This window comes from Equus asinus, chromosome 8 (assembly GCF_041296235.1).
Source record: "Equus asinus isolate D_3611 breed Donkey chromosome 8, EquAss-T2T_v2, whole genome shotgun sequence".
NCBI classification, from domain to species: Eukaryota; Metazoa; Chordata; class Mammalia; order Perissodactyla; family Equidae; genus Equus; species Equus asinus.
The window spans coordinates 85,186,189-85,328,463 of record NC_091797.1 but is presented as its reverse complement, the minus strand read 5'-3'; the positions used below and the strand labels follow the sequence as shown (position 1 = coordinate 85,328,463).

Genomic DNA, 142,275 nt, shown 5'->3' with positions numbered 1-142,275 from the left:
TTTCCCCCCTACGTGGGACATGACTTTCCAGGAATGAGCCTTCCTGGCACCGAAGGAACTATCGATACCTATATATAACAAATGGTTGATCTGTGATGCTTTCTGCTGAAAGACCTTGATCAAAAGGGGAAAATGTGGACAGCGATAACAAGAATGGGGTCGCATATGTCAGGGCTTCTGAAATGGAGCTGGGAGGCCATTAAGGAAGTGGGGCTTATGCACGTACACGACATCTCTACCCAGATGGAATGTCACTTTTTAACAGTGCCTCACTATTAGCTTGACCTTCCTTTAAGAAAAATGCCTACTCCTATAGATAAGAACTTTTCGCCTTTGAGCTGGTCTTAACAATCAATTACATGTAGCCAAAGAGAAACAATTGTTGCTAGCACCAGTCATGAGTCTTGCAAGATAACCTGTGTATCTCTTTTTATCTCCTCCAGAGCCCATTTTGGGTTTTTTGCCCCAATCTATGTTTCCCGACTTATAATTCTAATTGCCCAAATAAATATCTGCTGTTTAAATTGCTGTGATTTTTTTCCTCGATCAACCCCTACTCCTAGGATTGTGAGATGTAGCAGATGAAATTCAGGGAGCCTAGTTAAATTTGAATTTCAGATAAACAAATGGGACATATACTAAAAAATAATTCACTGTTGAAAATTTAAATATAACTGGGCTTTTGCATTTTATCTGACAACCGTGCCTGCCATGTGCCAAGCAGTGAGCTTTGTGCAGCAGTGAACAAAAGCACACCCAGGTCCTGCATGAGAATCACAGCCCCCCCACTCAGAACAGTGATGAGCGCCTTAAGGGAACAAAAATGGAGTACCGAAATGGAGATTATTGGTAGGGGCTTTAAATGCACCAGAATTCCTTCCTCAGACCCCACAGGGGTACCTTTTAGAGTGTCTCCTATTAGTCCCACTTTTTCCCCCTATTTTGTCCCACTTGCTCCCTCCTGCAGACGTGTTTCCCCTCCCAGGGCACCTCCGGGGCTCTGCACTGGGGTTTCTAACCCTGCTCTCCCCTCTGAACTCTCGTCTTTGGAGGAACTTGACAAGTCAGAGCTTGAATAGCCCTCAGAGCAGAGGCATGGTGCAAATGGGGACACAGGCGCAAAGAGGTGATGGGGGCTTCCTCTAGGCAGTTGACCTGCAAAGCCCATGTTCTAGCCACATTCTACACTGCCTCCAGGAACTCACGTTTATTTTGTCTGCAAGGCAGTCTAGTCCAGGAGAAACTATCACAACAGTGGATTAAACCTCAAAAGGCCTAATCTTAAGCCTTCTCTCAGTCACCCAGATCCTTGCTCACCCCAGGAGGTGACTAAGCTACCTGGCTAGGCCCCATTGGGCTCTTCAGAGTCTCTTGGCTAGGCTACCCCTGTACCGAGGAGCCTGGCCCCATTTTTGAGATCCAGCTGCTTGTGGATTAGGCTACCTCTTAGGGAAAACATGGTTCAGAGACCCTGGAGGCAAGATGAGCGCAGGGTCTGAGTTAGACTGCCTGGATTCCAGGCCCTGCTCCACCGTTTACTCGCTGTGTGGCCTTGGCCAAGTGATATACCTCAACTGTGAAGGAGTTAATAACAGTTCTTACTTTAAAGGGTGGATGTGAGAATTAAAGAAGGTAATGCAACCATTTGAGCCAGCAATTTCACTCCATTTCACCCAAGAGAAAGAAAAACCTCTGTTCACACAGAAACTTGTACATGAGTGTTCATAGCAGCATTATTCATAATAGCCACAAGTGGAAGCAACCCAAATGTCCACCAACTAATGAATGGGTAAACAAAATGTGGGCTATCTATTCCACCAGAAAAAAAAAAAAGTACTGATCCACGCTACAACGTGGATGAACCTTAAAAACATGATGCTAAGTGAAAGAAGCAAGACACGAAAGGCCACAAATTGTATTATTGCATTTATTTAAAATGTCCAGAAGAGGCAACTCTGTAGAGACAGAAAGTAGGTTAGTGGTCATCTAGGGCTGGGAGAGTGGAGAGATTGGGGGATCATAGCTAAGGGATGAGTTTCCTTTTGGGGTGATGAAAATATCTAAAATCGATTGTGGCGTTGGTTGCACACCTCTGTGGATATACTAAAATCCATTGAATGGTACATGTTAAATGGGTGAATTGTATGGCATGCAAATTACATGTAAATAAAGCTGTCACCAAAAAGGAAGAGGAGAAAAAGAAGGTGGCAACATATATTAGAATAGAATAGTCATTAGAACAGTGCCTGGTACGAACCTAGTACTTAACCGATTGTTACCTGGAATGAAAAGTTCCCCTGAGTTCTTGGTTTCTGCAGCTTGTACCCCGACCCTGCACGGTGAAGGGTTGCCAGAGCCACGCTCTCAGGAACACCTGGAGCTCTTGATAAGTAAAATCACGGGTTGCAGCATCCTAAAACTCCTCTCTGTTCCAGGACCCTGTGCCCTTTGAGGTGACAGTGTGTTTTGTAGGCTGTACCCGATCACTTGAACAAGGTGGAATCAGTGGTACCTTTGAACAAGGGATTTCCTAACAAAGTCCTGGGCCACTCACTTCACCAAGTCCTTTCTCTTTCCTTATCTCATGAGATTCTTCCACCATATAAAAGCCCCATAACTTACTGTCTCCATTTATAATTGAGGAAGGAAACTGAAGCCCAGAGGGATAAGGGCCAGAGTTTTCAAATGGCAGGCATTGCTCCTGCAAGCAGAAGTTGGTGCCTACAGAATGGGGTCTCATCTGAGAGTGTCTGGCTCAAGGGCAGTCTCCTGGGGGTAAGGGGTAACTGGGGTAGGGGAGTCACGTTTCTGGCAGCTGAGGGGATATCAGGAGCAGGACTCAGGGCTGGGATGCAAGTGGGAACAGGAGACAACAGGGTTGGGGTCTCAGCTGCCAAGCCAGACTGGAGGGCCTGACGCCAAGGCAGGATTATATCCAAAGATGCTGACCTAAAGGAGTCCCCAAATAGCCCCAGGCTTGCTCTGGGGCTGGCTGTCCACAAGGCAGGGAGGCTGAGCCCTGAGAAAGCTGAGAAGGGCGTAAGTCTCCAGGTGGCCCCAGGCCCAGGCCATTTCTCTACAGACAATCACAAGTTTGGGCTTGAGCCTCCAATTTCTCTCCTCTTGCTGTGGAAGGTCATCCCCATCTGAGAGCCCAGGGACACTAAGTAGCTGCATTCCCTCCTCCTTCAGGGTGGGCTGGTTTTATGCAAAAATTGCTTCAAATCTTGGGAGCAACAGGAACTCATTCATTGCTTGTGCTCGTGCAAAATGGTACAGCCACTTTGGAAGACAGTGGGGCAGCTTCTTACAAAACTAAATATACTCTTACCATGGGATCCAGCAATTGAACTCCTTGGTATTTATCCAAAGGAGTTGAGAACGTCCGCACAAAAACCTGCACATGGATGTTTATGGCAGCTGTATTCATAATTCCCCAAACCTGGAAGTAACAAAGGTATCCTTCAGTAGGTAAATGGATAAAGAAACTGCGGTGCATCCAGACAATGGAATATTATTCAGTACTAAAAAATGAGCAATCAAGTCATGACAAGACATGGAGGAAACAAATGCATGTTACTAAGTGGAAGAAGTAAATGAGAAAGACTACATACTGTATGATTCCAACTATATGACATTCTGGAAAAGGCAAAACTAGGGAGACAGTGAAAAGATTGGTGGTTGCCTGGGGCTAAGGGGGGGAGGGATGAATAGGGGGAGCACAGAGGGTTTTTAGGGCAGTGAAATTACTCTGTATTACGTTGTAATGGTGGATACATGTTATGCGTTTGTCCAAACCCATAGAATGTACAACACTAAGAGTGAACCTTGGTGTAAACTACAGACTTTAGGCAGTAATGATGTGTCAATGTATGTTCATCACTTGTAACAAATGTACCACTCTGCTGTGGGATGCTGATGGTGGAGGTGGTTGTGCCTATGTAGGGGTGGGGGTTTATGGGAAATCTCTGTATCTTCTTAATTTTGCTAGGAACTGAAAACTGCTCTAAAAAAGTCTATTAAAAAAATTATTTCAAACCCTCCAGCACCCTCTCAGGATGGAGGACGTGCCCTCCATGGAGTGACAAGAACCTTCCAGAGCCTTCCAGCTACGTTGCTCCTTTTCTCTCTAGTCACCTCTCCCCTAAAATGCAAATAAGATCATCTACCTCTGAGTTGTTGTAAGGATTAAATGAGATGGTTTTTAAATAGATACCAAATATTTTTTTCTGTTTGTGGAAGAAAGATACACTTTTTATGGAAAATGTAGACTATTCGGAAGAGAATTTAAAAAAAAAAATAGGATTGCCCATAATTCCATCCAAAACCGGGATAAGGCATGTAAACTCAGGCCCTGATGGAGCAGGTTCTCAATAACCATTGGTTCCCACCCATCTGATTCTCACGACCACCCCAAGAAATTGGGAAAAGACAGTGTCTCCATTTTGCAGATGAGAAGCTAAAGTTCTGAAGGATTAAGTGATTTGCCCACACAATGAGGAGCCAAAATCTGGTTTTGTGGCTTCTAAGCTACCAGTTTTCCTCTGAGCCAGGCTAACGATCAGACACAGCTTGGTGCAAATCACAGCTTCACCGTTAATCACTGAGACTTTGGGTAATTGAATTCACCTTGCTGAGCCTCGGTTTTCTCATCTGTGAAATGGAGAGAAGAATTGTACACACCTCACAAGATTGTGAGAAATAAAAAGATACATTATAAACAAGGAAAATGAAAAGGCCGTGATTTCAAAGCTAGCATTGTGTACCCTTGTGCCCGTGGCTGAAGTGCTCAGTCAGTGTTAGCTGTGGGTGTCCGGAGACAGAGCCCTGGATTCAAAGCCTAGGGCTGCCTCTTAGAGCTGTGTGGCCTTGGGAAAGTCATTTCTCCTCTCTCAGCCTCACTTTCCTCATCTGTAAAATCGAAATAATTAGAAGCCCCTCCATGTAAGGGTGTTAGGAGCCCTTAACAGAGGAGGTCCTCAATGCACAGTAGCTATTAATCATTTAAGAAGAAAGAATTATAACATGTAATGCTGGCAAACAGAAAAGGCCTTGGCGAAGTTCTCAGGCTGAGGAGTTGGGAAAAACCCTTCCTCCTGGGGGAGGGAAAAGCCAAGAGAGTCAGAGTTCAAAAGTGGAAAATGGAGCAGCTGTTGTGAGCCCCCAGAGGCTGTTTCACCTTGACCCACGAAATTGAAAAGGGGTGTGTCTTCCTGTACAGATAAGGATCAGAAGAACAAAGCATGCTATTAATTAAGTCTTGCCTATTTTAAGCTTATGGAATATTTTTCCCCCTTAAAGATAAGCTCACAATAAAAGTTCAAAAGGTAAACACAGAGAGGGGGTGGGGGCCAGCCCTGCCTTCTGCTCAGCCCGCCCTGCCAGCCTGTGGACTCAGAGGTGGGTGGTCTGGTCCCAAAGCCAAGTTTTCTAGCCCAGGACATCTAGTGGTTAGACAGCAGGGGGACCAGAGCCACCCAGAGAGGCAGGGAACCAGCCCATGGTGGGCAACTTGGGCAACTTGAACCAAGAGAAACCTGGCTAGATCTCCAACTTCATGGGAGGGAGCGTGGATGTGGCTTTTCTTCACTTCCCCAGAGGATATGAGTCACAGGCAAGAAGCCAGCCAGACCTAGGGTTGGCTAGGATGAGAACGAAAAAACCAGGCGCCTTGCACCAGTGGCCTTGGGCAAGTCACTTCCCTTCTGCACCTCGGTTTCCTCGCTTGTAAATGAGGTGATGAGAACCTTCAGCCTCGTAGTGTTGGGATGAGGATGATATAAAGCAAATTTTGGGAGAGTGCCTTACCCGGCTGTCATAAGCACTCCATGCGTGTTACCTGTTCTTGCTATTTCCTAGATTCTTCTTTGTCTTAAGGACGTAATTTTCGGAGTCAGGAACACCAGGGACAGTGTTCATTATCAACTATAGGTGTAAGCTCTGTGAACCTCAGTTTCCTCCTCTGTCAAATAGGGTAGTTGTATAGATGGAGTGAGATGATGAATGAAAAGAACTTCATACAGACCCAACAATACTGCATAAATACAGCGGCTGCTTTACCCTTTCCATTCTCTTCCTTAGAGCTGGGCAAGTTAGGGAGGCAACAAGAAGAAATACGATAGCCAGTGCTTTCACATTGGATTGTAAATAACCAGCTTACTTGTGCGCTGTCTCTTTAGAACAGAACTTGCTACCACGATGGAAATGTACTATATCTGCACCATCCAGCACAGGAGCCACAAAAGCCACATGTGGCTGTTGAACACGTGAAATGCGGCTGGTATGTCTGGGGAACTAAATTTATCTAATTTTAATTAATTTAAATTTAAATACCCATATGTGGCTAGTGGCTACCATATTGGACAGCACAGCTTAAGACGGTCAGCTCCGTGAGACCAGCTGTCTCATCTGTCTTTTTGTCCTTATATCACTATAACACCCAGCTGAGGATCTGGCATATAGGATGTGCTTGGTATATATTTGTTGAATGAAAGAATTAACAGAGACAGGAACTAAAAAGAGAGCATTCCAAGAAGTATTTCCCTCCTCTTTCTCATGAAGTTTCCAAGACTTACCTGTAAAATGAAGATAATAGTAGTTTCTATTTCAGAAAGTTACCATGAGAATTAACTAGTTCATATTTGTAAAGGGCTTAATAGAATGCCAGCAACACAGCCAGTAAATGTTGTACACAAGTTCATTAAAAATAAAACTCACCTGGGGCCAGCCAGGTGGCGTAGTGGTTAAGTTCACATGATCTGCTTCAGCAGCCTGGGGTTCATGGGTTCGGATCCTGGGCATGGGCCTACAACTACTCATCAAGCCACGCTGTGGTGGCATCCCACATACAAAATAGAGGAGGATTGGGACAGGTGTTAGCTCAGGTCCAATCTTCCTCACAAAAAATAAATAAATAAATAAATAGAACTCATCTATTCCTAGTTATTCAAATTTGTTAATTCAGAATTAGTTTAATACCTCAATAAACTAATTAGTAGCTTTGGATACTTAAAAGCACTCTAAATTTGCTTGTACATAAAGGCTTAATTTGAGTTTTCTTTGTTAGTATTAAGGCTATCCTCCCACCCACCCTTTAACAGCTGCCTGGCAAAGACACATTAAAGCAGCTGTTTGTTACTGATGATGAAAGATTATAAAACTGCAACCAAAAAAAACCCCATCTAGCCTGTGTGAACTCTGCCTTTTTGGAGAGTATATCAGTTATATTTAAGTTTGGTTCCAAGTTCCAGAAAAACTCAAAGTAGTAATGGCTTGAATGACGCAGAAGTTTTTCCTCTCTCTCTTATAAAGGATTCTGGAGTGAGGCACTCCAGGGCTGTTAAGGTGGCTTCCGGAAGGTGTCAGGGACCCAGCTCCTATTTGTTGTTCCATCATCCTCAGCACTGCCTGCTTCTCCATGGTCCATGATGGCTGCTCAAGCTCCAAGCTTCACAGCCCCATTCCAGCTAGCAAGAAGGAGGAAGAAAGGCAAAGGAAGCCAGGTCTCTCCTTTTAAGGACACTTCCTGGAAATTACACACACCTGCTTCTATCCCATTAGCCAGAACGTGGGCACAAGGCCACAGCTAGCTGCAAGGCAGGCTGGGAAGTGTAGTCTTGCTTCTAAAAAGACATAGAAATCGAGAATTTTATTACTGAGGAAGATGGGGAGAGCACATGTTGACAGACTCCCAGCAGTCTCTCCCCAGAACTCCAGTTTCACCCTAGGATTTGGTTCTCTTTCAAGCATTTGTAGCTGCTAATACTAGTGACGACACACGTGTGTGGGACTATTCAACCCACGTTGGCTTTTCATGTCTGTTACCTGATCTGATCACTGAAGCTCTGCCTTCCCAGCAGAAACATTGTTGTCTCCCCTTGAACGGATGAGGAAACTGAAGCTTCACCAACTGGCTCAAGGTCCCAGAGATCGTTAAAGATTGATCGAGGGCTAGAATCTAGGTCTGTCCAACTCGCAATCCTTTGTTTTCCCATTCCATGGCACTGCCTGCGACTTTGAGGCCCCTGCTGCACAAGGAAGTAATCCAAAAAGACCCGACACTGGAGGGGAGAAAGACCCGAGGTCAGGAAGCCACCAGGGGTGGGGCCTGGCGCCCTTCTTGCACCTGAAGGCAATGGTCACAGATGGCTGCCACCTTCTGCACCCCCAGGCTCGCATCCGTCCGACAAGTATTTACTGAGTGTGCAGTACACACCAGCAGTGCAAGCTCAGGAGACAGCAGAGGAGAAGTCAGACAAGATCCCTGCACTTGTGTCCCTCACAAGCCACTCAGGGAAGACAGACGGTAGAGAGCTGAACAAATATACTTATTTATAAGTTTACGGATTTTGTTCATTTATTCAATAAATAATTGCTGAATACCTACTAGACACTGGAGATATTGCAGTGAACAAGGTAGAAATGGTCTCCACCAACATGGAGCTTACGTTCTGTGAGGGGCACGGGGTGTCAAACGATAAGCAGATAAAAATATATTGTAATATAATATGTCAGGCCATAGATTTCATACATGCTCTGAAGAATATAAATAAAATGCGCAGTGGCTTCCTTCCTTCGTTCTTTCAATAGGGAAGTCAAGGAGACATTTAAGGCAGCCCCAAGAAATGAGAAGTATCCAACTATTCAAAGAGTGCAGGGAAAAGCATTCTAGGCAGAAGGAATAGCATGTGTGAAGGCTTTGAGGTAGGCCCTCTACTAAGCATTATGCATGGATTATTTCCTCACAACCACCCCACTAGGGAGATGCAATTATTATTGTTAATAATAGATAACAAGGCTCAAAGAGGAAGAGGGACTCCCTTAACACGTGCATCCCTTAACTTCCTGAAGTGGCAGTGCTGGGATTAGAACTCAGGTTCATGTGACCGCCAAAGCCCATGCCTCGTTTGTGATATTCAGCCCCTTTGTCCTCTTCTGGAAGACAGGCATCTGCAAGAGAATGGGAGCAGGTGGCCGGCACCTCCAGAGGGGTGAGGAGATGCTCTGACCCTGCAACCTGAGCCACAGGCAGAGCCAACAGCATCAGGGCCACCTCGTAGGATCGTGCTGTACGGACAGTCACTGTCTGGTCGTAGAGCCAGATCCCAGCCCTAAGCTGTGATTATCTTGTCACTGTCAATGAGAGGTTCTGCCACAGCCATTAGAGAATGCCAAGGCTGACTGTCCCTTCCCTTTCCTCGAGAGAGGATCTTAGAGGCATGAGGACACCTGGGAGAGGGGCGTAGGAAAATGGGGGATAACAACGCAATAATAGTAGTAGCAAAAACTTTCTTAATGCTCACTGTGTGCCGGGCACTATTCCAAGGGCTTTGAGTACACTGACTTGCTTCATTTTCACAAGCACCCTGTAACATCACCCCCATTTTACAGATGAGGAAACTGAGGCCCAGAGAGTCTTAGAGCTTAGGCAAGATGACACAGCTAATAACTGGCAGGACTGGGATTTGAACCGGCTGGCTGGCTCCTGAGCTCACACTTTTTTTGAAACCTTTTTATTGTAAAATAAGACACACAGGAAAACATATAGAACAAATGGACAACCTAGTGAATTCTTTTAAGGCGAACACCCTTGTAACCACCACAGGGGTGGAGAAGCAGAACTTTGCCCGACGCCCCAGAAGTCCCTCTCTGTGTCCCCTCCCAACGTAGCCCCTCCCTCCCGCTCTCTAAAAACAACCGCTATTTGGACTTTTTATAGGAATAATTCCCTTGTGTTTCTTTATGGTTTTTTCGCCCGAGTGTACATCCCAAGACACCGTCATTTGGTCAGGCCCATTTTTTTCTTAACTTGATACCTTTTAAGTCTCTTAATCTACAACTTCTCCCTCCGTCCCTTTCTTTTCCTTGCGATTTATCTGTTGGAGAACCCCTGTGGAGTTTCCCAGCCTGGCTTTTGCTGAGGGCACACTCACGGTATAACCCAACAGTTCTTCCGTCCTCTGAATTTCCTGCCAATCCCCCACCGGATCTATAGGCATGATGGGACTCAGGTTCCATCCTTTTGGCAAGACCCCGAGGGGTGCGTTCTTCTGTCAGGGGCTCAGAATGTCTATTGATCAGAGACCTGCTCTTAACCACATTGCTATATGGACACTTCCTGGCGGCCCTCAGCTGCCCTGTGATTTGCCCCGCCCTGTGATTTGCTCCACCCTGTGGACCTATCTGTCCCCAAAGGCAAGCTTTTCAGTGGCTCCAAGGTTGCTGCTGCTGTGGGCCTGGCTCACACAAGAAGGCAGCCCCTCGGAGGTCCCGCCTGAGCCTCTCCACACTCCAAGGTCAGCGGTGGGAGCACGCCTCGCCTCCCTGATGGGTCTCATCTCTCTCTGCTCCTCCCTCCAGCCCAGCACACTAGGCAGATGGTGTGCCTGCTTCATTTCCCATAGGAGCCTCGCTCTCCCTTACCTCCGGGCCTTTGCTCATGCTGTTCCCTCAAACAGTCTTTCCCCCACCTCCTGTGACTAAGCACTGCTGCTCCTTCAGGTCCTAGCAAATCTGTCCCTTCCTCCCCACCCCGACCCCGCGAGGTTGGATCCGGTGCCTTTTACTACCCTCACTGCACATCGGCTAACCTTATAAGTAATCTAGGGACCAGCACTTATGCCACTACGTTATACTTGTCTGTTTTCTATTTTAAAGATTGGCACCTGAGCTAACATCTGTTACCCATCTTTTTTTCCTCTTCTTCTTCTCCCCAAAGCCTCCCAGTACATAGGTGTATATTTTAGTTGTAGGTCCTTCTAGTTGTGGCATGTAGGACACTGCCTCAGCATGGCTTGATAAGCAGTGCTGGGTCCTTGCCCAGGATCTGAACCGGTGAAACCCTGGGCCGCTGAAGCAGAGTGCGCAAACTTAATCACTCTGCCACTTGGCCGGCCCCACTTGTCTGTTTTCTTAACTGCTTCCCCTACTAGAGACAGGGACCTTGGCACATAGTGAGTGTTCAGTAAATATCAGTGAATGCACGCATGAATGAGTGACACAAGGAGGCAGGTCTAGGCTCAGTGTGAGACCTTTCAGATAATGAGAGCTCTTCTAAGACAATACACACCGAGCTCAGGTCACAGTAAGAATTCCTGCCTGGGATAGGGTTCATCTAGGAAAATGTATCTCTGTTCTTGGAAGGTAGCAGAACTCTTTTTTTCAAATGACTTTACTTGGAACCCAAAATATAAGGGGAGGAGTTCTAGTCTCAGCGTGGGAGGAGGCAGAGGCCAGCCCCTGGGCCTCCCCTTGTCCTGAGCATGAGGCTTCTTCTGATCAGAGGCCTGGCTATGTTCTCAAGCTGCTTTATCACAGCCACTGTGTCTATGATCTTAGGAGGCCGTGATACTGGGGACAGAAGCATCCTGGCTGACACCCTATCTCCACCCTCTCCCTCTGGTGCCCCCAGGGGCTCATCCTGTCAGCTGACAGAGATGCCCACAGAAGCCCTCTTTCTACAGGTTGCTCCTCTGGCCCGCCAAGGCCATTGTATTCCTGAAACAGCGTAGATCTGGGGTCTCTGGGCAGAGCTAAGTGGGCATAGGAGCTGGCAGGGCTGCAGGCCTGGCTCTCGGGGCACAGAGCCAAGGGCTTAGTCTCAGAATTGGATTATTGGAGTGAATTTGGAGCTCCCAGCTCCCCTGGCCACAGGGACATGGGGATTACCCAGGCCTCTGGCTGGAGCCCACAGCCCTTCCCACCTTGCCTGCCTGGTCTGAGAACAAGGATCCTCCCTCGGCTGCAGCTTATGGGCAGGGGATTCTCCACCCGCCTCCCAGTTCCAGCCTTGAGCCCACAGCCTCCCCCAGCTGCCTGGAAGCACACCTGCCTCCCATGCGTCTGGGATTTACAGCAGTGTTATTCAAATTATGGTCCTTGGGCTGGCAGGCATCAGCATCCCCTGGGAACTTGTTAGAGATGCGAACTCATGGACCCCACCCCAAACACTGAATCAGAATCCGTGAGGTGGGGCGCAGATCTGTGACTTATCAAATCTTCCAGATGATGCTTATGCAGGGTAAAGTTTAAGAACCACTGACTTGGAGTACACAGGTCCATCCCACACACTCATCTGATTATGCCCCAAGGCTGTCAAAGATTCTGGACTCAAACTTCTTCTTTGGACTCCTTCCACCCTTCACTTACTGAAATTAATTACAGTGGTTATAATGCATCCTAATATCGCCACGTGGCACAATTCTACTGCAGTGAACAGCGGCAGCTGGAGGGGTGCAGTGTGATGCCCTGAGAGCACTTACTGTGGGTTTCGTGATCCTTTATTATCCCCACGTTACATATGAAGAAACTGAGGTTCAGAGAGGGGACATGACTAGCCCAAAGTCACACAGCAAGTAAACCCAGGGTCTAACTACTCTACTGTCCCGCTTCCCACTCAGCAGAGAGGATAGCAGCTGTTTCTACATCTATCTTCTTACATACACTGGGTTTCCTCCAGGGCAAAAAACCTTGTCATCACTTCCTCAGGAAGGCCCCCTGACCTCCCCAGAGTAGGCCAGGCCTCCTTAGTGCAGGGCCCCTGCATTTTTCCTGAATAGTGGTACCACAGTTTGTAATCATATATCAATGTGATTATTTCCTGTCTGCTTCCTACACCAGTGTGAAAGCTCCGGGAAGACAGGAAGTGGGGCAGACCATGCTAGATGCTTATCCAATATCCAGTCTCCTTTTCTTCTAGAACTTGCTTTTGTTTGGGGCAGCTGCATACCCAGCCAAATCACTGCATCCCACAGGTTCTGGCTTCTGGGATAAGAGTGGAAGTGACTGGGTACCTAACCATACTCAATAAATGCATGTTGAATGCAGGAGTGTTCGGTCCTGGGCGTGCAGTTGGTACTCAGGAAATGTGTCCTCTAACCAGGCCCAAGGAGCAAAGACCACCTCCCCGCCCCCCACCAAGGATCAAAGAAAAGACGGCTGCCTTTCTCTTGGAAATATTTTTATTGGTTCTGAGATAGGGCTGAGGCGAGCTGGGACGGGCACAGAGCTAAGGAGGACGGCGAGAGGCTCTGACCCAGGGCAGACATGCTGTGTGGGGTCTTCTGGCGAGCTCCCTGGCCCACCCAGCCAGCAGCGGCTGGGTACATGGCACTTGGCGCCTGGCGTGACCTCTGCCGGCTTGGCACTGTGGCCTCCTCGTCGGCGGGCGCCCCCTTTCCAGTTGCAGGAGTTGTGAGTCTTTCACAGTGCGGAGGGGTGGGGGTCCGGGGTGGGCACCTCCCCCGGTGCAGGCAGGCCCCATCCGCCAGTACGTCCTGGGCTCTCGGCGGCTACGGCGGGCTGAGGCGTGCCCCGGCTCCTCTTCTCCCCACCTGTGGGAGCTTGGCAGTCCTGGAGGGGCCCTCGAGGCCTCAGCGGGACATCATCCGAACAAACTCTGGGAGGGCACGGGAGAGGTGGGGAGAAAGCAGCAGTCAGGGCTCAGTTCAGGGTGCCACCTCCCAATCTCCCTGTGTTCCCCTCCCCATTGCCACTGCCCTGACTCCCTGCTGGTCCCCCACATCCATTCGGCCCCCTCCAATCCATCTCCTACACAGCAGCCAGCAAGCTTTCTAATCTGCATATCTGACCCCTCTTAAACCTCCCACGCTCCCCACTGGACAGCATCCAATATCCTGACATGACCTCAAGGCCCTCCCTGTTCTGGCCCCAGCTGACATCCTCAGCCTCATCTCTCACCTTCACCTGCAATCTCTATGCTCTAGCTAAACAGGTCTCCTTTTTTTTTTTTTTTTTTTAAAGATTTTATTTTTTCCCTCTTTCTCCCCAAAGCCCCCCGGTACATAGTTGTATATTCTTTGTTGTGGGTCCTTCTAGTTGTGGCATGTGGGACGCTGCCTCAGCGTGGTCTGATGAGCAGTGCCATGTCTGTGCCCAGGATTCGAACCAACGAAACACTGGGCCGCCTGCAGCGGAGCGCGCGAACTTAACCACTCGGCCACGGGGCCAGCCCCTAAACAGATCTCCTTTTCAGAGCCTCAGGCAAAACTGGCCCTCTCTCTCTCTCTCTCTCTCCCTCTCTCTCTCACCTCTCAGTTTTCCTGTAGCTTGTCCCCTCTGCCTTCTTTTTTTTCAAACTAGATTTTATTTTTGAGAGCAGTTTTCGGTTCACAGCAAAATTGAGCAGAAAGTAGAGAGATTTCCCGTATACAGTCACGCACCGCCTAATGACATTTCAGTCAACAACAGACTGCACATGCGACAGTGGTCCCATAAGATTAGTACCACTCGGCCTAGTACCATATAACTATAATTAGTAGCATTAGCTATGTGTACTAGGCTATACCTAGGTTTGTGTAAGTACACTCTATGATGTTCGTACAATGACAGAATCACCTAGTGATACATTTCTCAGAACATATCCCCATTATTAAGCAACACACGACTATACCCCTTGCCCCCCAAACAGCCTTCCCCACCATCAACCTTCCCCACCAGAGTGGTACATTTGTTACAACTGATGAACCTACATTGACACGTCATCACCCAGAGTGCATCATTCACATTAGGGGTCACTCTTGGTCTGGCACAGTCTATGGGTTTGGACAAATGTATAATGATATATATTCACCATGATAGTATCATAAGAAGTAGTTTCACTGCCCTAAAAATCCTCTTGCTCCCCCAATTCATCCCTTCCTCCCACCACAACCCCAGGCAACCAGTGATCTTTTAACTCTTGCCATAGTGTTCCCTTTTCCAGAACGTCACAGAGTTGGAATCATACAGTACGCAGCCTTTTCAGATTGGCTTCTTTCACTTCGTAATATGCATTAGAGGTTCCTCCATGTCTTTTCGTGGCTTGATCGCTCATTTCTTTTTAGCACTGAGTAATATTCCACTGTCTGCATGTACCACAGTTTATCTATCCATTCTCCTACTGAAGGATATCTTGGATGCTTCCAAGTTTAGGCAATTATAAATAAAGCTGCTATAAACATCTGTGTGCAGGTTTCTGTGCAGGCATAACTTTTCAGCTCCTTTGGGTAAATATCCCTTCCTTCTTTTTCACCTGGTAGCTCCTACTCATCTCTTAGGGCCCTACTTATTTATAGCCTCCTCCAGGAAGCCTTTCCTAATCCCCCCTCCAGCTTGGTACAGGGGCCCCCCCTCTGGACCCCACAGCCTACTGTTCTTTTCTCAAAACAGAATGGACTGTACTGTTGGCTTCTGTTTTCCTTGCTGGTCTTGGGCCCCTCAAGGTGGGGATCAGGTCTCAGCACACAGTAAGGGTATAATCCATGCTGGCAGAATGAATGGGGGATGCTGGGGTTTCTAGGAATGGTTGTCATCTGTAGGGGGCACAATCTGGACACAGTATGACCTGAGATTTTCAGATCTGGTGGTACCAGAACCTTCTCTCCATCTATCCACACTCTTTTCTCCCTTGAAGGTCAACTTCTCCCCGGAAAAGGCCTCCAAACCTTTGTGTTCTGGACACACTCACACTCTGGCACATGTCTATTTGTCTTTCTGCTCAGAATGCAAATTCCTGAAGTCCAAAGTCTATATTTTACTGTATTTTTCCCCTATGTCCCATAGTGCCTTGAATGCGTTGTGCACAGTATTATGTAGTGGTTGAGATTCCAGGCCAGGGTTTATGACCCAGCTCTGCCTCCTAATAGTTAGGCAATCTCGAGCAAGTTATATTACTTCTCTGAGCCTCAGTTTCCTCATCTATAACATGAGGTAATCACAGCACAATCCATAGAGTCACTGTGAGAATTAAATGAGATAATATATGTAAAGGTACTCAGTACAGTGACTGGTACATAATAAGTGTACAATAAATGATAAGTATTATGATTAATACTGATTGCTTTTTAAAAACTTTTACTGAGCATTAGCTATGTGCCAGCTACTGAGTTATGTAGGAAACGCAGAGATAAAGAAAATGGGGTTCCTGTCCTCAAAAAGTTCAGAGTCAAGTGGAGAGACAACCGTAACTAGCAATTAGGGGACAGTGTGAAGAACGAGGGTGAACCTGAGATGCTGTGAAAGCCCAGAGAAGAAATTCAATCCAGAGAAGCAGGGGAAAGTGCTGGAGGAAATGGTCCCACTGCTGGGTCTTGAAGGACGAATACAATTTAGGCCAACTGAAGATAGAAGAAAAGGCATCCTGACAAAAAGAACAGCATATTCCAGTGAGCGCCTAGCTGGTTCACGGACCGTTAAGTATTTTGGTATGGCTTTAAAGTGGAGTGTACGCGAGGAATGGTAGGAGCTGCAGCTAGGGAAGTGAGCTGTGGTCCGATCTTAGGGGACTGGAGTGTCAGGTTGAGGAGTGTGGTGTCCAGAAAATACCTACCATGGTTGGATGCATGAGTAGGTGGACAGATTGATGGATGGGGGCAGATGGACACCGGGATGGATGGATGGATGAGTAGATGGATATAGATGGGGAAGTGATTGTACAGACAGACGGACAGGTCAATGGAAGTGTGGGTAGAAGGAGGGGCAGATGGATAGAGATATGTCAATGTATGAACAAAAGTACAGAAGTATGGATGGAGAGATGTACATGGGTAGATGGACGCATGAGGGAATGCATAAAAGAATGAATAGATGCATGGATGGATAAGTACATGGATAAATGGTTGTACAAGTGATTGTTTAGAGAGAGATGAATGGACAAATAAGCACCTGGAGGGATGAATAGATGGAGAGATAGAGGGGCCAGCCCGGTGGCGCAGCGGTTAAGTTCACACGTTCTGCTTTGGCGGCCCGGGGTTTGCCAGTTCAGATGCCAGGTGCAGACATGGCACCGCTTGGCAAGCCATGCTGTGGTAGGCGTCCCACATATAAAATAGAGGAAGATGGGCACGTACGTTGGCTCAGGGCCAGTCTTCCTCAGCAAAAAGAGGAGGATTGGCAGCACATGTTAGCTCAGGGCTACCCTTCCTCAAAAAAAAAAAAAGATGGAGAGATAGATATTGAAAGATGGACAGGTAGATGGATGGATAAATGGATGGATGGGTGTAGGGATGGGAGGTGAATTAGAGGGATGCAGGAATGGAGCAGTAGGAGGATGGAAGGGTAGCGGGATGGGAAGTTGAAGTGAATTGATGGTTGCATGATGGATACCCAGTTGCAGGGCTCCATGGATGGCCACTACTGCTTTGGTTTCTCTCCCACTTTCAAGCCCCTCCTACCTTCAAAGTCCACTCGTCCATCTCCATTGAGGTCCACATCTCGGATAATTTCCTCTATGTCTCGGTGTCCCACCTGATGACCCAGGAGTTTCCTCATGGCTTCTCGCAACTCACTGGTGCTTATCTCCCCATCACCATTGGTGTCAAACTAGAGAGGGCAGGAAGGAGGGCGAGGTGGCTACAACATGGAGACTGTCGCAAGCAGATCCCAAGGCTCAGCCCCTTCTCCAGAGTCACTGTCCTCCCTTCCTCAGAGACCCTTCTCTGGCCAAGCTCCTTCCCTGGTCTGGGATCCAGATTCAGGTTTCTTTTCAAGTAGCCATCTTGGGGTTGGGATTACAACCTCTCCACTACCAGCCTGTCCACTGCCCATCACTCACCTCTCGGAAAGCATCTCGCAGTTCCTTTACTCCAATCATATCTGCTGTCTCCGCCAGGAGTTTAGGTCCCATTAGCTCCACAAAGTCATCAAAATCCACATGGCCACCCACTGGGGACAGAAGAAAGGGCTAAGTCATCCATCTAACCATTCCCCATCTCCACTTAGGCACCTAAGGGCACCACCAACTCCTCCCTGACCTGCCCAGTGCCAGATCCAAGGCTTAACCAAAGGCCAAATAATGAAAGAGGTGACCGTGGACGGGTGGCTTGTCAAAGAATGGCTCAGGAGTGTTCAGGGGTTGACTAAAGGAACAAGTCAGGAAGAGGATAGAGGTAGATATGGATAAGAGAAAGAAACACCAGGTCACAGAGACAGGAAAAGAATTTCAGAGGCAGAGAGATGGAGACACACACACAGAAAGGCAGAGAGAGAAGCAGCAGTTACGGGCGCCCGGCCCACATGCCCCCAGCCTTACCCTTGTCGTGCAGATGGAAACTCAGCTTCCAACTGGCTCTCTCAGTAGGTAGGAGCGCTAGAGGACCGACCCCCCTACACCTGCTAACACAGCTTCTAGCCAGGGACTGACAGGAGTCTGGGGGAGAAAGACCCAGCCGGTGAGGTGACGGCTGGGGGATAGTTCTGAGGCGGGCATGTGACATGCACTCCCTGAGCTCCCCAGCAGAAATAGACTCCGGTCACTCCCAGTGGAAGCTGATTGACAGAACACCCTCTGTTGGCTCCTCGTCTTCGCTGTCTCCCTTCCCTACGCCTGACCAACACTTTCCTTCACCTGCCAAGGAAACTACTTGCTCTCAAATCCTTGTCTCAGGGTCTGCTTCTGGGAGAACCCAAATTAAGACAGAGAAAAACATAATAATAAGAGCATCCATCCCTCTGTTCAACTCTTGCTATGTGCCAGGTAGCGGGCTGTGACAGATATTCCCTAATTGACTTCCTGTGCTCCACTCCCCCTAGTACACCCCACATTTTACAGGTGAGGAAAGTGAGGCTCAGAGAGGGTAAGTGCTGTGCCCCAGGTCACAGAGCTGGAAGGAGCTGGGCCCAGAACTTGAACCCAGGCCTGTCTGACTGCACAGGACTGCAAGGCAGAGGATGGGAAGGGAAGGAGGTGGCCGTGGAGGGACTCACAGTTCATGTTGATCTGCTGGGAGAGCTCAATCAGCTCCATTTCGGTGGGCATGTAGCCCATGGTGCGCATGCAGTTGCCCAGGTCCCGGCAGTTGATGTAGCCGTCCTTGTCCTTGTCAAACTCTCTGAAGGCCTCTCGGAGTTCTGGGGAAGAGGACAAAGGTGGACGTGGCTCGGAGTGGGACCTGCAAAGGCAGCCCGAGGGCCCACCAGCTTGGAGAGCCAGACCCTGGAGCTGCCCAGGACTGCGCACTCCTCTGACACCTGGCTCCACAGAGGATGCTCCACGGCTGTCCCCAGGAGGCCGAGGTGTGCCTCTCTTCCCACCAACCTCCCTTCCCTCACCTTGCTGGATGGCTGAGAAACCCTTACCCCTGAGGGGCCGATCTTACCTTCAATCTCCTCTGGCCGCAGTGATCTGTCCTGAAACAAAAGAATGGCTCCTATTAGCAGCTGCGATGGGCCCCGAAGTCACAAAATGCCCAACCTGTGGGCCATCCAAGCGGCAGCAGGCACTGGGTGGGAGGTGACAGGGCTGCAGCAGAGGTGTGCCTGGACCACGTCCTTGAGGGGAAGGCGCAGCCTCATATCTCCCATAGGCATGGGAGATGCCCAGGGACCCAAGAGCCCCATCCAGCCTGGGCACAGAACTTCCGCTCCCCTAGCCCCTTATTCCAGACACGAGAACGTGTTGGGGAAGAAAGCTGGTCCAGAGGCAAAAACCTGCAAATAAAACAGGGTCAGCAGGAGGTCACAACAGAGTGGAGGCCTGTAAGGCAATGGGAGGAGAGGGGCTGAGGGGAGAGAAGGCCGGGACTAGACAGGCAGCTGAGAGGAAGGGAGAGGAGGAGGAGCCCAGGCTGTGGAGGCAGGATGAGGGCTGCGTCCTGCTTCCTGGGCACTGCCCCACCTTCTCCAGTTTGACCCCCATCCTACACCTTGCCCTGTCACTGGACAGCATAGGACCCTGGGGGCCGCCAGTGCCTCTGGCTGCTGTCAGCGTCCAAAGCACATGTCTCCAGCCTCCAGCAGTGCCCAGGTCTCCTTGGGGAGTCAAGGAGACCCTGGGCTCTAGGCATCAGAACAGATGGCAGAGAAGTCTCCAAAGGGCAGGCTGGAGGAGGCAGGGGGCAGGCTCTGGCTGGTGAGGTGCCAGTCGGCCCAGGCGTGCCCAGGAGAAATGGCTGCCCAGCTGGACCTGCTTAGTAGGCTCCCAAAACTGGTCCACAGGGCTCATCCTCCCACATGTCACAGCTGTCTGCCTTCGGGCAGGGAGAACATGGGGGAGGGTGTGCCCACCCTGAGGAAGCACACACCAGGTGTGGGCATACCTATTATGAACACAGACACGCAGGCGTGCCACAGTGAGCATGAGGCATCTCAGCTGTGCACACAGGCTGTTCTAGCCCACAGGGCCAGGGCAGAAGAGACAGCTGCTGGCCCCCCACTCTAAACTGGCCCCAGGGCAAGGGACTTCAACTCTGGAAAAATCTGAGAATCTTCTAGAAAGGGGCTGCTGAGCAACATCTTGTGAGACAAACATGTGCACAGGACCCGGCGCTCAGACGTGGCTCTCTGAGGCAGGATAGTGCTGAGAGCATATATGAGCTTGGAATGAGCCGGCTGCAAGCTGCTGGGTCCTGCAGGTGGCATTTCTAGCCGAGGGTAGGATTCACAGAAGGTGTGTATGTCTCTGTGAGATGGTTGTACGGACTTCCACTTAAAAACAGTGCACCATGCAAGGGCTGTCACTCCCATTCCTAGTCAGACTTCGGTCTTGGTGACCAAAAAGATGTTCTTTGCAATGCCCTGTACCCCAGTAAGCAAAGCGACTAAGTGAGTATATGCATGTACACACATGCAGAGTACCCTCGCTAGGACGTGTTTTGTGGACATAACAAGTCCTTTCCCACCCTTCAGGCCTCAGGCAGCCTCCCGCTTCTCTAGGACCCAGCTCTGCAGGACTGCAGAGGAATGGGGTCCTGCTGCCCCCCACTGCAGCCCCCTCCATTCTTCTCATATAGCGGGAGGCAGGGAGCAGGAAAGCCAAGGACCCCTTTGCAGTGAACCTGTGACCAGAGTTGGTCTGGCTGAGTCCTGGTGGCTGGCCCTTGAGGCACATACTCCCCAGTGCAGAGCGGCAGGGGTAAGTGTGGTAGAGCCAGGATGCCCACCGATGTGGCAGGGAAACCATGAGCGCCTGCACCGGGGATCAGGTGGGAATGGAGCACACACGGAACGATGTGGTCAGGGAGAAGAACTTGGCCTCTAGAGTCAACAGATTCGAGTGCAAAGCTTACAGCTGCTACTTCCTAGCTGTGGGAGCTTGGGCAGGTTACTCTGTGAGCCACAGTCTCCTCATCTGTAAAATGGGTTAATACCAGTACCCACCTTACAGGGCCTTTGTGAGCATTCCGTGAGACAAGATAGCAGAGTGTTTACCACGTGGCATTCAATAAATGGAACCTGCAAATGTTTGTATGTGTCACATCGTCATTAATACCCTCCGCTCTGTGACTGTTCAGATACCTGTGGGAGGCTGTCCAACACAGTAGCCGCATGCGGCTATTGAAATCTGAATTGGAATTAAGTTAATAGTTTACTTCCTCAGTTGCACTAGCCACATTTCAAGTGCTCAATAGCCACATGTGGCTAGTGGCTACAGTATTGGTCAGCGTAGACTGTAGAATGTTTCCATCATCATAGAAAGTTCTACTGGACAGTGCTGTGTATTCAGTACTGTTGTTCAGAACACAGGAGGGCCCTTGAGTTAGACGCCCCGAATTTGAATCCTACCTCTATCACCCACCAGCTGTTACCCTAAGCGTGTCACCTCTCCAACTCAGTTTCCTCATCTGTAAAATGGGAATGATAATAGTACCCACCTCTTGGAGTTGTTCGGAGGCTTAAATGACGCAATGCACCAGAGCACTTAGCACAGTGCCTGGCACATAGTAAGTGCTCAAAAAAACCCAAAACAATGTTAGCTGCTATTATTATTTCTTGCTGGTGGATGTGGACTCACCGTGCTTTGCAGCCGAGAGTGGGAAACTTTGGGGGTCAGATTCACAAGTTGAGGGTTTGAGGTGTGTCTGTTGGGGACAAGGGCTGCGTGTACGGAGCCTCTCTTCCCAGCACCTCCTCACGCCCTGTGAAGCCAAGTCGAGTGTGGCTCCACTGGGGTCAACTTACGTACAGGCTGCCTGTTCTCAGCGAAGCCCTTGCGGAGGAAAATGCAGGCAGGGCCCAGCAGGTTGTGCATGACAGCGCAGTTTTGCGCCAGCATCAGGAGCGGTCCGGGGAGCTCGCCGCTGGCCGCCAGCCCCTCCTCGCTCGTCTGCACCACCGTGTAGCTCGTCTTCTCCTCCTGGCGCATCTTCAGCCAGCACCAAGCAAATACAAAAGAGGCAGGGCATCACCTCTCTGCCCAACAGGGTCCTCCTGGCCCCAGCCTGGCTCCTGGTCCTAGAAGGGGCTCTCCTCAAGAGAAGCCCCTTGAGAGTCAAGCAGCAGGGTTCGGAGAGCTCCCAGGATGCACAGATGCAGGCATCAGATTGGTCCAACAGATGGAGGCTCTGATCCTTGACTGAAAGATGCTCCAGGGAGAGCTGGGTGATACCCACTGTGTAGCACATGTGCGTGCCTACACACACACACGAGACATACATGTGCCCAGAATCACACACTTGTGTGCATGCAGAAGCTCAGAGAGAGAAGCAGGCAAAGGGAGGCTGTTCATTCAGAGACTAACAGAATAATGTCCTTTCCCAACTTCTCAGCGCAATGCCTGGGGCCAAGCTCCCAAACTGACTTCTGACCCTGCCCCCAGGAAGGCAGTGGGGGCAATCAGAGCTGGCAGCACAGAGAGCAGGCTCAGCTAGTCTGCTAGATTGGAGGTTGCAAACACAGGTGCCGTAGCTAACATAAACGAAGCAGGCAGGTGTAAGACGTGGGGCCCAGGGCAAAATGGATGCTGTGTGTCCCCTCTAAAGGGGCAACACGACTTAACTCCAGCCCAGTGTCGTCAGACCTTTTGATTTAAAGCACCAAGTGGTCCAAACAATGCACATCTGTGGGTTGGATTCCACCCAGTTTGTGGCCTCAAGACTAGACCCTCTCTGCCACCAGCAATTCTCCTTCGCCTCCTTCCCGCCTTCCCTGGCTCCCTGCCTGGCCCAGCCTGCTGACCTCTAAGGCTGAGGCAGGGGCCCTCTCTGCTTACCGAATATAGCTATGCTCCCAGGCCCTGGCCAACCCATCCTCCTCCCCGACGGTTCCCATGCAGCTATAAAAAGTCAGCACTGCCCACAGACCGTCCCCTTAGGACAAGAGCAGCATCCAGACACAACATTCTATTCCACCCCAGCCTCGTCAGGATGCCCAGCCCCTCCCCCTGACTCTCCCAGAATCCAGGTCAGGCACTTTGCCTTCAGCCCAGGACTCAGATGCCTCCCCTCAGTGTGGCGATTGGAGCCAAACCTTCCCAAGGAGGGAGACGGCAGCTGAGAGTCTGAGGGCTGTCTTTGTCCAAGAACCCCAGAGCTGCATACCCTACCCTTCCATCCTGCTGCTCCTCTTCCTGTCAGTCTCCTCCAGCTCCAAGAAGCTCACGCCCAGGAGATGCTAAGACCCAGGGGGCAGCCTGACCTCCAAGGCTGAGAACCAAACAACCTGCCCCGTCTCACCTTGTCCTCTCACGCTTCTTCCCCCAAAACCCCCACTGTGGAGCCACACACTAGCCTCCCTTCCACTTCCTAAGTCTCTTCCAGGTCTAGAGAGGGATGAGCAATATTCTGGTTCCTCAAAGGGGAAGCAGCAACTCAGACCTGAGGTGAAGGACCAAGTCCAGTGGGTGCAATAAGGTCATCTCGGGATCTCAGAACTTGAGGGTGTCAGATAGACCAAGGGCTCTGTCTGGTTTGATGACCAAAAGACATTCAGAGCCTCAGCCACACTCGCACAGGCTTCTGGGACCTGGCTAGAGCAGGGGCAGAAGCAGAGAGACCTTCCAACTGGGAAAGTGGCTCAGAGGAAGCACGGCAGTAGACGGTGGCTTACACCCAGGAAGCACTCTCAGAAGCTGTTTATAGAGAATCGGCCTTTTAGTTTCTGGCTGACTCCTGCACATTTGGCTCACAGTGAGCACAACCCAGGAGGGAGGAGGCCGCAGGCTGCACAGAACTCTGAGAGGCACATCAGTATCCTGGCTTTGGAATCCAAGAGTCTTGGGGACAAATACAGGCTCTGCCACTTGCTTGCTATATGACCTTGGGCAGGTCACTTCACTTCTCTGTGCTCTAGTTTCCTTCTCTGTACAGGGGGCTATTCATGTCTACTCACAGGATTCTGTGAGAAATAAATGAGCTATTGCATAGTGCCTACAGCATGGTAAGAGCTGAATAAATGAGTTGCCATGGTGATGACAATGACGATGACAACGAGGATGACGATGATGGTGATGATGATGCAACTTAAGAGACGCTGGGTGCCAGAAGGCATTTACTTTTGCTGGCAGAGGAAGTAGGAGAATATTTGCTAATCAGGAAAGAAATTAGAACGATGGAGAATTTGCTCCCACGAAGAATGAACCAGTGGTGGCTGGGGAATTTCCACTGCCTCTCTTGATCATAATACTGCCTGGCACCAAGTTGCCCCGGGAGGCTGCTGTTCCTCCTCGGCCAGTGATGGCACCTGACAGCCTGGTCCTGCCCTGCTCAGAGCCTGCTGTGGCCGCCTCTCACCATTACCAGTTTCCCAACTACCACTTAGGAAGCCAAATGGGCAGCAGCCCACAGGCTGACAATGTCTCCTGGCACCGAGGGGACATCTCCTGAGTGTGGCATGGCAACAGGAGGGGCCAGCATGCCTCATGACCTAACAGCTTTCTAACAACACAAGCTGGCCAACAGTAGGCAGGTCAAAGCTCCCCCTCACTGAAGATATTCAAGGAGACATTGAATGAGTGAGCAGTTGGTGAGGTGGGAGAGGGGACTGCTGCTGTGAGTGGGAATTTGAACTAGCTGGCCTAGAAGGTCAGATTCAGGAATCTATGAATAATGTTAATGACAGCAGGAAAAGGAGAAGGGCAGCCTCTCACAGAGGCAAAAATAAAATACCAGCTCTGGATTCATACAGACCAGGGTTTAAATCTCGGCTCTGCTTCCAGCCAGCTGTGTGACCTTAGGAAAGCTCTTATCTCTGAGTCCAGCTCCTTTCTCTATAAAAGAGCCAAGAGAACTACTTGGTGGAAAGGAACAAATGAGATAACAGATGTTGGATACATTGTAGGTATTCAGGAAAAAGCAATTATTATAGCTATAAAAACCAAAATGGACTGCAGTAAGTTTTATGGTCTTTTACCTTATCCCATGGACTCAAAATCTCTCCTATTTTCCTTTTTTCCTCCATCCCCCTTCTCAGAAAACCCAGAGTGGAAAAACGATGGTTATGATGACAATAATACTAGCTAACATTTATTGAGAACTATATTCCAGGCACTGTGCATAGCGCTTTACTTAGTGCTCTCAATCACCTTAGGAGGTGGATATTAGTATTTCCACTTGATGGACAAGGGAACTGAGGCACAGAGAGGTCAAGTAACTTATCCAAGGTCATATGGCTGGAAAGAGGAGACCCAAGAGGTCAGACTGTTAAGCAGTCTACTGTGTAGAAGATGCATAAGGTGGGACAAAAAGACAGTCTCGTTCTTAAGTTCACCTTTCAAGCTCTGGACAGAACCCAGGGGAAGGGCTTTCGCCCTGTGGCCCTCTAGACTAATTCAGATTAGTTTCTGCTTCTCTGCAACAGCGTGGAGGCCACTGCCGATGCAAAAGCCTCCCCTAAGGAGATGACAGATGATGGGGTGGGGCGCACAGAAGAAACAGTCAACCCTCGGAAAGATCCCAGGAACAGCGAAGATTAAAAGGAATTTGATGTGAGCAGCTTAGCTAAATGAGGAAGACGACAAGCAGAAAATCCTGAAATGTCCTAAATTGGGAGGCTGTCAAACTGATCGAGGAGGTAGGATGGGGTTAGGGACACAGGGGCCATTAGCTAACCTGAGACCTTGGGTAAGTCACTTAACCTAAGTGGCAATCAAATTCCTCGTCTGGAAAACGCAAGCATTGGAAGAAAACATCCCTATTATTCCTTCTTTCTTTAAAATCGATGAGTTTCTTCTATGGCCTGAGTACAGAGGGGTAGAAATACGGGCAGAGCCCACTTGAAGCAAAACCCTAAAGAGGCAAGCCCAGACTTGCATGAAAAATGCCTTGGAGGTGATTATTTGCTTTCCAAAAGGAATTTCTGCAAAAGAATCTTATCCTGGTGTATAAGCCATAAATCCCCTGTAGGAAGCGACATGCAGACACCTTTGCTCAACATCCTATTTCTCAGTGGAAACAATGCTGGGCCCTGAACCAGTCCAGTCCTAGCTGAGATTCTCTGACCTGACTCAAGAATTATCGAGGGTAGAAGGGCGTACGCTGCTTGGTTCCTTTCAGTAGCAATGGGATCTACTTCAAAACGCACAACTCCGAAGGCTTAGAGACCAGCAGAGAGGGTCAGAGACCCTCAAAGGAGATGAAGGAACCCCCAGCCCCACTGCTGGGAGGGAGCCAGCAGCGGCAGGGTCAAAACCCAGCTCAATCCCCTTATGATCCTGCCAGGTCCAAGGGGGTCTGTCTACTCATATCCTGAACAGCCATGCTTTTCATTTTACAGCCCAGGAGCTACGTGGTTTCTTTCCTAAATATTGTGCAAATTCCAAAACACAGTTCCCCATGCAGCTCCAAGTCCCAACTTCAGCTCAGAGTCTGGGACATAGAAAACCGTGATAGGAGGGAATCCAGAGGTAAGAACAGGGAAGCAGCTTTAGACAGAACCCCTGGGAAAGGTAGCAGGCTTCAGATGCCCCTCCCATCCATGCCTAGCCTCTGGGACAGATGGCAAGATGCCCCAACCCCTACCCCAGGTCTTGGGAACTCCAGAAACATACCTTCCTTGAGAGATTTCTCAGTGGAGACTTGACACAGTTGCCCATCCTAAGCTGAGGCAGCCCCTCTCAGGATCCCCGGGTCCATGAAGGAGGCTCCTGGGGGCTAAGAGACCTTAGTCCCGGTCACCGCCAACCCCAGCCTCCCTCTGCCTGTTCCGCTCTTCCTCCAGGACCGATCTGAGCCCTCTCTCTTGTGCGCGTGCTCTCTTACTCGTCTGCCTGCTCCTGCTCTCTGATTTTTTTTTTTTTAAGTGGATTGTGTGTGTGTTTGTGTGTGTGGGTTTAACTTTCTGGGCACTTTCTTAAGGAGATGAAGGCAGGAGGGGAGAGTGCAGGGCACAGAGAAAAATCACCCAGAGAGCTGATGGCAGAGGGCAGCCGAGCTGGAGAAGGCTGCTGGATCATCTATATCAGATTAGAGCTGAGTCCTCTCTCTGGCTCATCCCCCTTCCCTCAGCCCCCCCTCTCCCACTGCCAAATCTGCAGGGAGATTGTCCGGGGGTGGGTGGGCCAGAATGGCAGCTGCAGCTGGGAATTAGGCCAGCAGACCCAGAAGGGGAAGCAGGCTAGTTTGGGCCCCCAAGCCAGGGTGCCTCCAAGCTCCCAGCCTGGTATGTGCATTCTCACACACACACACACACACACACACACACACACAAGCACACGCACATCCTAATTGCCCCCTGGCAATCGCAGCTGGATTGAGAGCAGGCGGCTCTAGTTGAGGGCCTGGGAGATCTTGTGACATCTCCATCACGCTCCATTTTTCACACTTGCCTCGTCATTGAAATGGGATGAGCCTCCAGGGCGGAAGCACACTGAGCCAACAGCAGTGAACAGCTCCTTCTGCTCCCTTGGCTGTGTGAGGTCTCTCCGACCCAAGCGAAGCCAAGAGACCGCCCTGAGGGGGACAGGATGGAGGCAGTGCTGGCACAGAGGGCCTGAGCGAGGGTATGAACCTTCTCTCCTAATCCTCTGCCTAATCCTGAGCGAGGATCTTTCACCGGCTTCCTTGGGGTGCAGAGCAGAGAGGCCACTCTTTGCAAAGCGGTCTTCAAGGTCCCACAACTGGAACTTTTTAGGTGACTGGCTCTTCCTCATCCTCCTAGGTTCCAGCTTCGATGTGAATTCATCTCAAGCCTCAGTTGTCACATTCAAGACCTACAGCCGGAGCCAGATGACCCAAGAGAGGAAATGTCCCTGCTTCCCTGCACACAGCTTCTCCCAGCAGGGGGCAGCAGAGATAGCCTGGGAAGCTGAACTCCCAGGCCCTGATGCAAGAACCCTTGTATGCGTCGCTGAAAGAACTTTGAGTCCAGAGAGGCTCCTCTCCTAGGGACTTTTTGCCCAGTTTTGGTGGCTGGTCAGAACTCTCGTTAGGGAAGATGGGTGGGGACACTGCCCAGAAGGAGCCACAGCCTCACTCCCAGGGAGCTGAGGAAGGAGGTCCCTGGATAGCTCTTGACGACTGTGCTGCTGCTGACGACAACGGAATAGTTTAATCAGGAAACTTATTCAGCAGCCTTGTTTGGACCAAACCTCCGGAGCGGGATATGGAGAAGGAGGGGCAGCCCCTGGGGACAGAGGGAGGAGCCTGGAGGGGGGGTTGTTGACGCCTAAAGGGCAGGAAAGGGGTGAAGTTGCCGGGGGAGCTGGAATGGGAAGAGTGAGCAGCCAACATAAATGCCTTCTTCAAAGACGTGTTCCTTGGAAACAGAGCATGAAGGCAGCATCTCCATAGTCGGGGTCAGGGTCACGCAGAAGAATGATGGACTCAGATGAATGGGAAGGATCTGGAGGCCTGGGGTTGAGTCCTGGCTCTGCTGGCTTCTGACGTCTCACATTCCAGAGCTTCAGTTTCCTCGGAAAACGAGGCTTCGCCTATCTTGCTCATAAAGCGTATGTGCGAAAGTGCATGGCACCTAAGAGGTACTCCGTAAGTAATTATTAAAATGGAAAGAAGAAATATCATTGTCCAATTTGTCCATATGTGCCAGGCACTGTGCTTGGCTCTGGAAATGTTGCAACGAGCAAGATAAACACGGCCCCTGCTTTCAGGGAGCTTCCATTCCAGCAGGTGGCAGGAGATATTAAAGAGCTAGGAACGCAATTACATTTCAGGTAAATGCTCTGAGGGAGAAACATAAAAACTCTGAGAATATGACACAGAGGGATCTGATCTAGTCTGGGGGGATCAGGAAAGACTTGTAGACCAAATCTAGAAAACCGACCATCTGTAGACTCTTTTGAAAAGCTAGGGCTCACCAGGGACCCCAGAGCAGGGAAGGGTTAGGCTCCAGGTACAAATCCAATTCATATTAACTGAATGGGTGGATGCACAAAAGGGCAGCACAGTGTAAAGCAGAGGTTCTCAATGCTGGCTGCAGATCAGAATCACTGGGGAGCTTCCCCACAGATTCTGATTTAACAGATGTAGGTGAGCTCTGGCCATCGGTGTTGGTTAGTACTCCAGGTAATGCTAACCGGAAGCCAGTGTTGAGAACCACTCATGTAGAGGTGAAGATCTTGGAATACAGAGTCAGACAGACTTGGGTTCAAATCTTTCCCTGCTGCCTAGCAACTGTGTGAATTTGAGACACGTCAATCCTTCTGGGCCTCAGTTTATTTATAAAATGGGTACTCTAATAACACTTCCCTCTAGGGCTCTTGTGAGAAGTTCATGAAATAGCACATGCAAAGGGCTTGGTGCAGTGCCAGGCACCTAGAAGGTGCCCCCCGCCCCTGCCCAGCTCTGGGCTTAAAGGGCTGCGCGTGGCCTCCATGCACTCAGCGCGATACCTATTGTCAGACCTGGTGACTTCTGCCCCCTGCAGGCCAGCTCCGAGCACAGCACCCACTTGTTGACATTGGGATAAGCCTCTGTCCTTGGAAACAAGACATAGGAGACAGCAAAACAAGGCTCCTACGGAAAAGTCACACACTTTGAAGAAATCCCATCCCTCTTTAGCGGGGAGGGTGCTGATGCTAACTTGAGGCTTAAGGGCAGCAAGGGATTCAGGGATTCAAACACAGAGCTTGCTTAAGCTATTTGGGGTTGGGCAGGTGTGGTGGTGGTGGTGGTCCTGAGCGACGAGTAACTGGTGATCTAGAGGGGGCAGGGGGCTTGACTCTTAGCAGAAAATTTTTAAAAGGGCTGAATGGTGGGGGCTTCTCTAAGGAGAAAAGCACACCACACAGCCCCACCTCCCCATCCCTATTCACTGTGGCAGCAGCCCGTGGGCCTCCGGAAGCAGCACTTTGAGTTCTGGAATGGAATAATAGGATCAGAGGGATAAGAAGGGTAAACCCGTTGCTGATTATTCCTGATTAGGAGAGAGGCTGGCCTTCGGCCCTGATCAGCCATTGCCAGCATATGAACTTGGATGGCAGCCCAGTGCTAAGATACTCGGGAACGCTGGATCGTAACCTGAGAGGTGCTTTGTGGATGCTTCTGACAAATAGGAAACACACTTCTGTGACTTCCCACCCAGCAGCATGGTGCGGCACAGGCAGGTTGTTTGGAGAGACGCGGACCAAGTCACAGTCCTGTCATTTATTTACTGGGTGACCTTTGGACAAGCCGCTTCCCCTCTCTTGAGCCTGTTTCGTCATCTCAAAAATGGGGGAAGATAATGCCAACCTTCACAGGTTGCTATGAAGATAAGACGATGAGAAGAGACTTCATCAGTTGTTTAGTGGGCTCTAGACTGAGGTCTCAAGTACCCTTTTGGCTTCCCCAAAACAGCTAGAGGCAAATGGAGACGTCCTGGAGGACTCTCACCAACTGACAACTGACGCCAAGCCCCTCCTACCACCTATGACTAATGTTAACCACAAACAGACCTGCTCTTTCCCCTTCCCCAGGCCCCAGAGGAAAGGCAATAGGGGCTCCCAGCCCTCTCAGGGAGCAGTAGGCAGAGACTCGGCCGGGCAGGAGTGAGTAATATACACAGCTCTCATGCAGTTGAATCCATTAGGACCCAAACCATCACGGTCTCTCTCTCCCATCTCAACTATAGGAACTAAGAAACCTCTGAAGTCCAGAGGCTGGAGATACCAGTCATTCATTCACTCATTAAATAGAGATCTTCCTCGACTTATGATGGTGGAAAATATCATACACTGAAAATGCTTTGGGGCCCTGCCCCGTGGCCAAGTGGTTAAGTTCGTGGCCAAGTGGTTAAGTTCGTGCACTCTGCTTTGGCGGCCCAGGGTTTTACCAGTTCGGATCCTGGGTGCAGACGTGGCACTGCTCATCAGGCCATGCTGAGGCAGCATCCCACATAGCACAACCAGAAGGACCTACAACTAGAATATACAACTATGTACTGGGGGGCTTTGGGAAGGAGAAGAAGGGAGAAAAAAAAAGATGGGCAACAGATGTTGGCTCAGGTGCCAATCTTTAAAAAAAAAGAAAGAAAATGCTTTTAATACAGTTAACCTACCAAACATCACAGTTTAGCCTAGCCCACCTTAAATGTGCTCAGAACGCTTACATTGGCTACAGTTGGGCAAAATTATCTAACACAAAACCTATTTTATAATAAAGTGTTGAATGTCTCATGTAATTTATTGAATACTGTATGAAAGTGAAAAACAGCATGGTTCTCTGGTACAGAATGGTTGTCAGTGTACTGGTTGTTTACGCTGGTGATGGTGGGGCTGAATGGGAGGTGCACTTGCTGCCACTGCCCAGCATCAAAAGAGAGTATTGTACTGCATATCACTAGCCTGGGAAAAGATCAAAATTCAAAGTATGGTTTCTACTGAATGTGTGTTGTTTTTGCACCATTATAAAATCGTAAGTCAAAAACCATCGATGTCTGTACTGCCATCCCGTTATGTGCAAAGCAGTATTGGAATGGGGCTAGCCTACCGAAATCAGAAGAGATGTCTCTATAGCTAGAAAAAGGGAAAGGACGCGTCAGAGCTGTGGGTTTTATTCGCATTTGCCTCTTCTCCAAGGGGTACTTCTTCCTGAACTTAGGGTAAGGAGCAGAAAGACTTTTCTTAAAATAGTTTTCCAAGACCCAATGCCAAGAGTTGCCTTAAGTCATGCCTATTTTGAGTTAACTTCTGAGCAGCTGGGTGGCATGTCCTTAGCTAGCCACAAAGAGGCTATTAGGGAAGGTCCTTTGTCATTCAGCTCCTTCCTTTAATGCCTTCCTCACCTGGCTCAGAGTCAGCTTTCAAATTACCTCCGGCAGGCCCTCATTCAGACGATTACTCTATTAATAATAACAACATTAATGAAGGCTGCCCTTTTTCCACCACCCACAACGAGTCAGGCCATTTGACATCCTTAACCTTATGTTACCCTCATAACAGCTCTGGAAGGTAGTTTTTGTCAATCTCATTTCTGGATGAAGAAACCCAGATAGAGAGAGAAAATAACAGCCCCAAGGTCACAGCAAGAGGAAGTGACAGAGCTGGGACTGGAACCTGCAGCTCTAGCATCTCCCACGCCACCATTCCATGCCTTAGCCTCAAAACCACACCATCTCCCTGCAGGCAGTGATGATGCTCAGTGAGATCACCGGAAGAATCCTAATTCCTGTTCCCCTAATGTAGGAATCTATCTTGACACCTTCAGTGTCAATTTGCACCCTGGCTCCTCCTGACTCCATTACAAATGGAACGAAGAAGATCTGACGCAGCCCTTGGTAATCAACAATAATAACAATAATAATAATAACTAACATTGATAGAGCCCTTGCTCTGGGCCACACACTGGGACAAGCTCAGTGCCCGTCTCCATATCTCATTTAATCTCCCAAAAACCCATCAAGGCACTGTGATTATCCCTGTTTTGCAAATAAAGAAACAGAGGCTTATTGAGGTTAAGTGATTCACTTCAGGTAAAAAAAAAAAAAAAGGAACTTGGAAGACACGAAAAATATACTTCCTCAGGGCTATACTTTGCCCTAAGCAGATCTTACCTGGAAGTTTCTGCCTTCAGAACCCTATTTCCCTTCTCTCGGTCCGACCCTGTCTCTATGGACAGAAATCTCAATGCAGAGAGAAGGGAAGGAAAGATTCATTCCCTTCTGTTGCAGGAGACTGGAGACATTGGCACAGAAGACCCAGGCCGGGTTTTGTTGTTGTTGTTACTGTTGTTCAGGCAGATGCCTTACAGCTGTCAGCAGGAAGCCCAAACTGAATGCGCTGAGCTTTAAAAAAAAAAAAAAAAATTCTGTAGCTCCAGGGGCAAGAGCTTCCAGAAGGAGGTAGTAAATATTTGATGGGACCTTCCAGCTCTTCCTGGCTCAGGTGACCCTGGTGACATTTCAGAACACTGAGCTGGAGAATATTCCTCATTTAATGACTGAGAAACGGAAGGATGAAGACAAGCAGGTAGCTGGAATGCTCTGAGCTCACAAAGGGCCCATGCAGAAAAATTCTACGAGACTGGAAAGAAAGGGCTCTTTTTCCAGGAACGAAGTCAGATCACCAGCAAACTGAATAACCAGAAAGTGTGTGATTCTGGGCAAATGACCTACCATTCCAAACTGCTAGAGTACAAACTCCAAAATAGCCAGAACCCCGGCTATCTTCTTCACTGTTGTCTCCCTAGTGCCCAGCAAATGCCTGGGCAAAGTAGGTTCTCAAAAAATATTTGATAAATGGTGAATAAATGTCACTGATTCAACAACACAGTATTCCTTTTGCAACCCAGACCCACTGCACAGACCACTCCTCCCCTCACACCCTACACTTCCTCACTAATATATAAGCCACTGCAGGGAACTACTCCCTCAACATATCATGGCACTAACTCTAACAGCCCTGGTCCAAATCTCTACTCTGCAGAACTGTTTCCAGCTAACTCAGCTAACGAGGGCTCCCTGCAGGAACAAAGCCACACACCGCTGCCCTATCACACCACCACAGCAGCCCCGTGCAACCCGAATCCATGTGCAGCTGCCTTCATGTCAGACCTCCGCCAGCATCAGCCGCTGCGGAGTACTATTTTGAAAAGAAATGTGCAGATCTGAAGCAAAATACACACAGCCTCCTTGGAATTCTGATCCAGCATGGCAAGCCAGGAGCTTGAAACAGCTTCTTTACGCTACATCCCAGCACAGAAACGCTCAGGCCACCCTCTTCCCCTACACACCACGCAAACACTCTGATCAGACCTATGCATTACACCCCTCCTCGGCTGCCCGAGAACTGTCTCAACGCTGTGCCATTGAGCTTGACTTCATTACAGACTCAGAACTAGAGGAAATCTTGGCTTTGCTCAGGAGTTCACAGGTCGCTTTCTGCTGAATCTCTCTCCACAGCAGCCCACCCCCAAACTGTAGACCTAGATTAAAGGGCAGATTCCCAGCTGCCAGGGATCCTTGAGAGAAGGGTCTAGAAGAAGCAAAAGGAGCCACTGGTGACCCTTTAGTGACCTTTCTGACCCTAGAATGCACACCAATTCAGGCTAGGCTGTTATTCCATGTCCTACAACTTAACAACTGCCCAACTGCTATCCTAATGCATCCCTGGAGTGACAACCTCCTTAACACACCCCAAAGTTCCAGTTCGAGCCCTAGATCTGTACAGCCCCTCCATGCCTACCCAGACACTTCTCTTTTCTCATATTTTTGAGTCTCCCTCTAGCTCTCCTAACTTTTCCCAGCTTTTGGGGGCCACCACAGGCAATGGCTAGGGCCCTTCATCCCCAAGCAAGGCTGTGTGCCCCAAAGTCCCCCCGACCCTTGACCCCCAGACTCCAAACTCCTTGCTGTCTTGGGTCGCTCACTGGCGGTCTTGGTCAGGGGCCAGAGGAGTGGGTTTGGCGCCACCTGCTCGGAGCGCCCCTCCTTGACCCCCACAAATCTGCGGGCGGTTTGTGGCGGTCGCTCCCCTCCCGAGCTGGCAGGTGGAGGGAGGCTGTGTGGTGGCAACCGGCCCAGAAGAGGCCCGGGGCGTGGACAGCGCACAGGGTGCTGAATCAGGCACGGGGGAGGAGAAGCGCCGGCAAGGGCGCCGGGCTGCGGGAGGACTAGGGGAGCGTGACCCGGGGGGCCGCGGGCAGCAGGAGGAGGGCTGTGGGCGCGCGGCCGCGGCAGGGTCCCGAGCGCCTTTCCCGGGAGCGCGGGAGGGAGGCGCGGCCCTTACCTGGCCGAAGGCGGAGCTGAGCATAGGGCGCAGCTGGTGGAGGAACGGGTCTGCCTCAGACGCGGCGGCTGGAGCGGAGTCCCCGCGACCCGGGGCTCGCAGCGAGCCCCGGAGGCCGAGCGCCGGGGACAGCCCCCGTTCCTCCCCATCCCGCCCGCGGGCCGGCGGCAGCGGCGACGGCGGCGAAGGTCGGGACGCCGCGGCCGGCAGCGCCTCCCGGGGCCTGCAGTGCGCCTGGGGGAGCCCGCGCCGGCTCCCTCGCGCGCCCTCCTCTCGCGGCGCGGGCCGGCACAGGGGCCTCCGCGAACTGGGGTCCCCGGACGGCGGCGGCGTGCCCGGGCAGGTGCCGGGCAGCCGGCGGCTGGGCAGCACTGGCTCCCGGGCAGGGCCGTGGCGGGGAACCCGGCTGCCCCCGCTCGCTGCCGCCGCCTTCAGCAGCGACGTCTTGGACTCGCTTTTGGCGATGTGCGAGCTCATCGCGGCGGGGCCCGCGCTCGCATGGCCCGGCGGGGGCGGCGCGGTGCGGCGCGGCGCGGGGCCCCCGGCGGGCAGAGAGCGGGGCGCCCGGCGGGAGCCAAGCCCGAGGACGCGCTGGAGGCGGGCGCCGTCCCCCGGCCGCTTAAATGCGGCCCCGTCGCCGCCGCCCATGTGACAGCGCAGCCTCTACGCCCGGAGCCCGGAGCTCCCCGGCGGCTGGCAGTGCGGATCTGGGGGGGCCGCCGGCTGTCCCCGGAGAGCCCACCCCCGGCTCCCCGGCGGCCCAGGTACCGCCGCGCCCCGCCCCTTGCCCCGCCCCGCGCTCGAGGAGCCCCGCTTCCGGGCGGCCCCTGGCGGCGGAGGGGGCGCTGCGGCGCAATGCCGGGAGCGCAAGGGAAGGGGCTCGGCGAAGGGCCCAAAGATGCCCAGACCCTGACAGCACCGGCAGTGCCCCTTAACACGCCTGGAGGCTCCCACAGTGCCCTGGAACCGCCGGAACCACCAGAAATGCAGGCGGGGTGCACTCCCCAGGGGGTACAACTTTGGAAATGAGGACGAGAGAGGTGCAGTAAACTAAAAGATGAAGGCTCTATGACACCACTACGTACAGACGCCGAACCAGAATGGCATGGAAGGACATCGCGGGAAGGAAAGGCTTCACTCTGCGGAGCTCTTCATCGGCTCCCAGAACCATGGAATGGGACCTGGATGACCCTGGTAAACCAGCCACAGAATTTTCAGTTCTCACAACAGAAGCCACGTGGCATCTGTATAACCTGGACTTTGCAGGGCCTGGTGATGATCAAGTCTCAGGTAGGACCCATTTGCTGCCCCTCTAGCTCTTGTCCCCCCTCTCACCTTTATGCCCTTCTAGATGTTAGAGAAATTCCTGTTCTTGGTAGGCAGCTAGGGAGTCGCATAGGCCTGGTTTGAATCTCAAATCCCAGCTCTGCCACTTACCATCTGGGTAACTTGGGCAAGTGTCATCAACCTTTCTGAATCTTGTTTTCTTTTTCTGTAAAATGCAGATAATAATCCCAAGTAACTTCTTGGTCCCATCCAACGACACCATGCACGTAAAAGGCCTCACTGTGTGCTTGGAACAGGGCACTTAAACTAGTTCTCTTCCCTCTGCACCTTATAAGGCCCCATCTACCACTCTTGCTTAGTAATGGGATGGTTAAGACTTGTAGCAGGGTTGGGTGTAAACTTCCCAGGCTCTCCTTGTTCTGGTCTCTGGCCCTGATGCCATCCATGCATGAGAACAGGGAAAGTCTGGTCACCACTTAGCCTCAACAGAAGGATAGATGGACAGATTGCCAATATGCTACACCTCACTCATGCCAAGGGTCCGCCCTTCTCTACACTGCTTTTTTTACATACCCATATGCAAGGTATTAAGAAAAACAGGCTAGGCAGGGAAAGCAACTGCCCAGAGGCCAAAGGGAACGAGTGAAGTATGGCAAATTGTGCCCTGGCTCCTATCTACTATAAGGGACTGAATTGCCATATCAAAGCCACTCAGGTGCCTCAAGCACAAATCCCAGGGTAGGTGGGGGTGCAGCAGCCCTGGAGCCTCATGCCATGTCCACTGGGACATGAAGGGGTCCACCCTCTCAGAGTTTGGGGTCATTCAATCCTACCTTTCCAGCCCTCAGAATAATCAGTGTTCAGCAAGATTAACCACAATGTACATTCTGCATAAATCACAGAAGATACAGTACCTTGTCAGAATCCCTTAGGAGCCGATGAGAGACAATGGGCTGAAGGGTATTCTAAATCCCTGGGCCACTCTTGCTTATCTTTCTGAAATTCCCTAAATATTCTTGGGCAAGACCTCCATCAGTTTCTGAAAAAGTGAAGAACCTGGTTACATCACCTATGATATTAGAGTAAAGAAAAGAAATCAAGATTATGTTCATGGAGCCAATGGATGAAAGACTTGTGCTCAGATCCTGGATAATCCTGGATATACGCCAGATGCCATTTCATTTGTAAAATTTGTGAATTTGGTCATTCACTTAACAGACCTTTCTAGAACCAAGTACTGTGTTAGGCACCTGGGAAACAAAGATTCATCCATTTATCCAACAAATACTTGAGTGCCTGTTATTTATCAGGCACTGTTCTAGGAACCAGGGACATTGTGGAGAACAAAACAAAGTCTCTTTCCTCAGCCGCAAATAAACAACTATATAAATGCATGGAAAATCAACGGTGACAAATTTGTGGTATTTAGTGCCAGGAGGAGAAATAAAGCAGGTGAGAGAGAGGAGGGTGCCCTTTGAGACGGTGATTAGGGAAGGCCTCTCTGAGGAGGGGACTTTTGAGCAGAGACCCCCAATGATGTAAGGGAGAAAGCCATGGAAATATGTGGGGGAAGAGCTTTCCTGGCAGAGGGGCGACAGTTCAGAAGTCCTGAGGAGGGAACAGCTTGGCATATTCAAACAGAAGCAAAGACACAAGTAGGACTGGAGTGTGCAGGGGGAGAGTGATCCAGATGAAACTGGAGAGGAAGGCAGGGGCCAGAGTCAAGGGTGCTGGGTTTTTTCTAAATGTGAAGAGAAACCACTAGCAGGTTTGTGGTAGAGGAGTGGCACATGGCTGTTTACATCGTTAAAGGATCATTGGCTGCTTGGCAGCAAGTTCACTGTTGGATGGCAGTGTGGCAACATGGAGCCAGTCAGGTGCTGTCGCATGGAACAGGTGAGAGAGGATAGTGGCTTGGACTAGTGTTAGTGGGGCAGGTGGTAAAAAGTAGTCAGATTCGGGAGATGGTTAAAGAATTACGGTAAGATTCAGTCCCTGCTCTCAAAGAATTTAAAAAAAAAAAAAGGAAGATAAAACCCACTATAATATAATGGGAAACATGCAATAACGGAATGACAAGGAAGGTTATATGGGAGCACCAAAGCAGAACCTTTAGGGGAGTGGAGAAGGTGCCAGAGAAGGTGACATTTGGGCTGCATGTTGAAGAAGTAAGATTCCACCAGATGCATAAGAAAGATAAAAGGAAGGTCACTCCAGGCAGCAGAGACAGCTTAGCTGAAGGCTTGGGAGTGTGAACCAGCACAGCGTGTTTGGAGGGGTGGGGTGGGCAGGGACAAGGGCTGGAAGGCCAGTCTGAACTAGACTGAAGGATCTTGAATGTGATATTCAGGAGTCTGTCCTTTATTCTATAGATGATATAGAGAGTCCTTGAAGGTTTTATGAGTGTATACAGGACATTAGCAGAACTGTGTTTTTGGAGATAAGGCTGATGCATTGTGGAGTAGATTAGAAGGACACTAAAGGCAAGACTAATTGGGAAATTAGGTTCATTCATTTAACAAAAATGCTTGAGTGCCTATCATGTGCTAGGCATTGGGAATAGAGCAGGAAGTAAGTGAACATCATGCATTTCTTTATGGATTTCAAGTTTGGTGGGGAGGAAATAAGGACTAAAGGCAGAGGCTGGGTCAGATTCAGGAAATAGTTCAGAAACACCATCGTTATGACATGCAAAGTTCTGGATGTGCAAAATGAGAATAGCTTGCCTCACTGATTGTGAGATATAATGGGAATATGGTTACTGCAAAGTATCCTGCCACATAGAAATAATTTTTAAATAATCCTTTTGGATTATTTATACCTTCATAGCTTTCAAAGCATTTTCACATAAAGCTTCTCACTCGCCTTTAAGTGTTGTACAAATCGTGATTATTAAATAATTACATGTTGTATAACCCGTGGTGAAAGTTATGCAAAAGAAGAATGCTGGCAAGACACCCTAGCACACAAGGGCAGTTAAGGAGAGAAGATGGGTCTGGGACCATGATGTCAGTCCAGAGAGAACAGTGTATTTCGCTGTCTTGATCTCTCATTTCTAAGAGAATCCATTCAGAAGGAGCAAGGCAAGGTTAAGGGCAAAGTTCTTAAAATGTACCCAGATCTCTCATTTAACATACCTCAGTTTGATAAGGTCATGTCCCTGTAGCAAACTCCTCTAAAAACTGCTCTTTCCTGCCCGGGACTGTATGTCATGTTTAGAGTCTTGAAAAAGGTTGTAGAGCGTGTGCACAGCGGTGCTTGAATTCATTCTCCACGTCTTTTCTCGTCTGGCTCATTCCTTTCTGGGGTTGTCAGAATCAAATTCCGCACTTAATCTCTCCCTTGTTTTCAGATAACAAAATCTCTCTGTGAGGCTTCAGAAAGCTGGGATTACAAAATGTTCTTATGGCTTTAAGTCCCCTGTGGTGATTGGGGAACTCATGAAAGGACTGGATGAGAAGTTTTTTGTAGGGGGGAGAGGGCAGTCAGTGGACTGAATAGGGGATTCCTTTCCAGAAATCTGCCTTTGGACCCAAATGTTCATCACTTAAGAGGATTCCAAGATTTTTAAAATAAAATGAAAAGGGATGTGGGTTACAAGAATATATTCACGCACATGAACTGTCCACTTAAGACTGTACGTTTCACTCTGTATAAATTATAACTCAATAAAAAGAAAAATCAAACAGGACAGAGCAAAAATGATTAATGCTGACAAGAAGAAACAACTACTAGGCTGTCTTAGGGACATAATTACGATTTTAAAATAGTGGCGACTGAACTCAGTTGGTAAGAGGCTCTGACAGTGAGGTGGTCATGAGCTGATTCCTGTGTAGGCCATTAACGATCCATGGTTTTGTGGGTACAGTTTGTACCCCTCATCCTAGCTAGCAACTTATGTCTCTATTTGTGTCCTGGTTTCAAGGGCAAAGGAGAGAAAAAGCATAGATGAGGGAAATTCTATCCCCTACAGATGACTGATTGGTCAGAAGTTACCATCTTCTTTTAAGAACAGCATATCTGATCTCCAAATATTAGAACATCCCATCATCATCCTTCTCATTCAGAATGTTCTTCCCTTTCTCTCCCCAATCCAGAGCAGTTCTCAGCCTCTCTGAGATCTGGACTGGATGCAGGAAGTGATGACCACCCCCTCCCCGCCATGCATTACTCCTTTAATACTGATGCCCCACACCCTGCCCTCCAGCAGTGGAAATACAGTATACAACACACCGGAAGTCACCATGACATCCATGCAGTTTCCATTAGCTGAAATGCAACCCATGTTCAGATGACCTAATGACACTCTAACCACGGTGGCCTCCTTCAGTATCAGTCTTCCCCACTAGACTGTGTGTTCCATGAAAGCAGAGACAGGGTCTGTTTTATTCACTACTGGATATCCAGCACCTAGCACAGTGACTGACACGTAATAGCATAGTAGGTGCTCACCTAATGTTTAGTGAATGAATAACAACTTAAAAGAAAGCTAATGTTATTTATGGAAATTAGTCCCCTATGCTTGGACTCAGTGCGGGGAAATGGAATTGAAAGACGATTCTATCTGGTTTGTTTTGCTTGTCTCCTTCAGACAGATCATTTCTGCTGTATGTATATACAACCTGGATCCTGAGTGACCAGCCAGCATAAAGGGACATGTGACCTTTAAGAACCGGGCATGTTTTTGCCACAGGCAGGAGGGTTCTATGTTTTAATTGCCTGGAGGTTCCATCCAAAATCAGAGTCAGCCAACAGTGCAGTCTGTGAGCAGGGCGGTTACATCTGTGGCACTTGGAGTTGTGCCTGGTCCTACACCAAGCAGACCTCCTGGTACTGCACAGTTGGAAACAAAGTGGGTTTGGCAAAGGAAGCACACGGTGCTGCATGGAAAGGTAGAGCTACTCATGAAACTACCTAAAATAAGACCCTCTCAACGGACTAAAGTATTAGCACAGGGATGAGAGGCACTTGGGAGCTCAAAGATACAACTATATTTCAGTATTTTAACAATTGAAAGGCAATCCCAGAGCATGTCAGCTGATTTCCGGTCCTAAGCATTAGTGGAACTATACCCACCATGGGATGTCCAAGAAGCCTCTGCTTCCTAGGAAGCTGCCACTTCCGGGTTTTTAGATGAGATGTATAGGCAGTGTCTTTGCCCAGACATCTAGACATTGTGGTTCTGGCTGACAGGGCCCTGCCTGGAGGCTCCTCACCTTACACAGGTCTCAGATAATTTTCCTTTAGCAAGGATGACATCACTGACCTGAAGGTGGATTTCAGGCAACTGCCCTCCCTGTGTGGGGAACAATCCTTCCTGCAGGTATGCAACTCACTGTAAGAGAGAGAAATTCAGAGGCCTCAGCAAGCAGATCTCTCCTCTCCCAGCTCTGACACAGCCAGCCCTGTCCCTCGGCTATATGTAACCCAGCAACAAGGATGTTTATGGGGACCAGGCTGGATGAGGAAGTCGAAGGTCTGGAGCTAAAATCTCCAAAGACACTCAACCTTCAATGGAGGAGGGCTTTTAGAAAAGATCCGGCAAATTCTCTGCCCTTTCAACTTCACTTTCTGTTCTCTTTTTATCTGCTTTCAGCATTTCCAATTAATCTTGGAATGAGAGCCCAAGGCAAAAAGCCAGTGGTGCCTGAGGAATGCTAAAGAGCAAGCTGATCCAGGGAAACAAATGCCAGCAAGGGACCCCACAGCAAAGAGACAGACACTGTGAGCAACTCTCCTGTTACCATGAGGCTTGCGAGGCGTGTGCGCGGGTCTCCGCACTGGCACCATCTGCCAATTCCTCAGGAGGACAGAACAAACCAGCGAGGCATGAAGATTAGATTATGTAACGCTCGAGGATTGCTGTTTGCAAAGAGGAAACAAATGGAACGAATTGATTTGCTTGTCAGAGTCATGTCACTAAAGGAGACCCGTTCCCTCCTCTTCCAAGAGGACCTCGTTAAAGAGGGGAATGATTTCACAGACTCAGAAAATGTGAGACCACAATCGACTCCATTCATAAGAGCAAGTCCAATTTCCAGAGATGCACTGATAAATCCTAGTCTGGTCCCCTTGCCTGAAAAATGACTGTTCAGCTCCTACCTAAAAGGTACCAACATGGCAAGAAACATTAACTGCCAGTTGTCAGCCACAGGATTCAGAACCTGGGTCTTTGCCTGAACTGAACTCTCTTGCTTCTCGGGAAGCAGCATCTAATTTTGAGACCTGTGGGGTCATGTTTACTATTCAGAGCTCTAAACAAGTGTTTTGATAGAGTGAGGATGTATTCTTAAAAATACACGCCTCAGGAAGGAGAGCTCATTGCATTTCTGAGATTCTTTTGCCATTGCTGAGCTTCTCTCAAAATGCCCAGCACAATACTTTTTATAATATGTTCAGTTGGTCTGAAGAATGAACAAACGATAACCGCGAACCTACTGCCATAGAGCCATTCCTAAAGGTTTCACTAAGATACTAAGATTTATATGTCTTTATTCAACATGGAAATGAAGCCTACTGTACCAGATATTTTCCATTTGCCCCTCCTGATCCGCTTTTCCATCCATCCTGCTCTTTGCCCTGGGGTGCTGACCCATATGGACTACATCATCGACTCACTCCTTTGCCCTCTAGTTTCCATCTTGGTACAGCCAATGGGAAGCAGCAGCCGAAGATTGGAGGGCAGAGGGAGAGTGAGGCTGAAGTACTTATTCCCCCAGTTCCCTCCCTGCCCCACAACGCCTGAGGTTGGTTTTGTCTTTTGATAAAAGGTCACTGCTCCTTCTCAAGGCAGAACTCTCTTTCTGGGTTCTGTAACTTCTCCCTCCCTTCACTTTCAGATCTAGGAATGGTAAAGATCCCAGCTATTACTAGCCCCCTGGGTACCACACTATCCCTCTGGTTTCCCTACACCCTACCCAAACCTTCGTAAATAGTCCCTTTATTAAACGCTCCTCTAATTATCTAATTTGAGTGTGCCATCTGTTTTTTATACAGACCCTGACGGATACACCTACCACGTGTCAGTCTGTTCCAGGCCATGCACCACAGTTTAAAAAAAAAGGGTAGCAAAAGTAATATTACAATACACTACTACTTTATAGTTATTCTCAATGTTCACCTTTTCACAAGGCTATAATAACAACTTAAAGATAAAACCTAATTCCTCTTTACAACATAATTGTGCAGTAGAGTTTGTATGAGCTAAATATAATTCAGAGAACAAGCTTTTTCATGCCATCAAAATTCATGCTAACAGCTACAAAGAAAGAACTGCAGAACTGATGCCCCTGACTTGAGATTTAGCAGAAAACAAATTCCAGTATTTAAATCAATCACACAAATATTCAAAAGCCTACCATGTGGCCAGTGAGGAACAACACAGACATGGACTCTGACTTTGTGAAACTTGGTCTTATTTTATGCAATATATGTGCTCCTAACAAGCTGAATACAAGCTGTATTTCCATAAATCAAATAATATGTGGTATGATCATGGGGAGCTTGCTATTTGAATAATAATTTTGTAAAATAATCACCCTGCGATCTCTTGAAACAATCCAGATTTTTCATCTATCCAGAGTACTTCAAATGAAATTTATCTTTAGTCTGTGGGGAGGATTGGTCTCCTTCGGTGCTCCTGGAACAGCAGAAATTGTGGAATGGAATTGAGAGGAAAGGCAAGGGAACTGCCATCTATAGATCACAAATAGAATGCTGAGCAGTTTGCATCTGTTAGCACATTTAATCCTGGAGGTAGATACATATTCCATCCTTCCCTTATTTTCGACTTCTGAAAAGTTAAAAAGAAAAAAAAATTAGTATGGCAGGTGTGGAATTCAAAATCCGCATTTTTGAATGAGAAAGCAAGACCAAAATACTATTCAGTGCAGGACTATAAAGATCACATTATTCCCCAGCTTCAGGGCCTTCCCACTGCTCTTAGGACAGAGTCCAGAATTCTTTGCACAGCCACCATTCCCGCCTCAGCTCTCTCGACCATCCAGGCTTCTTCCCTTTTGAAGGCCTTTGCACTCCGTTCCCAGATCTGCCTGCAGGTCTTCCCCTCCCCTTCTCTCCAGACTAACTCAGGTTCATCCCTGCGGTTCCTGCTCCGTTTACACTTCCCAGGGAATGTCAGCTGGGCCGTGTCCCTGAATCCCTCCCACCAAACAACAACGAAGGGCTGAACACGCCTGCTGCCTGTCTGAACAAATGGGGAAGGGTTACCCAGGACGGCTGCCCCGCCTGATGGTTTCCACCATTTCTCTGCTTGAGTGTCCTTTGGTCCCAGGGGCCCAGGAAAGCCTCTTAAAAATGGAAAGGCCAGGGGCTAGCCCCGTGGCTGAGTGGTTGGGTTCACACGCTCTGCTTCTGCGGCCGAGGGTTTCACCGGTTCAGATCCTGGGTTGCGGGCATGGCACCTCTCATCGGGCCATGCTGGGGTAGCATCCCTCATGCCACAACTAGAAGGACCCACAACTAAAAATACAAAAGTATGTATGGCGGGAGCAGGGTGGGGGGGGGGGCGGTTTGGGAGAAAAAGGAAAAATAAAAAAATCTTTAAAAAAAGATGGAAAGGCCAAAAGAACCTCATTTGAAGTTCCAGAAGGTCTTCGCTTTCTCTCTCCTCCTCAAGCCTAAACCCAGGCGCTCCAGGACCTGGAGCTCACGACAGTCCCAAGCGTCCCAACAGGAGCATAGGAAACCTCGAGCCTCACACTTTGCAAAGCGTGCGGCCGTAGCCACAGAACTAGTGGAGGCTGCGCATGCGCGAAGGATTGCTCGTCACGCGATCTCTCCCCCCTAGCCCGGATGTTGCGGCTGTGGTTGAACGTGGCCCACCTGAGGCCAGGAGGCGGCCAAGGGTTGGGAGAGGCGTTCTAGGGATCCAGGGAAGTTAGTGGAGGTTCGGGATGCATTGAGCGTCCCCTGGGGTAGGCATTGGACTGAATTAACTCCCTGAGTACTCTCAACGTCCTTGTGTAGTAGCGATTGGTGTGTCTATTTTACAGATGGAGAAAGTGAGGCTTCTGTGGGTTTGGGGGCTGGTCCAAAGGCCCAGGTAGTGACAGTCCTGGCAGAGAAACCCAGGTTTCTCTGGCTCCCAAATGCCCAGGCTCTCTTAGGCCCTTGCTCATCCTTCAGAAGTAAAGTTTGTTTTCCCAAAGAGTGGTCACTACTGGGAGAGAGTTCCCTCTCTCCTTCCCCAGTAATCTGAGCCGCTTGTGTCCCTGGGTTCATATCCTGGCTGTGTGACTTTGGGCAAGTCATGTCACTGCTGAGCCTCCGTTTCACTTTTTTTTTATTTGAGGAAGATTAGTCCTAAGCTAACATCTGCCCCCAATCCTCCTCTTTTTGCTGAGGAAGACTGGCCCTGAGCTAACATCCGTGCCCATCTTCTTCTACTTTATGTGTGGGACGCCAACCACAGCATGGCATGCCAAGCGGTGCCATGTCTGCACCCGGGATCCAAACCAGCAAACCCCCAGGCTGCCAAAGTGCAATAGCCACTGCTGCCATGGGGCTGGCCGAGCCTCCGTTTCATCATCCATAAAATGACAATATTGCCTGCCTTCCATTGCTGAAGAAAATTGTCTTCTAACAAAGATGTAGTGAAGCCCACCAGATGCTGGGTAGGCCTGTGGTGTGCCAGAACAGAAGAGCTCATGGCATTAGATGAGATGGTGTGTAAACATGCTGATAAATTTCAAAGCCCATTAATAATACATGTAGTATGTTAGGTGATGGCAGTGCCATGGAGAAAAATGAAGCAGAGGAAGGGAATAAAGAGCATTGCATGGGTGCAACTTTAAGTGGAAGAGTCAGGGAAGGCCTCAGTGAGAAGTTGGCATTTGAGCAAAGACCTGAGCAGATGAGAGAGAGAGACCTGCCAGGGATTGTTCTAGAAACTTGGACAAGTTTGGACCCATTTTCCATTAAGAACAGATGAGATCTAAAAATGGGCCTGGCATCCCCACTGGAGCCCGCAGTTCTCCTCCGGGCTTCCCTTGTTGGAAGGTGGGCAGCTCTGCTGTGGGTTTCTCACAGCTGGCTCCTGGGGAAGTGGAAACAGCTGTTACAGGTACGAGGCTTCACAGCCAGCAACCTCCTCCCTTGCGTCTCCAGAGAAGTGGATGTTTCCATCAGTTAACTGGAGAAGGGTCTGCCATGCCCTTGGAAAATTCTTTTTGCTCCATTGAGAACAAAAAGAAGCAGGAAGACAGAACTAGGATAGGTGCTGACATTTTGCTGGAATGTCCCATCTCAGGCAGGTTCCCAAACACATGTAGAGGCTCGTTCGCACGAATGCATCTGCTCGGAGCCCCTAAACATAGATACAAGAGTGTTGGCACATCTCTGCTCGCAGGCTTAAACACTCTGCACAGAGAAGTCTAATCGGGGAGGAAAATATCAAGCCAGGCCTGGGCCAGCTCTCCTTCTAGCAAATGTACTGAAAAAAATTTCTCAGGAGCCAGAATGAAGGGAGAGAGCCCCAGGACTGTCCAAACTGGGAGGCCTCTGAGTCCAACAGACTGAGGCCCAGAGAGGTGAGGTTAGCTGTCCAAGGTCACACAGCAAGTCTGAAAATCCCAGTGAATTCATGCAGTCAACAAATATTTTTTGAGTGCTATCTATGTGCCAGGCACTGCTTTAGCCACTAGAGATACAGCAATGATCAAAACAGACAAAAATTGCTGTCCTCCCAGAGCTGACGTTCTCGTAGAGAGAGACAGACAATAAGATGATAAGTGAGTAATACATGTAGTATGTTAGATAATGGCAAGTGCCACGGGGAAAAGCTAAGCAGATAAAGGGAAGAAGGAACGTATTGAATGGGTGTACCTTTAAGTAGAATGGTTAGTGAAGGCCTCACTGAGAAGGTGGCGTTTAAGCAAAGACCTAAAGTACGTGAGGGAGGAAGACGTGCCAGTATCCGGGGGAAGAGTGTCCCAGGAGGAGGAAACAGAGCAGAGGCCCCAAGGCAGGAATGTACCTCGTGTCGTTCCCAGGAGAAGCAAAGAGGCCACTGGAGTGAAGAGTGCAGGTGGGAGGGAGCCAGAAGGAGCAGGAGCCAGATGGAGTCTGAACTTTGTAGGCCACTGTAAGGACTTTGGCTTTACTCCAGATGAGATGGAAAACCATTGGAGAGTTTGGGGCAGAGAAATGACACGATCTGACCCGATAAAAAAAGTCTGAAGCTACTGCTAGTCATTCATTCGTTCACTCATTCACTCATTCAAGCCTCTTAGGTGCCAGGCACTCTGCTGATGACAAGCTAGACACCCCCAGAGTGATCCACGGGGCACTTAAGCATGTATTTTGTGCTAATTGGAGAGTCCAGAGGAAGGAGGAAGAAGGCTCAGCGTGGCCTTCCTCCACCACTTGCCTTCCCCTCCTCGCCCTGCAGCCCAGGGAGAAGGGCCCTAGGTAGCTGCTGGTCTCCGTGCTCGTGCTTGGGAGGCTGCTAGAACCTGCAGGTTATAAATAGCATCTCCTACGGCTGGAAATCGAGCTGCTCCGTCTGAATGAGTCAGAAGCGCAGAGCCACAGCCCCCCAGACTGCAGCAGCACTCCCCACCCCCCCCCCACTCTACCCCGGGCTCCCATGCTGACCTCTTAATCAAGGCCAAGCCTCTGCTTCTCACCATGACCCTCTCTGGCCCTGCCACTTCCCCCTTATCCCAGGCTCTACCTCCTGGCGCGCCAGAAATCCCACTCATTCATTAGTTCTGAGAGACAGGATTGCATACTATTTAAAAGCCCAAGATGAGCACTTGGGCATCCCTGGATTTCAGGCCCAGCTCTGCTACTACCTGGCTATGTGACCTTGGGCAAGTCACCTTCACTTTCACTGCTGGGAGCCCCATTTCCTCATTCATAATAATAATAGTATTACAATAATACTATTGTGATATTATGATGATTATAACAACAATAGTACCTACTTCGTGCGTATAGTAGCTGTTCAATTAATGGAGTGACAGTCCCTGTGCCCAATTAGATTATAACCCGAAGAAGTTATAGTAAATAAGAAAATGACAGCTTTCATCTATTCTCCTGAACATCCATCATGTATTGGATGTATGGTTCCTGACATATAATGCAGTATCTCTGCTCTTCATAACCAAGCAAATTTCACCATCTCCATCTTAGACAGGAAGAAACTGAGGCTTGCAGGGAGCTGGACTTTTCCAAGCCATACAGTACCTGGTAGGCGGAATCAGATATGAGCAGAAAGGCATAAACCCTTCCCTCAGGCCCGGGGGGCATGTGCAGCCACTTGCTCCAGCCCATCCACACCTGACGTGCCGCTGCCTTGGAGGGGAGTGGGGACAAGGGAAAGAAGGGTGGCAGGTGGCTGAGGATGCAGAATGTCTCTGCTTCCTGTGGCTTCCACCTCCTGAGATGAGAAGCCTTCTGCCACCTCCCCAAAGCCTAGACTGGACCAGCTCTCCTTTGGGTGTTGTTGAGTAAAACTCCCTCTACCTAATGGCTTCCCAAAAGATCTGTCCATTTATTGTTTTTTGTATGTTACACACATTGTTTAAGGATGAAGGTGATGGTGACAATTTGGCTTCATTGGCCACCTCCCCCCACTACCTAGATCCTTCGGGGTTGTGTCTGATCATCCCCTGAAACCCCTAGGTTCCAGAGAGATCCCCTTAACTCCCCTCCTCCACCGTGCTGCCAGCCTTATAAAATAGTAGAAAGGGTATACATTTGGGGGTCAGGCAGATCTGGGCTCCCTCTTGGCTCTGTCTTCCTAGCTGTGTAACCTTGGGCAAGTCACTTCACCTCTCCGAGCCTCACTCGCTTATCCATCCGTTTAGCAAATGCATATTTAGCAATGTCTACCATGTGCCAGGCTCTGCTGTAGACCTTGATGCTGTTGCAGTGGATGAGAGAGACAGAACCTCTGCCTGCGTGGGGCTCTCATTTTGGTGGAGGGAGAAGAGAGACACAATAAGCAAGCAAATAATGACAGAAGTGAAATGTTAATGAAGAAAATGAAAAAGGTAATGCGATCATAACTGGAGTGGGGGTCGGGGTGAGCTGTCTTTTAAATGAGGTGGTCAGGGAGAAGGCGATGTTTATTCTGAGACCTGAATGATGAGAAGATACCAGTTGTGAGACCCGGAGGTGGAGGGAAGAGCAGGTACACAGGACTTGAGAAGGGAGTCAGTTTGGTGTGTGGAGCTGGTGTGGTGGGAGTGGAGTGAGCCAAGGGGAGAGATTCAAGAGGTAGGCAGGGGCTAGATCACAGAGCACCCAATGACAAGAATCCCCAGCCTCACACGCTTGGGCGCATTTGGTGAGATGATGCATGAATCTAGCACAGGACCTGACATGCAGTGGGCGCTCAATACGCAGTAACTATTATGATTATGAGCCTTCCTCTCCTCCTGCTCCCCGGGACCCTCATGTCCCTCCTCTGCCTCTTCACTGCCTCTGCCCCACTGTCTCTGCCTGGTCCAGGGAGAAGGACAAGGACATCACCAAGTATCGCAGCAGCAAGGAGGAAGCATTCCCCATCCTCTCCCCTCCTTTCTCCTCCAAACCCTCCCACCGCAGCCCAGTGATTTTCCTGCCTCTCACAAGGCGATTTTATTAAACATCTCGAAAAAATATTCTCTCACTCCCTCTCTCTTTATTTATAAAAATCAACTTAACACCCTGCTCCTTTGTTCTATTTGGAAACTGGAACAGCCTGGTTTATATTTAGCCGAAATCCTGCTCCTTTCCCCACAGATTCCAGCACAGCCCAATGAGCTAGAGGGGCTAAGAAGGAAGAGGGGGAGAGGGGACACGGGGAGAAAGGGGGCTGTGAAGGATGGAAGGTGCTGTCCCCCAGAGCCCAGGTCTCGCTAAGTCAGAAGGACCCAGAAGGGTAGGAGCTGAAGAGTCCTTCTCAAGACTTAGGGTGTACCAAGTCCAAGCTTTGTCCATCATTCTGTCACTCTTTAGTCCCATCCAGATGTCCCCAGAAGAAGAGAGACAGGGGACAGAGAATATGGAGAAGAAAGACCCCAACCCTAACCTGGAACTAGGCTTGAAGAGGAAGTATAAGGCAGTCATTAAGCCTGTGAGTCTGGGTTCAAATCCAGACTCTCCTCTGTCCCTCAATGGCTGGCTGCCCCCAGGGAAGTTAACATGCTCGTTACAGTGCCTGGCACATAGTGTATGCTTGATCAACAGTGGCTGTTGGCATTAATCACTGTAGGCTAAAGGAAACTGTTTAACTCCTCAAACTTCAAGCTCCACTCAAAAGCTGCTTCCTCCATGAAGCCTTCTCAGATTAAAACTCATGTATTCAGCTAACAGCACTGGGCTCGACACTGGGGATATGGAGACAAATGAGCAGGCCCTCACAGAGCCCCCACTGTGATCAGAGATAAACATACGTAACTGCCACACACAGTACCAATTTCCAAAAGAGACTTAAGCTCCATTTGGGCAAGGCCAGTTCTTTGTTCTCTGCTGTATTGGCAGAGCTAAAAGCAGCACTTGGCACATGGAGAGACAGCATAGAATAGTGATTAAGAATATATAGGGGTAAAGAAATTGTGGTATGTCCATACAATGATGGACTATTATTTAGCCATAAAAAGGAATAAAATACTGATACATGCTACAATGTCGATCAACCTCAAAAATGTTAGCTAAGTGAAAGAAGCCAGACGTGAAAAGCCACATATTGTATGACTCCATTTACATGAAGTGTCCAGAATATGTAAATCCATAGAGACAGAAGACAAATTGGCGGTTGCCAGGGTCTGTGGGGTGGAGGAATGGGGAATAACTGCTTGATGGATACAGAGTTTCCTTTTTGGGTGATACGTATATTTTAGAACTGGATAGATGTAGTGGTGGTGCCCTGCCACTGAATTGTTCACTTTGAAATGGTTAATTGTATGTTATGTGAATCTCACCTCAATTTTTAAAAAAAGAATATATCTGAGTTTCGCTTCATGGTCATGTTAATGGATGTAAAAAAACACTTGATAAAACTAACACCTGGTAATGATTTAAAAACAAAAACAGGGGGCTGGTGGGTGGCACAGCAGTTAAGTTTGCATGTTCCCCCTTCAGTGGCCCGGGGTTCGCCGGTTCGGATCCCGGGTGTGGACATGGCACTACTTGGCAAGCCATGCTGTGGCAGGCATCCCACATATAAAGTAGAGGAAGATGGCCGCGGATGTTAGCTCAGGGCCAGTCTTCCTCAGGAAAAAGAAGAGGATTGGCAACAGATGTTGGCTCAGGGCTGATCTTCCTCAAAAATAAAATAAAAATAAATAAATAAAAACAAAAACAAACAAACTTGAGCAGAGTAGGAATAGAAGGGAATTTCCTCAACCTATTAAAGGGCAGCTTTGGAGGCTGGCCCCGTGACCCAGTGGCTAAGATCATGCACTCCACCTTGGTGGCCCAGAGTTTTGCCGGTTCGGATCCTGGGTGCAGATCTAGCACCGCTCATCAAGCCATGCTGAGGTGGTGTCCCACATAGCAGAGCCAGAAGGACCTACAACTAGAATATACAACTATGTACTAGTGGGTTTGGAGGAAAGAAGAAGAAGAAAAGAAGATTGGCAACAGACGTTAGCCTGTGCCAATCTTTAAAAAAAATAATAAAATAAAGGGCAGCTTCAAAATACCTACAGCTAACCTTTTTTTTTTTTTTTGAGGAAGCTTAGCCCTGAGCTAACATCTGCCAATCCTCCTCTTTTTGCTGAGGAAGCCTGGCCCTCAGCTAAGATCCGTGCCCATCTTCCTCTACTTTATATGGGGGACGCCTACCACAGCATGGCTTACCAAGCGGTGCCATGTCTGCACCGAGGATCCGAACCAGCGAACCCCGAGCCGCTGAAGCAGAACATGCAAACTTAACTACTGCGCCACCAGGCTGGCCCCAAGCTAACGTATTTAACATTGAAAGTCTAAACACTTTCCTGCCTGCTATTTGGAACAAGGCAAGAATATCTGCTCTCATCACTTCGCTGCAACATTATACTGGAGGTCCTAGCCAGGACAATAACACACACACAAAAAAAGGAGAAAAGATGAAGTTAAATTGTCTTTATTCGTATGTGATGTGATTATTTATGTAGAAAGTCCTAAGGAGTTTACAAAACAAACAAAACTATTAGAACAAATTATTTTATGTAGTAAGATCAAAGGATACAAGATCAGTGTATAAAAATGTACTGACAGGGGGCTGGCAGAGTACAGATCTCTGTACTCTGAAAACTACAAGACCTTACTGAGAGGAATTAAAGACCTAAATAAATGGAGAGATAGACCACACTCCTGCATAAAATGTCACTTCTCCTCATACTGATCTACAGATTCAATTCAATCCTGATCAAAATTCTAGCAGGTGTTTTTGGTTGTGGTTGAAATTATCAAGTAGATTCTAAAATGTATTTAGAAATGCAAACAAACTAGACCAGCCAAAACAATTTTGAAAAACAGGAACAAAGTTGCAGCACTTAGTGCTGCCTGAGTTCAAGAATTACTATAAATTTGCAGTAGTCAAGACGGTGTGGTATTAACATGAGGATAGACATATAGATCAATGAAACAGAATAAAGGCCAAAAATAGATCCACACACATACAGTCAACTGATTTTTGACGAGGGTGCTAAGATGAGTCAATGAAGACAGGAAGCTGGCGCTGGAATATATCTGCACAGAAAAAAAAAGTGAACTGTGATCCCTGCCTCACACCATACACAAAAACTAACTCGAAACAGATCAGAGGCCTAAATGTAAAAACTAAAACTATAAAACTTCTAAAAGAAAACATCAGAGAAGACCTTTGTCACCTAGGGGTAGGCAAAGATTTTTCAGGACACACAAAAGCACAAACAATAAAAATAATTAATTGATGAATAGGACTTCATCAAAATTTTAAGCTTCTGTTCTTCAAAAGAACAGAAGAACTATTAAAAAATAAAACCGTTAACCATAGACTGAGAGAAAATATCCATTGTGTTTGTGTGTGTCCGTGTGTCTGACAAAGAACTCGTATTCAGAATATATAAAGAACTCATACAACTAAATGAGACAACCCAGTAAATAATAGGCAAAATAATTGAACAAATACTATCTGAAAGAACACATAAAAATGGTCAATATACATATGAAAAGATGCTCAGTATCTTTAGTTGACAGGGAAGTACAAATTGAAACCACAATAAGATACTACTACACACAGATTAGAATGGCTATAATTAACAAGACTAATGATTCAAAATGTTGGTAAGGATATGGAGCAACTAGAACTCACATACACTGCTGGTAGGAGTATAAAATGGTATGATTACATTGGAAAAGTTTGGCAGTTTCTTATGAAATTAAATATACACTTACCATATGATCTAGCAATTCCACTCCTAGCTATTTACCTGAGATAAATGAAAACAAATGTCTATACAAAGACTTCCACATGAAGTTCATAGCGGCTTTACTCATAATAGCCCCAAACTGGAAACAACCCAAATGTCACGGAATAGGAGAATTGGATTAAAAATGTATGCTCTATCTACGCAGTGGAATACTACTCAGCAATAAAAAAAGGAATTCCCAATACATGTAACGATATAGATGAACCTCGTAAACTTTTCTTTTTAATGTATGCTTTTTGGTGAGGAAGATTGGCCCTGAGCTAACATCTGTTGCCAATGTTCCTCTTTTTTTTCTCCCCAAAGCCCCACAACATAGTTGTATATCCTAGTTGTATGCCCTTCTAGTTCTTCTATGTGGGACACAGCCTCAGCATGGCTTGGCAAATGGTGCTAGGGCTACGCCCAGGATCCTAACCAGCGAACCCCAGGCCAGTGAACTGCAGCACGTGAACTTAACCACTACGCCACAGGGTCGGCCCCTCATAAACTTTTTTGTTCAACAAAAGAAGCCAGTGACGACAGAAAACATGCCATATGGTTTCATTTACATGAAGTTCCAGAACAGACAAAACAACCTATAGTGATAGAAAGCAGATCAGCGATTGCCTGAAGCAGGGCCCCAGAGGATTGACTGCAGAGGGCACGAGGGAAAATTTCAGAGGATGAAAATGTTCTGTATCTCCATTGAAGTGTTTTTTAGTGTATGTAAATTATAGCCCAATAAAATGGATTAAAAAAATACTTCATCTGGATTCAATTCCTGGCTTTGCCACTTACTTACTAGTGGTGTAATCTTGGGCATGTTACTTCACTTTTCCATGCTTCTATTTCCTCAACAGAAAAGTGACAATAATAATAATAATATTTCCTTCATAGGATTTTTTGTTTCGATAGCCTCATAGGGTTTTTGAAAGGATCAAGTGACCAAATATATTGGGAACTGTGGTAGCCACCCTCCAAGACGACCTCCGGTGGTTCCTGCCTCCTCGGATTGCTGCCCCTGCATTGCTCCGTCCGTGTTGACTCGGCTGACCTGTGTCACCTACAGGATGTTGTCGAAATTGTGGTCTGTGGTTTTTGAGACTAAGTCAGAAAACACATTGGGGATTCTGCTCTTGGATCACTCTTCCTGGGGGAAGCCAGCCACCACGTGATGGCTCTCACGCAGCCCTCTGGAGAGGTCTGGATGGCGAGGAACGGAAGCCTCCTGCCAACAGCCAGCACCAGCTCGCCAGCCCTGGGAGGGAGCTGGCGGGTCCTTCAGTCCCCGTCAGGCCTTTAGACGACGGGCTGACAGCTTGACCGCAACCTCAGGAGAGATTCTGAGCCGGAACCACGCAGCTGAGCTGCTCCCAATTCTTTTCTTTTCTCTTTTTTTTTTGGGGGGGGGGGGAGGATTAGCCCTGAGCTAGCACCTGCTGACAATCCTCCTCTTTTTGCTGAGGAAGACTGGTCCTGAGCTAACATCCATGCCATCTTCCTCTACTTTATATGTGGGACGCCTGCCACAGCATGGCTTGTCAAGCGGTGCCACGTCTGCACCCGGGATCCAAACTGGCGAACCCCAGGCTGCCGAAGTGGAACGTGCGAACTTAACTGCTGCGACACCTGGTTGGCCCCTGAGCTGCTCCCAATTCTTGATCCACAGAGACTGTGTGAGCTAATAAATGTTTACTGTTTCAAGTCACTAAGTTTTGGGGTAATTTGTAATGCAGCAGTAAATAACTAATAGGAGCACTAATGATAGCTGACATTTATTGAGCTTTACCATGTCACCTACTATTACTGCTGTTGTTACCATTAACAGGCGATAAGCTATTTGTCCTCCATTTGTCCGCCTAGAACCACCCTTTTCCACCTGCTCTGTGCCCAAGGAGACTGACCTGTTCAGACTCAACAGTCTCCCTTATCTTTTCCCTTCTAATCATGTTTGGCCCATGGGGCGCCCCCTGGAGGAGATGGAAGGGAGAAGGAAGAGTGAGGCGAGGATATTTTTCCCTCTGCTCCCTCCCTGCCAGGTGCCTAGTCTGCCTGTGTCCCTCAACAGAAAGTCACAGTTTCTCTTAAGGTGGCTCTCTCCACACAGCTCCTTGGGTAGTGGGAACTGTTCCTTCCCCCAGCTCTCCAGGCCCAGGGAGGTCACAGTTCTGCCACGGTAACCAGCCCAGGACTGCGCTATCCCTGTGTTTCCCTACACCCTGCTCACACCTAAATAGTCCCCTTATTCAACCTTCCTCGAATTACCCAATCTGAGCATGCCATCTGTTTCCTTCTGGGACCGATCGGCCACCCTGGTTAAGATCCCCTCCTTTAGAGAAGGAAGTAGAAATGCAAAGAGGAGCAGGGAGATAACTCAGAAACGAAAGGAAAAGCAACAGAGGCCACCCAGAGGTGTGTTCTGCAGGTAACAGGCCCTAATAGAATGTCTGAATCAATGAATGAACGAATGAATGAAGGACTTACTGGGCACCAGGTAGGACCCATTTGCCCTACTTTGTTGAAGGTCATAGGTGTTAAGACAGGATGTCAGCATCTGAACTACTTCAGCTAGGCAACTGATGACCAGCCCCGCAGCCCAGCCCAGAATGGGCTTCAGGAAGTCTTGCCTTGGGAGGATTAACACACAGCCCGGGACAGCAAGGAAGCAGCCCCCCACCTCAGTGAGAGACTCAGGAGTTATTTTTGAAAAGCAAGCAAGGCCTGCCTGCGGGCGGCCCTGGCAGAGCGCAGAGCTGGAAGGGAGAGCCAGGAGCAGAGAGAACAGACAGCTACAGCAGAACCCACGCCCCGTCCCTGTGACGTCAGCCCCACGCACTGTGACATGACATGGTGGTGGAGGAAGGGGGGCGTCCTGTGTCCCCTTGGGAATTTTTTTAATTGTGGTAAGATATACATCCCATGCAACTTATCCTTAGGAATTTTTGAGCCACACCCGCCCCGGGCTGAGTGACATCGGAGACCGGATGCCAACAGGAACAGGCAGTGGGATCACAGGCCAAAAATATTTGCGTCCAAATGGTGTGTGAGATTTTGCTGAAGTCTGGAAAACTCCTGAAATTGGAAGGAGGGTCATTGCTCTGAGGCAAAGTCAGGGGCCCAGGATTAGAAAACAGTTGCATCCCCAGCCCCTACAAAATAGTGGGAAGGCAGAAGCGGCTGTGGGGCAGGGTGGAGGGGAGCAGAGAGCAGGTGCGGGGCTTGAGTCTGAGCTGAGAGCTGCAGGGGGCAGAAAGGGAGGGGTAGGGAGGTGTCTAACGAACCTTGCAGCTGAAGGGAGAGGTCTTTGCAACTGGGAGCAGGGGTCAGAGGCAGCCAGAGGGAGCCATCAAGGCCCCAAAATAACTCCTGGTTCTGCCAGGAGACTCTGGAACTAATCAAGGCAGGGATAATCCAAGACTCCATCAGAGGGAGCTTGCTGAGAGCCCTGTGTCTCCAAGCGGGGACTGAAGCAGAGGAAAATTAACAGAAGATGTGGTTTGCAGCATGGGGCTGTTTTCCTGGAAGATGGTGCCAACATGAAAGTGAGGTCTTCCTACGGCCTCAGTTGAGGGGTACCAGTAGCTTCCATCTCCTGAGTGCCTACTGTGTGCCCAGTGCTGTAGCACATGGCCAAGAATGTGAGCCCTGAAGTCAGCCTGCCTGGATTTGAGTCCCTGCTCCATTCCTTGCTGGCTGTGATCTTAGGCAAGCCACTTTTTCTCCCCGTCTGAGCCTCAGTTTCCCTATCTGGAAAATTGGGGATAAAATTCATACCTGCCCCATAGGGTAGTTGAGAATAAGTGATCGATGCATGGGCGTTTTTAATAGGAATCTTCCCAGCAACCTGGGAGGGTAGGTCTCCATCTCCTCGTCTTACAGGAGAGTAAACTGAGGCTCGGAGAGCCCAAGGCCACATGGTTAATAAGTGGAAGTGTCAGGAACCCCACTCGGGTCAGTCCAGGTTAGAAACACGTCCATTCACTAGGCCTGGTGCCCTGGCCCTCCTCGGCTGGGCAGCGTGGAGGGCTCAGCCCCTCACCTACCCCCTCTCCCCATGCCCCACTCAGGGAGGCGGACGGAGTGGGGATGTTGTAATCAGCCTCCAGGAGAGACATGTGGGGTCCAGTGGGGTGAATGTTGCCCTTGACTGGCTGTGAGACCTTGGCCGCGTCCTTTCCCTTCTCTGGGCCTCAGTTTCCCCTGTTGCAGAACAAAGGGGTGATTCTAGACCCAGAGAGTCTAGATTCTCGCTCACGGCTCTCCCATGGGTGCAGGAGGCAGTGAGGAGGGGGTTAAGAGAGGCTGTCTTTCCTTCACTGTTCCCCTCCCTTTCTCTGGGGGATGGTTCCAGCAGAGGGAACAGCAAACTCAAAGGCAGGAACTGAGAGCGAACATGCATGTTTGGGGAGGTGCAAGCAGAATAATCTAGCAGCCTCGTTTATGCATCCATTTGATTATTCAAATAATGTTTAGCACTGTGGGCCAGGCACTGTTCTAGTTACTGGGGATACAGCAGTGAACAACATAGAGGAAACTACTGTCTTCATGGGGCTCACATTCTAATTGGGGGAAATGGAAAAACCAAGTAAACAAACCAATAGCCAGGATAATTTCAGAACAGAATGAGTGCTACGTGAATAATAGCAAATACTTATAAAGCATCTACTATGGCCAAGCATTGTTAACAGATGTTAAATAATTTCATCCTTACTACAACCCTATGAGGTTGTGACACATCCTTTTCTACAGCTGAGGAAACCAGCACAGAGAGATTAAGTAACTTGCCCAATGCTACACAGCTAGGAAGCAGCAGAACTGAGATTCAAACCCACGCCATCTGGCTCCATTGTGCTGGCTGGTGGGGAAAGCATTAAATAGGGTAATTCATTCAGGCAAGAGCATTCTAAAGAGGTGACATCTGAGCCGAGACACATGATAAGACGCCAGCCATGGGAAGTCCAGGAGGCAGAAGGTTCCAGATGGAGGCAACATTGAGTGCAAAGGCCCTGAGGCCGGTAGGAGCTTGACATGTTGGAAGAAAAGCAAGGCGGCTAGTTTTAGCGGAGCAGAGCGACAGGAGAAGAGGTCAGAGGGGTTCGGGACAGACACGTGGAGGGAGGGTGGGAGCGCAGGGACGCTCCCGCATCCTCCCAGAGGGATGCGGAGGAAGCACGGTTGAAAGAGGTTGTGACAGGCGTGGCACCCCCTCCTCTCCTCGCTGCAGGCCCATTAGCTCTAGGCAAAGCTGAACTTCCCCCCAGGGCCTCTTGCTGGGACAGGGCCCCAGCTGGGCCACCTGCCCGCTGTTTATCCTGGCCGGCACCGCCCCCAGGCGGCCACCTCCGTGACGGATGGGACCGGAAGGGCTCCTCTCATTCCTTCCTCCTGGGCGTAAATCCGCTCGCGCCCTGGCCCTGCGCTCCCCAAGGAGCCACAAATGAGGGCTTCCCGCCCTCCAGCAGAGGCTACCTCCTGCCCTCAGGGACACCCCCCACCCCGCCCCCCACCCCCCGCAGCCCGCCTGCCCCAGGCCTGAGTCCTGTCTCCGCCGAGTGAGGGAGCTGGATGTTCCTCAGCCTCGTCTAGTCCTATAGGCCTGAGTTAGAATCCAGATTCCACCCCTGTGTGGTCTTGGGAGAGTGGCTTCACCTCACTGTGTCGGTTTTCCCATCTGAAAAATGGGAATCATAATAACACTTACCTCATAGGGTCATTGCGAGAATTAAATATGACGCGCCTGGGAGGGAGCTTTCTGGGGGCTGGAAATGTTCCACATCTTTGCCTGGGAGGCGGTAGATATAAAATTCAATGAACCGCACACCCTAGATTTGTACGTTCTACTGTATGTACATTACAGCTCCATTTTTACAAAGTGCAAAGTGCCTGGCCCACAGTTAGCACCACGTAAATGTTACCTAGTATTAATGTTAGGTATTTCGTAACTATTTGTTGAATGAATGAAAACCTTAGTGCCTTTTCATATTTCATTGATCATTTATTTGATTCCCAATGCTCTCAGTGCCTGGGTGCCTAAGGGAACTCAAACGCAGCATGTCCTGGACGGAGTCTTTCTTCCCTTCGCCTAAGTGTTGTTCCTCCCCCAGGCTTCCCCATCTGTCCAATGACTCAATCCAGAAATGTGGATGTCACCCTGCCTGCCTTCGCCTCACCCCTCCCCCTCAGCACCTCACAGCCAACCCATCACCAAGACCTGCTGTATCGGACTGTCTCCAAAGATGGTCCCCAGCAATCGCTCCCCTCCCTGTAAAGGCATGCTGACCCCCAGTCGAGAGGTAGAGCTCGGGGCCACTGGGTGGGGTAGTAGTTAAGTTCACATGCTGGGCTTCAGCTGCCTGGGGTTCGCAGGTTTGGATCCCACTGCGGACCTACGCACCACTTATCAAGCCATGCTGTGGCAGGCATCCCACACTTAAAATAGAGGAAGATGGGCACAGATGTTTAGCACAGGGACAATCTTTCTCAGCAAAAAGAGGAGGATTGGCAGCAGATGTTAGCTCAGGGCTATTCTTCCTCACCAAAAGAAAAAAGAAAAAAAGAGATAGAGCTTAACCATATGCAAAAGAATGAAGTTGGAGCCCTACCTTACTCCATATACAAAAATTAACTCCAAATGGATCAATACCTAAATATAAGAGCTAAAACTATAAAACAATTAAGAAGAAAACATAGGGGTAAATCTTCATGATCTCAGATTTGGCAATGGATTCTTAGATTTGACACCAAAAACACAAGCCACAAAAGAAAAAATAGGTAAATGGGACTGCATGAAAAGTAAAAACTTTTGTGTGTCAGAGGACATTATCAAGAAAGTGAAAAGACAACTATAGAATGGGAGACAACTATAGAATGATTTGCAAATCATACATCTGATAAGGGTTTGGTATCCAAAATATGTAAATAACTCTGACGACTAAACAACAAAAAGATAACAACCCAACCCAAAAATGGGCAAAGTACATTTCTCCAAAGAAGATATACAAATGGCCAAAAAGCACGTGAAGAGATGTTCAACATCCCTGGTCATTAAGTAAATGCAAATCAAAACCATAATGAGATACCACCTCACACCCACTAGGCTAGCTTTACTTTGAACAAAACAAAACAAAAAGCAGAGAATAACAATTGTTGGCAAGGATGCAGGGAAATAGGAACCCTCATCCATTGCTGGGGGGAGTGTAAAATGGTACAGCCACTGTGGAAAACAGGTTGGTGGTTCCTCAAAAAGTGAAACATAGAGTACCACTTGACCCAACAATTCCATTCCTAGGTGTCTACTCAAAAGAATTGAAAACAAGGACTCAGATACTTACCCACCAATGTTCACAGCAGCACTATTCACAAAGATGGAACAAATGTCCATCAACAGATGAGTGAATAAACAAATTATGGACTATCCATACCACAGAATATTATTCAGCAATAAAAAGGAACGAAGTACTGATACATGATATGACTTGGCTGAACCTCAGAAACATTATGCTCAGTGAAAGAAGCCAGACACAAAGGGTCACATATTGTAGGATTCCTTTTACAGGAAATATCTGGAATAGTCAAATCCATAGGGATAGAAAGCAAGTTGCTGGGGAGAGGGCAAATAGGGAGGAACGGCTTAGTGGGGACAAGGTGTTCTTACGAGGCAATTAAAAAGTTGAAATTAAGGAGAGGTGTTGGTTGCACAGCATTGTGAATGCACTAAATGCCACTGAATTGAACATATAATAATATGTCAGGGGCCGGCGCAGTGGCACAGCGGTTAAGTTCGCACATTCCCCTTCGGCGGCCTGGGGTTCGCCGGTTCAGATCCCAGGTGTGGATATGGCACCACTTGGCAAGCCATGCTGTGGTAGGCGTCCCACATGTAAAGTAGAGGAAGATGGGCTCGGATGTTAGCTCAGAGCCAGTCTTCCTCAGCAAAAAAAAAAAAAAAAAAAAAGAGGAGGATTGGCAGATGTTGGCTCAGGGCTAATCTTCCTCAAAAAAAAAAAGGACAAATAATAATAATAATGAGAGGTAGTGCTTATTTCCCCTCTCCTTGAATCAGGCTGGTCTTGGGACTGGCTTTGACTATTAGGATGCAGCAGAAGTGATGTGCTGGGACTTCTGAGCCCAGGCCTTAAAAACATGGCAGCTTCTGCTTCTTGGAAGCCAGCTGCTTTGCTTTGAGAAGCCCAAGGCCCGTGGTAGGGCCACACGGAGGTGACCTGAGGCCCCCCAGCCAACAGCCCCAGTTGAGCTCCCAACCAGCACGGACTGCCAGCCGTGTAGGTGAGGCCAATTTAGAACCTTCCAGCCACCCCAGAGCCCCAGCTGACACCGCATGAAGCAGAACTACTCTGTCACCCCACAGAATCATAAAAAATAAGGTGTCATTTTAAGCCACAAGGTTTTGGGGTGATTTATTACACAGCAATACACAACCAATTCTACCTCTAAAACCTTCATCAAGTCGCCCATTCCTCTCCCCTGGCCTCCAACACCCTAATCCAAGTCCCTCTGCTCCCTGCGGACAGCTGCCTCCTCCCCGGCCTCCCCACAGGCGGTCCAGCCTCCTGAGATCCATCCTCCCCTGAAGCCAGAGGGAAACTTCTGACCCCTGATCTCATTGTCTCGGCCCTCCAGATAGTATCCAGGCCCCTAAGCGTGGGCAGCGAGGCCCTGAATGACCGGTCCCCGCCATCTCTACAGCCCCAGTGCCGCTCACCCACTCCTCTACCCTACGACTCACAGTTCCCGGAACTCAGCACTTGCTCTCAGCACAAGCTGTCCCTCTGCCGAAAACACTCTTTCCTACCGCCTCTCTCTTCTCCTGGCCAACTCTTTTTCTCCTTTGGGACTCAGCTCAGACATCGCCACCTCCAGGAAGCCTTCCCTCACCTCCCAGGCTGAGTTAGGTACCTCTTCTTGCCCCCATTCTTACCCTCGTCACAGCAGCTGCCCCTGAATTGCTCTTGCCATCTTAGCAACCTAGCTCCTCACCATACCGTGAGCAATTTCAGGGTCTTCTTTGTGTTCTCAGAGCCTAGCACATAGTAGGGACTCAGGGAACCCCAAGGGAACAGAGGTGGGAATTCAGTAGTGTGGGCTGGGACCACCAGCAGTCTGACATGGGACTGGTGTGTGGGGGCTGGGGTGATAAATGTTAATACTGGGCGAGTGGAGCCCTCCCCCATGTGCCCAACACCCCCGGACTGCACCAACTGAACAACTTGTCCATCTCCCCAGTAAAGAGACAGTTCATGCAGTGGTTACTTGTATGAGTTACGCAGGCAGGCAGCCCAGGTTTCAAATCCTGGCTCTGCTACCTCTAGGCTGTGTGACCCTGGAGGAGTGACTTCACCTCTCTGAGCCTCCCTCCCCTCATCTGTAAAATAGGGCATGATAATGGCTCTTCACAGGTTTTTATGAGGACTAAATGAGATAATGTAGGTAAAAATGCTTAGCACCATAGTTAGCCTATGGCAGGCTCCTTGAAATGTCAGCCGGTTTCTTCTGGCCACACTGTGAGCTACACTGACCTAGGCCTCGCACTGTGCCTGGCACGTGGCAGGTGTTTGGCCAATGCCTTAGGAACAAATGAGTGAGGAATCTGATGGGAAAACAACAGCAATCATAACAGCAAACAAGTATTACTCATTCGATCTTCACAACTACTAAAGGAGGTAGATACTGTTACTGTGCCCAATTTACAGGTAACAAAATTGAGGTCCGAGAGCGGGCTGGTCACAAGTAGTAGAGGCTGGATTTGAACCCAGACAGTCTGAGTCCTTTAACCCTTCAACCTCCACCCCTCGCTGCCTTTCAAAGCCCCAAGGCCTGCCTCTCCTGTCAGCTTGGCTTTTAACCAGCTTTGTGATATCAAGCATGTGAACCTCCCTTCGGGCCTCAGTTTCCCCACCTGCCAAGAGAGGATTGTGGGAGCCAGTGTTGAAGGGCACTTCCTGTTGGTCTAAGAATCCAGGCCTGGCCAGTATCTGCTCAGTGCTGGCGACCAACTGACCAGCCAGCCCCAGCTGGGGCAACACTTTCCCTGGGCTGGACTGTCGCAGGTGGGTCACCACATATTGACAACTACACTCTCCCCATCTCCCCTGCACTGGGGGGAGTCTGGCCTCTGCTTATTCCCAGCCCCCCCAGGGCCCCTGAGGGAAGCTGAGGCGGCCACCCCCAGATGTCTATTCCTGTCCCTGGCCTAGCGCCGTGCTGGGGAAGCAACAGCTATTTTGAGGCCCTTCTCCCTCCGAGCAGGAGCGGTGGGAAGGCGCTGGGAACATCCCGAACTGGGAGGCTGCCCGTCGCAGCCTCGCCCTGGATCTGGGCCACACCAGCCCCGCGGCTCTGCCCCTTTTTTCGGCTCTGGTAACGCGATCAAGTTCTGATCACAGCCACCACCCTGGGACGACCCAGGAGAACCGAGCCCAGAGGACTTCTGCTGGAGGCTGGAGCCCATCGTGGCTGGGCCTTGCCCTTTGAGGAGAGGCCTGGAGAAGCCACAGCTGGACCCATGAGCCGGGAGAAGGAACTGAGCTTGAAATTGGTGAAGATAACTTTCAGGACAATGATATAAAAATACCTAACATTTCTTGAGCACTCATGATGAGACAGGCCCTGTTCTAAGCACTTGACATGGAAGTAAGTCATTTAATCCTCACAGAGAGGAAACTGAGGTTCAGAGAGGGGAAGTGAGTGGCCCAAGGTCACACAGCTGGTGAGTGGCTGAGTCAGGACTTGAACCCAGGTGAGCTGGCTCTGGAGACTATGCTTTTAATCACTTTTCTCCCCTTTGAACTTTCCAAGCCCAGGAGGCTAATATAAATCAGGAGAATGAGCGCTGGCTTGAGAGTCTCCCCTCCTTTGCCATTCCGTCACGTGGCCCAACCAGATTACCTTGGTGAGCTCAGCTTCCTCACCTGCAAAATGGGGATGATGATAGTAGACATTTCCAGGACTGAGGTAAGGATTAGTAATAATATACTTCGGGGACTGGGGCTCAGTAACTCCTCTAAATTGTGAAACTAACATATACACATGGTAAAATAATATGGTACAAAAGAGGACACAGCAAACAATGGGTTCCCCCTCCTACTTCACACCTTTAATTCCTGTCCCCAGAAGTAACCACCATCAACAGCTTTTGTGTTACCTTTTGGAAATTTTCCACAGCACAGAAAGACAGAGAAGCTGTGTAGGATGGTGATTAGGGACATGGACTGCCTGGTTCGAATCCTGGCTCTTCTGCTTACTAGCTATGTGAAGCTTGGCCAAGCTACTTGGTCTCCGTGAGCCTCAGTTTCCTCATCTGTAAAATGGGGTTAATAAAATTAAGCACCTACTTTATAGGGTAGTTGTGAGGATTAAATGAGTCAATCTACGTCAAGTGTTTAGAACATTCTCTGGCACATGCTTGTTCAAAAAATAGACAGTGGATCCCTTCTGACAGACACTGAGGTAGCCTTTTGCAATCACAAACAATGCTGCAAGACACATCCTTCTTCACCTGTCATTTGGCACAAGAGCAAGAATCTCTGTGGGATAAATTCCTGGCAGAGAAATTGCTGGGTCAAACAGTAGTGCCCTTGTAATTTCAATTAGCTTTCGGATGGGCAAATCCTCACAGCAGGCAGGGAAGAGGGAAGAGGTCCGAAAGGCAGTGGACAAGGAGGAGCGAGATGTGGTGTTCCGTCTCCGAGGTCCAGGGAGGACCATGTCTGCCCCAGAAACCTGGAGGACGCAGCAGCTCCCCGGGCCCTTGGCCAGGCAGATGGAGGGTTTAATTTTATCCAGATTGTCTCTATAAGGCTTTTACAGGGAATTGGTTGATTGGATTAGAGGAGCAGGAGCCCCTAACGAGCACCGGCTGCTTACAAAACGCTGAAGCAGATACAATTTGCCTTTGCCATCATCCGCCAGGGCAGCATCCAGTCTTGGATAGGGACCCCTTGGATGCCAAAGGCACTACAGGATGGCACCCCAATTGGGTTTGCCTTCTTTGAACATCCTTCTAGGTCCCAGACATCCCGGAAGAGGTAGAGAGCAAGGGGTTAAGAGTACAGGTTTTGGGATAGGACAAAAGGTCCTTTGAGGAAATTACCGTGGGAATTTGGGTAAGTCATTTTCCTTTCTGAGCGTCAGAGAGTAATGGGACCTACCCTTCTGGGTTGTTGTGAGGACTACATGAAGTCAAGCACATAAAGTGTGTAGTACAGGGCCTCGCATATACTGAGAGCCTAATAAATGGTAGCCCAGAAGATAAAGATGGAGAATAAAGGCGGCTCCTCTGGCCCCCACCACAGAAGACCCCAGAAGGAGGTACACAGTTACCCCAACCACCTCCTAGGGAGTGCTCCAGATTTCCCAGGCTGCGAACGGGTTGTGATTTATGTTTCCAAGGAAGTTTTAATTCGGTTTTGTGTCTGATCCAAAAGGGCAAACTGAGGGTAGGAACTCTCATGTGGGAAGAGGGGAAGTTTCCCAAGCCTCCTCCGCCGTCCTGCATGTATCTGATCTGAAACCTACTCCTCAGAGAAGTCCCTGGAGTAAGAGCATCAGAGAGCACCCCCCTGATCCCAGCAGCACCTGAGCGGTTAAGGGACAGGCTCGGGGTCGCAGAGATCCCCACGAAGCGAGATCCCCACGAGGCTATTCCAGCGTGAGCTGTGCGCCTGAGTTCGCCTCTCCGAGCCTCAGTCCCCTTCCTCGCCTGTAAAGCGGGGATAATAATGGCTCTGTGGCACGGCTGCGGAGAGAATCGAGGTGACTGACGGTGGCACCTCGCCCCCGCCCCTGCCAGCCCGGCGTTCCGGGGGCGGCCACGGCCCGGGCGCGCAGCCGTCTCCGCCAAGCGGATCTCGCAGCCCAGGAGGAGGCCGCCGCCCTCCACGCCCCGGCGGGCGGGTTCCCCCGCGGCCTCCCGCGCCGCGCGGCGGGGACCCGGGTGATTGCAAACAGCCGCCGGCCTCATTAGGAGACGTGTAATTAGTGGCTGGCGCAGCCGGAGCCGGCACTGGCTAATTACCGCGGGGAGCGGGCTGCACCGCCGACGCCGCCCGCCAGGCGATGGCGCTGTCTGGGCCCCGGTGGCGCGGGGACCGCCTGGGTGTGCTTCCTCCCGGGGCTATGCCTGGGAGGAGGAGTCAATCATTCATTCAACACAGCGTTTACGGTGCACTCACTGCCAGGCGTTTTGACCACGTTATCTCGTTTAAATCTCAATTCCACCCATGAGGAAGGAAACATTATTATCTTATTGCACAGATGAGCAAACTGAGATCTAGAGGTGAGTTAACCCCCCATTTCCACGTGGCTGGAAAATGAGGGACAGGTGATTCGAACCGACGTCTGTAGTCTGCATCTTACACGAAGTGGGCAAGCGAAACCGTGCACAGGACGTGAGCCGAGCAGACGAGGGCGAAGACACTGGAGTCAGCCGGCTTTGGGTTAGAATTCTGATCCTGCTCCTTACTGGATGTGTGACTGTGGTCTGAGCTCCAAGGGCATCTGTAAAATGGGTGGGGTATTGGGATTAAGCGAGTTGAAGGCTGGGAAGTCTTCGGGGCGTTGTTTTAGAGACGGGAGCCGGGAGGGGGTGCTCTGAAGCGGTGTCTTTCTCCACGCACAGCGGGCCTCTGACGCCCCCTGCTGACCAAAGGAGGACGCTCACTATCCGTTTTAGGATAACGGTTATTCTGGGGTGGGGGGGGGAGGAAAAGCAGACACTGGTCCCTCAGCAGGGCCACTGCTCTCCTGCCTCCCCTTCCTTCCTCAGCATCCCTCCTTTAAGGTGGCGAGGAGTGAGAGATGGAAAAAGTGAGAACTCATCCCAAATAATCTTGCAAATAATCAGTTGTGAAATCCGCCTCCCTCCATGGACCTTACAGGACCAGCCAAGCCCACGACAGTTCTACAGAGTCACGGACGGGTATAAAGACCTAGTTACAAGGCTGTGCATCAAAGTGCTGGGTATAACAAGAAAATCTGGAACTAATTTAAACGTCCATCATGGGAAAATTGACCAATTTAGCAATGGTACAGCCAAACAGTGCGATTCTGTGCAGCTGAAAAACAACTACAGAACATTTGATGTAAAATACAAACAAGAAGAATGAATCTTACAGACATGTTGAGCAAAAGGAGCCAGACACATACACACAAAAACATGCTGTTGGATATTTATATAATATAAAGTTCAAGAACAGGCAAAGCTGATCTATCATGATAGACGGCAGAACAGAGGTTACTTCCGGGAAGGTTTTTGACTGGGAAGAGGGCGGGCGTGGGACCCTTCTCGGGTGCTGGAAGTGCTCTATGTCCTAATCTGGGCGATGGTTACACAAGTCTACACACACGTAAAGATTCATTGAGTTGTACAATTAATACACACTTTATGTATGTTATACCTCAATTAGACAGTTTTGGGGTTTTTTTGAGGAAGATTAGCCCTGAGCTAACATCTGCTGCCAATCCTCCTCTTTTTGCTGAGGAAGACTGGCCCTGAGCTAACATCGGTGCCCATCTTCTTCTACTTTATATGTGGGACGCCTGCCACAGGATGGCTTGACAAGCTGTGCCATGTCCGCACCCGGGTTCCGAACCGGCAAACCCCAGGCCACCGAAGCAGATCATGCCTGCTTAATGGCTGCATCACCGGGCTAGCCCAGACAGTTTTTTAAAAAGATATTTAAGGGGCTGGTCCCGTGGCTGAGTGGTTAAGTTCGCGCGCTGCGCTGCAGGCAGCCCAGTGTTTGTTAGTTTGCATCCTGGGCGCGGGCATGGCACCGCTCATCAAACCACGCCGAGGCAGCGTCCCACATGCCACAACTAGAAGGACCCACAACGAAGAATATACAACTATGTACTGGGGGGCTTTGGGGAGCAAAAGGAAAAAAACAAACTCTTTAAAAAAAATTTTAAAAAAAGATATTCAAGCAGAAAAAAAAAGAGTACTAAACAGTATGATCCTATTCTTAAAAAGAAAATAAAAGGAAAAATATAATTTAACCTAAGGCAGCAGTTCTCATCTCAAACTTTTCTCTTTGTCTTAGGACCCCTTTATACTCAAATTATTGAGAATCCCAAAGAGCTTTTGGTTTTGTGGGATGTATCGATACTTACCAAGGATATTAAAACTGAGAAATGTTTAAGACACAATACACAAATTCCATTAGCCGTCAGAGCAATAATGTCAGCGCACGTCATTGTAGCCTCTGTAAAACTTTACTGTCCACTCTGAGAGAGGGGGAAAAGGCAAATAACATCTTACTATTATTATGGAAGTAATTTTGACATTGAGGACTCCCTAAAAGGGTCTCAGGAAACCCAGTGGTCCCTGGATCTCACTTTGAGAACCACTGGCTCAAGGGGAAAATGACAGAAGAACACCCCCTGCGTGATAAATTATTCTCTCTCGGTGCTGGGATTATAACATTTTCATTTGCTTCTTTGTGCTTTTCTGTTAAAAAGTTGGAAAATATAACGACCACAGATTGTTTTTGCAAACAAAAAACGAGACAATACATCCGTCCATAAGATTGTTGAAAAGCCAAAACAGTGACAACATATTTGGTTATATGGAAAAATTAAAGCGAGCTCCAACTTCAAAACAGAGGTCCCATTTCCGTGTCAATTCCTGGCCTGTAAGTGCAAGTTCTTGCCCTCAAAAGTTCCACCGTCCAGCTTGGGGAGAGAATAGAAATGCATACACAACTGCATGGCAAGGTAATAGAAAATAAACGTCCCGAGACCCTCGAATGCAGTGGCTGCATCCTACACAGTACTGCAAACTCAGGCGTGGAGCAGAACCACCCATCACAGCTACAAGCCAGCGGATCGCGAAGCCGAGTTCCGAAACGACTAAATCAGACAGTCTCAGCAGAACGCAGGCGCTCTGCAAACGCAGAGGGAGGCGGAGCTTGAAGGAGACTGACACTGGGCTTGGCCTCTCAATACTCTAGCTCCGCCCACCTATCCTACCTCCCTGTCTGAGTGGCTGCAAGACTTGCGGAGGCTAACTTCCCATTGGCCACCGGTGGGAACGCAGACATCCGGTTTGCGCGTCGGGGCGGCTGACGAGGAGGCAGCCATGGTGCGGTTCAAACACAGGTAGGCATCCTTTGCCCGGTCCCTGCGGCCCGGGCCCCGCGCTCACCTTCTTCTCGCCCGCTGCAGGTACCTGCTCTGTGAAGTGGTGTCTGACGACCCCCGCTGCCGCCTGAGCCTAGAAGACCGAGTGCTGGGCAGCCTCGTACGGGACACGATCGCCCGCGTGCACGGGACTTTCGGCGCTGCCGCCAGTTCCATTGGCTTCGCCGGTGCGGGGGTGCTAGGGAACCGGGCGGACGGCGGGATTTGGAGGGAGCAGAGGCCGGAGGGGTTGAGGGGAAGAAGGGGCACGAGCGACGTAGCATCTAAGCCCGATGCATCATCCTCTATATCGTCCTTTTTGGGCGTCTGGGACCCCGAGCCCGAGGTCTGGACGATCCGAAATTAGGCGGAGATATAAGAGCATAAGGCAATGAAACTTTAGGCAAGAATCGCCTGTACTTATTTGGCATGTGTATATTGGCGACTGCAATTGAATTTAATATGATGGTTAGAATTAAATCAGGGGAGCCGTGTATAGTTCCGGGTGTTATTTGGCTGGTTACATTGACATCACATGGAAAAACCATGTTGTCGGAATTAGCCCTGAAAAGCCCTTAATAGGGCCAGAAAAGTACAGAACATAGAATTGTGTGTATAGAAATCAGGAAGAAGGGGCCGGTGGCGGCGCAGCGGTGAAGTGCGCATGTTCCACTTCGGTGGCCCGAGGTTTGATGGTTTGGATCCCGGTTCGGACAGGGTACCGCTTCGCAAGCCATGCTGTGGTAGGCGTCCCACATATAAAGTAGAGGACGATGGGCACGGATGTTAGCTCAGGGCTCATCTTCCTCAAAAAAAATGAAGAGGGCCCTCCCTACAGCCACACTATCTAAAGTGGTTCCCTCTTTGACCATGTGCTTGAAGCGGAGTCCTGGAGAATTAAATGCACATAAGCACAACTTTCCTACGCTAGGTGAGACTCGGTTGGCTGTTGCAGGAGCCTACAGAGCCCAGATGCAGTGGAACCACCTGTTTTCCAGCCAAGGGTTTTCTGAGGAAGATGGATTCCACCCCCACCCCCACCCCCATTTATTAACTAGTCAGTGAATTAGAAGAGTATTTAAAATTCTAAATTCATTCACCAATTCTGAGTGGTGTGTACGGCACTGGGTGTTGTTAATCCCTTCCATAAACGAACGTCTGTCCTAAAATTTTTTTTCTTTCAGGAATCTGATTTTACTCACTGATGCATCCCAAGTGGCATTGCCTTGAACATTTTCTGGCACATAGTAGGCCCTCAGTTACACTAAAGTTTTTAACCTGCTCTTGAGAATCGTTTCTCCAAATGATTTTTTTCTGCTGTAGTGCGATACCTCAATGCCTATACTGGAATAGTGCTACTTCGATGCCGGAAGGAATTCTACCAGCTTGTGTGGTCAGCTCTCCCCTTCATCACATACTTGGAGAACAAAGGTCACCGTTACCCGTGTTTTCTCAACACCTTACACGTGGGAGGTAGGGATGCATATGGTATGGCTGCTGATTTTCAATAGGTAACAGGTTCAGAGTTCAGTCTTAACGGGGCGGGGGGGGGGGGGGTCGTCTTCCTGCTAGCCTGCCACAAACAAGATACTTTCCCCTAGCTCTGAAAGTCTTTGAGGCAGACACCTTTCACAAGCTGTTGACCACAAAGCTCTTTCATGTGCCAGGTACAATTAGAACATGTCAGAAGTTCCTGATTCAGTACAACCGGAGACAGCTGTTGATCTTGTTGCAACACTGCACTGATGAAGGTAAGCAGCACCAGCCCAGTGCCCACTGAGCAGTGACTGACCTGACCTTCCAGCTGAGGAAGGGGTCGCTCCCAAAGGTATCTTTCATCCCTGCCTTTGCTGTCTGCCTTTCTCCAGGAGAGCGGGAAGTTATCCAGAAGTCTGTCACAAGAAGCTGTTTACTAGAGGAGGAGTCGGGTGAGGAGGAGCTTTCAGATGGTGGCGGTGAGGAGGCTGCTGACGCAATGGAGTGAACCTCTGCAGGCTGCATAGTGCTCAAGCCTCAGGACCCAGTTGGAGGAGGACACTCTGGGAGGCAGCGGCATCTTCTACAATTCTCCAAGCTGATGACTAGCAAGTCAGGCCAAGTTACCAGCTCAAGATGGAGGACTTACTCACTTAAAACAAAGTGAGGTCACCCTTACCTAGCATTCCTGGTTAAGGGGTTCTGCAGGTTGTGAAGCCCCTATAGTTACAGACATCTTTGTATTCTTATTGCCTGGCCAAGAGCAGATTTAATAAATGCATCTGGCTTCCATAGCATTTAGCAAACTTAAGTTCAAGCTTGCCCAAGTCTCTTTCCCCCTCTACTCCTGGCCTCAGTGGGGAGATTGGCTCCCTATGTGGTAGTGGATGCAAACCCTCCCATCTGAGGCCCTGTAACAGCAGCCCCTAGGATGGGCCCTAAGCAGACTAGGTCATTTAGAGCAGAAGTATGAGTCAAACTCAGCTGGTCTCATTACTGACCCAAAGGGCCTTAAAAATACCCTATTCCTTGCCAATACTTAATCAGATAACTTGACCAAAAATGCAGTTCTTGCACTTTTCTTGGGGGGGTGGGGGGGAACCTGGCCTCACCTGACGTCATTATTACAAAGCTGAGTAGCAGCTGCCAACTTCTGGTAGTTTTCTGCAGTTCCACCCTTCCCTATTGCCTTACACCTGAGGACACGTGAGACTGCCACACTCACAGGGATTAGGAGGGACGAGAGACTTGTGGTCAGTTTTGATCTGCCTACTAATGACATTTCTCAGATCTGTTTTCTCCATAATAAAATGGATGTCACTCAAAGTCCCTTACACATACAACAGAAAGATTTGTGATTTTTTGCTTCAACGTGCCCCTTTGTGGGCTAGAACACCCTCACCCACCCAGGAGTTCTTGACCCAGGACTTCTGAACCTCTCCCTTTTAAGAATGGCAGGTTAATGCTAAGCCAGCCCAAGACCCTTTAGGTCTGACACTAGGAAAGACATTACTCCATGACAGCAGAATTGCTCAAGCTCAAAGTAGCTGTTACTTTAACCTATTTAAGAAGTATGTCTAGAGGGCCGGCCCACTGGTACAGCAGTTAAGTTCGCATGCTCTGCTTCGGTGGCCTGGAGTTTGCCAGTTCAGATCCTGGGCCCGGACCTACACACCACTTGTCAAGCCGTGCTGTAGCAGGCGTCCCACATATAAAGTAAAGGAACATGGGCACGGATGTTAGCTCAGGGCCAGTCTTCCTCAACAAAAAGGAGGATTGGTGGCAGATGTTAGCTCAGGGCTAATTTTCCTCAAAAAAAAAAAAAGCATGTCTAGCTGACCTATAATGAACTTTAAAAAACCAGAAAGCTCACATTGCTTGTGCAGGTGCTTTATTGCAACTATTTGCCTTCACATTCTATTACACCTAGAGGTCACGTTATTAAGCAGCAAAAGAATTCACATCACTCAAATTCAGCTTGAACCAGGGCATAAGACAGCTCTAAACAACAGGGAGGTGGTGGGCAACCCCACTGCTTTCAAACCTGCCCTGCTCTGCCTCCAGGTGTGCCAGACTCCTCTGCTCATACAACTCAGGCCACTGTCACTTGAAACAAGCTTGATCTAAAGGTTGCCAGGTCCCAGGGCTTCCGCAGTCAATGACAGTTACAGCTTTCCTTGCCAAACAAGCCACGTTCGAGAGGCAAAACCCTCCATCACACCTGCAAGTGCAACCCAGGTCTGGCACCACAGCCCGGCCATTTGTCAGAAGAAAAATGGCAACTCTAACTGTCCTAAATTCATTTTACTCCCATCCCTCTGTTTCTTTAACAAGAGGAGAACTGCACAGATAGAAAAGATTCAGCTATTTTTACATGACAAACTGGTAGGTATGCTGAAACCATGATGCCCTGACATGTGATGTCACAGCAGAGAAGTGCTGCTATGCCACTCTGGTTTGGGCTGCTCCAAGGGATGTCAGAGAGACTCAGACTTATTTTGGGTTGAGAAAAAATAATGGGTCATAAAGACTAACCTGGCAATGAACTAAAAACCTTGGCAGGAAGAGATCTCTTGTGAGTGTCAATACTTTATTTTGGTGTAAAGACAGGAAGCTGGAAAATACACTGTATTTAAAATTTTCTTGGTTCCCCCTCACACTGTGGAAACCCCCTCCCCCCAGAGCTAATCTGTCCAAACTCAAATACTTAAAAATTACAGCAGCAAAACAAAAGCACGGAAAAAAGAAAACCAAATGGAGAAGGTAGCCTGGGCCAGTAGTGTCACTTGGTGTGGACGACTGAGGTGCTGAACAGGAGCTTCTGTTTCTGTTTTTTTCTCTTCTTTCCTCCTTTCTCTTCTAAATGGAAACAGAAAGGGCGCTCAGGTTAGAATGCTATCCCCTTGTCCCCAACCAGCTTTCATTAGTGAGAGAGTGGCAGCTGAGAGCGCAGGCTGTGGAATTCGACTGCCTACTAGACTCAAACACCAGTCCTTGCATCCGCCAGCTGTGTGTGTGTGTGTGCTTTTTTTTCTGCTTGAGGTATCTTCTGGGGAGATACCCAAATCCCCCCAGTACATAGTTGTATATCCTAGTTGCAGGTCCTTCTAGTTGTGGCATGTGGGACGCCACCTCACCGGGGCCTGACGAGCAGTGCCATGTCGGCACCCAGGATCCGAACCAGCGAAACCCTGGGCCGCCGCAGTAGAGCACGTGAACCCAACCACTTGGCCATGGGGCGGGGCCCAACTGTGTGTGTTTTTAAATCTTTTAAAAAAATTTTGTGTGCATGTGAGGAAGACTGTCACTGCACTAACATCTGTGCCAATCTTCCTCTATCTTATGTGGGATGCTGCCACAGCGTGCTAAGATGAGTGGTGCTAGGTCTGCGCCCAGGAACCAAACCTCCAAACCCCAGGCTGTCGATGTGGAGCACTTGAACTTAACCACTACACCACCAGGCCAGCCCCTAGGTGTTTATTTCTAGGCAAGTCACTTTATGCCCCTAGACCTCCCGTTCCTCATCAGTAATGTAAGAGTTACACCCATTTAATAGGGTTATTGAGAGAATAAAATTAGCACAATGCTAGGCACATAGAAAGCACACCATAAATGTTAGTGTTATCCTTGTCTAATGAATACCAGAGTAGGGGTGGGCTTTGAGCTTGACTTTTCCTTCTATTAGCCACCCTTTACCAACCCAGTATTCTAAAATCTACCCTCCACCACTGTGTGAGTTGTTCCTCAGAATTTCACATCCATAATAAGGCCTCAATAATTAATCTGGGGTGGCAAAAAGGTCCTGATATACCAAAGGGAATGTTAGTTGACACGAGAATGTGAGCCTAGAGGCTCAGAGGGAAAGTGCCCGACTGATTAGTGATGTCTGCCACTGGATCCAGTTGGGAATGACAACCCTGAGCTGAGCACTCCACTGTTTTGCCTTTACCAGAGAGGGGATCCGAAGTAGCTGGCGTGTCCAGCTTCATGAAGGCTGCTTCAATAGCTTGGCTGAAGGAATTCTGGAAGCTGGGCACAGGAACACGGTCCGAGTTATCACTCTCCCCATCGCTGTCCACAGGGGCAGGAGGAATTAAGCTGTTTTCATCTAAAAAACACCAGTATTACAATTCTAGAAACAACTCTAGAGGCTTTTACTTTCTGAAAGGGGTCAATTCCCCCTTCACCACAGGTCCAACCTCACCTTTCTTTGGAGCAGTTTTGGGCCACACATCTGCTTTTGCTTTTCCGACCCTCAGCATCTGCCAAAGTGGGAAAGGGGGGAAAAAAGAATTTTAAGTAACTGGTCCAATTTCTTTTCGAGACTCCTACCTTGATGCTAACTGGTTAGGGGGCCAAAGAACCAACTACCACCTCTTGAAAAAAGATTTTCTAGGTATTTTCTCCTTAACACACTGTTTTGGTCATGTCCTCTATATCTTGACCAATGCAACTGGCAGTGAAACTCACAAGGTGGGAAACCAGAAGCTGTTTTGTTCCTTAAGAAACAAGTAAATATTGCCAAGAGGAATAAGAGGTTCTTATTCAGACTCTCAAGTTGGGAATCCTGACTTTGTGTCATTCCCTGCTTCTAATAAATTTTCCTGCTCTTCTTAGGACCCCTAAAAACATCAACCTCTTGGAGTAAGCAGTGTGCAGTACTCTCCGATTTTAAAACAAACCACTTGGCAATTGAACTTCAGTTATTTAAGGCCATGAAAAGGACAATTTATCCTGAAACTGCTCCAACAGCCTTCACTGCCTTTTACAGTCTTTGCTTTTTCAGTAACTCCTTAACTTTTAGATCCAGCCATAGACCAGATTCCCGCAAGTATAGTAAAATCAGAGCAATCCTTTCTGCCCGAGGAATTTTTTCATCTCACTTGGCCAAGGCCAGCTCTGTAATTGTTGAGGGCCACTATGACTCTGATCTGCCACACACGTCATTGCCAACTCAAAGCAAGGTGGATTTTATTCCTGGAAAAATACAAAGAGACAAGCCTCACAAGATTCAAGTACGAATGTCTTGACCTAAAGTATGTGTCCCAAAGTGAGGCTTGCGTATCATTTAAGATCAGCTGGATTGGCAGACAATGATTTCATGGAATAACTTTTCTTCATCACGTCCCACTTTGATGATCTCCCTGGGAGTTTGGGGTCCAAATACAGTATGGCATCTGAATCATCTTCCTCTTAAAACATCATTAAAATATATATATTTTATTCTTGCCACCAAACGTTTAAATGTTTAACTTGAATCCACTCATGAAAAAACAGACAAATGCAAACTGCAGGACATTCTATAAAGCACCTGGCTGGGATGCTACAAAAATATCAATGCCATGGGGGGAAAAACAAAAAAAAAACGGAGGCGAAAGGAACGGTTATGGATCAAAGGAGACTAAAGAGACTTTGACAACAAAATGCAGTGAGTAACCTGTGACTGAATCTGACTGAACATACAGGACACTGGGACAAATGGGGAAACAGAAATATGTACCATAGTAGATATTACTGAATCAGTTGTATTTCTTTGATGTGATAATGATAAATGTGGTTATATAGAAGAATGTCATTTTGGGGGCATGTATCTCAAGTATTTAGTGGTGAAGTGTCATTCATGAGGTCTGTAACTTATTTTCAACATAGCAAAAAAATACAAAAAGAAAGCAAATATAGCAAAATAGTAACAACTGGCGAATCTAGGTGAAAGGTATGAGTGTTCATTATACTATTCTTTCAACTCTTTAAAGTTGGAAGTGTTTCAAAATATAAAGTTGAAAAAAAGAATGGCAATAAAACCTAGTTAAAAAACAACTTAAGCATTTGACATAACTCCTGAGAGCCACTTGCTTATAACCGCTGAAGCCTAGCAGTTAATTTTCAGGATTGCTCTCAATTATTTCATCCTCCTTGACTTCAGGACTCTCTTACCAAAGTTCAATTCCTGCTTATTTCTCAGTACAAACTGCCATTTGTATGTGAGAAACATCCATTATCAACTGCTCTAAAGGACTTAACAGCTAATAATTCCAAATTAGCCCCAAAGAAGTTAATACTGACTTCTTATGGGGGTGCGGTCAAGCTGTCCATCTTCCTCAGTTATCTGAACGCAGGAATGGTGAGTGTTTGCTGGTTCTTTAAAACATTAATAAAGTGATTTGACATCAAGTCTCACTAGCCTAGTGTTCCCCGCCCCAGCTCCCCAAAAAAGCTGGTTTGGCTAGTTACAGGATAACCAAGACAACCTTTCCCTTCCCTCAGTGAAGAGGAATGGTTTATCACATGTTACATGCCGCTTGAAACACAGGTCCTAGAACCAGGGAACAGTTAAAATTGATTGATATACTCCCAGCCCCTCAGTACACAAGTATCTCATGATTTGTTAAATAGTTAAAACTCTGCTTCTCCCTCAGTTACTCTTGGCCTCTTTCCTTGTAAATCTATGGTAATATCTGAGACTAAATCCATGTTCCCTCTTAAGGAGGCCTTCCATGATTATTATAGTCAGTGCAACATTAGCTGCTAAGTCTCTCCTCCTCCAACAGAGGGATTTCCAGAAAGAACAAGCAGCAGAGTTCATGGTAAATACCCTTAGGCTGCTTCACAAGCAAAGGATTTACCTGGGCAAAGGAAGGGAAGGGAGAGTCTTCTTCCAGACTGCCAACGCAGAATGAAGAACTGCCCTGACTGGCAGTGGGTGACAGAGGGGTCAGCAGAAAGTCTGAAAGGGAACGAGAAACCTCATTATACAAATTCCAAAGAGTTAGTATCCTCTTAACAAGAAAGGAGACATGAACCCTGAACCAGGTCTGGATAATTACCAACCCCACTTCAAAAACAAACCTTGATCCAACTTCAACTCTGCCACATTCTTACAAGGCCAAGAACGTGGCCTATTATATATATACGGAGAGAAAAGTTTAGTGGTTACAACAATACTAGAAGGCATGGCAGAATCTATTCTCACAATAAAAAAACCCTTCACACATGAGCTGGCTCTCAAGGCCTAGGTATTGGACTGCCATGGACTGGTTTTATGTGGATGAAAAAGCTCCAAGAAAAGATATAAATTTAATCAGGTCAGCCTTATGTTCCAGCCAGCAGATATCTACAATCTGGGAATATTCAGGTAGAATCCAAAACACACATCAACAAAACCCAGCATGAAGAAGTAAGCTTTTCCCTGATACTGCCTAGGTAATAGTCTTCTCCATTCTTTCTGACCTAGCATTGAACATTTCCGCAGATTGGTCTACCTACTGCCCTGACCACTGCTGGGAGGGAGAAGCCTATTCACTCTCCCAGTAGCAGGCCCTAGGCAGCCAGGGCTGCTTAGTACCTCATTCCTAGGACCATCCAAGTGCTCTTGCCCAAACAACATTAAAGCCCATATGCGTTCAGAAAAGCTAGTACATGAAAACACAATCTTTGTATCACAATGTCCATGTTCTGCTCATATTCCTTTGTCCAGCAGCTCTCTTCTTAGTTAAACTGAAGAGCATATAGGTGGTGCAGCCCTCAAGATACAGGTAATACTCCCCGTCCCAGCCACTAAGTGCTTGCCTTAGCCTCAGGCTCCTAATCTGCAAAGTGATAGGCATATGATCATCACAAGGATCACCAAAAGTTTTACATATTCTGATCTTGGACATTTTGTTTAAAATGCCTGACAGTGAAATAAACTTTAAGTATCAAAAACCATCTGCCATCTGGATGAGATCAGACAAGATAGCTCTCTGAAATTACAGTAACTCTTAAGCATTCATTTCATAACACATTAATACATTCTCTTTATATAAGAAAAAGCATTTTCTGGGGTCGGCCTCGTGGTCAAGTGGTTAAGTTCGCGCACTCCGTTTCAGCAGCCCAGGGTTTCACTAGTTTGGATCTTGGGTGCAGACATGGCACCGCTCATCAGGCCACACTGAGGCAGCATCTCACATGCCACAACTGGAAGAACCCACAACTAAAATATACAACTATGTACTGAGGGCACTGGGGGAGAAAAAGCAGGAAAAAAATTTTAAAAAGATTGGCAACAGTTGTTAGCTTAGGTGCCAATCTTAAAAAAACCCCACATTTTTAAAAGTCTAAAGACCCCTTTGAACCACCTCTCAGTCTTTTTTTTTTTTTTTTAAAGATTGGCACCTGAGCTAACATCTGTGCCAATCTTCCTCTATTTTGTATGTGGGACACTGCCACAGTGTGGCTTGACGAGCAATGGGGTCCGCGCACAGGATCTGAATCCAAGAACCCCACGCTACCAAAGCAGAGCACACAAACTCAACCACTATGCCACTGGGCCAGCCCCTTTGTGTTTTTTTAAACCCACAAATGGTATCATGTTTTGTCTTGTTCTACAACTTCCTTTATCTTAAAGATCTACCTATTAGTTCATGAAGAGAGCTATTTCTTTCTTCAATACATGTAAAGTATTTTATAGCATAAATGCTATAACTTAGCCATTTCCCTACCAGTAGACTTTGCAGGCTGTGTCTTTTTTCCTTGCTATTATAAATAATGCTACAATAAGGAGACACATACAAAGATGCTTAAGCATACAGGGGGAGTAAAAGTAAAAACTAGAAGTAAGACAGCTGGGTTGCAGGGAAGAATCTAGGTTCAACCATCTGCCATATGAGCTGCCTTGAGTTTTTAGAAGCTGGCAGGCCATAAAGTAGTCAATACAGCCAATAAGAAAGGTGAAGCAAATGGCAAGAATTTGATGTACCTCAGGAATATATAAACTACCCGAAGTAAGGTTAATCACCTAAAGACCCCACCTTGCCGAGTAGAAGGGATGTAAATTCAGACGCTAGGGTAGATCTGTGGCTGATGACCGACTTCATTCTTTAAAGCTCAACTGTATTTACCTGCTTGGGAACCCGGACTTCTGCTAAGAGGAGAAATGGAGAGGGCCCCATGGCCCTCGGTGCTGGTGGGACCCAAAGCAGAATCGGAGGAGCAGGTATAGGAATTGAAGGCAGGAAACTGCTGCAGATTCTCTAAGGGAATGTGGACTTCTGGGTCTGCAAAAGAAAGAGAACAGTAGGCCCACCTACAGAACTTCTCAAATCTTTTCTAACAGTTGAGGACAGCCAATATGAATCCCCTGGGGTTTGAAGGATGTAGACAGAAGTTTTAAAACCCAAATTTATAATAACTGTCATTTTATAATATGACTTTGTTTAATATAAAAGCCTTGTTCTAATAATTTGTAATTGAAGCTGGGTGATAAACATGGGGGTAAATTATTCTGTTCTATATACCTGTGTTTGAATACTTCCATAATAAAAAAAATTAAAACAAAAAAGACCTGTTCCTGAAACACCAATTTTCTCAAACTTTTAAGACTCGTGCCAAAAAGCTACACAGCATTGGGACCCCAGCTATATACTTATCCCAGGTGGAGAAGTAAAATTCATGTCTACCATACAATATGGAGTGAAAAATAGCTAAGTCCTTTCCCTAGCCAAAGACTCAATTCCTTTTTTCTGGAGGGTAACTAGGCCCTCATGTCACACTAATCTCCTGGGTTCAATGAAGCTTATGCTGGAGAACCAGATCAAAAAACCCTGTGATTATTAGTATGAAAGAGCTCTTAAATCTAACTTCCTGCATATATTTCCTAGTTTTTCAAGGTTTCTACTATCTCAGACTCTCTTGGCAGACTTGCTGTGTATAGATGTCCCTTTGAGAGTCAAAGGTGTGGTTGATGATCCATCCTGAGAGCACGTGGGACAATTATCCCCACCACTCAGCTGATCTCCTATTCCCTTCCTCAGGACAGGTTTTTTCACCCACTATGCCAAAGATGAATTTAATCTTACTCCTTACAATGACCCGCATTAACTCACTTAATTCTCAGGTAAGTCTATGAAGGAGGTACTGTTACAATTCACATTTAAGAGGAGGAGCTGAGATAGGAACCCAAGCAGTCTGGCTCCTGGGCCTGGGCACTGAGCCCCTCTACAATGATGCACAGCCGAACTAGTCAAAAACGCAAGTTCCTGAACTTACACTTGCCCTGTTTCTTGTTCTCCTCCATCTCAATTCTGCGCTCTCGGCGGCGTTCCTCCCGAGCCTTCTTCTGGCGCTGACGCTTCCTCTTCTCAATGTCATCTGCAGGTTGGTCGGATTGTGAGGGGGCAGACAACCTGACCATTAACCCCTCCCAGTTGACTAATGTGACTTATGTGGCCGTAGCTATACAAGTGGGCCCAGGTGGACTGGATGAATGGATGGAGTGTATCAGGAGGCACTGAGACTAATGACACAGCTCCATAATGCCTCCCACACTGGGTTTCTAGCCACAAGAATCCCTGAACCTCACTTATAAAGAGAAGCAAAGTAGGGGCATTCTCACCTGAGAATATCTCCAGGGTTTCCTTAGAGACCAGAGGAGGCTGCAGAGCCAGTTCACAGATGCTGAACTCACAGGTGAGTGGCAAGTGAGAGAGATATCTGTGACGCTGTCGAACATCCTACAGTGGAAAAGGGAGCAACACTCAACTAAGACCAGGCCTAACTCTGAGAGCAGATTCCCACCCCATATCCAACTGTGTACACACCCTCACAGACAGCACTAGGGCTCAAAGAGTAGTGCTCACATCATCACCATTTTGAAAAGCCAAATGGAAATTGTCAATTAACCTTCAATAAGGTAGAACAAGCAGTTTTTTGGTTTGTGCTGCAAATGAATGAATCAAGTCTGGTAGTAAATAATCTAAAGCTGATCAGTTGTTTCTGACTTTCTGGGGTCCATGACTGAGGGGACGATAACGAGTTATTTGTTGGCCAAAAATCTGGGAACCACTGACAGAATTAATGATAACTGAGAAGGCAGATAAAACAGATTTCCCTACTGAATGAAGTTTGGCCTAAAACAGTAAAAAATGAAGCCCATCAATTTAAGTTTAATTTTCTTTTCTATTGTTTTTCTATGTTTTACGAAAAGTTTATAGCACTCAGAAAGTCTATAAATTTGAGGCTGATAACAAATTTATGATCAATACAGGGATAACTCTCAAAGGGCAAAAATTCACATATGTAAATTATCAGACAATAATTCACAGGTATCTGCTAAGCCAAAAATGCATCTCAAGCTTGTGTAAGCTAGCTTAAAACCTCAAAGGACTTCTTGTTTTCTTGGACGGTCTTCTCAAGCAATAAGGAGAAAGAGAAATAAAAACAAACTCATCTTCAACAGAAATAGGAGATACCTATACTCCCAAACCACAGTAAGTGAACTTGCAAAGCAGAGAGCAGTGGTCACTGACTTAACAGAACCCTAGCATGGTAAGGGAGCACCATTTAACTTTCAAAAAATTCGTGGGCACCATCACTGACAAAAATAGACTTAAAAATACAAAAACTAAGGGACTTGAAGGTTTGTGGATTTGGGTTGGCTGGGCCCACCTCAAAGAGATTAGGTTAATGCCACTCCCCGACCCTCCACCTCTAAACGAAGGCCCTTACCTCAGACATGGAGTACCCAGCGATCTCCACCACCGTGGCCGAGATCTTCTCAGGGCTCTGCTCCAGGCTGCCATACTCCCGCACCAGGCAGCGCACATTCACAGGGTGCAGGAACATGTGCTGCCCGTCCTCCGCTGAAGACAAATGGCTCTATCATACAGCATCTTGGCCAGTCCTCAAAGACAGGGCCCTCCTTATAGCTATGCCTGCCTCTCCCTCCCCAAGCCAAGAGGCACAACAGATTCAAGGGCCCAAAATCTAATGCCAACATCTCCTTCTGCCTAGAGAGCCAAGTTATCTCTCTGAAACATCTCTGTAGCAACCCAGCCTTCCTTCTGAAGAACCCTCACCTTGGTAAAAGTAGTAACAAGGAGAGCAGCTCATGTGTGTGAAGCCTGGCTTGGTGATGGGCTCCTGCTGGCTGGACTCAGTACAAATGGTCCCCTCGCCAAGGGTGTCATCTGCTAACTCCGAGTCATCACAGGCCTCTGACAACCCCTCAGGCTCTAGTTCAGACATTGCTTCCTCTTCCTCTACCAGAGGGAGAGCAAGAGGGCGAGAAGGAGAGCCCAAGGAGCAAACTTCAGTGGTTTCTTCATCAAAAGCAGATAGATACTCTAGCACGCCCTGTTGGGACAAATTCTAGGTCAACAGAAAGTACATGTGGCAAAGGTAGGCACAGGAACCAAGCTCTCTGGATGTTTATCTTAGCTGTCACATTTACTGATTTAACACCCCTGAGGAAAGAACTAACAAACACACAGGAAATATAGTCCCTTCTCCCAAGAAAGTTCAGATCTCACAACAGAGCCGACCAGCTCAACAGCAGCATTTGAGGAATGAGAGCAGTTTAGTCTGTAACAGGGACACACTAACCTTCCTAGGTTGAAAAACAGACTCCTTTGCCAAGGGAGCCATCAGCACCAGTTGTTCCAGAGCAGCCACAACACCAGTCACCTCCCCTCTGCTTTCAGCGGATCCTGACAGAGCCTCTTCCCGAGTCTAGACCACCAGAAAGAAGAGCAGAGAAAGTTAAGTTTCCAGAAACACACTTAGTTTGAAAGGCAAGGGCTTACAATAGCTTATTCTCTCAACAGGAGCAAAAGTTAAAAGGCAACAAGACGCAATGGAAAGGGTTTAAGTACTTAAAATACTCAATCTTTAAGGGAAACAGGAAGCAAAAAGCACCTAGTACTGAAGTGGGATGGTATTCTGCTTAGACTCTCTGACAATGACAACACTACACAAAAGCTTCCTGAACAGAAATCCAAGAACAGAGAACTAGTCTTCTAGTTTTTACAAACTATGCCCAGAGAGAGCCCCAGGGCAGGAGGCAAGGGTTTGGCCAACTCCCAAATCAACCTGGACAGCTCTACTTCTGTGTAGCTTTTCTTCTACCTGAAATGCATTTGAACAAATACTCTGCACTGCAGAAAGAAAATACGAGCTAAACACATAGGACCCTGCCCAAGGACGACTTAGGAGTCAGAGATAGAAATTTAAATACCAGCTTCACCTCTTATTAGTTGTGTGTCCTCAACCAAATTACCTAACCCATGATTCCACTTCCTCATCCCTGAAAAGGGAACAGTTATTATCTACCACAGCAGGATATGAAAGTGAGATAAATCTAAGTACAGTATGTTAGCACAGGGCCTGTCACATACCAATCACTCAATAAATGAGGGCTTCCACTGTTCTGATGCAGATCAGTGATTCTCAGAATGTAGTTTGGGGATGAGCAGCATCAGAAGCACCCTGGAACTTGTTATATTGCAAATTATCGAGCCTACTGAGCCCAGACCTGCTTAATCAATCTCTCAGGATGGAGCCCAACAAGCAGTCATTCTGATGCTTGTTAAAGCTTGCAAATCCCTGTTGCAGGATACGGGACACAGGGAATCTGTATTTGGGTAATTCTTGCTGCTCCAAGAGCCTCAGCAGGTATTGATAGGGCCTGCTGGGTAAGCCGTAATACTTTCTCCACAATGTCCCTCAAACAAAACATCTCTAAAAATAAATCCAAGTGTTTTCCTGGAACACAAAAAAACCTATCTTGCCTAACCTAAGAAACTCCAGTGTGACTATTAGTTATAAGATCATCTTAACTTGTTCCTTTCAGTTTCAAAGAGTGCTTTAAAAACTACAAGGTCAGCCCTTCCCTCCCATCACCAAAGCCCAGAGCAAAATTGGCTATTTGAGCCATTCCCTGCTTATTGTCTTAAACGTGGGGTTGAAGTAACCAGTCCCCACCATTTCACCCCGTTTCCAGTGCATCCTCTCACCTTGAGCTCCTGGATAGCTGCCTCAATAAAGCAGGACTCGGGAGTGTGCTTCTCCTCTGCCAGCTGCTGCTCAAGTGCTACTTTCTCTTCCTGAACGACCCGGCGCAGCACCTGCTCCTTAGAGGCCAGCAGCAACTTGGAGTACTGGCTGTGCTGTTCATCTACAAGAAAGCCAGCAAGATTACAGAAACGCAACAGTCAAAGCTGGCAATGGCGCGGCTCAACAGGAGCTTTCATACACAGCTTTGTTCCTAAGGTGAACATGGACTGATTTAGTATGATTGCCTAGAAAATAATTTAGCAATGACTTTAAGGTTCATAACTCTGACCCCATAATACACAGAATCTATCCTAAGAAAACCAAAGATACAGCCAAAAATTTAGTCAATGTTCATTAATTACAGCATTGTCTGTAATATCAGACAACCTGCAACCAACCATAAGTCCAACAATAAAGAAATGATTAATGACATGATGGTATACTCATTAAAGAGAATTTTGTTGACATTAAAAAAGTTTTCTAAGAAGGGAGCTTTAGTGACATGGAGAAATACCCACATTATATGGGAAAAAAAGCAGATGGCAGACTAGAAAACTTAACCCCAATCTAACAAAAATATACATTTGTATATACAATATTTAACATTTTGGAGTACCTCTTGGTAAAAGGATCATGGATGATTTACTTCCTTTCCTTCTGTTCCCCCATATTTTCTATACTTTTGAAAAAGTTTTAAACAATCTTATCTTTTGAGACCCCTTGAAAGGCCCTATGTATTCCCACCCTATCATCCTAGCAGCCACCCAGAGATAACCATTTACAAATTTGAACATGTATCCTTCAAACCTTTTTCTATTCGTTTATATACCCATGTTCACAGAAATAAAGGCTTTTCCATAAATGATAACTGTGAATTTTGTTCTACAGTTTATTTTTCACTCAATGTGTCTTAAAATCTTTCAAAACGTTAATACAGAGATCTATCTCATGTTTACTTTCTATGTAGTGTTCCAAAGTATGATATCCTCTAATAACTAAGTTCTTTAGGGAACACTTAGGTTATTGCCAATTTCTATTACATTGTAACAGAAAACCCTTACACATGCTCCTTGATACAAATGGTTTCTTTACGATATTTAAGTATAAATGCTGGATCAAAGGTTGTGAATCTGTTAAATACTACCAAATTGCTCCCCTAAAAGGCTATATTGATTTACATTTCCCACAAAAACAAGAGTACTCATTTCCCCAACCGCTGCAGGAACCCAGTGTTACCAATTTTTTTTTTTTATTGCATCAATCTAATGGGCATTTTGATTTGCATAACTCTTGGCAAAGTTAAATCTCTGTAGATACTTAGAGGTTATTCGATATCCTCTTCTGAGAAATGCTCTGTCACATGCTTAGCCCTTTCTTCTACTAGGTTGTTAATTTAATCTACAGGACATCTGTATGTCCTGAATTTTAATCTTTAGTTTTAAATGTGTAAATCTTCCTTTAGTTTATTTATCACCTGTTGACTGAGGAATCTTGTCAGATTTCATTGTTGGTAAATCAAATTTATCATTCTTTCCTTTTATGATATCTATGTTTTCAGCCTGGTTCAAAAATCCACCCATACTTAAGGATTCAAAAAGATATCGTCCCATGTTCTCTTTTAAAAGTTTAAAAGTTTCGGACTTTTTACATTTAATTCTCCAATCCATCTGGAATTGATTTTTATGAATGGTATGAGATGAGGATCCAATTTTATTTTTTCCTATATGAAGACCTGATTGTTTCAATACCATTTATTGAGAAATCTCTTTTCCCCAGAGATTGAAATGCCACTTTAATCCAAAGCTCATTTCTGCATGAAATATAGGGAACGAAACCCCTTGCCCTTTCTCCACTGTAAGCACTTGTCACACTCTATACCCTAATTGCTTAGATGCCAGTCTGTCTCTTCTATTAGACTACTGAGGTGCCAAGACTGGCTGACTGTAGAATCCCCAAGACCAGCACAGTGCCAGACACTGTTCAACAAAGTGTTATAATATGAAAAATTAAGATACATAACTGAACCAAACTTGAACCCAAGAGGTAAACCAAACTCTTCCCTAACGTACAGGAATCCTACGACTAATGTGGAAATGCTAGAACTGGCTTGCCCAAAGGCTACATTTATGACACTAGAAAGACATGTTCAGTAGCCTTAAAGGGCGTACCCAGGATTACTTACCCCCAGAATTAATGGAACTCACCTCCTAGATGAATAGGATGGTCTACATTCACCCATTTGGATTTGGGCAAGGCCACCAACACCCCTTTCTCCCTCTTCATCAGCTGCATCGTAATGGTGTCACCAACAACATACTGACGCGACTCTGTGGCAACAACACTGTAACGTGGACATTTAGATGCAGCAAGGCAAGGAGTTAACATGCTGGGGTCTAATCTAGCAAATGTCTCAATCTCACCTCTTGAGATCCTTCTTATGCACAGAACTGTAACAGATAGGACATTTACTCCAGGTCTTCTCACTCAGTGAAAGATAATGCAGGATGCATGCCCAGCAAAAGATGTGTCCACAACGGGTGATCTTGGCTGCAGTAGGTGGATATAGGCATATTGGGCAAGACGGCACTTCATGGCTGCATATGCGCTGAAACAAATCACCGCCACAAGTTACACAACTTTCAGAACTGACCAGGGATTGTCAAAGGTAAAGCCTTTCCTCTCCCATTTCCAACCGTGTATACCTCTATTCAACACATCTTCATAAAATTGTTCACTAATGCAGGTATATGTATGATAGCACCTTAGGTAAATCATTACGGTAACCATAATAATGGCTTAATATAATAAAACAACTACATAACAGGTTTTCAGGATTCTATATTAAAGAAAAAAAATGACAAATCACTCTATGATCTCATTTACAAAAAAAGATTTATATGTACATGTACATACATAAGGGCATAAAAAGGGTCTAGAAGTAACGTACCAGTAATTTCCAATGGAGGGGTCAATTAGACTTTTACTTTTTATGAGTCTCTATTTTTTTTTAAACCAATGCATATAAAACAAGTTTCACAGGCTTTCTATGTCATTCTCAGATGAATTTCATGAATTTTCCCAGTAACAGGAGTCCAGGCTTTAGGGCCCATCATTCGAAATCATATAACCCAGGAGCAGCAAGGGGATACCCAGAGCTCATAACTTCAACAGAAAACAAATACAGCAGTGCCTTGGACAGAAGTGCAGCAGTGTGGCTCATTCACCTGCCACAAGGATGAGGCCTGATTTGATACTGATGACTACAAAGGCTACCAATGAAGCCATGTCCATCTAACGAGCCCACCCTGGGTCAGGATGGTAACCAGAGTCCCTCACATATTCCCCTGCTTCTACTTCCCAGGAGAGAGAAGTCGTAGATAGCACTGCTTTTATACCTTCAGATCAGAGCCCTCCAACTCCCCAATCCTGCAGGCCAGCGCCAATTAGAGAGCACAAAACGAGCTCCAGGGCTGATCCCTTCAGAAAAGTCTACAGTCAGGCCATGTAGAAAAGGGTATCAGCAGTGAACCCAGCCAAGAGCGGCTTTGTCATCACAGTCCCTTTCTTTAGTTCTCTCTCCCACTAACTGCTTATAAGCTTAACTAAGCTACTCACCACTTGTTCCACAAAGTCCCAGTTGACTAAGGTATCGGGATCAGCAAAATGAGCTGTGTAGTCTTGGTCTTCAGACACCACAAACTGGCAGCTGGAAATAGGGAGGAAGACAGGGAAAAGGCAGACTGTCAGAATCGACCAACAAGTCCTCAGTGGAAATTCATCATCTCTTCACTTAGAAATCAAATGCAGGCCATTAGCAGCCATGGTTTGTATAACACTGAACTAGGACATCAGCCTCAGTTCTGAGCCCTGGCTCTGGAGGGAATCCAAGACTCAGTGGGTAGGAGTCTAAATCCATGAACTCTGTTTCTTCTGTTTCCAAATCCAGCCAAGCTGCCTGCAGGCCCCCCCGAACTAAAAGTAACCCAGACTTTGGTTCCATCAACCAGCAGATTTACTCCTACACTCCCAGAAACCCCAGAAAACAGCTAGTCCTCAAGGCAGTAGTAAGGACTGTTCTCAAATATGAAGGACTAAGTGCTTACTTCAGTCTAGACCCACAGTCAAATCTTACATTGTAACTAATGCCACACAAAAGCAAACAAAAGGGAACCAGTATTTGAGCAAATGCATGCCAAGCACTCCAACTTGTCATTCAATTCTCCCTTATTTCTCCTCCTTTACAGAGGAGAAGCTGAATCTCAAAGTGGTTAGGGAAATTACTCAAGGTCAAAGGCCAAAACAAGATTCAATTCTAGGTCCAATTCCAAAGCCAACACTTTTACTGCCTCATCATGATACTAAAGCTTTATTTAATTTTAGCATTAATTTATTTACTTAAGCATTATATATATATTTTTTTTTTGGTGAGGAAGATTAGCTCTGAGCTTCTATCTGTTGCCAATCTTCCTCTTTTTGCTTGAGGAAGACTGTCACTGAGCTAACATCCATGCCAATTTTCCTCTATTTTGCATGTGGGACACCACCACGGCATGGCTTGATGAGTGGTATGTAGGTCTGTGCCCAGGATCCAAACCCGAGACCAGTGAAGTGAAGCACACAAACTTGACCACTACACCACTAGGCTGGCCCATGCATTCTATTCTTTTAAGTACTGAGAATATCCATTTGGCAAGTAGGTTTTCAACACTTGCAAAAAAAAAAGAAGAGAAAAAAAGGAAAAAGAACCAGATCACCTCCCTTTCTGCCTCTCTCCCATAGTGTTTGTTTAAAGGAAGCCTCTTCTCAGCACAACTGCCCACAGCTCAATTTCACTTTCCTCCTAACAGGAGCCATACTCACTTGGCCTGCAAAAAGAGTTCCTTGTTAAAAGGCTTATGGCCCCACTTGTTCCTTTTTCCCCAGCTGCCATGTCCAGTGCCTTCAAAGTGACCCGCCTGGCCACGGGGTTCAAAAGTGAAATTCAACAAGTGGTTCAGGTTGATCTTCTTAGGACCAGAGAACTGGGCAGGGCTAAACTCTGCCCGTTGAGCCTCTGCTACCTAGGGAGAATGAGAATGAATCAGAGCATTTTAGATTAGGAAGACACTGATTTATAGCAGAATCCAGCACAACGCCTCCTTCTAAATGGCTTAAAATATTAACTAAATAAAACACAGGCTTAAAGTAAACAATCTTTCTAGGAAGGGGTCATGCAAAAGTCTACTCCAGATCTTGATGGGAGTGGGAGGGGAAAAAGAGCCTTTAACATACGATTACTTAAACTGTTTAGTCTGCCCTACTAAGTGGCAAATAAGCATTAAATGACAAAAGCCAGTATGAACTCCTCTACCTATCTTCAAGCACAAAGACTTACTGACTGGGTTGATCTTCTGACAGCCCCACAGGACTCCTACACCTTCACTCATTAGCTACTTGTTCTCTGGTTTGTTTCTGGCAAAGTGAGTCTGTGGAACTACACTCTGGAGGCAACTGCTAACTGCTATAGCCTTCAGGATCCTGCCAGAGACCTCCTTTCTAAGATACACACCACTATTCATTGTTAATTAAAACTGACAGAATTAGAACATGTAGGCAGACTAGCTCTGCGTCCAGAAATAAACCCAATCAGTAGATTCAGAAACAGTTTAGAAAGTACCAAGAAATCACATACGAGAAATACCACTGCCCACAAGATGGAACAACTCATGTAGGGGTTTTTTCAGCCCTCTTAACATTCCCAGATTGAAAGGGTACAGACACCTGCTATAAGTCACTCCGTGTATTTTCTAATCCCACTTTCCATTTAACGTCATAAACACTTTGCCATGTCATAAATGTTAGTATACACTCATTTTAAATAGCTGTATACCATTACTTTATATGGGTATACTATAATGCCCTAGCTTAGGACACAGACTGTCCACAGCTTTTCCACTGTTACAAAATAATGCTGTGATAAACACACTTTTGGACAGATCTCTGTGCACAATTATTTGGGCACCTACAATTTTTTTTTTGAGTGTATAGTAAGAATTATTATCAAAGGAAATGCAAATTTAAGGCTTTTGCTGCTAAGTCAAATTTAGAGTTTACTAAGCAGCACTTGCACATTATGTGGTAAAGAATCTAAAGAGCACAAAAAGGGATATGGTGAAAGATACCCTCTATTCCAGAGGCAACCAATGTACCCTCTGACATATTCTATGCACAGAGAATTATAGTATATGACCTTTACAATTAAATACAAAGAGTGGCATATGATACAGTTAAACAATTTCCTTTTATCTTAACAGACCTTGGGAGACAACACCCCCCGACTGTTTATGTAACTTACCCACAGGAAGCCCAAAACTTCCAGGTCATCCCTTCTCTCATCCCCTCAACTCTCATCTCCATATGGCTCTGCAATCCCTAGTCTTCCACCTCCAATGCCCCAAACTTAGATATGAGCTTGTGCGCACTCAACAAAATGCCCTATATTCTCAACCTTCTATCTTCACCTCGTTATCCTAGCTGGCCCACTGTCACTCTCCAATACTGCTCGTCATAATTCCTGATTCTTCTTTCGACACACTGACCTCTCAGTTCCTTGACCTCCTCTTCTCCTGTCAGCCTGCCCTCCAGCCTACCTCAGCCACCCATTCCCAGGGGCATACTGTCCAGAGCTGTGCTGTCCCATACAGCAGCCACTACTAGCCAGATGTGGCTACTGAGCACTTGAAATGTGGACAATGCTATGTCAAAAATGTTAAGTTATACTAGGTTAAATATATTCAAATAATGTGACCAGTTTATTTATTTATTTTTTTTAAGATTTTATTTTTATTTTTCCTTTTCCTCCCAAAGCCCCCTGGTACACAGTCATGTATTTTTAGTTGTGGGACCTTCCACTTGTGGCGTGTGGGACGCCACCTCAGCATGGCTTGATGAGTGGTGCCACGACCATGCCCAAGATTCAAACTGGCAAAACCCTGGGCTGCCGAAGTAGAGTGCACAAACTTAACCACTCGGCATGGGGCTGGCCCTGACCAGTTTACTTTTTTAACGGGGCAACTAGAAAATTTAAAATTACACATGCAGGGCTGGCCAGGTGGGGTAGTGGTTAAGTTCGCATGCTCTACTTTGGCAGGTCAAGGTTCACAGGTTCAGATCCTGGGGGTGGACCTACACACTGCTCATCAAGTCATGCTGTGGCGGATCCCACGTACAAAAAAGAGGAAGATTAGCAAGACATGTTAGCTCAGGGCCAATTTTCCTCACCAAAAGTAAATTAAATAAATAATTAAACTAAACTAAACTAAAATTACATATGTGGCTTACATTTCTACTGGACAGCACTGCTCTCAAGTCTAGACCATGCTGATAATAGCTGCACCTCTTTCATCATCTTAATTCTGTGTACCCTAGATCCAAAGAGCAACTCACTCCTTTCCTAGCTTGTTCCCTTTAGTCCTGACTCCAACAATTCTTCACCCTCACTGGGATCTCCAAACCAGTGATCCAACCCCCTAAATTTTCTTTCCTTATTTGACTTAATTCCTATGGTCCATTGCCCCTTTTTCTTTGTCAGCTGTACTCACCCAACAAAACCTTCCCCTGATTAATCCAACTCTCTGCCTATTCCACACCAGCACCAGAGCATTTAAACATGGCTAAAGAACACAACCACACTGACCAGTCTCACTAAAGTAGACCCTTATGCTGCCTGGCAGTCATACGACAATCCTATTATGCTTCGGTACTCCATAATTCCCCTTGTCACCCAGACAATTCCTTCATTCTTCAGGCTTCCAAACCATCTCTCTCAGCTCACCTTATATATTTCACTGAGACAATAAGAACAATCAGAAAAGACTCCTACACTCTCCTAGCAGTATTCTGCCTTCCTCGTTACTTGGATGAAGTGGCAAAGCTCCTATCTAAGCCAACTTCCTCCACTTGTGCACTACATCCCAACTCAAGGACCTTGTTCCAGCAATTCTCCCTTTCCTCTGCATCGTTTTCCCTCTCGCCAGAACAATCCCACTAGCAGAGATCCGCTGTAATTTCTCTAACCTTACAGTCTCTCTTGACCTCACATTCCTGCAAGCCACCGCCTTACCTCTCTGCTCCCCTTTAGAGCAAAGCCACCACAAAGTACTGTCCAGACTTGCTGTTTCTTCTTCCCATCCTCCCATTCTCTCTAAATCTATGCCAATGAGGTGTCTGTCCTCACCACTCCACCAAAGCAGTTCAAAGCCAACAAGCTACCTTCACATTTTCAAATCTAATGGTCAACTTTCAGTCCTAATCTTACTCAGCCTATCAGCTGCACAGGACAAAACTGATCACTTTCTCCAAAAGGTTTTCAGTTGTCTTTCTCCCTTTTTGCTGGTTCCTTAGCATCCGGACTTGGGGCTCAGTCCTTGAATCTACTCCCTTTTTGCAACACTTACTCCTTAACGATCTCACTTAGTTCCACAGTGGCAAACACTAACTGCATTCGGACAGCTCTCCAGCCTGGGTCTCCTCCTTGAACTCCAGATTCAGTTAACAGCCTATCTCTACTTAGAAATCTAACAGGCACCTAATGCAAATATAACATTTCCAAAGGTTATTCCAAATGGTAGTGTGTTCTTTGGCTTCATTTTCTACTTCTCAACCCATGGTAGCCTACTTGCTTTACCTCAAATCCCCTCCCCTCCACCCCAAACCCTGTATGCCTCTTGAAATCTTCCCTATTTCAGCAAATGGTACCTGAATTAGGCTCCTGCCAAAAATATTAGTCATTCATTTCTCTGCTCAGACCTCACATCTAATATATTCAAAAATCCTGTTGGCTCTACCTTCAAACAGCCCCCCAAATCTGATCACCTCTCATCACTATGGCTGTTCCAAAGCTTCCATCACTCTCACCAGGAACATCTTAATAGCCTCCTAACTAGTCTCCCTCCCTCTAAGACTCCAAGTCAGATTACCTTACTTCTCTTCTTAAACCCCTCAGTAGCTTCCCATCTCTCTGAACAAAAGCCAACGTTCTTCAAAGCCCCACATGATCTGACCCCTCTTACCATTCTTCGGCTTCATTTCTACTTCTCCTCCACCCATGGGAGCCTACCTGCTTTACCTCAGACACACCAAAAACATTACCACTTCTGCTCCCTTGCACTTGTTACTCCTTCTGGCTAGGACACTTTTTGTCAAAACCGTATGGTGTGCTCCCTTGTTTCATTCAGAACTCTACTTAAAATTCATCCTCGGAGCAGCTTTCCTTAGCCACCTTCTAAATCTGCACTCCCTGTTACTCTCTACCCCTTTACTTCTCTGTCTTACTTTTTTTAATTCAATAAGCACTTACTATCAGATTAAATAACAGTTTGTTTACTGTGTCCCCAAACTAGAACATAAGCTCCTGAAGAACAATGTTCCACTCAATGCTGTATCCCAAACTCCTATGGTACCTGGTGCACAGTAGGTGAGGAGTAAATTTCTGGTGAATGAATGAATTCTTCCATAAGTGTATTCAATAAATCTGTCTTATTTATAATGGTTACATAGTATGGAACATTAAAACAGCAGGATAATTTATTTAACTAGTCCTTTGTTGATGGCATTCAGGTCGTTTCCTAAATTTTGCACCTACAAACAATGCTGCAGTAGACTCCTTTGTACAAGTCTTTATGCACTTGCAGAAGATATCTAAGACTACTAAAATCAGAGTGCCTATGACTAAGGATATAGTATTTTACATTTTGCTAGATACTACAGAGCAAACGTGATTAATTAATTAATGTCATCTTATTACCTAAATATTCCAAAGGGTACCTATAATTCAAGAATGATAATAAAACCACTCTGCAAATTAAGGTACCCCAAATTTACTGTAATTTCTCACAATCCATGATTATGATGTCTTCCTCTTCCAAGGAAATTTTCATAACCTTCAAGGGAAGCAAGGAGGCAAAGTTCCAAACCTTGTTAATTCTCAACTACTTGAGACTGCTTTGGTTGTTTACTCTTCCACCTCTTGTTCCCTCCCTCCCCAACTACTGACAGACAGGGGAGGGGCAGAAAGCAGACCTCATGCTTATGTTCTAGAAAGAACATTCTAAACTTCCATACCTCATCTCGTCTTCCACCATTAAAAGAAGAGCTAAAGAGTTTGCTGCTGCCGCCGCCCCTTTGAGGAGGCATCTTGTTAAAAGTTTTGCTTTTCTGTGAATTGGAGCGACGGAACTGGTTGCTGAAATTTTCATTTTTGGGGTAGGAAGGTTCACGTTTGCGATTATAACGCTTGGATCCATTTGAGTTCTTTCCATCTGAAAGCAAGAAATGCAAAAGAATCAGTTAAGAAATGACACATAGTCTTGGCCAATTGCTCTCCACCTCCCAACAAAATTGTGTTTAAACAAGGGTAAATGGGCCCTTCCCTGGCCTCCAAGAAATCTGGGTTTGGGCCAGAGCATTAGTGCTTCGGGCAAGACATCACCTAGTAGGTGGGTTTTGTTTTGATTTTTTTTTAAGCCTAAAGGGTCCTTCTCTCAAGATGAATACAATATAGATCAAACAACATAGATTCTCAGTTCTTAATGTCTCTTTTTTACACAGCTTAACCACTGGTCTTGTAAAAGTCCATTCAGACGAAGTGATACGAAAGGGAACAGCTTATCTATACAGTCATGCTTTGCTTAACAACAGGGATATGTTCTGAGAAACGTGTCATTAGGCAATTTCATCACTGTGCAAATACCATAGAGTATATTACACAAACCTAGCCCAGTGTGGTATAGCCTACCTAGTGCGGTATATCCTAAACCTAGTGTGGTATAGCCTACCATACACCTAGGCTATGTGGTACTCTCTTATGGGACCATCACTGAATATGCAGTCTGTCGTTGACTGACACGTCATTATGTGGCGCACGACTGTATCAGGGAAAAGCATTTTATCTGGAGGCAGGACAGAAGATACTATTCTCCTTAAATTATTCTCCTTAAATTATTACAGCATTAAATTATTACACTGCAACGGCTTGACCCAGGCCCTACCAGATACGTTCAAGAGACATAAAAACAAAAAAACAATATTTATGTATGTTCTCAAGCTCCAACTGAGAAGCTACTAAAAACTGACAAAACAAAAGAAGTTGAGCTCTAAGAGCATATTAGATTAGCATGAGTTATACCCTTTTAAAAAATATTTCTTGCTTTTTTCCTCCAATTATAAGAACATATGTTCAATTTTGAAATCCAGAAGAATAACCTAAGTTTGCCAGGACCCAAAGAATATGAACCTATAAACAGCGTTTAATCTCCTTTTACTCTCTATTTTATACACTTGCCACAGGTCTTCCACAAAATGAGGCATACAAGATTTACTGTCTTCTATCTATTACTCCATGAGCTTTTTCATGCACCCTAGTCTTCAAAAGCATGATTAATGGCTGCACTGTTGCATACCACATGCTTACAGCATAATATAACCAATCCTCTATTGCTGTACATTTAGGTGGCTTCTAATTTTTTGCTGATTTAATATAATAGTACTGGGAGCCTCTTTACCCAGGGGCCTACGTGTATGATTATGCAGAATTCTCAAAGTGGAATTAAATTAGCAGATCAAGTATGATCATTAAAGCCTTTTACACATCCTCAAGTTGCTCTCTAGAACCATTACACCAATTTGTTTGTATTCTAACAACACTATAAGAGAAAACATCTAGTTTACTACCTTCTTGATAATACTGAGTTGGATAAACTTTCTTAAATTGAAGGCTCAGAATAATTTCTTGCTTTAAATTTGAATTTCTCTGATGACTAGCAACAAACACTTTCTCAGTCTGTTGACCATTTGTATTTTGTGCAAAGAGCTTGTTTGTATTCTTTGCCCCATTTTTTCTACTGGGGAGCTGAACTGCATAGATTATTCTGTCCCAAATTGAACAAAGAACCCTGACCAGACACACTTAACATGTGCCAAAGTTTACCAGCTTAAAAAAAAAAGGCAAAATAAAACCTGAGAACCATACACAACTAACTAAAGGTGAAAGAGGTCCCCAAATTAGGCCTTGAGCAAAAAAAGACTAATTTACCTTTCTTGTCCCTTCACTCACTCCATTTTGTCTTATTTCAACAGGGAAATCTGATCAAATTAAATCTTCACACTAGTTTAATGGCTTTACAAGCAAAAATTTAGAGAGAATGGAAGTTGGGGAATTTTTAAGGAAAAAATCCATTAGGATCACACTCAAACTTTAAGGGGGGGCATGTTTTACAAAGTCAAGAGGATTCCAGCATGAGCCTCAGAAACTACAAAGTTTTCCCCCCCAAATACAGCCTAACTTTGCTTATTTTAAAAATGCATAACTTTGGGGCCAGCCCTGTGGCACAGCGGTTAAGTTCGCACATTCTGCTTCTTGGTCGCCTGGGGTTCGCCGATTTGGATCCCGGGTGAGGACATGGCACGGCTTGGCAAAAGCCATGCTGTGGTAGGCGTCCCATGTATGAAGTAGAGGAAGATGGGCACAGATGTTAGCTCAGGGCCCGTCTTCCTCAGCAAAAAGAGGAGGATTGGCAGTAGTTAGCTCAGGGCTAATCTTCCTCAAAAAAAATTAATTAAAAAAAAATATATATATATAATTAATAAAAACATGTCTGGAAAGGCAACACAGCAGGCTGTTAATGACAGTTAATTTTGGGAAATGGAGCTATTGACTTTTACCTAATATAGTGGTTCTCAATCCTGCCAGTTCATAGGAATCACTCAGATGAGCTTCTAAGGGATTCCTGTGCTCAGGCCTCACCCTCTAAGATTCTGACTTAAGTATACAAAATTACTGTTCTGTATACTTATTATTTGGCTAATTTTTAAAGCTGTAAGTACCTAGAAGAAGTTACTTCTAGACAAGATGGTCAGCTTATTTTACAGAAGACTAAATAAATCCAAGGTGAAGCATATCTCCAGAGAAAAGGAAACGTGAGCTGATAAACCAGAGTCCAAATTTTGAAAGCAGTCACTTCACATGCAGTTTGTCAACAACATGGGATAAATGAGTGCTGCCATCCTCTCCAAACCTGACCAAACTGCAGCCTGAGAGTCAACCTAATAGTCATGTGAGATGATGGGAATGTAAACAGAGAACCGAAGGTCACAAACACCACCAGGCTAGGTTCACTCCTAGCAGTTACCTTTAAATCCTACTTAGGGAAAGTGACCAGAGTTTAATCTGAAGTTAGAATTTAAGAAATAGACTTGTACCTACTACTTCAGTTAGCAACAGTTACTGTCAAACATGGCATCAGCAGTAACAATTAGAAAGTGAAGCTTCAGATCTCACGCAAATTCTGCCTTACCCTCAACCCATAAATAGTTTATAGTAAGATTTCAAATAAACAGAAAATTCAGAAGGATACAGAACCCTAGCTAACTTTACATGAGAACAAGTCAGGTCTTATGAAGAGGACAGGCATATACAGAAAACCCATATTCCCCAAAACTCATTACCCAACACTGTTTCAGATGATCCTGCATTTGACCCTAACTGTTGCTTTCAAGACAAGCACCTAATGATTTGCAGATTTAGATAAAGCCAGATTCTACACTTTGAGGGCTCAAGAAAGTAAGCTGGTACTCAGCAAGAGGGCTGTTTCCATTTCTTCACTTATTACCACACTGGCAAGGAAATGGTTTCATAATGCTTACAGAACTGCCCTCTGATGGACAGTGAACTGCTCATTTCTAAAGCACATTACAACAGCTGACCACACAGGGATTCATGATTTTAGTTACTAAAATCAACGGCCTCACCTTGTCTTCCACTTACCCAAGGGTATAATGTCAGACATCTAAAGTGAGAGGTTGGCTCTTATCTCAAGACCCAGGCAACAAGCACATAAAGATTGAAGGTACAGTCAGGCCTGGGACCCAGAGATAAAATTTAGAGTACTGTTTTTGAGATGTTTAATAGACAACTTTAGGATATACACATGAATAACTCAGGGGTAGAATCTGTCCTCCTTTCTCTGATAGGAGATAACTGAGATCACCTACTTTAGATTTTGGAAAACAGACAAAAAGTCAAGTTCAGTTCCTGGGAGAAACATACTCTGCTGAAAGTTTTAAGTTTCAGAGCAGTGGTTCTCAATCCCAGCTGCACAAGAGAATCACATGCAGAGATTTTTAAAACCATGAATGCCCAGGGCCCAAGGGCCCAACCTAGGCCTAAAGAATCAGAAAGAATCCCTACAGAAGGGCCCCACACATTCCTACTTTTAAAACAGGTCCTCAGGGGGGCTGGCCCTGTGGCTGAGTGGTTGAGTTCACGAGTTCTGCTTCGGCGGCCCAGGGCTTTGCCAGTTCGGATCCTGGGCACGAACATGGCACCGCTCATCAGGCCATGCCCACACACCAAAACTAGAAGGACCCACAACTAAAATACACAACTATGTACTGAGGGGCTTTGGGGAGAAAAAGGAAAAATAATAAATAAATAAAATATTAAAAAAAACAAAAGGTCCTCAGGAGATTCTGATACACAGCCACAGCTGAGAACAACTGCCAGGAGCCACTGTCAAGACACATTCTGAAATGGACAAGACCATTAATTAAACGGCTCAAATCCAGAACTCAGGACCCCAGAGTTAACAAGTAAGAGATCTGAAAATTAAACCCAGAGTCTGAGTTGTTCCACATTTCTCTAACAGAAAGGTCTCCATCAAATAACAGCAAGCATATCTCAGTCTCTTCACCCTATTACCAAATTAAAGGCCATAATTTTTTTCCAGAGTGAAATACTTTGGCATCATCAACATTTCTAACTCTAGTTCTCTAACAGGTGGCACAGCCCTAGAGGTCAGAATACCAGCCAAGAAGCTTCTGCTGCTGATTCATGCTGTAATCACAAACAAGTTGCTTACCCATCGTCCAGAGTGGTTGATAAGCACCTCCGGAAGGGCGACATATGGCCTTACTACAGAACCAACTGACAACAAATTGAATCCAGCTGAAATTAGTAATTCTGAATGAAAGGGGGAGAGAGGTGGTATCAGGAATGATGCACGTGCCAGTTACCTGCTTGCTAAGTGAATTTATACCAACTATATTTATAAATATTGCCTAGGACTTAAGAATTCACTGGACAAATCACCCTAACCCTTCTAAGCCTCAGTTTTCTTGTCTGTAAAATAGGGCTAATCCTCTCCTCTCCCTCCTCACAGGGCCATGGAGATTAAGAGAAAACTTCTGTAAAATGCCTACCACAGTGGTTGGTACATGGTTTCTGGTATTATGTGAAAGCCTATTATTAATTAATCTAAATCATTCCTGTCAAGAGCACCCACTAGACTTCCAAGACAGCCATATAAACCAAGGACTCCAGCCAAGAGGCCCCAAAATTCTTCTCTAAGCAGTTTTTATTGAAGGCTTCAAGTCACCTCAATTTCCAAAGCCATCAAAACCTCCAGGTCCATTTACAGCTCAGACGCATTCTTCAAGGCAATTACCACTAGTAACCTGGCTTCTGGTACCGGAACAAGAGGAAGAGTGCTAGGATAGTGCTTCATATTACCAACCTCAAAATAACTGCTGCATAATACCTGACCTTCCCTTAACCTCCAGAGCAGTACCATCCCCTGCCCAGGGGGACGGGGCAAGAGGCTGGTTCCAGGCCAGGGTCCACCGCTTGCCCATAAACTGCCTAGCCCCTCTCTTGCCTCTTTTTATTTTCTTTGCTCTTTCTAAACAACTTTCTCCAAATCCTAACCCACCTCTCTCTCCTGGGCTATTATCACCAGGATATTTACTGTTGAATGTTCTTAGAACTGCATCTTAGCCCTTCTGGAACAAAGCTGCAGGAACATATCCAAGAAAAGGAATGTTATGTGAATGTTTGAAGCAATTAGCCAAGGCAAAGAAACCGTGGTATGCCGCTCTGGCCAGAAAGATCAAGAAATCCCTGTAGCCAAATTTACCTAATTCCTGTGTGCATGAAGGGCAAATTTAAGCCAGCCACAGGAACAAAGACTCAAGAATGTTAATCACGCAGCTAGGAAGCAAATGACCATTTATGGTACAGGGAGTTTAGAGAAGAGAAACCAGAGGGGTTTTTTTGTTTGTTTTTTACGTGAGGAAGGGAAAGGAGAGAAGAAAAGGTAATTAAATATTTAAAAATTGAAAAACTCTTGTTCTTGTTACTTTGACAAAAGAAAGGCAAGTTACGTCTTTTCACCTTACCCTTCCTGTTCCTCCTTCAATTCAGTACTCTGAAATGCAAGAAGCCCTTTCAACAAATCAAAGCAGAACCAAGTACATCAAGTGTGGAGTCAGCTTCTGAAATACTACAGAAACCTTTTTTAAGGAATTATGCTGAATGTAAGTCTATCCTTTTGTTAGAGCGACCATCTAGAAGTCACTGTGTGAGAGGTCCTGAATGATAGCTGTTATGGCAGCACCGGTCCTAGCTATAATGTTCTTTAGGCAGCATACGCTACCCTCCAGTTCAATCTTAAAAATTAGCCAATACCCAGAGTTTGCAAAACCATTTTTAATCTCTACCACTACACCTTTGAATTTGTTCCTAAATGCAGTGGATTATGGTTGATGAAAAACTCTGTATTTAGTTACAAACCTATCCTTCCTTTTTGGTAAGGGAATACACATAGGAGTAGCCAGAAAAGTAGGCAGTGGCAATGACAAACATGGTCAAGGTTTCTAACAAACATATTAAACAAAAACTAATGCTACCAGGGCCGGGCTGGCCCAGTGGCCCAGCGGTGAGGTTCACACGTTCCACTTTGGTGGCCAGGGTTCGCTGGTTCAGATCCCAGGTGTGGACCCACGCACGGCTTGTGAACCCATGTTGTGGCAGCTGTCCCACATATAAAGCCAAGGAAGATGGGCACGGATGTTAGCTGAGGGCTGGTCTTCCTCAAAAAACAACAAACATTATTGCTACCAGAAGGCATACTTGTATATTTCATAAAACCTAGCCAAAAGTCTTTTACATGCGTTTTTATTTCCTTCCTCAGAAGCTTTCAATTAAGAAGGTGAACAAGTGTTTTAAGAGCATTTCATACCATTTAACTGTCAAAAAAAAAATCACTTTAGTCAGAAGAAATCCAACAATATTTATTCTATATAAGTCTCTTTGAAACATAGACACTGACAAATATTAGCTTTGGTCAAATTACAACAGAATTCTCTATCATCCTGTTGAGTAATCATAGTTAGTTCCACCAATCAACATATGCAAAGTCAGGGACAACATGAGTAAAATATTTTAAATGCCTGTTTTACTGTTGTTTTATTTTGTTTGAGCTGTTGCAAACTTTCACGTACTGCCTCACTAAAGAATAAACTTAAGATACTTATGGCATCTGACTCGTGATTATACATCAGTGGCTTCAACAGGAGCCCCAGAAAAATTAGCTGAAAACTCAGAGAGCTGGAAGACCAAAATCTTTAACGTTACATCTACGAATAGAGTGCAAAAGTAAAGTTACTTATCAACTACCCTGAGAAATATTCAGACCACTCTAAGCCAGTTCCAGTACTGGCCAGGAGGACTGGCCACCCTCTATCTCTAGAGGGATCTGTGAGAAAGCTACACAAGTGCCAAACCCCAAAATAGGTCTACATAATACTGCCAGTCGTGGCCTCAGAGTCCACACTAACCCCTGCTTAGATATTTAAAGTGTTCATTTATTATCGAGACAACTGGTCTCCACCCGAGTTCCACAAGCAATCTCTAGAAGTCCTCGGCACACCAGGTAAACAAGTTTGCTATATCCAGCAGGTAAACTCTGAACCCAAGGCAGCCTTACCGTTGTTTTTTTCTTTTTGTTTTTAAGTCAGCCTTACAGTTTTTAATCTTAACTTTTAAACAACTGGACCTCCACATTTGGGGACTCCAAACGTTCCCCTCTCTGTCACACATCCCCACTCCCACTGAAAACATTCTCCTATTACTGCTAATTCAACCACAATACAAAAGAGCAGAGATTAGTACGAGGGCTTTGAAGTACAATGGAGAACATTCAACTCCAGGCTCTGCCAACTCCTAAACTCGTGGCCTCTCAGTTTTTTCCTTCTTTGGATGAACAATCGACCTTGCTGGCCAGGTTAGGGACTGGAGTATTGATAACAGAGGTAAAACCTAGCCCAGTACACGGACAGGGTAAGCCCTCAATAAATGGCAGCAGTTATTATCATGATGGTCATAATTTAATATGGCATGATGACAAAAATGACAAAATCTTCCCCGGAAAAGGATACTACTCTAGCCCTACACAGGGAAATAGGCATGATGTGTACTTGGTGAGTAACAGGTGTCAGGTACTCTCCTAAGTCCTTAGTTCATTTGTTTTCTAAGTTAATTTATTTAATTCTCGTTATCGCCCCCTTTCCAGGTAAGGAAATTCAGGCACCCACTCAAGATCTGGCAAACCTAAAATGACTGAATTCAGAGCCTGTGCTCTGAACCACTACTCCACAAGGGACAAAGCCTTTCAACGACGAGTCCTCTTCATCGGAGGGATGGATCTGGGGCCAGGTTATTAAACGAGATTTCAGTTTGAAAACTTCTTGGGCCCCACTCTCTGTTAAAATCTGAACAGCATCCGGTGCTAATTCAACATTAAAGGGTAGAAAAACTTAGTGGTTTTAGGAGCGTGGCCTGATGAGTCAGATACAGCAGGTCTTAAGGCGTGCTGTGAGGCACATACGAGCTGGGAAACCCTACCTTTTTTCTGAACCTCAGTTTGCTCACCCGCAAAATGGGGATACGAACAGCACCTATTTCACCGAGCTGTTTCCAGGATTAATACAAGGATGCACGTAAACCACGAGGCACAGTGCTCCCTAAGCGTCAAACGTGAACAACTGGAGCCACGGACAGGGAGAGAAAGGAAGGAACCACAGTAGAAAACAGAGCTTGCCCCTAGTTGACCCAGCAAACACCAGCGCCAGGACTCTCCCCAGCAGGAGAGACAGTCGCCTCCCTGCCCTCCGCCCTGGGAGCCCGCCCTTACCGCTCTTGGGTTTAGACTCGCCGGCCGGCCCCGCCGAGGCGGAGCGGGGCGGCTGTTGCCCTTTGCTGCTGCCCGAAGAGGCGGAGGAGCCGCTGGAGCCGCTGTTCTTGTCCATGTCGGAGGCGGTGGCGGCGGCGTTGGGGGAGCTCTGCGGCATCAACGGGGGCCTCGGCGGCGGCGGCGGTCGGAGCGGAGCGGGCGCGGCGGGGACCCAGGCTCATGGCGTTCAGGGCCGGCGGGGGTCGGCGGCGGCAGCGGTTCTCGGCCTTCATGGCGACATTTTTCCCTGTTTCCTTCCTCGGCTTCTCAAACTGGGAGGAGAAGCGGCAGGCGGGGCTGTCGAGCCCGGCGGCGGCGGAGACCGAGGAGGAGGAGGAGGCCGGGGCTCGGAGGTCCGGGCCGGGCCTGGCGGGGCGGAGGCTGCGGGGGAAGGGGAGGCGAGAGAGGGTGCGCGAGCCCCGCCGGCCGGCCGGACACGCTCTCCCGCCGCGGGGCAGGGGAGAGGGCTGGCTGTCTTGGTGTCGGGGACGGGTGTCTCCGACACGGCAACGGACACTCGCCTCTAGGCCGAGGCCGAGCTGCTCCGGGAATGGCGACGAGTCGCCAAACAGCATCTCGAAGAACCCGGATGGAATATATATATATGTGGCGAAGTGGGAGTGATGCACCCTGGGAAATGTGGTTTTCTGCCTACATCCGGGTCCAGTGATTTTTTTTTTTTTCTTTTTCCTCAATATGTGAGAGGACATACAGGATGATGGGACTTGTAGTCCAGGTTTTAATCTTAGTTCACTAATAATATGTATAATAATAATATATACAACTAGTAATAGTGCATCCAAATATTGGAATATCTGTGGAATTTCTTTTTGTTTGTTTTTTGTTTTTGTGAGGATTGTCCCTGAGCTAACATCTGTTGCCAATCTTCCTCTTTTTGCTTGAAGAAGCTTGCCGCTGAGCTAACATTTGTTGCCAATCTTCCTCTTTACTAAACTAACATCTGTGCCAATCTTCCTCTATTTTATGTGGGATGCCACCACAGCATGGCTTGATGAGTAATGCTAGGTCTGCACCCAGGACCAACCTGTGAATCCCCAGGCCCAGAAGCCAAGCACCAGAAATTAATCATTATGCCACTGGCCAGCACCTGTGGAATTTCTTTTTGATTCATTTAAGTTATAGGTCTTTATTCTAGTATTAATAACAGTTTATTTATGGCCTTTATTCTATCTTCTAATAATAATAATAGTGACAATAACAATACCTTACATTAATATCCCTCTATAGCACTTCCTCATCCAATACCTAATTTCATTGTTAATGTCATTTCTTAATATAAGTCATTGTTAATAATAATAATCATTGGATGCTTATTATTAACAGGCACTGTGCTATACAGTTCATATAGATTATGACACTTAATCCTCACCATAACTCATCAAAAAGCTTAGATCATTTACCTACGATCACATAGCTAATAAGTGATGTTCTCAACTACGTATGAGATAAGCATTCCTCCATTTTACAAGTGTGGACTCTGAGACTTAGAAAATTACTATGTATTTTAGAAATCACATCACATCCATCTGTACTTGGAAAATTATAAATGATTCCTTCTAACCATAGCAGTATGAGATTTGAAGGATCACATACACATACTGTTAAAGAGATGAACAAATAATTCTTCTCAGACTAACCTTAGCTGGTTAGAAACCTATTATATGCCAGGAACTGTGCTGAGCATAAGGAATGTCAAAATACGTTAAGGCCTTTAATATACTCATGGTTTCCTAAGTTAGTTAAGCAAATAAGAAAGTACAATGAAAGAACATGATATGGACTACAATAAAGTTAACACAAAATGCTGACCAGAGCAGAGGCTCCAAGGAGAGAAGTACAAACAGTTGCGAGAGGTACAGGAGGGCTTCCCAGAGGTGGTATCACTTGAGCTGAGCATAGAAAGATGAATGGAATTTCAGCAGTCATGTATGAACAAATAAATAAATAGACACAATCCTAGAATTCCCCTAATTGGGTCCCTTTTGGTTCCTTATTAATCATCACATGTATACAAAACAATAAGTATATATGCCAATCAATTTCTTGAAATTAACAGGGTTTTTTCTGAGGAAGTTAGTCCTGAGCTAACTACTGCCAGTCCTCCTCTTTTTTGCTGAGGAAGCCTGGCCCTGAACTAACATCGTGCCCATCTTCCTCTACTTTATACGTGGGACGCCTACCACAGCATGGTGTGCCAAGCGGTGCCACGTCCGCAACCGGGATCCAAACTGGTGAACCCCGGGCCACTGAGAAGTGGAATCTGCAAACTTAACTGCTGCGCCACCGGGTCGGCCCCTGAAATTAACAGTTTTAACTGGGATAAAGGAAATTCGATACTAGTCATATTTTTAAGTTTCCTTAAAATGCCCTCTACCAGTCCTTATCTTGCCTCCCCTCTTCCAGTGTTTTCCCCCCACAAATCATATTGAAATGAGAAAATAGCTACACAATGCTGGTCTGGAAACTTAATTTGATGTCTAGAAGGAATAGCCCCAAATCCTGAGGTCCATTCTAATGCATAACTAGATGTCGAAGATATACTAAGATTCCTTAATAAACTTTTATTTCCTTTAACAAAGCTATGAGGACTCTGATTACATGGATGAATCATTCCTTCCTTCTATCACTGTTAAAAATAAAAGAGAGAAATCCCACTGCAGTTCTTCCAAAAGAGAATGGTAGGTGTCCATCTGTCAGGCTACACTAAGCCAGGAAGAGATTTTTCATTTTCAAAATAGTTTCTTAGGGTCCTTGGCACTTTCTCTTTGTGAAATATTTACGGAAAACATACATTTAAAGAGAATCAAAGCAGAAACACACATAAATCCAAGCAAAACTTACCACCTCCATCCTTTTTTGTGCAAGATGGTCTACGTTACCCTTTCCACAAAAAAAAGAACAGGAAAATCTGGGGTTGAAGTAAAACACCCATGCTATGCCAGTTGGAACAAGAAATGTAGCTTCGTGACAGCAGGAGAGGGAGAGTGAGTGGTGATTGGTTTGACTTGCTAAATAGATACTTCCTAGGTTCACAAAATGGAAAGACCAAAGAACAGTATTCCCTATGTTTATTTTTTAGAGTAGTCTAGCATATGTTTCTCAAGAATGGTCTGTGAATTCCCTGCATCAGAATCACCAGGGAAGCTGGTTCAAATGAAGATTCCCAGTACCCATACCAGATTTACTGATTCAAAATCTCTGGTATGTGGAGCCAGGAATCTGCATTTTAAAGACCAGGTGATTATTATACACACCCAGGTTTGCGAGAACTGCCCCTGTAATCTTTGCCTTGCAACCACACCGTACCTCAGTTTCCCTCTTCTGTACCAGAACAAAAGAGTTACTCGATATCTTGCGAGTTAGTACTTGTACTAATTGGTTGGCAAAATTCAGAGACCTGGCCGCTGAGAGGTGATTGGAGTCTCTCCCTAAGGTCAGCTCATTCCTAGTGAATTCTATACTCAGTTTCAGAAGAAAGAGAAGAAGGGATTTCGGGTAGTACTCAAAGACTAAACAGCCTCTGAATCCCAGACATTACGCATAGCTCCGTAACATCAGAGTTCAGGACGCGTTCAACTAATAATGTCTCCGACCGGCTGCCGTCGGGCGTCTAATGATGCAACGGGACGTACTGTCCGTCGCTGTCTCCCGACTGCCAAGATGGCGGCCTCCGGGAGCTGCGTTCTATGGAGCTACTGCGGTCATGGGTGGTCGCGGGTGATGCGGTGCTGCAGGCTCCCCGGGTTTCGTAGCTCCTGGCCCGGGGGCCCGCTAGGTGCGCGGCACTTGTCCCAAGAGAAGCGGGCAACGGAAACGCACTTCGGGTTTGAGACTGTGTCGGAGGAGGAGAAGGGGGGCAAAGGTGAAAGGGGCGAGAGGGCGGATGGAGGGATCTGACCGTCTACGATCTAGTTTCTTCTGCCCAACTAAGGATTGATTTCACGTCCTGTTAGCTCCGATGCCATAGCCTGTGCAGTCCCGACCTCCACTTACCCCCAGCCTGACCCTGCAGAGCTTAGACCCCGCCTCTTTTAAGCAGAGTAATTATCACTAAATCCCATCAATTGGGCGTTTATGATGAGCCAGGCACCGTGCAGACATTATTTCCAGTTCTCATTTCAACTTCCTGATGGTGGGTATTATCCCCATGTCATACATGAGGAAATTGAGATTTAAAGGTTAAGCAAGAACTTGCCCGGTTTAACATAGCTAGTAAGTGGCGGAACCAGTATTCCGACCCAGTTTAGTCTGACTACAGAGCGCACATTCTTCACCTCTTGACGAAAGGACAGGCCATTTTTTATAGAAAGGAAGAAGGCTCTGTGCCTCAGCTGCCAAATATTACAAGTAGGAATAATAGTAACCTTTCTCTTAGAGTTCTTATGAGCATTAGATTACTTCATACATTAAAGCGTTTTGAACAATACCTGGCACTTCCTAGTTACTCAGTAAATGTTAGATATTGTTGAGCAGTTTCTTTGTGTCCAGCACTGTGCCACAGGCATGGGAAAGGAAAAGAACTATTTTAAAATTCCGACTGTACCGTTTACAACGGGTAAGATATCATGCCCATTTTACAGATGGATGAGGTGAGGCTCTAAGAGGTTCCTTCACTTGGCCTATGGTCACCCAGGAAACAAGAGAAAGAGCCACAATAAAATTTCCCATCTAAGAGGAAAAGGAAGACTACTGCTTTGTATTACCTCTCACCTCAACCTTACTAAATACATAGCTCCGCTGTAATTCCTTGAATATTGAGTTTAAATTAACATTTATTTCAGTGGACTGTGAATCCCCAGCAAGCTAGGATTAGGACAATAGCTCATTTGTGTCTGTATCTTCAGTCCCTGATGTACATTAGAAGCTTGATAACTGCTTGTGGAGTGAAATAAGTAGAGCCAAGTAAAAAGATAGTAAACACTTATTGAGGGCCTGAAACCTTTTAAAATACTTTACATTAATTTTTATAAATAGGACCCTATGAGGTGGGAACTATTAGCCAGATTTTACAGATGAAGAAACTGTTGAAAAAGAGATATTAATCACTTGCCTGAGATTCTGCTAATAAGTAGCAGAGCTAGGATTTGAATCCAGATGGGTTGCTTCCAAAATAATGATAATGCCTAACCTCTGTATTGTGCTTTACAACGCATAAACAACATTTCACACGACGACGGGTAGGGAAGGAGTTACACCCTGAGCTAAATATGGCTTCCAGACTGGGATTCACGATCGAAGTATAAGCAGTCTTCCCTTTGCACAGTGGTGCAGGACTATAAAAATGACCACGCAAGCTGAAATTATGCACAATGATTTTAATAATCAATAGGAAAAATTACAATTGTTCCATGACCTTTAAAAATTATCGAACATCGAAAACTCCTCGCTGTAGTTAGAAATGTATAGGGAAATGAAAAAAGTAGTAAAGTGAATATGTATTTAGCACACTGTAATTTAAAATTAGGTTTGATTTTAATTAGTGTAATTAGAATGTTTAAATTGAAGTTTAAATTTTTAATTAAAATCCTAGTTAAAAAATTAGAAACATTGGAAATTAAGTTGTTTTATTCCTTTGTAAAAAATTTACTAAGAATAGTTTGAACACTGTTTGCTACCTTCTCATCATATAATTTACAATAGGGTGAGCATCTTTTTTTCCTTCTTCTCCCCACAGCCCCCCAGTACATAGTTGTATATTCTAGTTGCAGCTCCTTCTGGTAGTGCTAAGAGTGAGCATCTTCTCCACACGTTGGCAAATTGCCATACTCCTTTCTAAGTTTCTGTTGGCTTCTAGGATTTTATCCTTTCACTTTGAATGTCTCTGAAATATCTCCAAGAATTGCTTTAAATGTGAAATTCTTTGTTGGCATCATTTCCTCTGGGACATCTTCAACCTTTTTGTCACAACCACATCCTCATTTATGTCCATAAGTTCATCTTCACGAAGTCTTTGTGGCTGCAAATCTAGAGTCTCCCCAGTGGCAGCAGGATCAACATTCTCACCATCAGCTGTTTCTCTAACTCCATTGACGTTCTATTCAAATTTCACTTCCAACATTATCACTTTTCATTCCTTTGCTACACTGTCATTTCCTCTGGCCTGTTTCCTCTTTCAGTTATCCAGTTTTGTAAAGTGCTGCGTGGGTTTACAACTGAGAGATAAGGAGGTAACACAACTGCCTGCTTTGCTGTCTGTGTGTGAACTGAATAACTGATGTATAGTGACCTACCAACTACAAGAAGTGATGTGACTGGTTACTGATCATGATGCATATCTGTTGTTTACATAGTGATTTGTGGACTGAAGAACTGCTAGTGAAGTTTGTGCTTTATGCAATTACTCACAGTTAATATACCATTGTATTTGAATGGTGTTGCTGGGAGACTGATGTTATTTAACTAAACCACAGTAAATGAAATTGATGCCTATCGGAACCATGCAAAGCTAGGAGTGTTTATACTCAGTGGGTTGAGCCTTAGTGTCCCTCAATACCCAAAAGATATTCAAAAGAAAAAAGCAAGCTTAGAGATCGCAGGGTTGAGAATAGATAGTCAAGACTGCGTTAAAGGAAGAGCTCTATAGTCTGCCGATTCAGCACACGACAGTGGTGTTTTGGATCTATGCAGCACATTTCATCTGAGGAATTTAAAGCATCTCCCCTTCTTCACCTAAGTCAGTCTTATGGTGGGGAGGTAGGGGGCTGGCACTGATTTTCTCATCTTATGGTTAGAGAAACTGAGTTGCAAGGACATTCAAAGAAGCCTCTGTTTGAAGTGTCTTGGATGGTAAATTCCCTCTCTCTCCAGCTAGCCCAGATTCCACATTCTGCCTTGATCCTATGGAGAAGATTCATGAGGACCCTCTGCAGTGTGACTTGGCTCTGATTCACATCTTGTCATCCATCTGCCCACCAGATTGCACCTGAGGTTTTTCTCAGTGATGCAGGCAGAGATGAGCTGAGGTCCTCCCACCCGTTAGTCATGTGTCTTTTTAATGGATTTTGTTGTCTCTAATTATAATAACCACTATATAATCCCACTACCACCCCCACCCTCTAAGCAGCAGAAACCTGTTTAGTACCAAGTATGTAGATGGCATTATTATGAGGTAGTGGTCTTAGATAAAGATAACTAAGACAGGAGAAAAGAGGTTTATTTCCTACATGAAGTAACTTAAGCTTTTTTAAAAAAAGGTAATGTTAAGACACAGATTTGGGTATCAGGCATTATAGCTTGGCTTCGCCTTGCAAAGACAGGCAATTTCAGGGGAAAAAAGCTTCCTCCTCTTTCATTTAGGACTTTTCCAAGTTAATCTTGTTAATAGCACAATCATGTTGTATTTCCCCCATGTCAGTCTATCAGGTGTTTGAAAGTGTGGCCAAGAAGTATGATGTGATGAATGATATGATGAGTCTTGGTATCCATCGTGTTTGGAAGGATTTGCTGCTCGGGAAGATGCACCCATTTCCTGGGACCCAGCTGCTGGATGTTGCTGGAGGCACAGGTAATGTCCAGTTTAGTACCATCGGGAACCATCGAGCACCTTGTACAGAAATTAGTGTCTCTTACTGGAATGAGCTTGCTCATCTACTGTTAAGATGAAGATGCTGATTGAAAATCAGTACACTGCTAAGAAAAGTTTCTCTTTTCTTTTTAACTGAATGTCAATCAAAAGCACAGAATATCAGCTTTATGCCTTTACTTTTCTTTTTTCTTTTGAGGAAGATTAGCCCTGAGCTAACTACGGCCAATCCTCCTCTTTTTGCTGAGGAAGACTGGCCCTGAGCTAACATCCGTGCCCATCTTCCTCTACTTTATATGTGGGACACCTACCACAGCATGGCATACCAAGTGGTGCCATGTCTGCACCTGGGATCCGAACCGACGAACCCCGGGCCACCGAGAAGCGGAACGTGCAAACTTAACCGCTGTGTCACCGGGCCGGCCCCAAACCTTCACTTTTCTAAAATGCACAGGATTACAAAGTAAAAAGACCAGCTTTTTTTGTTGTTTTTTTTTAAATTGGCACCTGAGCTATCATCTCCCGCCAGTCTTATTATTTTCTTCTCCTTCTCCTCAGAGCCCCCAATACATAGTTGTATGTTCTAGTTGTGAGTCCCTCTGGTTGTGCTGTGTGGGACGCCGTGTCAGCATGGTCTGACGAGTGGTGCCATGTCTGTGCCCAGGATCCAAACCGGCGAAACCCTGGGCCGCTGAAGCAGAGGGTGCGAACTTAACCCTTTGGCCACAGGGCCGGCCCCAAAAGACCGGTTTTTCACTTCAGTGGCATTTTACATTCTTAATAACTGTTTTACCTTCTGTTTAACCTTTAACCCACTTTTCCTCTTTCTTTGAGGGGGTGCCTTTTATTATATAAGCTTTCTAAGCAGCCTTTTCTCCCAAATCCACTATCAAATCAGATATCAAAAGCTCAAGTGTTTATGCTTGGTCCTGTGTTACTTGGTGCACACTAGGCATTTGGAGAGAAAAATATCATGGGCTTAAAAAATGCACCGTGGTGACGTCATTACATGGTTAATGTTCATGTTAAATTACATTGGAATAATGTATAACATAATGTAATGATGTGATGATCTATATAATAGAATAATGTGTAATAATAAATTGTAGTAGAATAATTTTCACGTTTGAAACATTTTATGTGTGGCTTTATTGGTGTGGTCCTCTCCCCAGTGGAGGCTCAGAAAGCAATAAGACACTTTGCCCAGTGGAGGACAATTTAGCAGAAACTATCAAAATGTAAAATGTTTATAGACTGGGATCCCACAGTTACAATTCTAGATATCTAGTTTTAAAAAAATCTTGCACACGGCCAGCCCCAGTGGCCTAGCAGTTAAGTTCAGTGTGCTCTGCTTCAGCAGCCCAGGTTCAGTTCTTTGGCACAGACGTACACTGCTCTGTTAGCAGCCATGCTGTGCTGGTGGCCCACAAACTAAAAAATAGAGGAAGATTGGCACAGATGTTAGCTCGGGATGGATCTTTCTCAGCAATAAATAAATAAATAAATAAATAATAAATAAATAAAAATATTGCACTAATATATAGCTACAGAAGGGTTTCAGTCAGAGCTGCCTACATCTCTGATATACCATAACCAGCAGCATTACCGCATGCTGGCAACTGCCCATTTAGAAATTGTAATTAAAAGGTAACTCTAAGAGGAAGATGGGCACGGATGTTAGCTCAGGGCCAGTCTTCCTCAGCAAAAAGAGGAGGATTGGCGGCAGATATTAGCTCAGGGCTAATCTTCCCCAAAAACTAAAATAAAAAATAAAATAAAATAAAATGTAACTCTAGGGGCCAGCCCCATGGCTGTGTGGTTAAGTTCTTGTGCTCTACTTTGGCGGCCCAGGGTTTCGCTGGTTCATATCCTGGGCACGGACATGGCACCACTTGTCAGGCCACGCTGAGGTGGCGTCCCACATGACACAACTAGAAGGACCCACAACTAAAATACCCAACTGTGTACTGGGGGGATTTGGGGAGAAAAAGCAGGAAAAAAAAAAAAGACTGGCAACAGTTGTTAGTTCAGGTGTCGGTCTTCATTTAAAAAAAGGTAACTATATATTAAAAAAGACAGAAAAAAAGACAGAGCTACAAACATGCTCACTGCATCATTTTTAGTAATAGTGAAAAATTGGAAATAACCTATTTCTGCCTCAATAAAGATGGCTTTAAATAAAGATACACCTGTTCTATGAAATATTATGTAACTATAAGAATGAGAAAAACCTATAACTACTGATGGAAAAGTCTCAAAGATACATTAAGTGGGAAGAAAAAGAAAAGTTATATAACAATGTGTATAATATGGTCCCCATTTATGTTTTTAAGTTATTCATATGAATACATATAAATGTATTTCAATATACTGAAATGTGACTGGAGAATATGTAATTGGATGGAGAGACTGGAAAAACTTAAGGATATATTTCTTGCAAATAGTGTAAGAAAAACAAAGACAAGGAAACAGCGTTATGAGAAAGGAAACATGATCCTGGAAAGCACTGGCTTTGCCCAAACAGTATTTACCTGGTCACAATAACATGAACACTTTTGATTTTCAGCTTTTAGACTCAAACCATCAACAAAGCACAGAAGGCTTAATTACAGTGGTAGAAGAAATAAAATGTTATCAGTCGTGACAGAGTAAAAGTACATATGAGGGAAGGTTAAAGGGAGTCAAGAGATACTGTCTAGGGGGCCGGCCCAGTGGCACAGCCGTTAAGTTTGCACGTTCCGCTTCAGCAGCCTGGGGTTCGCAGGTTTGGATCCCAGGTGCGGACATGGCACTGCTTGACAAGCCATGCTGTGGTAGGCATCCCACATAGAAAGTAGAGGAAGATGGGCACGGATGTTAGCTCAGGGCCGGTCTTCCTCAGCCAAAAGAGGAGGATTGGCAGTAGTTAGCTCAGGGCTAATCTTCCTCAAAAAAAAAAAACAAAAACAAAAAACGAGATACTGTCTGCAGTTGATGAAATAAGAATAAAATACTGATTAGTTTATTACTCCAGGTTACACAGGTATCTATAAGGAGATGGGAGGACAGATATTATAAATTTGTAAGTAAAGCAAAAGAAACAGCTAAAATCGTTGGAAAAGATGGTCTCTGGGGAATTGCACTGGCAGTGGGAAGTGGTGGGGCAGGGAATTGTTGCTGGCAACTATACCCTTATATGACTTTCATAAAAACTATTAGAGAAAGAGTAGAAGGCTGCACACTAAGCTCTTAACACTTGTTATGTCTGGAGATGGTGTGGACAGAGAAGGCAACTTTCATGTTTCGTTCTACATATTTAGGCATTGAGTCTTTTGTAGTAAGAATGTGTCCATGCATTACTTATGCAGTTTTTTTTTAAAGATTTTATTTTTTTTCCTTTTTCTCCCCAAAGCCCCCCCAGTACATAGTTGTGTATTCTTCGTTGTGGGTCCTTTCTAGCTGTGGCATGTGGGATGCTGCCTCAGCATGGTTTGATGAGCAGTGCCATGTCCTCGCCCAAGATTCGAACTGATGAAACACTGGGCCGCCTGCAGCGGAGCGCGCGAACTTAACCACTCGGCCACGGGGCCAGCCCCACTTATGCAGTTTTTTTAAAAAGTTTTTTTAAAGAATCTTAGAGGTTAAAAAAATTGCTGTTAAAAAAAAGTTACTCCTTTATTTATTTATTGGAGGAAGATTAGCCCTGAGCTAACTACTGCCAGTCCTCCTCTTTTTGCTGAGGAAGACCGGCCCTGAGCTAACATCCGTGCCTATCTTCCTCTACTTTATATGTGGGACGCCTACCACAGCATGGCTTGTCAAGCACTGCCATGTGCACACCCGGGATCCAAGCTGGCCAACCCCAGGCCGCCAAAGTGGAACATGCGCACTTAACTGCTGCGCTACTGGGCTGGTCCCTTCAATTTTCATACAATCCTCAACCGCTATACCTTTGGTGTTCCTTTTGGGTTTAGGAAATGCTGGGTTTTTTCTTTGTGTTTGTGTTTGCATCTTTCCTCCTGTTGGCTTCCTACAGGTGACATTGCATTCCGGTTCCTTAAATACGTTCAGGCACAGCATCAGAGAAAGCAGAAGAGGCAGCTAAGGGCCCAACAAAATTTATCCTGGGAAGAGATTGCCAAAAAGTACCAGAATGAAGAGGATTCCTTAGGTGGTTCCCGTGTCATGGTCTGTGATATCAATAAGGAGATGCTAAAGATTGGAAAGCAGAAAGCCCGTGCTCAAGGATACAAAGCTGGTAAGTCCTACAGAAGGTAGACGTGGAGGAAATGTTTGTGTTTATAAAATAAGAAGGAATATGTAAAATGTTGAAGTGCTTTATTTTCTAGTTTTCAAAAACTTAGAGACAGGCAGGAGTTGAAGGTAATTTGTGTGGCTGAGTCCAGTTTGTGTGCTGTTATATACGTTATTTCAGCAACCCAGGGGGTTAGATTATCAGCCCTGTGTGTCAAGGGGATAACCAAAGCCCAGAGAGGTTAAGTATGTTACTCAAGTAACACAGCTTTTTGTTTTTTTGGGTTTTTTTGCTGAGGAAGAGTCGCCTTGAGCTGACATCTGTTGCCAATCTTCCTTTTTCTCGTTTGAGGAAGACTAGCCCTGAGCTAACATCTGTGCCAGTTTTCCTCTACTTTATATGTGGGTCGCCACCACAGCATGGCTGACAAGTGGTGTAGGTCCACCTAGGATCCGAACCCTCAGACCTGGGCCACTGAAGCAGAGCGCACAAAATTCAACCACTGTGCCACAGGGCCAGCCCCAGTAACAGCTTAAATGGCCTATCCCGAATTGGAGCTGAATCTTTGGATCTCAGCTCTTGGACCCTGAGACAGAAGGTTTGCTTTCAATTCCCAGCAATTCCTCGATGACCCAAACGTCCTATTGTTCAGCCACTCCATTCCCCTTTCAGTACTAGGATGGTTTGATTGATGTGGAAGCCAAGCAGGTACCCTGCCCTTAAAGAACGAACTTGCCTTTCAGCCATACAACAAGTGCAGTTAGCTGACAGCCTCCAGCTCTCAGCACCTTCAGGCTCTGCCTCAGCTTTTGAGCCCGGCTCTTTCCTGGCAGCGCCCAGCAGATGACTGAGCACCGGGGGGCTACCACGGCCCAGACATTTCCCACACAGGACTCTTTTAACAGGCAGTCTTTGCTCCTGAGCTCCCTATTGGGTAGGCTGAGGCTTTATCAGATCTGCTTCAAGGTCTAAAGGCTTTCCCCACTCCATCTTGCTTCCTCGTCCTTTTATCTTTCCCAGGTGCCCACCCCCCCCAAAAAAAAACCCTTTTGCACTCCTACCTCCATCTCAGCATCTGATTCTCAGAGGACCCAACTGATACAGTTGAAGAAACACCTGTAAACAGTACTCAAACTCCTCTCCCACAGTACTCCCAACAGCCTCTAGGAACCCACTGCAACCTCAAAATGGACAGGTGGTGCCCTAGCCTAAAGACGAACGTTTTACATTTGGCTTTCTGTTTGTTTTGATATTCTAAAATACTTCCCCCACCCACAAGTTTTTCAAGTGGAAGTCGTGATCTGGCAGCTGCACCACCTTTACCCAACTTTTCAGACCACAGCACTGCCCTCTCCCAAGCTGGCCAAGCACTGCAGGCAGCCGCTATGAGAGGCAGTGGCATGCAACAAAGAAGATCAAGTCCCTCAGTCAGCATCAGCGTTTCTCTCCTCCCCTTCCCCCACCAGGAGCGTCCATGGTTATTTTAGCTCAATTCTTCTTCCTCCTCCTCCTCCCACCGCCAGAACAAGCTGCCTAGACGAGCTGCAGCCCACTTGGCCCCAAGATGAAGGGCTCTTTTGTTAACCATCAACACTGATCAGAAGGCAGACAGTCACTAGTGTTTTGAGACAAAGGCTTTATGTTTCCTTACTCCTACTGAAAAACGTGTTTCCCTTCTCTCTGGTGCTCAGCCACAAAGAATGGAGACCGAAGACAGAAATGATAGGTAAGGTTCCATTTCTGGAGTCATCTCTTTCGTAGCATAGCTTGCCCTTCAGGCTCTCCTAACTGCCAAGACAAATCCCCCTCCACAGGAATCATTAAGAGCTGCATAGAACAGTTTTCTTTATCTTTCCTCCTTGCTTTATCAATCTCCAATAAGAATGGCTTTGCAAAAAATATTATGGAAAAAAAGTTGAAACTAAGTAGGAGGATCCTAGAAATTATTTAATAAATGTAAAAGTTAATGTGTAAAGGCATTTTTTTTGTATAGCACTGTTAGTGTTTTATGTGTAGCACTTCCTCCCCAAATATAAGTTCTGAGGGCAGCAGCCTTAGAAAGATTATTTGAGGGGCCAGCCCCGTGGCCGAGTGGTTAAGTTTGCGCGCTCCGCTACCGCGGCCCAGGGTTTCGCTGGTTCAGATCCTGGGTGCAGACATGGCACCGCCCATCAAGCCATGCTGAGGCAGCATCCCACATGCCACAACTAGAAGGACCCACAACTAAAAATATACAACTATGTACCAGGGGGCTTTGGGGAGAAAAAGGAAAAATAAAATCTTTAATAAAAGAAAAAAAAAAGAAAAGAGGGGCCAGCCCCATGGCTGAGTGGTTAAGTTCATGCGCTCCGCTACAGCGGCCCAGGGTTTCACCAGTTTGAATCCTGGGCACGGACATGGCACCGCTCATCAGGCCATGTTGAGGCGGCATCCCACATGCCACAACTAGAAGGACCCACAACTAAAAATATACAACTATGTATCAGGGGGCTTTGGGAGAAAAAGGAAAAATAAAATCTTAAAAAAAAAAAGAAAAGGAGAGATTATTTGATGGGTTATAAAAGTGATAGCTTTGAGAGAAATTTTGGATTTCTAAATTCAAAATTTTGGAAATGTATTAAGAAGAAAGTAAATGTTACCCATAATTTCAACATCCAGAGATGCCCTTCAATATTGTAATGTATTTTCTTCCTATGTTTTTCCGAATCATTTTCTTTTATAAAATTGAGAACATCCTGTATATACAGTTTAGTATCCCGCCTTAATTCAGCATTGTATCATGAGATTTTCCACGTCTTTAAAAATTCCTGGGGCTGGCCCGGTGGCATAGCAGTTAAGTTCTTGTGCGCCATGTCAGCAGCCCGTCAGCAGCCCGGGGTTTGCAGGTTCAGATTTCCTGCAAGGACCTACACACCTCTCATCAAGCCGTGCTGTGGCAGTGTCCCACATACAAAATAGAGGAAGATTGGCACAAATGTTAGCTCAGGGCCAATCTTCCTCACCGAAAAAACAAAAAAAAAATCATTATTTTTTATGATATTCCCCCATATAGATATTTCATGATTCACATAACCATGTGACATACCAATAAGCAATTGATCTTTCATTTTTTCCTAATATTTTTGCATATAGCATAACATTGTGACATCCTTATTTATAAATTTTTTGCATGCGTTCATTAATTTTTTTACTGACAGTATAACCTTGGACAAGTGTTTAAACTCTCTAGATCTCAGTTACCATATCTATAAAATGGAGAAAATAATAACCACCTTGTAATAGGAGGTAGCATAGCTGTTAAAAACACAGGCTCTGGGATAAAACTACCTGAGTTCCAATCCATCGGTGTGACCTTGGGCAAGCTACTTTAACCTTTCTTTTTTTTTTCTTTGAAGATCTTAATTTTTCCTTTTTCTCCCCAAAGCCCCCCCCCAGCACATAGTTGTGTACTTTTAGTTGTGGGTCCTTCTAGTTGTCGCATGTGGGATGCCGCCTCAGCATGGCCTGATGTGCGGTGCTGCGTCGGTGCCCAGGATCCGAACCACCAAAACCCTGGGCTGCCACAGGGGAGTGCGGGAACTTAACCACTCGGCCACAGGGCCAGCCCCTACTTTAACCTTTCTGATACTCAAGTTTGTTCACCTGAAACGTGAGGGTCATAATGACAGCTGTCTCAGGGAGTTGGTATGAGGATGTGATAATATAAAGTATGTAAAGTGGTAACACAAACCCTGCCCTCAGGGGCTCAGTAAGCAGTAATTAAGATGATGTCATCAATGTCCTCCTCCCAAAAACCAAATAGCTGGGTCAAAGGGTATGTTTATGTTTAAGATTCTTGTTAAATACCAGTAATTTGCTTTCCAGGAAGGTTATTTTCATTTACCTTCCTCTATAGAGCCTACCTTCTATATCCTATTTTATGTCTCATTCACTGCAAGTGAATAATGTTAAAGCTGAATCAGGATCCTTAGAGGACAGAGTCACTCTGATGGGGGGCTCCCTTGGGTGTTTTCTGAATTCGTGACCACACTTGGGGCCTAGACACTTGGATTCTCTGTGACTCCAACAGAACCAATATAACTGTGCTAAATTCTGTACTCAGAATACTTCTAATGACCCTCTGAAGTAGGTACTAGTATTAACTCCATTTTACAGATGAGAAAACTGAGACAAAGTCATTTATTCAAGATTACACAGCTAATAAATGGTACAGGTGGAATTAGAATCCAGGCAGCCTCACCCCAGGACCTTAACCACCCTTAACCACAGTGCTCTACACAAAACACTTAGATAAAAATTGTTTGAAGGGAGGCATAACTAAGTATGCAGCAAGTTCTACTCTGAGAGCCTTGGGGGAAGGACTTCCTGCTAAACTTAAAGGACACCAGCTTCAAGTTCTCAGGACTGGAGGACACTGTGAAGACCATGGCCAGGAATCCCATGGAGAAGACAGGTGTGTGATGTTTTCTGATACCACATGTGTGGTATTTGCCCCGCACCAAATAGTTTTCCAGTTCTCCCACGCCAACTAGGTGTCCAACAGGTCAGTTCAATTCTCATACTATCCAGAGTTGGCCTCAGATTCGACAGGTTTGAGGGCTCAGAGCCACAAGACTTCAGAAGCCAGCTGCAAATGGGGTGTCCAGGCTGCATACACTTCTGCCTGGCTGACTACAAATTCAGGGGTTCCCACGACCCCCTCCTCATGTTTGACAATTTGCTGGATGCAGAAGAGACTGCTACCCAGACTGAGACCAGAACTGATTTTCTCTTTCAGGACTTGCTTGGGTATTGGGAGATGCTGAAGAACTGCCCTTTGATGATGACAAGTTTGATGTTTACACCATTGCCTTTGGGATCCGCAATGTCACACACATTGATCGGGTACGAGTAGCTGCATCTTCAGCTTGTGTGACTCTCAGGATGTTAGTTCTCCTGGGGCAGCTCCACAGTGAATGAGGAAGGAAGGAGAGATGCTTCTCTGGGCCCAGCTTTTGAGTAGAATGACTGCTCGAGGCGTAGGTGCCTCAATCCTTTAAGCTGCCAATTTTCCTAGTCACAAAATTGAAAAAGACCAAAACCACAAAGCAGATCCCCATAGAAGCCTTTGTTGCTTAGGGTGGCATTTACATCTTTGAGACTGTCAGCCTTGCTCTGGCATTTCAACTGTTTCCTCTCACTCATGAAGCCGTCTGACCCCGTGGGAGTTTGCAGAAGATCAGAGGCATTTCTGAGGCCAGCACAGAAAAAGGCACTCAAACCCTATTTTAGCAGAAGGTAGCTGGAGTCATGGTCCCTCTGTAGGGAGAAGGGAATGTTCAGCTCTTAATCTGACGCAGCGCTTCTTTATTTCTACTTTACCATTCTGTCCAAAGCACTTGAAGACTCCAGTTACCTGGTTCCTCTGCTTTGGGTGCAACATTCTTTATGATGCTCTTTAGCTTGGTTTTTATGACCTGTCCTGTGTCTGTAGCCAGTTTATTATTTCTTTTAATTAAAAAAAAAAATTCAGAATAGGGTCAAAGTTCAAAAGGTACAAAAGGTGAAAGTCTGCCTCCCCCCGTTGTGTCCCAACCATCAGTGCCTCCTCTCCCTTCAGTCATCAAGTTCTTGCATATCTTTGCAAAGATGTTTTGTGCATATTCAATGTTTTTCTTTTCTTTTTTTATACAAATATTAGCATATGAAACATTTTTCCCATTGCTTTTTTTCCTTAAAAATATATCTTGGTGATTTTTCCATGTCAGTACATAAAGAGCACTGGCTCTTCCTTTTTTAAATAGGTGCATAGATTCCATTGGTATAGATATATTCCATAATTTAACCCGTCTCTTGAACGGTTAAGATGTTTCTAATCTTGTGTTGTTCAAATAGTGCTGTAGTGAATAACCCATATACATGTTATTTCCACAGTGGAAGCATTTCTTTAAGATAGATTCCTTGAAGTAAAATTGCTGGGTCAAAGAAGATATCCATTGTGATTTCAATAAGTCATTCTAAACTTGCCTACCACAGGCATTGTACCAATCTGAATCAGTTTAGATTACTCCCAGTCGCCTTCTCTTCATGGGCAACAGAATGCCTAAAAAATTAAGGATATTGGGGCCAGCCCAGTAGTGCAGCAGTTAAGTTCACACGTTCCACTTCGGTGGCCCGGGGTTCGCCGGTTCGGATCCCAAGTGCGGACGTGGCACCACTTGGCACGCCATGCTGTGGTAGGCGTCCCACATATAAAGTAGAGGAAGATGGGCACGATGTTAGCTCAGGGCCAGTCTTCCTCAGCAAAAAGAGGAGGATTGGCAGCAGATGTTAGCTCAGGGCTAATCTTCCTCAAAAAAATAAAAAATAAAAAAATAAAAATTTAGGATATTGCAGGGTTATTTGTACTGTTAATGCTTCCCAACTGAGAGTGAACAAGGCTCTATGGGAAATGATAGTTTTTTAAATGCCCACAGAAGCTAAAGCTGTGTCGCCTCACAGAACTGAGTGAGGTCTGCTGAGGAGTGTGTTCTGTTGTTCCTTGTCTTGCTCAGGCACTCCAGGAAGCCCACCGGGTCCTGAAACCAGGAGGACGGTTTCTCTGTCTGGAGTTTAGCCAAGTGAACAATCCCCTCATATCCAGGTTGGCATTGTTAACAGGGCTTTATTCTCATTGTCTAGCCAAGAGTTTCCCAAAATGGATGGAAAACAGCCAGTAAGCTATAAGCATGAACCTCATTGTTCAGAGTCCCAGAGTCCCCAAGGGACAGTGCCACGTCAAGGATCAGCCAGTTCTGAATGACAACACTTAGGTCCAAAGCATCTCAAACCAGTAACCAGAGGCTAAGTCAGCCCACATATGTATTTTGTTTGACTCATGGTATTTTAAGAAATTGATATAGATGTCCATATTTAAAAATCAGGAAATTTTACATAAAAATCTGGATTTCCAGTTTCACTTGAGAAATCAGATCTATGGCAACCCTGAGTGAGCTTATATTCTCACATGGCGATAGTCAGTGCTGAGCAGCAGCTGTCCCTCTTCCACTTTTATGGTACTTCCTAACTGCACCCGTCACCACATCCTCAACACTCTCTATTCATCTTGCACCTGGCACACTGCATTTCAGGTACTTGCTTGACCCCTACAGGCATCTGAGTTTATGACCCCAGGCTTAGCCCTTACTTCTTATCAAGGGGCATGTTCTAATATTAATCTTTTGCCTTTTTGTTTAGGCTTTATGATCTGTATAGCTTCCAGGTCATTCCTGTCCTGGGAGAGGTCATCGCAGGAGACTGGAAGTCCTACCAATACCTTGTAGAGAGTATCCGACAGTTCCCCTCTCAGGTACAAAATTTCTGTTGCTTACAACAGAGGCCCTAAAGCTGAAATGCAGGTGACCCTTGCTGTATCTTTCTGTGTGTTTTAGGAGGAGTTCAAGGAGATGATAGAAGATGCAGGTTTTCAGAAGGTGACCTATGAAAGTCTAACATCAGGCATCGTGGCCATTCATTCTGGCTTCAAACTGTAACTCTTTTAAGATCCTGGAGCTGAGCGTGAACCAGTCACATCCTGTCAAAAGCCTGGAGCTGACGGATAATCTGGCTAGTGAGACCAGCGGCAGAACATCTCCTCTTAAGGATATGTGCCTTGAACTCATGTTCTGATGTCACCGGTCTCAAAGTGGAAAAAACAAATTCCTGTCACTTTATTGCAGCTTTCCTTAGGAGCTGCTTCGGGCCTTCTCCCAGAGGTATTTGGTCTCTATTTTTTGCTCCACTCCTAATTTTTCTTGGCTGTGCAGTGTGCTGTTAAGGTAAAACCAGCGCTAAAGCTCAGTTTTAAAGTGTCTTTGTAGCTTCTCTGCTGGTGCTGCCTTCCAGAGGGATAATCAATCATTTGAACCCAATGATGATTTGAATCAGAAAACTTCCCAGCTGTACCTGAGTCCACCTTTCAGCCCAGGACTAAGTCAGGGGCCAAAAGCCAAGGCCCAAATCAGAGGGCTAACAATCCCAACTAGAATTATGCACCGAACCACTACATGAGTTTACAATTTGTGTGGCATTTGTCATTTTTCCTTGAGGGAGGTGAAAGAAATACATTTTTATCATCATTCATTCAGTCCTCTTCTACCAAAAGCCACTATTGTGTTCTCAGTGCCTGTTATGAAGAAAACAACTCAACAAATCCTTGTTGAAAGAATAAATGTGCAAACTTCTGCTTTCATGTCATATATAGAGCTTCCTTGTTAGCTTGCATTTGAATAAAAGGTGGGTTTTTTTGTGAGGAAGATTCACCCTAACATGGGCCGCCAATCCTTCTCATTTTTGCTGAGGAAGATGAGCCCTAAGCTACCATCTGTGCCAGTCTTCCTCTGTTTTGTATGTGGGATGCCTCTACGGCATGGCTGATGAGTGGAGTAGGTCTGCACTCAGGATCCGAACCTGCGAACCCGGGCCACCAAAGCAGTGCGTGCGGAACTTTAACCACTGGGCCACAGGGCTGGCCCTCAAAGAAAGGTTTTATAGCGAAAAAAAAGTTTGAAAACTATTTATCTAGCCTAACCCCCTCAATACTCAGGGGCAGAGCTGGGCAGAGCTGGTCTCCCTAATACAGTCCACTATTTGATGTTAAAATGATGCCATAAATATTTTGAGTATGTATGAAGCTTAAGGTTTTTGAGGGGCCTAACAAATAACAGAAATCAACCTGAGTTGGCTGGTAGTTTAACTGTCAATAACTTAGTTCAAGGCTATTTGAAAAGGCTTCATATATGCTGCCTCTTGGCCCAGCTCAGTAGGGGTCATTTATGTACCTTCACTCACATCTTGCCCTGTCATTGAAAAGCTTCCAGATACATCTATATACAACTGTCTCAACAACAGCTGATAAAATGCTAAACCTTAGAAAAACTTTCAGCTTACATTTTGTTTTTAGCCAGCTGGAGCCATTTGGCCTTTGAAATTAACAAGGTGCAGGCATTGGAAAGAACTTCATAAACCATCAACCCAATCCCATCTCCGTGGCAATGTGGTTTTTCTACATCCGAATCAAAGAATAAAATAGTTAAAAGCTGCCACTTCCTGGCAGTAGATATGGGCCTGATCAAATTAGAACCCCCAAGGTCCAGCTGTTGGGGGAGTGAAATCCGCTCTAGGATGTGCTGGAGCCTATCTGTTTGGATAGTCTCTCCAGTTAGTAGGGCTAACTGGACAAGATTGATAGCTTTGGAGGCCAAATTCCTGTTGGGCTTCAAATAGAAAGAGAGCCAGGTCACTAAAGAGGGGAAAGAGAGAGAGAAAAAATGAATTACGGGAATATTTTCAGTCTGCTTATATAAATACATACCTAAATCACCCCAGTTGCAGCCTAGTGTTCCACAGTTCTGCAGAAAACGGGAAAAACTCTTCTCCCATTTTAACTGCCACAGTCAACAGTAAAACAATTTTTGCCTCTCTACCCTGAAATTTTCACACTCCTAACAGCTCAACTTCACCAGGACTCCTAAAACCCCAAGTTCTGGTAAAGAAAAATAATCCTTCAAAGACGTTACAGACCTAATGCTGCTCTTAAGATGGAGTCATCATCTATCAGTTCAAACGTATCACACCCTCTGTTTAACGGTAGCCTGGCTGCTCAGAAATCCTAATTGTGTCTCCTAGAATCCAAAGTCAAAAACAAAAAACCTTACCTCGCATGAACACTGAAAATATAGGGAAACTAGAAAGCCAGGACCTTGTAACTTCCCAAGATGTGTGAGGGTTGTTTCAGCCTCTGGAATATTTCCTTTCTACCTACAAAAGCCAAGTCTGCCATATTGCTTTTCTTTATAGAAAAGACTTGTCTTCCTCAAATTGATAGCAGGAAACCTTTAATGAAGGTTACTTATCCATGGCTTTAATTGGGTCTTTTAATGAAAGCTTCAATTCACATGTTAATTGTTAATTGGGTTTCTGACCACAGCTAGTTAAAGCACAGCACAGCAGGCTTACAAGTTTAAATTCCTGCAAAGACTTTTATTAGAAACACATGGAGGGCTGCTGCTCAAAAACTTTTTCCCTTTTAAGATCACCTTTAATCTTTAGTTTCCTTAGAGGCAAGGCAGGGGAGGGGGAATAGCCTAGAGGCCAGCAAATTTCTCATTAGCCCAACCCTGTCAGCTTACTTCCATTTTACAGCCATAGAAAGCTTAAAGGAGTTCTAGTACACATTTATCAGCACCACCTGAGGCTTAAGGCCCAAAACATTCTATAGCAACATCTTTTAACAAAATGAGCACTTAAAGATAGTATTTGTCAGATTAGGAGTAAGGTTTAATCCAAGTTTCTCTGCCGCGCATGACATGCACTTCTGAGTATTCTTCCATGCACAACGGTTGCAGGATGGCTAAGAATTAAAGACTCAAGACTACTTAATAGGCTGTTATATCCCACAGAAACATCAAGGACTCAGCCCCACTAACCTAGTCAACATCAAACGATAGGCCATCTTGAACCCTAGATTTGAACAAATCGTAACTAACACACACTTCTCCAACAGATTTATTTTTTTTGTGAGGAATGGATTTTGAGGAGAAAAAACATGGGGCAGAGAGGTATGGAATAGAAAATAAATACAAATGTAAGCTGTTTTGCTAGTTGTTTTATAACCACAACAAATTAGTACAGAGAATACCCTGTACAAAACAACACAATAAAGGTTCAAAGATTGAGGTTGTTCCCTTAGGCAAGGCTGAAGATTTCAGTCTCTGGTATTTGGAATTTAGGCTGCAGTCCTTGTTTTTGGATGGATCACTGGGTGTGTGGCACAGTCCATGCTTTTAACCAGATTTGAACAGCAGAATGGCCACCTGGCCCAGGTAGAAGTAGATGAAGTGTTTGGTTTCATGTGTCACGTAACTACCGAAGTTCCTCCCCACAATGCAGTGCCAGGTGGGGTTGTACTTCTTGTCAAACTCCTAGGGGTGGGGAAGAAAAAAAACACTAGAATTTTAGTGCTAAACCAGAAGTCAGAGTTTGCCTCCTAGAGAAGCAGAGCCTGTAGGGGCAGAAAGGAGGAACGTTAGCATCTGCAAATTCTTAGAATGAAAGAATGTTCCCAAGCTCCAAGTCGCCTACATAGTGCATTAATGCAAACATACGTGCAATCTGAGCTAAGCTGGGAATGGGGGCTGGGCAAGTAAATAAACGGCAGAAAGGGCAGCCTCAAAGACAGGGTGCTTTGTTATCATGGTAATTTCACCTTCATAACTTCTGTAATCTTATTCATTGACAGCAGGTGACCAACAACTGTAGTTTATCATGTTCTTATGTGTAAACGAACTATCCTCCTACTGTATATCATAGGCCCCAAAATCCAAGAAAATGATATTTAAGCCCCAAATTCCCCATTATAACTAATTCCTTAACTGCACTCCAGTATCACTGAAAACAAAAGACTTCCAAAAGGACAAAACCTCAATTAGCACCTAAACTATTGTGGATCAAAATTTAAGGGGACAAGATACTTGGTATTCCACTGTTCCTTTAAGAATGCCGGAAGCAAAATCTGAGCCACCTGGTCAAATTTTATTAATTATGATTTCAATAGTCCTCCTGTCCACATCTGTCCTGATGGTGCTTGTCTACTAACTGGTCCACAAAGAGAGCAAATTGCAGGAACAACTTTGCCCTATTTTCCCCACCCCAAGGGGCTCTGGGGACTAGAATGTCTGTGTTAATTTCTTCACTAGCTGACCACAGACAGGAGCCGAAGCTAATCTTTCTCTATAAAATTCTTACATGTCTCTCTTGTGAATTACGCAAAATTTGGCTACTCATATTGTGTGCAGCGTGAACGTCTTTTAGATCTATTAAGGGGAATAACATTCTCACAAGCCAGACGAACGCACTGCTGCGTTGCTCAAAAAAGGCATCTCTATTCCATCTTAAGTCTTTCATCTTCCCATTCTCAACTGGAACCCTCCCACGGCTTAGGCTGCCAGCTTCCTTCCCTTCCAGAACACAAGGCTCGGAGAAGTTGGCAGTCCTGCCAGGTTTCTACAGAGTGCCATTTACCAAGCCCCCACCCCAGCCCTCAACCACCACCACCACCCACTTTCCCTCAACTGCAGACTAAAATCCCCACTGGAAGGCTGGCAAGATCTCCCTCCGGCCCGGCTGGAAACACCCACGCAGCGCCCCCTCCGGAACACCCAGATGGATCCTCAGCGCAGGAATCCGGCAGAAGGGGGAACCGCTGCTCCCCGATCCTAGAAACCGTTGCTAGGTGGCGTTTTCCCCCGCAGACCTGGGTAATAAAACAACTTCGGGCGCCCAGGGTCTGGTCTGCCCAAGAAGAGCGCAAAATTCATCTGCGTCCTTTCTGGAAACCTCTATCCCCCGGAGCTGCCTCGCGAGCCCCCAAGGATCTCCGCCAGGCGCTCTGGGGACGCAGGATGGGAGAGAAAGAACTAAGTTGTAACTCGCCTCGGCTGCGCGCAAACGGCCCGCGCCCCGTCCTCACCTTCTTAATATGGGCCGCAATGTCCTTCTCTATGTTGTATTTCTCCAGCGCCTGAGTAGCACACTCCACCGAGTCCTGCTGCATCTCCTCCGACATGTCGGCATTTTTGATCACGGCCTTTCGGTCGCACATGGTTACCTGCAGGGCGACGCCCAGAAGAGGAGTGAGGAGTTGGGGCGCGGGCTGCGCCTGCGAGGCGCCAGCTCCCCCGGGGCGCCCCCCACGCCCCCCTGGGACGACGCCCCCCGCCCCAGAAGGCGCGAGCCGCGCGGACCGAACAGCGGGGGAAGTCCGGCGGGGGACGAAACCAAATTGCGAAGCCCCCGGAGCCCTCGAGTGTCTCACCGCGAAGCAGGGGCTGGCCGACTGCGACGGTCTCCTTGGGGAGGGGCTGGCAAGGCTCAGACCCAGCAGGAGCGTCCGTCGCTACTGAGGCCGTGGCGCATCTAAGGAGCCCCAAGCCCGCCGCCGCCGCCTAGCGCCTAGGCCCCGCCCTGCTCCCGCCGGCCCCGCCCCCACCGAACGTCCCCATTGGCTCAACGCAGCTCCCAGGACTCTTCCATTGGTCGACGGACTCAATGGTTCCCTCAGGATCTTTCTGCTGCATTTTGTTGCAGACCACAATGCACCGCTCGCGGCGTCGGTTGCCCAGGCAACGGGCCGCACGCGGAGAGACGGTGAGGCCCACAGACCCCCAAGGCAGAGCTGGGGCGGGGGTCTAGGAGATCGGCCAGCGGCTAGAGGCCTGAGAGGGGAGCTTCTGCCCGAGCCAGGGCAAGTGATTTCAAATTTACGGATGTTGTCCCAGACTGTGTTCTCGAACAAGGGTAGTCTTAGGAAGTTGGGAGCCTTATGCACCCCCCCACCTCCACCCCGGGTCGGAAGGATTTACAGATTCTGACTAAGGTGGCCCATCCCTTCACTGAAAGGGTATCTCTGAAGCCAGGGCAGCTTCAGGGGCAAGCGACCACTGAAGTCTCAGTAGAGGGGCCCCGGGGCTTGGCTTCAGGCTCTACTGTCTCATTCTTGAAATTCTTAATTTTTTTTAACAAGGGATCCACATTTTCATTTTGCATTGGGCCCCGCAAATTATGTAGCCAGTCCTCTTCTGAAATATTGGGGGAATCTTCAGGAATGGGAGAAGGTTTCCTTATGAATTAAGGGATTATCCTCGAGTGGGGGTCTCCCTGCTGGGCAATACAGACCTCCTTTAAGTTAAGGGGGTGGAGGGCCCTCTGGGTGGATTGGGGAGTCCTGATCCTGGGTGTGTGCCCAGGGTGGGGCTTCCTGCTCCGATGAGGCAGACTTTCCTGTGTAGGAGTTTCTTGGTTGGGGGTTTATCTCTCGGCAGAGGTGCCCTGATGTATAGAAAGGCATCCCTCAAAGGTATTTCCTCTGGCTTAGGGAGGCTAACCACTAAGTGGTTAAAAAAGAGGGTCTTGGGGCTGGCCTTGTGGCCTAGTGGTTAAGTTCCGATGCTCCACTGCCACGGCCCAGGGTTTCACTGGTTCAGATCCTGGACTCAGACGTGGCACCGCTGGCCAGGCCACGCTGAGGCAGCGTCCCACATGCCACAACTAGAAGAACCCACAACTAAAATACACAACTATGTACTGGGGGGGTTTGGGGAGAAAAGCAATAAAAAAAATTTTTTTTAAATAGGCGGAATAAGAAGCAGCTCAGGTACAACATATGCATATCAATTGAATCAAATTCAGAGGCTTTTCCTAGTTCCAGGTTACTCATGGCGGGATTGGTGGTGTAAGGAGTTAAATTAGTTCTGTATGATGTGGCTCCTGAGGAAGAAGTTGGGTTGGCAGCAGGAGTGAGGCTAATTAGTGCTTCTGCCTGACTTGGGTGTACCACTCAGAGCTGCGGAATCTACTGGTGATGCCAGAACCTGAATCCTGAATCTCTTGGGGACCTTTACTTTTCATATATATGTGTGTGTGTGTGTGTGTGTATACATATATATATATCCCTCTGATCTATGATTTGGCCAGCTTCTTATTTAAACAGAGGAGCTGAGAGTAAGGTGAATAGGGTCATAAGAATAACAGCTGTTTACTGAGTGGTTTCTTACCACCAAGTGCTTTGTGTTCATCAGTTATTCCACACAACAGTGTGCCTGGGACCCCTCCCTCCTCTCTCCCTCTTGGCATCGCTGTCCGCTCACTTAGATTTTAGCTCAAATGCCACCTTCCCTGCACTCCCATCTCCACTTGCCCTCTCCCACCACCTTTCAATTACTCTCTACAACAACACTTTTATTTCCTCCATGGTACTTGCCTTATTTATTCCTTCAGAGGAATTATCTCATGGATTTATTTGCTTGGTTATTGTCTATCTGTCCCTGCCTGTCTTGTTCACTGCTGCATCTTCAGCATCTAATTCAGTGTCTGCCGCATGGTACGTATTGAATCAAACATGCATTGAATTAAAAAATACCGGATTTTATATCCCCATTGTACAGATTAGGAAATTTACCTTCAGAAGGTCATGCTGTTAATAAACGAGTAAGTGCCAGGTCTGGATGACCTTTAAATCCATTCCCTTCAAGGGGCTGGCCCCGTGGCCGAGTGGTTAAGTTCGAGCGCTCCGCTGCAGGCGGCCCAGTGTTTCATCAGTTCGAATCCTGGGCGCGGACATGGCACTGCTCATCAAACCACGCTGAGGCAGCGTCCCACATGCCACAACTAGAAGGACCCACAACTAAGAATATGCAACTATGTACCTGGGGGCTTTGGGGAGAAAAAGGAAAAAAATTAAATCTTAATAAAAAAAAAAAATCCATTCCCTTCAATACTACCTTAATACATTTAGCTGAGTAGACAGTGTGCCTTTTTCTTATTTACAATTTTGAAGAAAAGGAGTGGAATGGGATGATGTTAAGGTTTTCTAACAGATAATAGGATTTTGTTTGATAAATGCCTATAGGTTTTTCTCCATTTGTAGCACCTGCCTTCCTTAGCATCTCCTGTGTTTTCACTGCTCATCTAAACTAGATCTTGACCCTAATTTTATTTAAATGTGAAAAAAGAGCATTATCAGAAACCCATGACTTTCTGGCCTATGTTTAACCCCCAAAGACCCTTTGGAGATATTATTTCTAGGTGCCAAAAACTTTTCTGCCTCTTTCATTCCTTTATCACTTATTTCTGCAGAATCATTTCTCATTTCCTATCTATTTATCCCACAGTGGGGCAGGCAATAAGTATTCCCTAATTATCAGAGAAATGTACTGTGCACTTGGATGCTTGAAATATATATCTAGGGCTGGCCCGGTGGTGCAGCGGTTAAGTTCGCGTGTTCTGCTTCTTGGCGGCCCGGGGTTCTCTGGTTCGGATCCCGGGTGCAGACATGGCACTGCTCGGCAAGCACCATGCTGTGGTAGGCGTCCCACATATAAAAAAAAAGTAGAGGAAGATGGGCACAGATGTTAGCTCAGGGCCAGTCTTCCTCAGCAAAAAAAGAAAGAGGAGGATCGGCAGTAGTTAGCTCAGGGCTACTCTTCCTCAAAAAAAAAAAAAAATATATATATATATCTCTATCTAGAATTTGTTACAGCCCCATCCTCAAGGAGCTTGTAGTTGACAATAACCTAATCCTTCTAGTATCATAGGTTTGGGGGTTTGAAAGGACTTTAGAAATACAGGGGCCCAGGAGGTAACGTTAATGAGTCAGGCGAGGTAGGTGGTACAATAGGGAATGGTGGGGACTATGGCAAATAGAAAAGCCCTTTTAAAGGTGCAGGCAGATGTTGCCATTTGGGAATGCTGACCTAGTGTTGCTAGATCTTCTGATTTTCAGGAGAGATCAGAAATCTGGATTATTTCTATGAGAAACATAATTTTTAAATGTTGGTTACAAATTCATTTTTTAAAACAGAGTGCAGTCTAGATATGGCCTATCGGCCTCCAGTTTGCAACCTCTTATCCAGTTGAATACCCTCTTTTTATAACCAGAAGACAGGCTCAAGGAAGGTATAGTGTAATCAAAAAATATATACTTGGTCTTTATCCAGTGTTCCTGGCACAGAGCTCTTAAAACCCTTGGAATTTCCTGAGTGATGAGAGTGTCTTTTGTTGTTCATAATGAACCCCTATGAACTACACCTGAGTTTATGCTAATCAGGTGACTCTTTAGGGTGAAGGGGGCTAAGTAGCTTCAGATATCTAGAAAGCTGTTCGGCAGAGGAACCAACCATGTGATTAGAGAGTTGAAACTGTTAACCCTCTATCCTCACCCATGTCCCCTTCCCTCATCCCCCCCATCTCCTGACCTCCTGGGAGGGGAGGGGGCTGGATATCGAGTTCAGTCACCAGTGGCTATGCCTACGTAATGAAATCTCCATAAAAAGCCCAAAACCTTGAGGTGCTGTGAGGGTGGTGCACCCAAAGAGGTCATAGAAACTGTGCCATCTCCACCCTGATACCTTGCGTTATGCATCTCTCCCATTTGGCTGTTCCTGAGTTGCATCCTTTATAATAAATCCGTAATAGTAAGTAGAGTACTTTCCTAAGTTCTGTGAGTCATTCCAGATAATTATCGGAACTGAGGAGGTGGTGGTGGGAACCCCCAAATTTGTAGTCAACTGGGCAAAGTGAGAGTAGCTTGGGAACCCCATTTGCAGCTGGCATCTGCAGTGGGGGCAGTCTTGTGGGACTGAGCCCTTAGCCTGTGGAGTCTGCACTAACTCTGGGAGTCAAGGTCAGAAGTGAATTGAATTGTTGGACATCCAGTTGTTGTTGGAGAATGGAGAATTAGTGTGGAAAAATAAGTATTTGGTGTTAGAAAAACAAACAAACAAAAAAACAGTGGTGTCAGAAAAAAAACACCATAGAAGAGAAGGGACGTGTCCATGATACACAGTGATTTAGTTATGGAGCCTGATTTCTAAGGTCCTGGTCTGACTCCAAATCTACCGTCTTTCCATCACATCAGACAGATTGCTTTATCCTTGGGTGGCAGGGATTTCATACTTTCTGGGAGTAAATGGAGCATGTCCTCTGCTTGCCACTTGGCACATAGTGTTTGCTGAATGAATGCTGAATAAATGAATGGGTACAGCCCCAAAATGCCTGCACTTAGAGCTGCACGAAGACAATATCTGGTGTAGTTTTGATTGGCAGCAGGGAAGATTCAGCTTATCAGCTCATTGTTGGCACAAGGGGCATTCTATGGGAAGGGGAGAAAATGGAGACTTAGTAGCTTTTTTTTTTTTTTTTTTGGTGAGAGAGATTGGCCCTGAGCTGTTGCCCATCTTCCTCTTTTTTCTTTCCTCCCTAAAGCCCCGGTACATAGTTGTATATCCTAGTTGTAGGTCATTCTAGCTCTTCTATGTGGGACGCCTCCACAGCATGGCCTGAAGAGGAGTGCATAGATCTGCGTCCAGGATCCGAATCAGCAAACCCGGGGCTACCAAAGCGGAGCATGCAAACTTAACCACTTGGCCACAGGGCTGGCCCCTCAGTAGTGTTCTTGGTTGATCAGAACCATCCCATCAGATTTAGAGAGCCCAAGAATAGGTCATTTCCAGCATCTTCTGGAAGTTCAGATGACGCTAAAGTAAACTCACTAAGACTCCACCAAGCAGAAACCCTAAAGTTTCCTAAATCATCCTCATGATTTTTGCCATACCTGCACCCTATCTTTACTATTACTTATTCAATATTCTTCTTTAATTAAATTTCCTTGATGATATATCATCACCATAAATGGAAAACCAGTCTCATTTGTCATAAATAGAAGATAACTATAAAATAGAAATAAATATAGTTTTGTCCTCATATTGCTGAACTGATCTCGTTGAACTGCTGAACTGCTGATGTGTCCCACACTTGAGAAATGCTGCCCTAGAGGAGGGTTCTTTTTTTTTTTTTTTGAGGAAGATTAGCCCTGAGCTAACATCTGTGCCCATCTTCCTCTATTTTATATGTGGGACAGCATGGCTTGACAAGCGGTGCATAGGTCCTCACCCAGGATCCGAACCAGTGAACCCTGGGCCACCAAAGTGAAACTTGTGAACTTAACTGCTGCACCACAGGGCTGGCCCTTAGAGGAGGGTTCTTAAAGGGGGCCCATGGATGGATTTCAGAGGTTTCACAAGCCCTCTGGAATCATGCATAAAATGTGTGTTGCACTCACAGGCATTTTTCCAGGGAGAAGATCTATAGCTTTCATTGGATTCACAAAGGGGTTCAGAACCCAAGGAAAATAAAGAACAATTGCTCTAGGGGCCGGCCCCGTGGCTGAATGGTTAAGTTCGTGCACTCCGCTTTGGCGGCCCAGGGTTTCACTGGTTCAAATCCTGGACACAGACACGGCACTGCTCATCAGGCCATGCTGAGGCGGCGTCCCGCATGTCACAACGAGAAGGACTCACAACAAAATATACAACTATATACTGGGGGGATTTGGGGAGAAAAAGCAGAAAAAGAAATTGCTCTAGAATACCCCAGGCTCCTGGAATGAATGTAAGATTCCTTCACCAGGTCCCACTGAATTGGCCTATCTGGGGTTCCAGAGCATTACATATCTAGGCAACTCAATCTATTCCACTCCTAGTGGCTAAATGTGCTTGAAAACCCTTCTGAGCCTGAAAACATGCATTTCCTATTCTGACCACGGGAAATCATATTGGGGGAGGCACAATTTCTGAGAGCATAGGCTTTAGAATCAGACAGACCTGGAAAAAACCTCAGTTGTGTGACCTCTTACTAGTTAGTTAATCTCTCAGAAGGGCAGGTTCTTGATTTTTAAATGGAAATAATTCCTTCATTATAGGGTGGTGGGAAGGATTATATTAAATAATGCATCTAAAGACCTAGCCAAGTTCCAAAAAAAGGTAGCTATTGCTGTTGTGTACTGAGACCTTACCGTGTGCCAGGCATTTGGGACACATGATCTCACTGACCTCTCACAACTCTATGAGGGGGATTTCAAGAACAGTTGGTCTCTCCATTACACAGATGAAGAAAATGAGGTTTGGAGACGTAAAATCCCTTGCCTAAAATCACACTTCTAGGAAATGATAGAGCTGGAATTTGAGCTCTGGTCTGTCTGATTCCACAGTCCCACATAGTAGTTGGAACCTCTGAGTTGTCCCGCTTCCCCAGAAAAAGGGAGCTGAGGCATTTTCCTGGAGACTCTAAACATCCCTGGCCTCTGGCAAGAGTACCCTAAATATATGTTGGATGGATGGATGGATGGATGGATGGATGAAAGGATGGATATTTCAAGCTAATTCAGCATTGCTTCCTTTCAAACTTGACCCTAGATTAGTCGTTGACTTTCTTGGTCTTCTCTGGACAAAATACCTTGTACCTTAGCCATCAGATTTTCCCAGGGCCTTCAGAAAACTCCCTGGAATTGTTTGTAAGCAGGCTGAGGGATTCCTCGCAAGGCGTGGAGCACTAGCCCCCCGCAAACAGCCTAGAAATAACCACAGCCTGCTCCACCTCCACCCCACCACTGGCCCAGGATTGCGCTGCTCCCAGCCCTGACCAGCAATTACTTTTCAAGATTTTCTGGGACCTCAAGCCCTTTCTTGGACCACGAGTTCTGTCACCAAACTAGCAGCTCCAGCCTTCCCTTATCTGAAAGGAAGTGTGAAATGTGACCTTGCAACCCCCAGAGTTGATTCAAGAAAGGAGGGGCTCCCCAGAAAGGAGGGGCTCAATGGGAGAGTGCGCAAGGCCTAGGTCCGAATCCAGAAGCTTCCTCCCCACAGAGAAGGGCTGGCACTAGCCTGGGGTTGGCAGGGGAACTGAGCTTTGGAGCCAAGTACTATACTGCAGTGCAGGGAGAGTGAGGTGAGAGGCTGGGACAACTCGGGAAGAAAAATCTCCCCTCTGGCCAATAGCCAAGCCTCAACTGAGTGGACAGACACCTCTGAAGGCTCATTGCTCAGCCTTCTGTCCATAGGGGCAGCAGATATATTCAGGCACATGCAGAGCCCAAGCAGGCCCCCCCTCAGCTCCCAGTCAGTGGGCAGAGCAACCCAGAGCAGAGGCTAAAAGTACAGACTTTGAGGCCAGGGTGTGCATCCTGACTCTGCCCCTCCTAAGGCATGTGACCTTTGGTAAGCGAGTCCACCTCTCTTTTGTAAAGATAGGATTGCAATAGTCCTTGCTTCTCAGGGACAATTTGGAGATTGAGATGTTGCATATAAAGTATGTAGTGCAGGACTTGGCACATGGCAAAAGTCAATGATGCTAGCTACCAATTAGCATGCATGTTACCCTAAATCAGGAGTTTTCAACCTTGGCACTAAGCTTTCAGGCCAGAAAGTTTTTTGTTGTGAGGGCCCATCTTTTGCATTGGAGGATATTTAACAGCATCCCTAGCTTCTACCCACTAGATGCGAATTGCACCTCATGCCCACTTGTCAATCAAAAATGTCTGCAGACAGCGCCAAACATCCCCTGGAGGGTGAAATCACCCCCACTGGAGAGCCACTGCCCTAAAAAATCTAGACTGAGTCTGAATGTGACAGATGCCAAACTCACAGCCCCATGTAAAGACCACAAGAGAGGCAGGCCTACTTACAGACACAAGGATGGGAGGTCCAACACTTATAGAACAAGCTCCCTCCAATGTGGACAAAGAGGCAGGACGTGAGTCTGCTCTAGAAGCTGAGTCCCCTTTGACTCACTAGGCGACCTCGGTGTCACTCTTTAATTAGATGCAAAGTGTCCCTGAGTTAAATCTCAATTATTCTAGGGCTCCAGACAAAGGGACAGGTAGTTGGTATCTAATTTCTGGCATCTCCACTCTTAATCACTGACTAGGAGAAAACCTGACTCTTTGGAACTCAGAAGTTCATTCAGAGTTTCATTCACGATTGCTGAAAGATTTTTGAGAGAGAACTAGGTGTCACTCACTGTTCCAGGTGCTCAGGATTGTGATATTGTGATTGATAATAAGCAATATATATTATGGGGGCCAGGCCAGTGGCTAGCAGTTAAGACTTCTGCAGCCCAGGGTTTGCCGGTTCAGATCCCAGACACGGACCTACACACTGCTTAACAAGCCATGCTGTGGCAGGCATCCCACTTATAAAATAGAGGAAGATGGGCATGGATGTTAACTCAGGGCCAATCTTCCTCAACAAAAAGAGGAGGATTGGCAGTGGATGTTACCTCAGGGCTAATCTTCCTTAAAAAAAAAAAAAAGAAAGAAATATATATATTTGGTCTTCGTCCTGGTTCCTGGTACACAGCTCCCAAAACCCTTGGAATTTCCTGAGTGATAAGAGCAAGGAGAGCATCTTTTGTCATAGTATTTAGTCTCTTTTCCTCAGTTCCTAAAATCCCTTCAGAGCCATTAAGGTGAAATGGGTGTTTTTTACTCATAACAAGCCCCTTTCTACCACAACTGGGTTTATGTTAATAATGTGACTTTTGGAAAGCCTCTAAGGATGGGAGCTGGTTGCCAGTGGAACCAATCATGTGACTAGAGGGTTGGAACTTTCAGTCCCACCCCTGACCTCCGGAGAGGGAAGAGGGGCTGGAGACTGAGTTCAATCACCAATGGCCAGTGACTTAATCAATCATACCTACGTCATGAAGCCTCCATAAAAACCTCCAAAGAACAGGGTGCAGAGAGCTTCCAGGTTGGTGAACACGTGGAGATGTGGGGAGACTGGCATGCTTGGAGAGGGCCTGGAAGCTCTGTGCCCTTTCACATACCTTGCCCTATGCATTTCTTCCATCTGGCTGTTCCTGAGTTATATCCTTTCATAGTAAACTGGTGATCTACTAAGTAAAATGTTTCTCTGAGTTCTGTGGGTTGCTCTAGCAAATTAATTGAACCCAAGGAGGGCATCGAGGAGCCTCTAATTTATAGACAGTTGATCAGAAGCACAGGTAACAAGCTGGGCTTGTGACTGGCATCTGAAATGGAGTGAGTGGGGCAGTCTTGTAGGACTGAACCCTTAACCTATAGAATCTGATGCTATCTCTGGGTACATAGTGGCAGAATTGAGGTGAACTGTAGGACACTCAGCTGGTGTCCAGAGCATTACTTGTTGGTATGAGGGAAAACCCCTCTTCCCCACACATAGTGATTGGTGACCACAACCCTATTAGGGATGCACAAGAGAACAAAACAGACAGAGTCCCTTCTTCATGGAATTTATATTCTAGTAGGAGAATAAAGATAATAAGCAAAAATATGTCAGACCCTGATAAGTGCAATGGATAAAAATTAAGTAGAATAAGAGAACCAAGGGTGACCGGGGCAGGGGGAATGGGGGCAAAGCAGGGGGCAGGTCTTGTTTCTGGGCAGGCCTCTCTGAGTGGATGCCGTTTGAGCCAAGACTTGATGACCTGGCTACCAGGTGGAGGATAGGGTATGGGGAAGCTGGTGGGAGCAGACAGTCAGTTAGAGGCTGTTGCAACAGTCCAGGCAAGAGGTGATGGTGGCTTGGACCAGGCAGAGGTAAGATGAGAGGTGGCTGGATTCTTTTTTTTTTTTTTTTAAGGAAGATTAGGCCGGAGCTAACATCTGCTGCCAATCCTCCTCTTTTTGCTGAGGAAGACTGGCCCTGAGCTAACATCCATGCTCATCTTCATCTACTTTTTTATATGTGGGACGCCTGCCACAGCGTGGCTAGCCAAGCAGTGCCATATCCACACCTGGGATCCGAACCAGTGAACCCTGGGCTGCCAAAGCGGAATATGTGAATTTAACCGCTGTGCCACCGGGCCGGCCCTGTGGTTGGAGTCTTGATATCTTCTGAAGGTGGAGCTGACAGATTTGCTGATTAATTGAAGGCAAGGTGCAGGGGAAAGAGAGGAGTCAAGCATGACTCCAAGACCTGTGGCCTAAACAATGAGAAGAATAGATTGGGTTGAGGAAGGCTGGCCAAAACAGAACCAAAAAGTTTTGTTTCTGTTTTGGCCATGTTAGGTTTGAGATGCCTATTAGACATTCCAAGTGGAGGTGTCAGATATGCAGTTGGATATACGAGTTCTGGGAAGAGGTCCAGGTTAGAGCTATAATTTGGGGAGTCATCAGATCATAGATGACATTTAAAGCCATGGGACTGGATGAGATCACCACTGAGGGAGGAGTACGTCTAGATGGAAGAGGTAGTGCTTATTCAGCTGTCAGCATTCACTGAGCCTTTACTCAGAGGGCCAGGCCCTGAGCTAGGTGCTAGGTACAGAGATGTACATCCTTTGGCACTTGCCCAAGAGACGCTCCATTACTTATTTAATTTTTCCTGCCTAAGTGCTTTGGCCACTTAGAGGATAAACATTGAGAGTTCCTGCCCTGCCTCTTAGTCACTTATTCACTGTTTCAACACATATCATTGAGCACCTACTCAGTACAAGGCCCCCATCTAGGCACTAGGGACATTAAAGTGAGATATGGCTCCCATCCTAATGGAGTTTATATTTTGTGTGTGGAGGAGGTGGGCATTGAACAAGATGCACACAATGATGTGATTACAGTTGTGGCAAATGAAATGACAGGGAAGGGGGGCTGGTATGAGAGCTTTTTTATTTTTTTATTTTTTTTGAGGAAGATTAGCCCTCAGCTAAACTACTGCCAATCTTCCTCTTTTTGCTGAGGAAGACTGGCCCTGAGCTAACATCCATGCCCATCTTCCTCCACTTTATACATGGGACGCCTACCACAGCATGGCTTTTGCCAAGTGGTGTCATGTCTGCACCCGGGATCCGAATCAGCAAACCCCAGGCAGCCAAGAAGCAGAACGTATGAACTTAACCGCTGTGCCATGGGGCCAGCCCCAGTAGGAGAGCTTTTAATGGGGGCACTGCCCTAGCCTGGGAGGCAGAGAAGGCTTTCCTGGAAAGTCACATTTGAGCAGCAATCTAAAGGAGTAGGAACCTAGGCTAAGGGGAAATTCAGGGAGCTTCTCAGGTGGAAGGAACAGCATACTCAAAGGCCTGAAGACTGGAAGGAGGTTGACAGCTGAAGGAAGAACAGCTTGGCTCCACAAAAGTGATCTGGGGGAGGAGAGATGAGGCTGGAGGGGTGGGCAGCAGCCAGACCTTCAGGGCCTTGTGAGCCTGGTTAAGACACATAGACTCATCCTGAGGCCACCAGTGACCCTGAAAGACTACAGATGAGGATCACATGATCAGAGGGTCACTGAGGACAGTGGGCCAAGGGGGCCCAGTGCGGCAGCTGGGACACCAGTGAGGAAGTTCTTGAGTGTTGCCCCTTTGCCTCAGTCTCTCAGTTCCTCCATTTTAAACACGTTTGCAGAGGCCCAGTTCTCTCCAGGGCAGGGGGTTATCCTTCTCTCTCCATAAGAGCTGAACCCTTGGTACCTCCAAACTTGTCATCTGGGCATCTCAAAGTCAGAGCTTAAGGCTGGACATGAAAATCTGTTTCTTCCAGGAGGCACGTCCCCCTAGAAGCTCCAAGATATTATTTAATCAGCAGGGGTGCCAGGTGGCTCTGGCCAGAGCCTCTGTGACTATTTTCTATCTGAGTTCATATAAATAACCCTCCTGGATTTATGGGCCCTTTACCACCAGGCTATAAAGTAAAATAATGCAATTCGTGCAGCCAACTGAGGCTCTCAGTGTCAATGTCACAGCCATTACATATGGGAAATATTTACAGAGTTTTTAACCAATTGGTTTTCTTTCCTGACATCCATTTTATATTAAAAATTATAAAAATAATATGTACACAGTAGAAGATACAGAAAAACACAAAGAATAGATTCTAAATATTAACTGTATGGAGAGAACAATTCTTAATATTTTGCCCTAAATACATCGAGTCTTTTTTCTATGCATATGTATATATATGTATGATACCTATATCATATACCTATACCATATATATGACACCTATTACACTGTATGTATCATTTTCATTACCTGCTTGTCCATGTCTTTAAAAAGCCTTCTACAACATAATTTTTCAATAGCTGCTTAACAGTCCATAACTTTTTGAAACAATCCCTTATCATTGGACATGGGTTGTTTCCAATTCTTCAATATTGTAACAATGTTTTGTTTTGATGAACATTCTTCAAAGTTAAAAATAATCTTTATTTTATTCCACTTTCAGAAGTAATAGGTACTCATCATATAAAAGTCAAACACTGCAGAAATTTAGAATCTGGAAAAGAAAGTTTCTGGTAATCTTGCAACTCAAAGATAACAACTGTTAAAATTAGATTTTTTTTAATGCATATACTGTAATCGTTTTTTTCTTTCTTTTTACCAAAATGGGATGATTCTACATTTTTCCTGTCACAACATATAGATCTACTTTATTTTTTAATGCAGTTCTCTTCATTTCCACCATCACCTCTACCCATCCAACCACCCAACCACCCACCCCGCTCTGTATGCACACACTCTGCCTCCCCTCCAGTTACCAGGCATGAACCGTTCATGCTCCTGTCTAAGGCCATATCCTCGGCACTGAATCCATCTCCTCTCACTCCCGCGATTGTCTCTTCTCCCTCTCTTGCATCATCAATTTCCCATCTACTGGATTGTTCCCATCAGTGTACAGACCTGCTGCAATGTTCTCCATCTTTAAAAAATGCCTCCCTTGACTATACATTCTCCTCTAGCTACCACCGCATCTCAGCTCTCCTCCAAAGAGTTGTCTGTACTCACTGTTTCCAATTCAGAACCGTGAGAAATAAATTTCTGTTGTTTACAAGCCACACAGTATATGGTGTTTTGTTATAGCAGCCTGAACAGACTGAGACACCCCCATTCTCTCTTCAATTCATTCCACCAAAACAGCTTATCAAGGTCACCAGTGACTGCCATGCTGCTAAATCCAGTGGCCAGTTCTCAGCACTCTCCATTGATGTATTTGTCACAGTTGCTCTCCTCCTCTCTGAAGTGCGCTCTTCGCTTGGCTTCCAGGACCCCCAGGACTCCACCAGTCTTCTCCTATCTCACTGGCTGCTCCTCCTTAGCTTCATCTGCTTGTTCCACCTCTTCTCCGTGACCTCTAAGGAAGGAGTGTCCCAGACCTCAGACTCCGGGCCACTTCTCATGGTCTCCATTTTTATGACTTTAAATACCATCTCCATGCTGATGACTCCTGT

At 46.4% G+C, this 142,275-nt stretch overlaps 5 protein-coding genes across 8 annotated transcripts; 2 read left to right on the top strand and 3 right to left on the bottom strand.

The window, feature by feature from the left end:
* Positions 1-12,941: 12,941 nt before the first annotated feature.
* CABP1 (calcium binding protein 1) lies at positions 12,942-35,584 on the bottom strand. Of its 3 annotated transcripts, XM_070516195.1 has the most exons (7): positions 26,699-26,897; positions 21,899-22,078; positions 19,095-19,125; positions 18,703-18,846; positions 17,552-17,661; positions 17,172-17,319; positions 12,942-13,396 (listed from the first exon to the last, which is right to left on the bottom strand). In XM_070516195.1, the coding sequence occupies exons 1-7, from the start codon at positions 26,741-26,743 to the stop codon at positions 13,371-13,373; spliced, it is 684 nt and encodes a 227-aa protein (XP_070372296.1). In that variant the 5' UTR covers positions 26,744-26,897; the 3' UTR covers positions 12,942-13,370. The 3 variants fall into 3 exon arrangements, with proteins under 3 accessions (XP_070372296.1, XP_070372295.1, XP_070372297.1); XM_070516194.1 differs by lacking the exons at positions 21,899-22,078; positions 26,699-26,897 and adding an exon at positions 34,811-35,584; XM_070516196.1 differs by lacking the exon at positions 21,899-22,078 and having other exon boundaries at positions 26,699-26,915.
* Positions 35,585-69,461: 33,877 nt separating this feature from the next.
* Positions 69,462-71,908, top strand: POP5 (POP5 homolog, ribonuclease P/MRP subunit). The gene is made up of 5 exons (XM_014862464.3): positions 69,462-69,600; positions 69,667-69,809; positions 70,945-71,094; positions 71,289-71,372; positions 71,490-71,908. Exons 1-5 carry the CDS (start codon positions 69,581-69,583, stop codon positions 71,603-71,605), a joined length of 513 nt encoding a protein of 170 aa, XP_014717950.1. The 5' UTR covers positions 69,462-69,580; the 3' UTR covers positions 71,606-71,908.
* A 1,762-nt stretch (positions 71,909-73,670) lies between these two features.
* RNF10 (ring finger protein 10) lies at positions 73,671-104,566 on the bottom strand. 2 transcript variants are annotated; one of them, XM_014862463.3, is made up of 17 exons: positions 103,908-104,566; positions 95,005-95,201; positions 89,764-89,963; positions 88,519-88,609; positions 87,324-87,508; positions 87,108-87,244; positions 84,864-85,024; positions 83,455-83,580; positions 82,929-83,205; positions 82,579-82,712; positions 81,467-81,584; positions 81,121-81,222; positions 79,974-80,129; positions 77,721-77,821; positions 75,302-75,359; positions 75,047-75,205; positions 73,671-73,956 (listed from the first exon to the last, which is right to left on the bottom strand). In XM_014862463.3, exons 1-17 carry the CDS (start codon positions 104,062-104,064, stop codon positions 73,880-73,882), a joined length of 2,436 nt encoding a protein of 811 aa, XP_014717949.1. In that variant the 5' UTR covers positions 104,065-104,566; the 3' UTR covers positions 73,671-73,879. The 2 variants fall into 2 exon arrangements, with proteins under 2 accessions (XP_014717949.1, XP_070372292.1); XM_070516191.1 differs by lacking the exon at positions 89,764-89,963 and having other exon boundaries at positions 103,908-104,524.
* A 3,005-nt stretch (positions 104,567-107,571) lies between these two features.
* Positions 107,572-123,937, top strand: COQ5 (coenzyme Q5, methyltransferase). The gene is made up of 7 exons (XM_070516188.1): positions 107,572-107,829; positions 111,322-111,471; positions 115,505-115,726; positions 120,501-120,607; positions 122,257-122,345; positions 122,939-123,050; positions 123,133-123,937. Exons 1-7 carry the CDS (start codon positions 107,628-107,630, stop codon positions 123,232-123,234), a joined length of 984 nt encoding a protein of 327 aa, XP_070372289.1. The 5' UTR covers positions 107,572-107,627; the 3' UTR covers positions 123,235-123,937.
* Positions 123,938-126,231: 2,294 nt separating this feature from the next.
* Positions 126,232-128,726, bottom strand: DYNLL1 (dynein light chain LC8-type 1). Its single transcript, XM_014862462.3, has 3 exons — positions 128,556-128,726; positions 128,211-128,348; positions 126,232-126,663 (listed from the first exon to the last, which is right to left on the bottom strand). Exons 2-3 carry the CDS (start codon positions 128,340-128,342, stop codon positions 126,526-126,528), a joined length of 270 nt encoding a protein of 89 aa, XP_014717948.1. The 5' UTR covers positions 128,343-128,348; positions 128,556-128,726; the 3' UTR covers positions 126,232-126,525.
* Between the last annotated feature and the right edge of the window lie 13,549 nt (positions 128,727-142,275).

Bases quoted from the DNA above. Each gene is read 5' to 3' on its own strand.
- DYNLL1 (XM_014862462.3), bottom strand. From the start codon at position 128,342: ATGTGCGACCGAAAGGCCGTGATCAAAAATGCCGACATGTCGGAGGAG. The intron at 126,664-128,210 runs GTGAGGACGGGG...CCCCACCCCTAG, and splicing joins TTGCGGCCCATATTAAGAAG to GAGTTTGACAAGAAGTACAA.
- RNF10 (XM_014862463.3), bottom strand. From the start codon at position 104,064: ATGCCGCAGAGCTCCCCCAACGCCGCCGCCACCGCCTCCGACATGGAC. The intron at 77,822-79,973 runs GTAAATACAGTT...GTTCCCTTTCAG, and splicing joins AAGTCCGGGTTCCCAAGCAG to ACTTTCTGCTGACCCCTCTG. The intron at 75,206-75,301 runs GTGAGGTTGGAC...GGTGTTTTTTAG, and splicing joins CAAAACTGCTCCAAAGAAAG to ATGAAAACAGCTTAATTCCT.
- COQ5 (XM_070516188.1), top strand. From the start codon at position 107,628: ATGGCGGCCTCCGGGAGCTGCGTTCTATGGAGCTACTGCGGTCATGGG. The intron at 120,608-122,256 runs GTACGAGTAGCT...TGTCTTGCTCAG, and splicing joins ATGTCACACACATTGATCGG to GCACTCCAGGAAGCCCACCG. The intron at 123,051-123,132 runs GTACAAAATTTC...TGTGTGTTTTAG, and splicing joins TCCGACAGTTCCCCTCTCAG to GAGGAGTTCAAGGAGATGAT.
- POP5 (XM_014862464.3), top strand. From the start codon at position 69,581: ATGGTGCGGTTCAAACACAG. The intron at 69,601-69,666 runs GTAGGCATCCTT...CGCCCGCTGCAG, and splicing joins ATGGTGCGGTTCAAACACAG to GTACCTGCTCTGTGAAGTGG. The intron at 69,810-70,944 runs GTGCGGGGGTGC...TTTCTGCTGTAG, and splicing joins CAGTTCCATTGGCTTCGCCG to TGCGATACCTCAATGCCTAT.
- CABP1 (XM_070516194.1), bottom strand. From the start codon at position 35,458: ATGGGCGGCGGCGACGGGGCCGCATTTAAGCGGCCGGGGGACGGCGCC. The intron at 18,847-19,094 runs GTAAGATCGGCC...CCTCTTCCCCAG, and splicing joins GCGGCCAGAGGAGATTGAAG to AACTCCGAGAGGCCTTCAGA. The intron at 13,397-17,171 runs GTAGGAGGGGCT...GTGCCCTCCCAG, and splicing joins TGGACGAGTGGACTTTGAAG to AGTTTGTTCGGATGATGTCC.